The following is a 144,179-nucleotide window of genomic DNA, read 5'->3' on the forward strand; positions in this document are numbered from 1 at the left end:
GGCAGGGATATACTTTTATTAGTTTTCCCTCCAGTTTGTCCCATAAACAGGGACGGCAATCGAAGAGTCGTGGTGGAAGCAAAAGCTTGTTTTGCTTCTTAAGTCTTTAAAAGGGTCCCAAAATAATTTGGATTCAAAATCCTCTTTGGTTGGTTCAATGGCTTATCTGGTGTATGGGGAAGGCAGAATGAAGGGACCTCAGTTTTTGCAAAGTGCAGCATTGAATGCTGAGGCCCGCACAAAGTAAAATCTCCTGAAATGCTTAGGGCCACCAAATAGCCTGTATGTGCATTACAGTAGGGTTTCCAGGGTTGGAAATTCTAGGCAAAGATAAAAGAACAGTGTACAGATTGTCCAAGATTTGTTCACAGTCCCTATGGAATTATGGAATTTTGTTTTTCCTTTATGGGTCTGCTCTCATTTGAGGATGTGTGGAAAAGTTCATGGATTTGGCCACAATGGGGTACCTTGTATTTGTCAAGAAATGTTGGGATGAGATCTCAAGAGAGCATGTGGATGGGTGGTTGGTTGTCAGAGACACCTAAAAATAGGATTCAAATCTGTGGGAGAGATCAGGCAGATAAGGGTGGGGGTTATATATCTAGCCTGGATAACTCATTTCAGGTTTTCTATGCTAGTAAGTAAGGGGCAAATGGGCCTGAAATGCTCCCCACCAGGGGGCTCAGAGGTGTTGACCCCTGGGGATTCTGTTTCCTTCCCTCTATTGCCTCCAATTCCTGGCCTTAGGGCTTAGCTGGTCAGAAGGACTCTGAGCACTTTCATATTCTTTTGGGTAATTCTTCAGTCCAAGGTGGAAGAGGAGGATGGAATAAGGACCTTAGCATTGCCCCAAGTTGCCCATAGTTCTACAGAACTAGAAAGGGTTAACTTTCCTCACTTTCTTGGTACCTCCGTTTCTTCAAACCCTGAATTCTCTCTTGCTTTTAGTAGCTGCCTTAGAGATCAGGTTAGTCAGGCCTAACTCTTGATAGGTCCTGCTCTCATTTGCAAATATGATTCTCTACGTCAAAAGCTGAATATTCTTATTTTTTTGCCTTCCTGCCATAGCAATCCTAATCCTCCCCATAGCCAAGGGTGAAGAAACACCAGTAGTGTTACATGCAGTGAAATGCTGAGGAGAAACTTTTTTCTTTAAATCCCTATTATGTTATTTGACTAGCAATTTGTAATTGTTTTGGAAACCCACAGTTTACAGTTTTCCAAAACGAAGTAATACTTTCAACGAAATCAGTGAAGTTTTTTCATCAAAGTCCTAGAGCAGTGTATAAACAGAAATCACTGGCTGTCCTGCTTAGTAGATCTGCCAGAACCTAGCTATAGAAAGAATAGTTTTAAAGCTGTAATTTTATACCGTAGTGAGTCTGTAGCTCTAGATTGTGAGCTCACTGAGGGCAGGGACACTGATTCATGCTTTGTCTCTTGCAAACGTTTAGCCCACACAAAAAAATTTACTATGCTTTCAGCAAGTCTGGGCCCACTATAAGATTTACTATGACATTCTTACTCATAGATAGAAAATATTTTATAAGATGGTTGAATAACTTTTTAAAAGAAAAGGCAATTTGGGGGCCAGCTGGTGGCATAGTGGTTAAGTTCACAGTACTGCTTCAGCAGCCCTGGGTTTGCAGATTCAGATCCCTGGTGTGGACCTACACATCACTCATCAAGCCATGCTGTGGTAGCATCCCATATGCAAAGTAGAGGAAGACTGGCACAGATGTTAGCTCAGGGACAATCTGCCTCACCAGGAAAAAAAAAAAAGGCAATTTGGAATATTTTGGTGGTGATACAAACCATGCCCACCTCTCCTACCTCTCCCACTTCTTTCTCAGTATAAACCGTAGCAGCATAGAAACACTTAGGAAGCTTTTAACATATCAATTTCTTTACCCTACCTCATTTAAATTAGGACCTTTGAGGGTGGGGTCTCTTTAAAAGCTCTCCAGGTGTGATTTTAATGTGCATGGTGGGATGGGACCAAGTGGACTAGAATTTATTGGATAATAATGATGCTTTCTCTTATTTAGGGGAAGCATAGTGAGGTTTGGCCTTTTACATTTAACTCATAGAAAAAAGGAATGAAAGCCCTAACAAAGACGGCACTGTTGGGCACTTGCTCCATTGATATCCTTGTTTACTGGAGGCTGTCACGCCAGCAGAACCCCATCTCTAGTTCTTGAGTGGTTAGCTAACGGCCTCTTTTTTTTTTTTTTTTTGCCTTCTGTGCCCTTGTATGTCAATCTGTGTGGTAGAACCCTTTGAATTATTTACTTTCCCAAACAGGGAGTTTTAGAGTTTTGACATGTAGTAAGGGAGTTTTTAAAAACAAGAATTACCACAAGTTTGAAAAAATTTAAAAGCATAGAGAGGGTGTTCAAGAAATGTTATTAAGAATCTTCTCCTCCTTTTAAGGATTAATGTCGACTGTTGAGGTCAAACTCCGGTCTATGGAATATTAACAGAACTAGATAGCTTAGGAAACTATAATTAAACAAGACTTCCTTGGAAGTCTCTTTTTACAACTCTGCGTAATGACGCCAGCCATCCTTTAAGGACCCAGCACAAGCGGCAGGTGTTCTCTGGCGTGGAGGCATCTGCGACGCAGCTCCGACTAGCCTCTGCCCCGGTTCCCCTCCCCTAGAGGATTTGCAGTCACTCACGTTGTAGTCAAAAATACCGATCTTCCGTTATCTCCGCTCAAAACCAGCCTTGTGAGGAGGCCCCAATTTGATCGACAACAACCTCTAGTCCCTACTCCCGACCCCAACCCGGCTTCCACCTAGCACCCACCCGGCACTCGTTGCCGCCTCTCCCCGTTTGCCTTCCGGGTCCCCGGCCGCGGCGATATTCCGGTCTTGCGCAGTAGGCCACGAGCGCGAAGGGCGCGGCCCCGTTGCCATGGTAGCGGGCCGCCCGGATTTAGCGGGGACGGCGGGCTATATAGGGTCGGCGTCCTGTTGGGCTGCTGGGGCTTCGCGGAGCTAGGCAGGCGTGACTACAGCATGGGCTGAGGCGGCGGCGGCTGCCCGGACGAGGTCGACTGCGGGGCCAGGGGCGCGACACTGGTCCGGGACACTAAGACGTTTGGTTTGACGAGCGGGCGCGACCGAGGTTTTCTTGGGTCCCGGGGCCTGGTCTGTGGTCAACCGTGTTGCGGGAACCGCATATTTGACGGAGGCATAACAGGAAGTGTGAGGACCCCACCCAGGATGGATAGGTGACATGTGGTGAGGGAATCGTAAATTTTGGTGGTGATGGGAATGAGCGAGACAGCAAGGGGCTCGCTAAGTTCCGGTGCGGGCTGGGCCCTACAAGAATTCCCAAAGACAATCAGGGTCTGTGGAAAATATTCCTATCTTTTCTGTGTTTGTGTATTTTAAAGTATGAGTTTACTGTGGAAGTGCATTATCCAGCTTGAATAAATAAGGGTATAAATATTTAACTTTTTTTTTTTTTTTCTATGAAGAAGAAGCCGTCTTGAAAATGGAGATGTATGAAAGCCTTGGAAAAGTGGGAGAGGGAAGTTATGGAACAGTCATGAAGTGTAAACATAAGGAAACTGGGCAGATAGTGGCCATTAAGATATTTTATGAGAAACCAGAAAAATCTGTCAACAAAATTGCAACAAGGGAAATAAAGTTTCTGAAGGTTTGCTTCTTTTGCCTTAATTGCTTTCTGTAAGTCAAAAAAGAAATTGTTATGGAATAAAAAAATTACATAAGGATTATGTCAGTTAATACATGTATTAAGACATGTAACAGAAAAACAAGTGTGATATTCTTACTGTCTACATTTTGTAATTTTATAGTGATACAAGATATATGTCTTATGTATAATGTAACAAAAGCTATGTCAAATATTGCAAAATAGTTATTCAGAAATATCCAGGTACGTATAATACTTAATATAAATATCTGCTTTCTACAAGGCATTGTGCCAGATGCTGAGACTATAATGAGGTAAAACTGTACTTGCTCTTCAGGACTTTTATTATTTAATCAGAAAGACAGGAGGGCATATAAAAATAATACTGAATAAAAAGTGGCTCATAATAAATGCCAAGTGATTAACACAAAGTCCTGTTGGGTAGGGAAGGTTTCTTGGAGGAAATGGGGCATGAATTTGGCCTTAAAGGATGTGTAGAATTTAGGTAGGAGGGAGAAACTATTGTATTCTAGGGTAGGGGAACAGCATAAGCTCAGAGAGACTAAAGCAGGACAAAGGACAAAGAGCAGAGACATTTGCCTGTAGAGTTTCCTAGACAGAAGTAGAAAGAGGTGAGATTAGAGAAGTAAATTGTAGCTAGGTTTTAAAGTCTTGTCTTTTAGACTAAGGATTCAAAACTTGATTTTGTGAGAGATGGAGGGGTTTGAATTCAGAGTAGAGAAACTGTAAATATTAAGCTAGCACTATTTCTTAGAATAGATTGGAGCACTGAGAGAGTAAAAGTAGAGAGGTCTGTTATGAGTTTTATTCAAGAATCCTGGTAAATGTCAAGAGGGCCCTTGCTGGAACACAGCAATTTGAAAGGAAACTAAAATTAGAACCTAGTATATTGCAAAACAAGACATGAAAGAGTGTAGAAGGAAATAGAAGGGGAGGAGGCAAAGGTATCTTTGAGGTTCAGTGACTGCTATCATTGATGGAAACATGAAAGACCCCAAAGAGACATGGTTTGGGAACTAGTTCAGTTTTAGAAATGTTGAATTTGTGGTGACAGGAGTACAATTAAGTAAAGATGATGAGTAGGCTTTTAAAGATGGGGAACAATATCAGGAGAGATCAGGGCAGAAGATAGAATTTTGTGTAGATATGACAGGTCAACTCAGGGGAAAGAACTCATGAGTGTGAAGAAAGGAGCATTAACATTCCTTGAGGATTGGGTACAAAACCAGTGATTTAAAAAATATTTAAGTATATATATGTGTTTTATTGGAATTTATCTAGATGCTTTAAGGTTTATGACTTTGACAGTGTAGTCTAGATGTTTTACCTGGTGAAGAAAACAGATGCTCTTCTTGTTCATTTTTATCTGATACAAAATTAATATTCTTTCTTTCTAAGTCTATATTAGATATGATGGATCAATTTGCTTTCTAAATAGAAGAAATATTAGGTATCTGTGGATTGTTGGAACTGCTCTATATCTAGACAATGAAAAGGAAAGTTAAAGTCAGTGAAGATGTTATGATTTTGTGAGAGATACCAGTCCTTATTCTGATAACCTAAAACATAATACTATAAGGAAACTGTTGTGCACCGTAAGTGAAAATCTGCTTAGAAGGAGGCTTTTTCCCAGGCAATATCTTTTGCTTTTTCTTCAACTCTGTTCTGTTTAAGCTGATTATTTTTTTCTACGTAATCATTTTGTAAAAGTAACCAATATGTGGCAAGAACACAGAGATGAATTTGAAAATGTACTTTACTGTTAACAACTATTAGGCAGACTATTTTGAGACACCTTAACTGTTTACTCTCATTGATTTATTTCTTGTAAAATTTTTAGTTTGATCTAATCTAATTTCACAAGAGAGATTTCTTGGTTAGTTAACATTCTTAGTCTAAAAAGACTGCTATAATGACTTAATTTGAACTGAATTTTTGATCTGCTAGAATTTCATTAAATAAATTACAGTTAGAGTAATTAGTGAGAATATTTGTAGAAAAGTTGTCTAGTAATGAAGGAAAACAAAAGTAAACAACTTGAAAAGGGGCAACGGAGCATTTCTAGGGGTTTCATGGTTTATCTGAGAAAGTACCTGATTCCTTACCCCTGGTTAGATCTTCCCTAATGCTCATTAACTAACATTAACCCTTCACTGCTTTTGCCTTTAAAATAAAGACTGGACAGGAAAACAGTAATTTTCCTTAGTTGAAGGTTTAATGCAGTAGTGTCCAAAAGCAGTCAGTTCTTTGTGCTACTGCCAGTATGTTGTCACTGCAGCACTCTGGCATCTTGCCAACCAGGGAAATTGGGAGCAAAAATAGGAAAGGAATTTGGCGTTATATTTTGGCATGTTTTTCTATTAGTCATGTTTTAAGGACTTTGGTCTATGTATTAGTACAGATAAATGGAAAAATTGTTAGTATGCCATTGGAATAAAGGCAAATATTTTTTCATAAAAGTATAATTTTCTAATGAATTCAATGTTGAAAATATACTCCTTAATTTTTAGTCAAATGAATAAATATTTTTGGTAATTTGAAAAAGTTAAATATTTGAGAATCGTAATTAAGTCACTGTTAAAAAATAGAATAAAATTTTAAACCTCATTTATTTTCTAAGCTGGTACGTGCCATTTTTGAAATTATTTTAACAGTGATTATTACTACTCTAAAAAGGTGTTCTGTTGCTTAATAGAATATTACAGACAATGAACAAAAATGTACCCACAGATAATTGTATATTGATGTAAAGTTCCTATAGCTATAAATTGGTATTTCTCATATCTAAAAAGTTTCTAAATATTTTGATACTGTTTTGTTACAGTGTGATGAATTTATAATGTCCACCTGGAACTTATGTTTTGTTCTCAGGAGTTTAGAACCAAACTCAGAGAATAATTAATTTCTATAAATTCAGATCACATACTCAGTAGCATTGAAATCCATGCTCATTTGAAAACATAAGGACCTTTTAAATATAGCCACATACCAAGTTAAAGGATAGGAAGATATCTCTTAGCAGCATACCAAATTGCATTATAGTACAGTAACTCTAAAATTATTTTAATAAGCAATCAAATGCCAACTTGAAGTAACACATCTCCCTTTGTTGTATAAATATTGATTATGAAATAGATTAACATTTTCTTAAAATAGGAATGTAAGCAAATCAGTTGAGAAATTTTTGTTGAAATGTATGGAGGAAAAGCTGAGAATATTTCTACTTTTTAAAAAAAATGAGATGTTACATGTACAGATTATTGTGCATGAAATAATTTATTAAAAACCCATTTCTTTTGTCAATAGCAGTTTCATCATGAAAACCTGGTCAATCTGATTGAAGTTTTTAGACAGAAAAAGAAAATTCATTTGGTGTTTGAATTTATTGACCACACAGTATTAGATGAGTTACAACATTATTGTCATGGACTAGAGAGTAAACGACTTAGAAAATACCTCTTCCAGATCCTTCGAGCAATTGAGTATCTTCACAATAATAATGTAAGTGCTTCAGAGTAAGCAAAACTATAGGATGTATATGAATTGTAAGTGCCCTTTAAACAATGTTCTATTTATGTGAAGGTTGCTAAAATTATTTTTCTGTACAATATTAATTGACATCCTGAAAATGAGGTCACTACCTTACAATTTAGTTGCAGAACCGAAAAACATATTGAGCGCACGATAATTATAACTATAGGGCAGACCAAGTATGGGATGCTAAAGGAGATATCAATAATTTGGTATAGAGGAATCAACAGTCAACTGGGGCAGCTTTTATTAAAGAAAGTACATTAAAAAACATTAACAGTCAGGCTAGCTCAAACGAAGAGAGATTTGCAGGTAGGAACTGGAAACTAGGCCAGGGGAATGGCAAGTGAATGTGGATGACTTTAGGGAAAGATAGGAGAAATAGAGTGGCTGAAAAGTGTAGAACCTTGTCTTTTAACTTATGAAAAATCAAGAAAGGAAAGAAGATCAATTGTTCTGAGATTAAACACTAAAAAGTGTTGCCTTTAGCATTGCCTAGTAAGTGTTTAGCTTAGCAGGTTTTTATGGAGATATTTTGTTCCCAACATGAGCTCTGCTTTCTGGAAAGTTAGATAAATATTCTGGAAATAATATTTGAGTAAAATCCTCAAAAATAGTTTTATTAGTAATTGATATAGGCATAACATCTACATATCCCAGGCTTTATCAGATATCTTCTAATTTTCTGTCTTGCTAATAGTTCATCTCATTTTACAGCTTTGAAAAAGATGGTTGTGATAGCAACTGGAATTCAGATTATAATTTCCTTGCCAGCTGGACCCATGGGGTGGCAGTATAATGTAACAGTTAAGAACACGCAATCTGGGGCCAGCCCGGTAGCGTAGTGGTTAAATTCGTGTTCTCCGCTTCGGCCCTGGGTTGGCGGGGTCGGATCCTGGGCGCGTACCTACACACCACTCGTCAAGCCATGCTGTGGCAGGTGTCCCACATATAAAGTAGAGGAAGATTGGCATGGATGTTAGCCCAGGGCCAGTCTGCCTCAGCAAAAAGAGGAGGATTGGCAACAGATGTTAGCTCAGGGCTAATCTTCCTCACAAAAAAAAACAACAAAAAAAACAAAACCACAGTCTTTGGAATCAGACTGTCCTATGTTTTCACCCACCAGCTTACCTATGGATAACCACACAGCTTGTGCACTTCATAACTTGCACGATGAAAGGTGGCAGCCCCATTACTCTGTGGCCCCAGGAAAGTTATCTAACCTCTCTGTGCCTTATTTTTCTCATCTGTAAAATGAGAACTCTAGTGCCTCACAGGTTTTTTGTAAAGATCAAATTAGGTGGTAGGTATAAAGTATTTAGCACTGTGTCAGGCACATTTTAAGTGCTCAATAAATAGTGCTGGTAGGGAGTCAGGAATAGTGTTATCTGTCTCCCTATAGTGTCTGTCTATAGTAGACTTTAAAAATGTTTCTAGAATAAAGAGAGACACCAGTATGGGCTAGACTGGGAGTAGAATACTTCAAAGAGGAGGTAAAACTAAAGTAAGTAGAATTTTGAACTGTAGCTAGGATTTCACTAGAATAGAAGAGGAAATACTTTCACTTGGGGTACCACTGGGAGAATAGAGGTAGACCTGATCAAGGGACTTCAGAGAGTGGTGATAGTCATTTTACAGAGACCAGGTAAAGGGAGATAAGACTGCACAGGTGCCCTGGGGAGAGGTTTTCCAGAGCCTTGAAATTCACCCTGAAGAGTTTGGACTTTTTCCTGAGGAAACTGGGAAAGCATGGAAAGTTTTTGAGCATTGCTGAGTTTTATACAGGAAAAAACAAAACCTAAGCTTATTTTGGCAAGAGTAGAGAACAAGTATGGATAGAGACAGAGAGATCAGGTGAGAGGCTATTGTGACAGTCTGGATATGAAGTGTGAAGGCTTGGACTAGGATAGTGGTAACGGTAAGGAGAGGAAGGATGGCAGGGGAGAGGATGGAAAGACTTAAAAAGAGAAATGACAGGATTTGGGAAATAATTAGATATGAGAGGGATGCAAACAAGGAGAAATGAAAGATAATTACAAGATTTTTAATTTGAGAGCAGGAGAATTATGGTACCATTAGCAGTAACTGAGTTTAGAAGGGGGAATTGCTTTTAGATATATTGATATATTTTAAGGGACAGTTTCTAAGTAAAAATAGTGGTTAACCAATTATCTAACATGGCCTTAGGAAGTTGTCAGAACTGGATATACAAATTGGGAAACCTTCCTCGTAGAGACTATGGTTGCACAGGTAAGGATGGATCACTCTCCAAGGGACAGAGAGAAAAATAAAAGGTAGTTCTCAGCACCAAGTGTGGAATAATCTCCATGGGGGTGTGGGGGGCAGCAGAGAAAGAGGCCTAGAGAGAAGCACGTGCATTCTTTTATTTTCTTGGTCTTCTCTAGGACCTGGAGTAAAATTATCCCTGTCCCTCACTCCGCAGAATGTTGTAAAGTTAGTTACCTTTGAGAATTAAGGCAACCATGAATGAAGCAGCTCATTAGAATAAATATTACTATACTTGTTATCTGGATATCTGGGTTCTGGACCTGATGATTTAAGATTATCTTCATGTTAACAAAACTCAAGAAAGAAAAACTTTATTTTCCTAATATCTCCAAATTTCAGATGATTGGGCTTTTATATAACTGAAATGTTTGAGATATTGTCTACCGTGATACCCTATGTTCCTTTTAATAAGAATTCATGAAGTCAAATACAGTTCAGTACCAGAAAAAGCTTTTTATCTGAGAAGTATTTGTTTACCTTCTTTTGTTTAATAATGAAAATATATTTACTTTTGTATATTGGCTTCTAGGCAGCTCAAATAAAAATTTAATGTTCAGTTGCAGTAACTAGTTAATTATAGGAATCGAATTGATCTTTTTAATTCTGTTTTTTTTTAATTTAAAACTTTGATCTGGTTATTATTATAAGCCTCTTCAAAACCATTTTGGAAGGAGTCAGAGTCTAAATGCAAATATTTGGCCACTTATGGGGGATAAATGGTTGTTTATTCCCTCATTCATTTATTCAACAAATATTTGTTAAGCATCCTTCAGTAGCAAATATTGATCGTAGTAGGTGCTGAGGATGCAGCTTTGAGTAAAAGACTTGCCTCCTACACTTATGGAGCTTGTTAAATTTTATCCAATTTTTGGTAAACTTTATGAATTCTGAGTAATTCTGATTAATACCTAAGAACTGTCAATTTCCCTTAGCTCCAGCCCCACCCCCTACTCTCCAAAGCCCTGCTTCCCTAAATTTAGCCCATTTTTGCATATTTTCTTGAATATTTTGTGTAACTCTGCTTTTGGGTTTTTAAATTCTTAGTCTTCCAAACAAAGAATTATTATTATTTGAATAATATTATTGTTAACATTTTAATATTATTTAATATATTTTAATATATTGTTAATATTTTGCTATATGTGCTTCATCTATTTTGTTTTCTGAAGTATTTTAAAGTAAATTATAAACCTGATGTTTTATCTCTAAATACTTTACTATGTATGTCTTTAAAAACCACATTTTCATATGTAATTTCAGAATCATTTTTACATCTGCACAATTAACAATAATTCCTTAATATCATCTAATGCCAAATTCATTTTGAAATTTACCCAATTGTTCCTAAAATGTTTTTTACAGCTAATTTATTAAAATCAGGATCCAATCAAGGACTACACTTTCCGTTTGGTTTTTAGGGCATATAGGGAATTCCCAATCTTGCCATCTACCTCAGACATCCTTATTCAGTCTCTTTTTGGAGGGTATTGGCTTATTTTTTCATATACACATTAGCATTTAATTGTATAACTTTTTTTTTTTTTTTTTTTAAAGATTTTATTTATTCATTTTTTTCCCCCCAAAGCCCCAGCAGATAGTTGTATGTCATAGGTTCACATCCTTCTAGTTGCTGTACGTGGGACTCGGCCTCGCGCTGGACGGAGAAGTGGTGCCTTGGGGCGCGCCCGGGATCCGAACCCGGGCCGCCAGCATCAGAGCGCGCGCACTTAACCGCTAAGCCACGGAGCCGGCCCTAATTGTATAACTTTTGATTGGAAAGTTTATTAAATGAAGCTCTAGGTGGTTTAGAACCAGGCTCTCTGAGGCTGCTGTAGAGGATATGGAAATTTGAACTCTCTTAGGTGGATGTTTAAATTCAAGCAAATAAGGCTATATAGAGCAGAGGTAGTATAAATCAGATTGTAATATGGAGTTTTATGTAGTTCTGGAGCATTCCACTATAAAGTAAAGGAGAATCAAACTCATTGTTTGAATCCAAAGTCTGATGGTTTACACTATATATGAAAATTAACTCAAAATGGATCAAAGACCTAAATGTGAGAGCGAAAACTATAAAACTCCTAGAAGAAAACACAGGTGAAAATCGGTGTGACTGTGTATTAGGCAATAGTTCTTCAGATATGACACCAAAAGCAAAAGCAATCAAAGAAAAAATAGACAAATTAGGCTTCATCAAAATTTAAAACTTTTGTGCATCAAAGGACACTATCAAGAAAGTAAAAAGACATTCCACAGAATGGGAGAAAATATTTGCAAATCATATATCTGATAAGCATCTAGTATCCAGGATATATAAAATGCAAGCCAACAATAAAAAGACAACCCAATTTGAAAATGGACAAAGGACTTGAATAGACATTTCTCCAAAGAAGATATACAAATGGCTGATAGTACATGACATGATGCTCAATATCATTAGTTATTATGGAAATGCAAATCAAAATCACAATGAAATACAGCTTCACACCCAGTAGGCTGGCTGTAACTTTAAAAACAGACAATAATGAATGTTGGCAAGAAAGTGGAGAAGTGGAAAACCTCTCTGCTGGTGGTAATATAAAATGGTGCAGCTGCTGTGGAAAACAGTTTGGCAGTTCTTCAAAAAGTTAAACATAGAATTACCATATAACCCAGCAATTCTACCCCTACGTAGCCACCCAAGAAGATTGAAAACATATTTTCACATAAAAACCTGCACAGGAATATTCATAGCAGCATTCTTCATAATAGCCAAAAATTGGAAACAACTCAAATGTATATCAGCTGATGAATGGATAAACAAAATGAGGTATATCCATACAACGGCATTTATTTAGCCAACAAAAAGGAATGAAGAACTGATACGTGCTACAACATGAATGAACCTTGAAAACATTACATTAGATGAAAAAAGTCAGATGCAAAAGACCACTTAGTATAAATTCCAGTTAAATATCCAGAAGAGGCAAATTCATATTTGTATATCTTATTAATATTTGTAAATCTTATTAAATATTTGCAAAAATGTGTTTCTTTAGTTCTTTAGACATAGTTTCCTTTAACTTTGAACATATTTAAAATAGCTGATTATAGTCTTTGTCTAGCAAGTTCAATGTTTCTTATTGACTGGTTTTCTTTCCTGTGTATGGGTCATACTTTTTCTTTGCATACCTTTTTTTTTTTTGAAATTTGGAATTTTTTCTTGAAAACTGGACATTTAAAATAGCATAATGTGGCATCTCTGGAAATCAGAGTTTCCCATCTCTCAGGGTTTGTTGTTGTTGCTGTTTGTTGTAGTGGCTGTTTGTTTAGTTACTTTTCTCAACTAATTCTGTAAAGTTTATGTTCTTCATCATGTGTGACCACTGAAATCTCTGCCCAGTTAGCTTAGTGGTTAGCCAATGACTGGACAGAGATTTCCTTAAATGCCTGAAACCAGTAAATCTCTCAGCCTTATTTACTGAGGGGCTCTCTCTGTGTGTTGGGATATGCCTACAATGTTTAAGCAGGCAGTTTACAACTCTGCCTTAGCCTTACCTTTATGCTTGAGCAGAGCCTCCAAGTCAGCCAGAGGTGAGAGCTTAGGACTGTCTCAGATCCTTCCTGGGCATGTGCACAGCTCTGCCTGTGGCCTTCTTGATTCTCCAGGAATATGTTGGAGCTCTTCAAACCCTTAATGGACATCTCACTCCTAGCCTTTCTTTTTAAGTATTTTGGTCAGCTCTTGTTTGACAGCTGCCTCAGGTGGCTATAATATTACGTAGTAGCTGCTAATTATTTCTGACAAAGGCCCCAGGAGAAAGGCTGTTTGCACTGGGCAAGCTCTGAGTTAGGTCAGATAAAGACAAGTCTTCTAGTGGGATTTTCCAGTGACCTGCTTGACAGGTCAGATAATGACAGTTGGGAATGGGGCTTTGGAAGAGATAGAACCCTGTTCTACACCCTGCGTAGGCTGCTAGGCCACTGTTTTTCACCATGATTTGGGGGCTATTGGTTTACAAAGCTACCAGGAGTTTGCCAAACTGTTTTCCAAAGTGGCTGTACCATTTTATTTACATCGTCGCCAACAATATATTCCAGTTTTTCCACATCCTCTCCTGTATTTGTTGTTGTCTTTTTGATTATAGCTATTCTAGTGGGTGTGAAGTGGTATCTTTTTTTTTTTTTCTGAGAAGTAAAACTGTCTTTATTCACAAATGTAGAAAATTTTCTATGTAGAAAATCCTACGAAATCTACAACAAAGTTAACAGAACTAATTTGCAAGTTTATCAAGGTAGTAGGATACAAGATCAACATACCAAAATTAATTGTATTTCTATATATTAGCAACAAGCAATCAGAAATTCAAATAAAAAATACCATTGCAACAGAATAAAAAATATAAAATACTTAGGGAAAATCTGACAAAAGATATACAAGACCTATACACCGAAAACTGCTAAACGTTGATGAGAGAAATTAAAGACGACCTAAACAAATAGACAGAAATACTGTTTTTATGGAGGTCTCAATGTGATAGTGGAGGACCAAGGAGGGTGTCATCAAAACAGAATTTTAAAAGGTGGGATTCAGGGGCTGGCCCGGTGGTGTAGCCGTTAAGTGCGCGCACTCTGCTGCGGTGGCCCAGGGTTTGGATCCCGAGCGTGCACCCACGCACCGCTTGTCAAGCCATGCTGTGGTGGCTTGCCATACAAAGTAGAGGAAGATGGGCATGGATGTTAGCCCAGGGTCAGTCTTCCTCAGCAAAGAGAGGAGGATTGGCGACAGATGTTAGCTCAGGGCTAATCTTCCTCATGAAAAAAATAAAAAAGGTGGGATTCAGAGAGTGCTTTGTTCTCAAGGATAACAAAATTCCACATGTAGTCATGGTGTTAGTTGTTGAAAAGACTGAGAATATTAGGGTATCAACCGGGTGGATCTTTCTGCCACATGTTTAGAGCTCTGAGGAGGAGGGCAATGGATGTGTGGTGGACAGAATGTGTGAAGTGGTGTCTTAATGTGCTTTTCCATGTCTATTTTTGCTCACGTTATATCTTCAGATCTTGGCATACTGCCTGGCACATAGTAGTCACTCAATAACAGTTGTGAAAGAAAAAAGGATTAATATAGTTTTATAGATGGTACCCTTAAGGTGGCTCATTACCCTAAGTTAGTTTTTTGGCCATTTTTGGAGGGAGACTGGGGCAAGAGCCAATCCCAAAGATTTATAGCAGTAAGTTGTGTAAACAAGGAAAGATCCCAGATTTCTGTCACTGAGATATTTTCACTTGTGCTATGATACTTTGCTGGTGATGAGAATATGCTTTGTTCATTTGATAAAGTTTTTAAATGCCGCCTTTGTTTTAGGCACTATACTGGGCACTGGTGATATAGCTTGAATAAGACATACATACATCTTGCCCTCGTGGAACTTACAGTCTGGTGGGAGTTACAAACAAATAAACAGGCAATTAATAATATATCATGATAAAAGCTGTGCTGGGGGAAGTGCAGAATAATGTGAGAACATATAGAAAGAACATCTAATGCAAACATCTAAGCTGAGACCTGAGGAAATAGTTGGCCAGGCAAAGTGTTCTAAGCAGTTGGAACAGCATCAGCAAATGCACAGAGAAGAGACAAACCCCACAAAATTGGGAAACTAATATTCTATAGGCTAGGGAAGGGAGGTTGAGAAGATGAGCAGGGGCCAAATCTTTCAAGGCCTTACAAGCCATTTTTAGGAGTTTCAAATTTGTCCTGTGGATGGGGAATCCTGGAAGGATGTTAAGCTGAGAAGTGACATGATCACACATGTAATTTTAAAATAGTACTGTGACTTCATTGTAGACAGTGGATTGGAGGGGATCGAAGTGAATTCAGGGAGACTAGTTGGTAGTATAGTAAATTTAGTGGAGAACTGAGAGGACTTGAACTAGGGAAAGAAGTAGATAGGTTAAGAGAGTATGAGGACTGGGCCGACCCCATGGCTTAGCGGTTAAGTGTGCGCGCTCCGCTACTGGCGGCCTGGGTTTGGAGCCCAGGCGAGCACCAACGCACCGCTTCTCCAGCCATGCTGAGGCTGTGTCCCACGTACAGCAACTAGAAGGCTGTGCAACTATGACATACAACTATCTACTGGGGCTTTGGGGAAAAAAAGGAGGAGGATTGGCAATAGATGTTAGCTCAGAGCTGGTCTTCCTCAGCAAAAAGAGGAGGATTAGCATGAATGTTAGCTCAGGGCTGATCTTCCTCACAAAAAAAATAAATTAAAAAAAAAGAGAGTATGAGGACTAAGGGAGAAAAATCCTTGGTTTCTAGCTTGAGCCATGGGGTCAATGTTGGTTCCACTCACTGAGCTAAAGGACTATTGAGAACGAATATGTTTGGGAGAGAAGATGACGCATTTAATTTTGGATTTTCTGGGTTTGTAGGGTATGTGGGTCAGCCTTGTGGGACTTCTTGTGGACTTCCACTCCTTGTCGAAACCAGGAGAGATATCTTGGTTAGAGATAGAAATTTGGAAATCATCAGTATATGGATAGTTACTAAAGCTATAAGGGTAGATGAGATTGAGATGGAGCAGCCAATAGGTGGGAAGAAGCCCAAGAGAGTATGGTGTCCCCACAACCAAGTGAAGAAAGAAAAGAAAAAGAAAAAAAGACTAGATGAGATTGCCCAGGAAACATGACGTATGAGAAGAGAAAGCCTAAGACCAGAACCCTACATTTAAGAGACAGAGAAAGAGGAACTGCTGCAGAGATAGAAGGAGACTGGGAGAGTTTTAGGTCCCAGAAATCAGGAATGGGGGAGTGGTTGGCAACATTTTTACAGTAAGATATCAAGTAAGATATGTATTGAGGAGTGTCTATTGGATGTAGCAATAACGAAGTTGTTGATGACCTTGGCTAGGGCAGTTTAATGGAACGTGGGAGCAGAAGACAGATTACATTACCATGAGGGATGAATGAGTGGTCAGAAAATAAAGACTGAGTAAAGATAACGTCTTCAAGAGGTTTAGCTGTGAAGGAAAGAGAGAAAAGGCAGTACCTGGAGTGTGACATGGAGTTAAAGGAAAGTTAAACTTTTTTCGTTAAGTTCTTTTGATTACTTTTCCTTTTAGGAATGTGATTTACCTTTCCAGTATTAAGTCCGTTTTCTTGTCTTCATTTCATTTTGAGATGATGGATGGGGCAAGAAATGAAAAGATATTACTATTCGCATTATGTAGTTAATCCTTTGCATGTAGTCAGAAAATAGCTTTATTGTCTTAATTAGCTAGATTTTCTCTGTGTAATTTTTGAGACATTCTCTAGATAATGAAACTTCATTTTAATGTATTGTATCTTCTGTTTGTTTTTTAGATCATTCATCGAGATATAAAACCTGAGAATATTTTAGTATCCCAGTCAGGAATTACTAAGCTCTGTGATTTTGGTTTTGCACGAACGCTAGCAGCTCCTGGGGACATTTATACAGACTATGTGGCCACACGCTGGTATAGAGCTCCAGAATTAGTATTAAAAGATACCTCTTATGGAAAGTAGGTATATTTTGGGATCCTGCCTGGCCTTTCCTAGCTATTTCTTTTTTCTCTTGGTGTGTCCATTACCCCTACTACTAACACCCTCTGTCTTCTGTATCTGGGTTGGGGCTAAGAAAGGGACACCTCTAAATAGAACTGAGAGACCCAGAGGCACCTGCCCTGCTGGCTATTGATGTTGCCCCAGCCCCAGGAGACCTATGCAGACATCCCTCAGGCTGTATCCATGCTTGCTTTAAGCTGTGCCCCACCCTTGGCAGAGTTGCCTCCTCTGCTTATCTTGAGCCTCTACATTTTGCAAAGATTTTAAAATCGTTTACCTCACTCTACCAGTGTTAGCATAGGAATTGCCAAGTTTCCTATTTCCTGGAATATGGCACCCTCTTTGCAAAGATTGGCAATAATAATTTTTACATTGTACTGTTCTAGATACCTCAGAAAGTAGCATGGTCTCATTCTATTGTGGAATAGTAGAAACAGTATGTGAGACAGCAGTCTAATATACAAATAACAAATCCTGAAGAAGAGAAAGGGACCAAGTTGTACAACTTAGTACAAGAAATGGGGGGCGAGGGGGGTAAATTCTCACATGCTTTTTCTAGAAACCATTATTCTGTTTTTATAATAATATCTAACATTAGTGAGTATTTACTTTATGCCAGAAACTGTTCTAAATGCTTTACATGCATTAAATCATTCAATTTTCACAACAACCCTGTGGTGAAGGTGCTGTTATTATCATCTCCACTTTGAATAAGAGAACACTAAGACACAGAAAGTAAACTAGTTTGCCTGAAGTCGCTCCAGAGTACATTTTCAACTGTGCTTACCACTGATTGCCCTACACAGACTCTCTGTGCCTCAGTTACTTTATCTGTACAATGGAAATAATGATAGGACCAGCTTTATAGGTTTGTTGTGAGAATTCAATGATTTAATGAGTGAAAAAGATTAAAATATAGTAAGTGCTCAATAATGTAGCCTCCATAAGATCTCTCTATGTCTCAGTTTTACCCTCTTCATAATGTAGCTTAAATTTCTTTTCTGATGAAACACCTAATCCCTATCCCTTGCCCCCAAATCATATCCCCTTCTAAACCCTCTTATACGTTATCTGTAAATTTTGTGCCAGTTAATATTTAATATGGCCTAGTTCTACTCTAGCTCTTTTTTTTATACTTCTTGCTGAAAGATAAGTTCCTTGAGGACAGGTATAATCTCTTGTACTCCACAGAGCCAAAGTTGGTGCCTTGCACATGGTAAGTTTGGATTCTGTGAGGCTTTATATTGTGTTTGAAATATATTTGCTAGTGAGTCTTTTTAAAAAATCTTTTTATTGCAAAGCAAAACATAGTACAAGAAAAGCTCACACAACAAATGTACAGCTCTACCAACAGATCAAAAAATAGAAGTTTGCTGGCCACCCCACAAGACTGTCCATGTGTCCTATTCTAATACACCACCTTCCTTCCCTCAAAAGTAACCATGGTATTCACTTTTATTATACTAATCAGTTCCTTGCATTTCTTTGTAGTTTTATCACCCAAAAGTACATCTACTTAGTTTAATCTAGCCTTTTTTATGACAGCTTTTTTGAGATATGATTCACATACCGTAAAATTCACTCAAAGTGTAAAATTCAGTGGTTTTTAGTATATTCACAGAGTTGTGCAGTCATCACTATAATCAACTTTAGAACATTTTTATCACCCCAAAAAGAAACCCTATACCCATTAGCAGTCACTCCCCATTTCCTCCCAACCCCTCTAGTCCTAGGCAGCCATGAGTCTACTTTCATTCTCTATGGATTTGCCTATTCTGGACATTTCATGTAAATGGAATTATGCAATATCTTGTCCTTTGGGTCTGACTTCTCTCACTTAACATGCTGTTTTCAAGGTTCATCCATGTTGTAACATGTGTCAGTACTTCATTTCTTTTTATGGCTAATTACCATTTTATGGACATACCATATTTTATTTACTCATTCATTAGTTGGTGGACATTTTGGTTGTTTCCACTTTTTGGCTATTATGAATAATACTGCTGTGAACATTTGTGTGCACGTTTTAGTGTGGACATGTGTCTTCATTTGTTTTGGGTATATACTTAGGAATTGGAATTGTATGTCATATGGTGCCTCTATGTTTAATCTTCTGAGGAACTGCCAGACTGTTCTCCAAAGTGTCTGCATCATTTTACATTCCCCCTGGCAGAGTATGAGGGTTCCAATTTCTCTACATCCTTGCCAACACTCGTTATTACCATTTTTTATAGCATTCCTAGCCTTTCTTTTTTAAATAAATATTTTATTTTGGAATAATTTTAGATTTATAGAAAATTTGCAAAGATAGTACAGGATTCCTGTATAGCCCTCACCCAATTTCTGCTTTCTTTAATGTTATAATCTTACATTACTGTGGTATAGTTGTCAAAACTAGTTTTCCCTTTTTTATTTAAATAAGATTTGATATGTTTTTAAAGTCTCTTTTAAACTACAGGAATTTCCTCTGTCCCTTTCTTTTTCATACAACTTAACTGTTGAAGAACCCAGACCAACGCTAACAGTCTGAATTTTGTTGATTACATACTCAAACAGTGGAGTTCAACGTGTTTCTCTGTCCTTTATATTTTGTGCAAATTGGCAGCTGGATCCAGAGGCTGGATTAGTCTGAGGTTTAATCCCTTAAGCAAAACTATAGGCAGTATTGTCTTCTTTCATCAGAAGACACAGAAGTCTGAATGTTTCTCTTTTTGTAATGTTAGTAGCCATTGATGATTAATCGCTAGATTTATCACTTCACTGGGGTTTGCAAAATGGTAGTATTTTAATTTTATCATTTCTTTTTTATTTATTACTTATAATACTTTTATAAAGGGACAGTTCCCCTCATCTACTATTTGGTTACCCAGAGATATAGTTCATATTGAGAAGGCAGGGTATATGCTTGATTTATCAATTTTCAAGATGAATTGTCTCCCAGGGTGACCTCCAAAGGTGATCAATTAATTTCATAAAAATATCATTATGAACTCATGGACTTAAACATACTTATTGGGTCTCAATGCATTGCAGTTATTATTGAAGTTCAAAATTTTCCATCTATGGCCAATGGAAGCCTTTTCAAGTTGGCTCCTGAGTCCTTTTAACATGACCTAGTATATAGTCTTTGATAGTTTCCTTGCTACCCAACTGACAAGATGTTCTAGGCTCATCTTTTACATTTTTTTGCCCCAGACCTGGCATCAGCCATTTACCAAGAAGCCCAGGTATCTTTATGTGGGAAATGGTATTTTAAGACCACAATATGTGATGGATGGCTATATCTGTACATATGGCTGTGTGTGTATATATATCATGTAATTATACTGATACTTCCAATTCAAATTCAGGGCTACAAGGTTTTTACTTAACTTATGTATTACTTATGTACAGTAGTACCCCCTTATCTGTGAGAGATATGTTCTAAGACCCCTAGTGGACGCCTGAAATAGTACTGAATCCTATGCAATTGTTCCTAGATATCCAAGGGGGATTGGTTCTGGGACTCCCCTCCCCTGCGGATACCAAAATCTGTGGATGCTCAGGTCCCTTAGTCAGCCTTCTGTATGTTGCAGAGTATGAGGGTTACAATTTCTCTGCATCCTCACCAACACTTGTTATTATCTGACTTTTGGATTCTAGTCATCCAAATGAGTGTGAAGTGTTATCATGTTGTGGATTTGATTTGCATTTCCTTGATGACTAACAATTTTGAGCATCTTTTCTTGTATTTATTGGCCATTTATATATCTTCCTTGGAGAAATGTCTGTTCAGATCCTTTGCTCATTTTTAAACTGAATTGGCTTCTTTTTTCTTTTGCTTGAGGAAGATTGGCAGTAAGCTAACATCTGTACCAATCCTCTATTTTTTGTATGTGGGTCACTGCCACTGCGTGGCTTTTGACAAGTGGTGTAGGTCCATACCCAGGATCTGAACCCGTGAACCCAGGCCGCTGAAGCAGGCTGCGTCCAACTTACCCACTATGCCACCAGGCCGGGCCCCTAAATTGGATTGGCTTTTTATTGAGTTGTAAGAATTCTTTGTATACTCTAGATACAAATTCATTATCAGATATATATTTGCAAATATTTTCTCTCATTCTGTAGGTTGTCTCTTCATTTTCTTGATGGTGTGCTTTGAGGCACAGAAGTTTTGAATTTTGTTGAAGTCCAATTTATCTGTTTTTTTCATTTGTTGTTTATGCTTTTGGTGTCATATTTAAGAATCTTTTGCCAAATCTAACGTCATGAATATTTATCCCTATGTTTTCTTCTAAGAGTTTTATAGTTTTAGTTCTTACATTTAAGTCTTTGATCCATTTTGAGTTAATTTTTGTAGATGGTGTAAGGTAAGGGTGTAACTTCATTCTTATGCATGTAGTTATCTAGTTGTCCCAGTATCATTTGTTGAAGAGAATATTTTTCCCCTTTGAATGGTCTTGGCACCCTTGTTGAAAATCAGTTGACCATAGTATAAGGGTTTATTTCTGGACTTTCAGTTCTGTTCCATTGATCTATATGTCTATCCTTGTTCTAGAACCACACTGTCTTGATTATCATTGCTTTGTAGTAAGTTTGAAATCAGAAGGTGTGAGTCCTCCAACTTTGTTCTTTTTTAAGACTGTTTTGGCTATTCTGGGTCCTTTGGAATTCCATATGAATTTTAGGATCTGCTTGAAAATTTTTTTGCAAAATAGACAGCTAGGATTCTGATAGGGATTGCATTGAATCTGTAGATCAGTTTGGAGAGTATTGCCATCTGAGCTTTTGCAATGTTAAATCTGCTAATCTATGAACATAGGATGTTTTTCCATTTATTTACATCTTTAATTTCTTTCAACAATGTTTTGTAGTTTTCAGAGCATACATTTTGCACCTCTTTTGTTACATTTATTCCTAGGTATTTTATTCTTTTTGATGTTATTGTGAATGGAATTTTTTTTAATTCATTTTCATATTGTGCATAGCAAGTATAAAAAATACAAAATATTTTTGTATATTGATTTTGTATCCTGTAACCTTGCAGAACTTATTTGTTCTAATAATTGTGTAGTGGATTCCTTAGGACTATCTGTTTACAAGATCATGTCGTCTGTGAATAGAGATAATTTTACTTTTTCTTTTCTGGTCTGGATGCCTTCTATTTCTTTTTCTTACCTAATTTCTCTGGCCAGAACCTACAGCATAATGTTGAATAGAAGTGGTGAGAGCAGATATCCTTGTCTTGTTCCTAATCTTAGAGGAAAAGCATCCAATCTTTTACTGTTAAGTATGACGTTAGTTGTAGGTTTTTCATAGATGCCCTTTATCAGGTTCACAGAGTTTCCTTTTATTCCTAGTTTGTTGAGAATTTTTATCATGAAAGGTTGTTGATCAAAGGCTTTTTCTTCACCTATTTAGATGATCATATGAATTTTGTTTTTTAATCTATTGATATAATTTTTACATTAATTGATTTTTGCATGTTGAACCAACCTGTGTTCCTGGGATAAATCCCATTTGATCGTGGTATATAATTCTTTGTTTGTGTTCCTGGATTCAGTTTGCTAGATTTTGTTGAGAATTTTTGTGTCCATATTCATAAGAGATATTAGTAAGAGATATTGGTCTATAGATTTCTTGTCTATTGATATTTTTGTCTGATTTTGGTATCAGGATTGTACCGGTCTCTAAAAATGAGTTGGGAACTATTCTTTTCTCTTCTATTGTTTGAAAGAGTTTGTGAAGAATTGGTATTAGTTCTTTAAATGTTTGGTAGAATTCAGCAGTGATGCCATCTGGGCCTGAGTTTTCCTTTGTGTCTAGTTTTTTGATTACTAATTTAATTTTTTCACTTGATATAGGTTTATTTAGATTATCTATTTCTTTTTGAGCCAATTTCAGTAGTTTGCATTTTTCTAGGAAACTGTCCATTTAATCTAAGTTATCAGATTTGTTGGTGTACAATTGTTCATTGTATTCTTTTATAATCCTTTTTATTTTTGTAAGGTTGGTAGTAATGTTACATCTTTCGTTTCTGATTCTAATAATTTGAGTCTTCTCTCTTTTTTCTTAGTCATTCTAGCTAAATGTCAATTTTGTTGATCTTTACAAAGAACTAGCTTTTGTTTTCATTGATTTTCTCTATTTTTAAAAATTCTCTATTTCATTAATTTTCTTTTTCTTTTTAAAATTTTTTTGGTGAGGAAGATTGGCCCTGAGCTAACATCTGTGCCAGTCTTCCTCTATTTGGTATGTGGGTTGCTGCCATAGCAGGGCTGGTGAGTGGTGTAGGTCCATACCTGGGATCTGAACCCGAGAACCCCGGGCCGCCGAAGCGGAGTGCGCGAACTTAACCACTACGCCACTAGGCCGGCCCCATATTTCATTAATTTTCACTCTAATCTTTATTATATTCTTTCTTCTGCTTGCTGTAGTTTTAGTTTGCTTTTCTTTTTCCAGTGTCTTAAGGTGGAAAGTTAGGTTATAGATTTGGTATCTTTCTTCTTTCTAAGTGTTGTTTTTTGTGTGTGTGTGTGTGTGAGGAAGATCAGCCTTGAGCTAACATCCATGCCAATTCCCCTCTTTTTTTGCTGAGGAAGACTGGCCCTGGGCTAACATCCATGCCCATCTTCCTCCACTTTTATATGGGATGCCGCCATAGCATGGCCTGACAAACAGTGCATCGGTGCACACCTGGGATCCGAACCTGGGCGGCCAGCAGCGGAGTGCATGTACTTAATCACTGTGCCACTGGGCTGGCCCCTAAGTCTTCTTTCTTAATATAGGCATTTACGGTTATAAATTTTGCTCTAAGCACTGCTTTACCTGCATCCCATAAATTTTGTTATGTGTCTTTATTTTCATTTATCTCAAAGAACTTTCTGTTTTCTCTTTTGATTTATTCTTTGACATATTGGTTGTTTAGTAGTGTGCTGTTTAATGTCCAGATACTTGTGAATTTCCTAAAATTTTCCTGTTATTTATATCTAATTTTATTCCATTATGATAGGAGAATATACTTTGTATCATTTTGGTTCTTTTAAATTTATTGAGTCTTGTTTATGGTCTACCATATGGTCTATCCTGGAGAATGTTCCATGTGACTTGAGAGAATATATATTCTGTTATTGGATGGAATATTCTGTAGATGTCTATTAGGTCTAATTGGTTTATAGTGTTGTTCAAGTCTTCCAGTTCCTTTTTGATCTTCTGTCTAGTTGTTCTAGATTTGTTTATAATTGTTATAGCTTTCTGATGAATTGACTCTTTTATCATGATAAAATGACCCTCTTTATGTCTAGTAACATTTTTTGTTTGAAGTCTACTTTGTCTGATATTATTATAGCCACTCCAGCTTTCTTCTGGTTGTTGTTTGCATGATGTTTCTTTTTCATTCCTTTTATTTTCAATCTATTTGTATCTTTGAATATAAGTTGTGTCTCCTGTAAACAGCATATAGTTGAATCATGTTTTTTTTTTTTTAAATTCAGGCTGACAATCTCTGCCTTTTGATTGGATTTTTAATCTATTTACATTTAATGTTATTATTGATATAGTTGGATTTACATCTACCATTTTACTTTATTTGTGTTTCTCATGTTTTTCCCCCTCTGTTCCTACTGCTTTCTTTTTTCATTTCATGAATATTTTGTAATGTATTAACTTAATTTCTTTAATGATTTTTTTTTTACTATCGTTTTTGAGAGTTTTTTGTAGTGGTTGCTCTCCTGTTTAGTGTATACACCTTAAATTATCAGAATCAGCTTCAGATTTATACTAGCTTAATTCCAGTGATATATACATAGAAAAGTTATTCTTATATAGCTTTTCTTATATTCCTATATTCCTATATTTCTTATATAGCTATTCTTATATTCCCTTTTCTCTCCTTTTGTGATATTTTTGCTCTACGTATTACATCTATTAATGTTATAAACCCAACAATACATTGTTATAATGATTACTTTACCATCTATAGTCATTTCCATAGCCAAATACAATTTTTCTCCCTCCTACCTTCTTTTTGCTGTTGTTGGCAAATATGTTGCACATATATTACATTTCTACATGTTATAGGCCCAACAATATATTACATGCATATTATTTTATAATTGCTTTTAAAATCAATCAAGAGACTAAAGGAGAAAGATATGAATTTATGCTGTCTTTTATAACAACAAAAGTACCTTTACTTCTGCTCATTGTTTTTCATGTGGATTTGAATTACTGTCTGAGGTCACTTGTTTTCAGCCTGAAGAACTTCTTTTAGTATTTCCTGTTAGACAGGAGTGTTAGGAACAAATTCTCTCAGTTTTTGTTTATCTAGGGAAGTCTTTATTTTGCCTTCATTTTTTAAAGATAACTTTGCTGGATATAGGATTTTTGGTTAATTTTTTTGTTGAGGATATCGAATATGTTGTATCACTGCCTTTTGGCCTACATTGTTTCTATTGAGAAGTCAGCTGTTGTCTTATGGAGATTTCTCTGTAAGTGACGAGTTATTTTTCCCTTACCATTTTTAAGATTTTCTCCTTGTCTTTGACTTTTGGCATTTTACCTATGATGTGTCTGTGGATCTCTTTGCATTTATCTTACTTGGAGTTTATTGAGCTTCTTGGTTATTGTTTTTCAATAAATTTGGGCCATTTTCATCCATTATTTCTTCTATTATTTTTTCTTCTCCTTTCTGTCTCTCCTCTCCTTTTGGTAGTCCCATTTATGTATGTTGGTGTACTTAATGGTGTCCTATGTCTGAGGCTCTGTTAATTTTTTTTTTTTGTTCTTTTTTTCTCTCTATTCTTTGGCTTGAATAATCTCTATTGATCTATCTTCAAGTTCACAAAATCTTTCTTCTGCCTTTTCAAATATGTGAGCCTCTCTGATGAATTTTTAAATTTCAGTTATTGTGCTTTTCAACTCTAGAATTTCCACTTGGTTATTTTTTTTAAATAACTTCTGTTTCTTTATTGATGTTCTCTATTTGATGTGACATTGTCATCATATCTTCCTTTATTAATGCTTTCCTTTAGTTCTGTGAATATTTGTAATGGTTATTTTGAAGTATTTTTTTGCTAAATCCAACATCTGTTTAGTGTTACAGGCAGTTTGTACTGCCTCCTTTTTTTCTGGTGTATGGGTCATACCTCACAGGTTTCTTTACATGTCTCATAATTTTTTTGTTGGAACCTGAACATTTTACATAAAATATTGTAGCAACTCCTGATTGCTCCCCCCCACCCCAGGATTTATTATTGTTATTTATTTGTTTATATTATAGTGACTGGATGGATTATTTTAGGGAAGTCTGTCCTCTCACACCCCCCCAGTGTTAAGTCTCTGTAGTTGCTCCTCAGAGAGGCACAGCTATGAGTAGGCGCATAGTCACTCTGGGATGATGGTGGTATCAGTAGGTTTATCTTTCTGTCTTTCCCTGACCATGCCTAGCTATTAAACGCCACTAAATTGATGGCTGATTGCTCTATTGTTTTCAACATTGCCCTAGGGCTTAAAATAAATTAAAGTCCTTTCAAGGAATAGTTTCTGTAGTCGGTATTTACCACTTGTTCTGACCCCAGGAGGGCTCCTCCCAATTGTTTTATTTTCTGTTTCTTTCCTGCAAACTAGCTGGCCTATAGTCTAGGCGGTGTCTTCATTAAATCCATGAAATCTCTTCCCAATTGCCTTTTACTACATCCTCCACTGTTCTTAAGAGCACCCTTAAGTTTGAACTTCTCCACACTCTGTTGCAAATGAAGTCAATTCCTTTGGAAGAGATTAGAAGCTGTCTGTTTTATGGTCTGCTTCTTCTCCCAGGCAAAATCTCTGAGCCAGGCTTCCCGACCTGGGATGGGTTAATGGCAATCTTCTCTCTAAGTGACATTCCTGCTCTAGGAGCTGAGCGCTCAGTTGGATGTGGGGAGGCAGCAGCCTGAAGTTCTCTGAGCTAACCTTGCCTGGTGTGGAAACACCGCCTCATGGAACAGGGCAAGGGCAGTTAGGGCCCCAGTATTCTCAGTGTGCCACACCCAAGGTAGAGCCAATGTTCTATGAGGGGGGGCTGGTCAGAAGAAAGGACCTCACCTCTTGGCTACACTCTTCCAGGACTTAGCCTCAGCAACAGGTAGCTGGGGGCAGTATGAGAAATGCTGAAGTTCTGCTCCTCCTGGGAATAAAGCCTTTTGACTAGGAGCTAGGGGAAAAGGAAGCCCTATTTTCTTGGCTAGAACTGTGTAAGGTAGAGTCTTTGCCTCACTGAGCTGGAATGGAGGAGGGAGAGGGTGGTCTTGATTCAAATACCACAGACTCATCTTTCTTAACAAATTTTTATAGCTTTTCTTGAATAAATATTTCTTAATTTGCTGTTTGCCCTTAGGACTATTTCCAGAGGCTTTGATTGTTGTGGGAGTTTTTTTCGTAATTTTCACCTGTTTCACTGGAGAGTAGGTCAGCATATCTCCTCATTCTATCATGATAAAAGTTCATCCCCCTGTGCTTCTTTTTAATCCTCCTCTAATCCTTGCATGTTAGACTAGGGCTTGCTCATATTTCAGATAATGAGGGAGTGCTTTAAGATTAGTGCTACAGTGGCGATCAACTACATGTATTCTGTCTTCTATTGCTCTTTGAAGGGCCTGCCTAGATGCTTTACATTTCTGCAGATTATGCCTTCCCTTACTAAATTGAACTGTGAAAGTTCAGATCAAGCTGGGGAAAAGTGAACTGATTTATGTAAGAATGTTTTTAGTACCTCTGTTGGAGGTAGTGGAGGTGACTAGGAATTTCATACTGTAGGGAGAGTGCTTAAAACTAATTTACTTAAGGCTTTTGAAGGCTAAAACTTGGTTTTAAGTTTAGTGATTCTTACTAAAACTTACAAATTTCTATTAAGTTCTTAAAACTTGTGAAATAAGCAAGCTTATAAGTTCCTATTATATCATCCAGTTTTTGTTGTAATTTGGACTTGAAAAATTGTATACACTACAGTTAAGTCATTTATTCCTTAAAATCATTATCTAGCAATACACACAAACACACATGCATACACACACATATCTCCTTCCTTTTAAACAGAAATAGGAGCATATTATATATATTGTACAGAATCTTGCTTTATTTGTCTCTTAATTTTTTTAATTAATAGACTACTTTTTGTGTGTGTGTGAGAGGAAGATCAGCCCTGAGCTAACATCCGATGCCAATCCTCCTCTTTTTGCTGAAGAAGATTGGCCCTGGGCTAACATCCGTGCCCATCTTCCTCTACTTTGTATGGGACAACACCACAGCATGGCTTGACAAGTGGTGCGTCGGTCCGCACCAGGGATTCAAACCCGAGAACCTCAGGCCGCTAAAGCAGAGCACACGAACTTAACCACTACACCACGGGGCGGTCCCTAGACTTTACTTTTTTAGAGCACTTTTACGTTTACAGAAAAATTGAGCAGAAAGTACAGAGTTCCTGTATACTCCCTTTACCCCACCCCACAGCACACTTTCCCTATTATTGTCATCTTACATTAGTTTGGTACATTTGTTAGAATTGGTAAACCAATATTCATATGTTATCATTAATTAAAGGCCACAGTTTACATTACATTTACTCTTTTTGTTGTATTTCCTATAGGTTTTGACAAATATGTAGTGTCATGTACCCACCATTACAGTATCATACAGAATAGTTTCACAGCCCTAAAAATCCTCTGTGCTCTACCTTTTTATCCTTCCCTCCTTCTCCCTGAACCCGTGGAAACCACTGATCTTTCTACTGTCTCTATACTCTTGCCTTTTCCAGAATGTCATGTAGTTGGGGTCCTACATTATGTAGCCTTTTCAGACTGGCTTTTTTCACTTAGCAATGGGTATTTAAGGTACCTCCACTTTTTTTAATGACTCAAAGCTCATTTCTTTTTATCACTAAATAATGTTCCATTGTATATATGTATGCCGGTTTGTTTATCCATTCACCTAATAGAGCACAGCTTTCTTACTTCCAAGTTTTGCCAATTATGAATAATGCTGTAAACATTCATGTGCAGGTATTTTTGTGGACATAAGTTTTTCAGCTCATTTGGCTAAATACCAAGGAGTGCAGTTATTGCCGAATTGTATGGTAAACCTATGTTTAGCTTTGTTAGAAGCTGTTCAGCTATCTTCCAAAGTGGCTGTACCATTCTGCATTCCCACCAGCAATGAATGAGAGTTCCTGTTGCTCTACATCCTCATCAGCATTTGGTGTTGTCAGCGTTTTGGATTTTAGCCATTCTAATAGGTGTGTGGTGGTATCTATCTTATTATTTTTTAAATTTATATTCCCCGATGACATACGGTGTTGAGCATCTTTTCATATGCTTATTTGCCATCTGTATATCTTCTTTGGTGGGGTGTCTGTTCAGATATTTTGCCCAATTTTTAATTTGATTGTTTGTTTCTTTTCTTATTGTTGAGTTTTAAGAATGCTTTGTATATTTTGAACACAAGTCATTTATCAGATACATGTTTTGCAAATATTTTCTCCAACTCTGTGGCTTCTCTTTTCATTCTTTTAACAGTGTCTTTCACAGAGCAGAAGTTTTTAATTTTAATGCTGTACCACTTATATTTTTTCTTTTGTGGATTATGCTTTTGGTGTTGTATCTAAAAATTCATGACCAAACCCAAGATCATCTAGATTTTCTCCTATATTATTGTCTGCAAGTTCTATAGTTTTGCATGTTACATTTATGTCTGTGATCCATTTTGAATTAATTTTTGTAAAAGGTGTAAGGTCTATATCTAGGTTCATTTTTTTTTTTGCATATGGATGTCCAGTTGTTCCAGTATCACTTGTTAAAAAGACTTTCCTCTGTCTACTAAATTATTTTTGCTCCTTTGTCCAAGATCAGTGGAGTATATTTGTTTGAGTCTATTTCTGGACTCTCTATTCTATCCTCTTGATCTATTTATCTGTTCTTTCACCAATACCACACTGTCTTGATTACTGTAGCTTTATAGTATGTCTTGAAATCAGACGATATCTTTCCACTGACTTTGTTCTTCTTCAACATTGTGTTGGCTATTCTGGGTCTACTGCCTTTCTATGTAAACTTTGTATTTTATTATATTGAGGTAACATTGGTTTATAACATTATATAAATTTCAGGTGTACATCATTATATTTTGGTTTCTGTACAGACTACATCATGTTCACCACCCAAAGACTAATTACCATCCATCACCATACACGGGTGCCCAGTCACCGCTTTTGCCCTCCTCCTCCCCCCCAGCCCCGCTTCCCCTCTGGTAACCACCAATATAATCTCTGTATCAATGTGTTTGTTTGTTGTTGTTTTTATCTTCTATTTGTGAGTGCAATCATAAGGTGTTTGACTTTCTCTGTCTGACTTATTTCACTTAGCAGAATACCCTCAAGGTCCATCCATGTTGTCACAAAAAGTAAGATTTTGTCTTTTTTTGTAGCTGAGTAGTATTCCATTGTGTATGTATACACCACATTTTCTTTATCCATTCATCCCTTGATGGGCACTTAGGTTGCTTCTGAGTCTTGGCTATTGTAAATAATGCTACAGTGAACATAGGGGTGCATATATCTTTACGCATTCATGTTTTCGTGTTCTTGGGATAAATACCCAGCAGTGGAATAGCTGGATCATGTGGTAGTTCTATTCTTAATTGTTTGAGGAATAGCCATACTGTTTTCCATAGTAGCTGTACCAATTTGCATTCCCACCAGCAGTGTATGAGAGTTTCCTTCTCTCCACATCCTCTCCAACACTTGTTATTTCTTGTCTTATTAATTATAGCCATTCTCATGGGCGTGAGGTGGTATCTTATTGTAGTTTTGATTTGCATTTCCCTGATAGTTAGTGATGTTGGACATCTTTTCATGTGCCTGTTGGCCATCTGTATATCTTCTTTGGAAAAATGTCTGTTCAGATACTTTGCCCATTTTTTAATTTGGTTGTTTTTTTGTTGTTGAGTTGTCTAAATTCTTTATATATTTTGGATATTAACCTTTTATCAGATATATGATTTGTAAATATCTTTTCCCAATTATTAGGTTGTCTTTTTGTTTTGTTGATGGTTTACTTTGCTGTGCAGAAGCTTTTTAGTTTGATATAGTCCCATTTGTTTATTTTTAATTTTGTTTCCCTTGCTTGGGGAGACATCGTATTCAAAAAGATACAGCTAAGACTAATGTCAAACAGTGCACTGCCTGTGTTTTCTTCTAGGAGTTTTATGATTTCAGGTCTTACATTCAAGTCTTTATCCATTTTGAGTTAATTTTTGTGTACAGTGTAAGATAATGGTCTACTTTCATTCTTTTGCATGAAGTTGTCCAGTTTTCCCAATACCCTTTATTGAAGAGATTTTCTTTTCTCCACTGTAAGTTCTTGGCTCCCTTGTCAAAAGTTAGCTGTCCAGGGGCTGGCGTGGTAGCCTGGCAGTTAAGTGCACACACTCCACTTCGGCAGCCCGGGGTTCACAGGTTCGGATCCTGGTCGTGCACTGATGCACCACTTGACAAGCCATGCTGTGGCAGCATCCCATATAAAGTAGAGGAAGATGGGCACGGATGTTAGCCCAGGGCCAATCTTCCTTGGCAAAAAGAGGAGGATTGGCATTGGATGTTAGCTCAGGGCTGATCTTCCTCAAAAAAGAAAAAAAATTAGCTGTCCATAGATGTGCAGGTTTATTTCTGGGATCTTGATTCTGTTCCACTGATCTATATGTCTGTTTTTGTGCCAGTACCATGCTGTTTTGATTACTATAGCTTTGTAGTATATTTTGAAATCAGGGAGTGTGATACCTCCAGCTTTCTTCTTTTTCTCAGAATTGCTTTGGCTATTCAGAGTCTTTTGTTGTTCCGTATAAATTTTAGGATTCTTTGTTCTGTTTCTATGAAAAATGTCATTGGGACTTTGATAGGGATTGCATTGAATCTGTTGATTGCTTTAGGAAGTAAGGACATTTTAACTATGTTAATTCTTCCAATCCATGAGCACGGAATATCTTTCTGTTTCTTTGTGTCTTCCTTGATTTCTTTCAACAATATTTTATAGTTTTCAGTATACAGGCCTTTCGCCTCTTTGGTTAAATTTATTCCTAGGTATTTTATTCTTTTTGTTGCGATTGTGAATGAGATTGTATTTTTAATTTCTCTTCCTGCTATTTCGTTGTTAGTGTATAGAAATGCAACTGATTTTTGTATGTTGATTTTGTACATTGCAGCTTTACTGTATTCATTTATTATTTCAAAGTTTTTTGGTAGATTCTTTAGGGTTTTCTGTATAAAAAATCATGTTATCTGCAAATAGTGACAGTTTTACTTCTTCCTTTCCAATTTGTATCCCTTTTACTTCTTTTTCTTGCCTAATTGCTCTGGCTAGGATTTTCAATACTATGTTAAATAAGAGTGGTGAAAGTGGGCATCCTTAGAGATGATAAAGAGAGGTAGTTTTCAGTTTTTAGAGAGATAGTTTTCAGTTTTTCACTGGTGAGTATGATGTTAGCTGTGGGTTTGTCATATATAGGCTTTATTATGTTGAAGTACTTTCTATACCCATTTTATTGAGAGCTTTTATCATAAATGGATGCTGTATCTTGTTGAATACTTTCTCTGCGCCTATTGAGATGATCATGTGAGTTTTATTCCTAATTTTGTTAATGTGGTGTATCATATTGATTGATTTGTGGATGTTCAACCATCCCTGCATCCCTGGAATAAATCCCACTTGATCATGGTATGTGATCCTTTTAACGTATTGTTGCATTTGATGTGCTAATATTTTGTTGAGGATTTTTCTATCTCTATTCATTAGTGATATTGGCCTGTAATTTTCTTTTTCTGTGTTGTCCTTTTCTGGTTTTGCTATCAGGGTAATATTGGCCTCATAGAATGATTTAGGAAGCATCCCCTCCTCTTCAGTTTTTTGGAAGAGTTTGAGAAGGATAGGTGTTAAATCTTCTTTGAATGTTTGGTAGAATTCACCAGGGAAGCTGTCTGGTCCTGGACTTTTTATTTTTTGGGAGGTTTTTGGTTACTGTTTTGATCTTACTAGTGATTGGGCTATTCAGGTTTTTTGTTTCTTTTTGATTCAGTTTTGGGAGGTTGTATGATTCTAAGAATTTATCCATTTCTTCTAGATTATCCAGTTTGTTGGTATATAGCTTTTCATAGTATTCTCTTATAATCCTTTGTATTTCTGTGGTGTCTGTTGTAATTTCTCCTCTTTCATTTCTGATTTTATTTATTTGAGGCTTCTCTCTTTTTGTCTTGGAGAGTCTAGCTAAGGGTTTGTCAATTCTGTTTATCTTTTCAAAGAACCAGCTCTTAGTTTCATTGATCCTTTCTATTGTCTTTTTTGTCTCTATTTCATTTATTTCTGCTCTGATTTTTATTATTTCCTTCCTTCTACTAATTTTGGCCTTCATTTGTTCTTTTTCTAGTTCCTTTAGGTATGTTGTTAGATTGTTTATTTGAGATTTTTCTTGTTTTTTGAGGTAGGCCTGTAGTGCTATAAACTTCCCTCTTACACTGCCTATGCTATATTCCATAAATTTTGGTATGTAGTATTTTCATTTTCATTTATCTCCAGGTATTTTTTGATTTCTTCATTGACCCAATAGTTGTTATCATAGAATTTAAGTGTAAGCTATTTAATGTTATTCATAAAATGTAATAATATTTAATATTTGTCCTAAAGTTGGCATATGACATTACAGTAAAAATTTATAAATGATACCACTTAACCATTCTTTCTTCTTTGGCCTTAACTTTATTTTAAAAGTTTTTTTAGAAAAGATATTTTATATATTTCCCCATGAAAAAGTGACTTATTCTTGTCTGTTTCAGACCTGTGGATATCTGGGCTTTGGGCTGTATGATCATTGAGATGGCCACTGGAAATCCCTATCTTCCTAGCAGCTCTGATTTGGATCTACTTCATAAAATTGTTTTAAAAGTAGGTAGGTATTACTGAAATATATTGTCAAATGCCTAAAATAAATATTGCCAGATCCATTCTGCTTGATTTTCAAATTTAGTTTTTTCTTTATAAGAACAGGGAAGCATATTGTTTTGCTAGGTGGCAGCAGATGGATGCCTTGAGCTGATAAAGAAAGTAGAAAATTCTCCACTGTTTTTGAAAATAATATTTTCTCTGTCAGAATGCAAATAGCTAAGCCATATGTTGATGGTTGATACTAAGAAGAATAGTACAATAGGAAGGTACTTTAATTTGTTTGAAAGTTTTAAAATTTTGGCTTCTACAAATATTTGCATGTCTCAAAGAGGACTTTTAAATAATAGAATTGATTTAAATGCTTTTTTAAAGCATTTGGAGATAGAAAATCAATTATGGGGCCGGCCCGGTGGTGCAAGCGGTTAAGTGCGCGCCCTCCACTGTGGCGGCCCGGGGTTCGCCGGTTCAGATCCCGGGTGCACACCAACGCACTGCTTGGCAAGCCATGCTGTGGCAGCATCCCATATAAAGTGGAGGAAGATGGGCATGGGTGTTAGCTCAGGGCCAGTCTTCCTCAGCAAAAAAAAGAGGAGGATTGGCAGATGTTAGCACAGGGCTGATCTCCTCACAAAAAAGAAAAAAGAAAATCAATTATTTACTGAGAAGACTTTTTTTTTTAAACGACAGTAGATAACCAGATAGTAAATAACATATTCAAAAAATATTTGATGAGAGCTGAATTATTTGATGATCTGCTTTGACTAAAACATTTTGATGGCTAGCCTTGCTCATGGAATTTTAATGATTTGTTTTTTTTAAGAATATATTTCTGAATGTGGAGCTTGAGGAGCCCTTTTTGTGGTGGGGATGCTATACATAAACATGTAATTACAGGTTCATGAAGAAGGTACTGTGAACAACTATGAAAACCATGAAATCTTGGGCCGGCCCCGTGGCTTAGCGGTTAAGTGCGCGCGCTCCGCTGCTGGCGGCCCGGGTTCGGATCCCGGGCGCGCACCAACGCACTGCTTCTCCGGCCATGCTGAGGCCGCGTCCCACATACAGCAACTAGAAGGCTGTGCAACTATGACATACAACTATCTACTGGGGCTTTGGGGAAAAAAATAAATAAAATTAAAAAAAAAAAAGAAAACCATGAAATCTGGATAAGTATTCATTATAGATACAGTTTAGAGCCTTAAAGCATTACATTTTTTTGTGTTATCTTTAAAGTTCTGGCTATAAGATTAATGTTATAAGGAACCTTAGAGATGATAGGATCAATTCTGTCATTTTACAGATGAGGAAACTGAGGCATAGAAAAGGAAGAGATTTGCTCAAGGTCACAGAACTAGTTATAGCAAAACTTGTCTAGAACTTAGCTCTCTCCCCTCCTATTTATAGTTATTTCCATTCTGCTACTACTCTATAGCCTTGTTTCTTCTTTGCACTATTTCTATTTCTAAATAATTTTAATATTTTACTGTTTTGAGTAAGGATTTGTTGATGAACACTTGCTAGTTAAACCATGTAGATACCCATATGGAAATATGTAAAAGTTTGAATGTGCTTTTCCTGATAGCATTATATATTATGTCTTATGTTTGGAGAAAAGAAAATGAATCTGATGGTTTTACATTCTCTACTGCCTATGTACTATCAACAGATTACCAGGGAAACTTTAATTTTTTATGCTATATTCAGAAAATTTCTTGTTCAACTTAAAAAAAAAATTAAAATAATTGTTACGCTCCCTTTTTAGTAATTTTATGCAAACCACATAGCAATTTGATTATTTTGATTTTAGACTAATTTCTCTGTTTTCTTATATACATATTTTTTTCTCTTTTCAGGCAATTTGACACCTCACTTGCAGAATATCTTTTCCAAGAGTCCCATTTTTGCTGAGGTGGTCCTGCCTCAAGTTCAACACCCCAAAAATGCAAGGAAAAAATACCCAAAGCTAAATGGATTGTTGGCAGATATAGTTCATGTATGTTAAGAGATTAAGGACTTATTTTTGGGAAATTCACATAAATTATAATACAGTTTTAGGAAATTACTTTAATGTAACTCCAAAAGGATTTGTAAGTAATGTTATCGGTTGATAGTTACTATATTTCTCTGTCTTTATATCTTTAATTCAGAAAAATTAAAATTTATAGATTGTTAGAACTGAAAGCCCCCCTAGGATAATCCTCTTCATTATTTTTAGTTTATCCAAATTTTAATGATAATTAGGGATAAACTTGAAAAATTCTAAGGATTTACCATGTTTACCACCACCTTTTAATAGCCAGTCTACCCAAGTTAGGGATGTGTTCCTTGTACAGTGGATCCTAAGGTATCTACAAGGCATTGGCAGCTGCAGTTTTAATGTTGTTTGAAGATACGCCAATGCCAAAATTCACCTTGAATTGGGAGAAAATAAAAACATTATATAGTGCTTTTTAATTATTTTAAAATTTAAATTTCATTTCAAACTAGGTAATAAATAATACCAGCATACCTAGTACAAAATTAAAAGGTAAGAGAATTTACTGTGAAAAGTAAATCTGCTTCTATTTGTTTTCCCTATTCAGCCAATTTCCTTTCCCAGGGTCAACTAAGGTATCTTATTTCTAATGAACAGCTCTTAAAAAAAAAGTGGTGACCTAAATTTCAAAGCAAGTATAGTATAGTGTTTATAAGAAGGGGCTCTGGAATCACATAGACTACGTTTAAAACCCATCTCTGTCACTAATTAGCTCTGTAACCTTGGGCAAGTCACGTAATCTCTGTGCCTCAGTTTACTGGGCCATAAAACAACATTAACGGTATTTATTTTCTGGGGCTGGAGGATTAAATGAGGTAGTGGTGGAAATGTTCTTAGCGCAGGGCCTTGAACAAACTGTCAACAAATGTTGTTAATGTTAATTATTGTTGCTGTTATTTAGATAATCCTAATCGTATGATATGTAACATCTATAACTATTCTTGAAGGAAAAAAATTATTTCATTGGTACCTGGAGAGAACTAGAGTTTATTGAGGATCCGATTTGTTTACTACATTTTCAGTTTAATTTCTTTTTTTTTATTTCATAGTTTTAATTATACAAAGAATACATAATGATTATAGAAAAAGTAGAAAATACATGATAAACAAAAAGGAGAAGTTAAGATTTTCCCAACTTCCACAATCCAGAAGAAATTACTATTAACATTTTGGTCTGTATACTTCTAGACTTTCCCCAACCAAATATGTGTGTAGAAATTTATGTTTTTTAAAAGATGTCATACTTTACGCACTGTTATGTAACCTGTTTATTTTCACTTAGCACTATATTATAAACACACTACCATGTTAATAAATATGGAAATACATCATAATTCTCAATGGTTGCATAGTATTTCATTGTATGAATATACGATAGTCTATTTAACGAATTTTGCAATTTTGGACATTTGTTTTCAGATTTTTTCCCTCACTATTGTTAAAGATGTTACAGTGAACATCTTTTATATATGTCTTTATGAACTTGTTTTATTATTTGATGAGGATAAATTCATAGAAGAGTGATTAGTGGGCCAAAGGGTTTACACTTTATAGAATTTTTGATATGTTTTGCAATTTTTTTCTCCAGAAAGGTTTCACTGATTTACACTCAGGTACTCTCAAGTAGCATTGGATATAAATTCTCAATCTCAATCCAGCATTGAATATTATAATCTTTAACATATTTGCCAATTTAATAAGCTAGAAATAGTATCTTTTTTTAAATTGCACTTACATCATTACAGGAAAGGTTGTACATTTTACTAATATTAATTGGTCATTTGTAGTTTTTATTTTAAGAATCCTTAACCTATTTTTCTTTTTTTTCTAACTATTTTATTTTTTTCTGTTTTTACACTTTTTTATTTATTTATTTTTTAAATTTTTTGTTTATTGCGGTAACATTGGTTTATAACATTGTATAAATTTCAGGTGTACATCCTTATACTTCTATTTCTGCATAGATTACATCATGTTCACCACCCAAATACTAATTACAACCCATCACCACACACATGTGCTAAATTATCCCTTTCGCCCTCCTCCCTCCCCCTTCCCCTCTGGTAACCACCAATCCAATCTCTGTCTCTATGTGTTTATTTATTGTTGTTATTATCTACTACTTAATGAAGGAAATCATATGGTATTTGACCTTTTCCCTCTGACTTATTTCACTTTGCATAATACCCTCAATGTCCATCCATGTTGTCACAAATGGCTGGATTTCATCGTTTCCTATGGCTGAGTAGTATTCCATTGTGTATATATACCACATCTTCTTTATCCATTCGTCCCTTGATGGGCACTTAGGTTGCTTCCAAGTCTTGGCTATTGTGAATAACGCTGCAATGAACACAGGGGTGCATGTATCTTTACGCATTGGTGTTTTCAAGTTCTTTGGATAAATACCCAGCAGTGGAATAGCTGGATCATATGGTAGTTCTATCCTTGATTTTTTGAGGAATCGCCATACTGTTTTCCATAGTGGCTGCACCAGTGTGCACTCCCACCAGCAGTGTATGAGAGTTCTCTTCTCTCCACATCCTCTCCAACACATGTTGTTTCCTGTCTTGTTAATTATAGCCATTCTGACGGGTGTGAGGTGATATCTCATTGTAGTTTTGATTTGCATTTCCCTGATAGTGATTTTGAACATCTTTTCATGTGTCTGTTGGCCATCTGTATATCTTCTTTGGAGAAATGTCTGTTCAGGTCTTTTGCCCATTTTTTAATTGGGTTGTTAGTTTTTTTGTTGTTGAGATGCATGAGTTCTTTATATATTTTGGAGATTAACCCCTTATCAGATGTATGGTTTGCAAATATCTTCTCCCAATTGTTAGGTTGTCTTTTCGTTTTGTTGATGGTTTCCTTTGCTGTGCAGAAGCTTTTTAGTTTGATGTAGTCCCATTTGTTTATTTTTTCTATTGTTTCTCTTGCCCCGTCAGACATGGTGCTTGAAAATATGTTGCTAAGACCGATGTTGAAGAGCATACTGCCTATGTTTTCTTCTAGAAGTTTCATAGTTTCAGGTCTTACATTCAAGTCTTTAATCCATTTGGAGTTAATTTTTGTGTATGGTGTAAGGTAAGGGTCTACTTTCATTTTTTTGCATATGGCTATCCAGTTTCCCCAACACCATTTGTTGAGGAGACTTTCTTTTCTCCATTTTATGTTCTTGGCTCCTTTGTCAAAGATGAGCTGTCCATAGATGTGTGGGTTTATTTCTGGGCTTTCGATTCTATTCCATTGATCTGTGTGTCTGTTTTTGTGCCAGTACCATGCTGTTTTGGTTACTATAGCTTTGTAGTATATTTTGAAATCAGGGAGTGTGATACCTCCAGCTTTGTTCTTTTTTCTCAGGATTCCTTTAGCTATTCGGGGTCTTTTGTTGTTCCATATAAATTTTAGGATTCTTTGTTCTATTTCTGTGAAAAATGTTGTTGGAACTTTGATAGGGATTGCATTGAATCTATAGATTGCTTTAGGAAGTATGGACATCTTAACTATGTTAATTCTTCCAATCCAAGGGCACAGAATATCTTTCCATTTCTTTGTGTCTTCTTCAATTTCTTTCAGCAATGTTTTAAAGTTTTTGGTCTATAGATCTTTGACCTCTTTGGTTAAGTTTATTCCTAGGTATTTTATTCTTTTCATTGCAATTGTAAATGGGATTGTATTCTTAATTTCTCTTTCTGCTACTTCGTTGTTAGTGTATAGAAATGCAACTGATTTTTGTATGTCGATTTTGTATCCTGCAACTTTACCGTATTCGTTTATTACTTCTAACAGTTTTCTGGTGGATTCTTTAGGGTTTTCTATATATAAAATCATGTCATCTGCAAATAGTGACAGTTTCACTTCTTCCTTTTCAATTTGGATCCCTTTTATTTCTTTCTCTTGCCTTATTTCTCTGGCTAGGACTTCCAGTATTATGTTAAATAGGAGTGGTGACAGTGGGCATCCTTGTCAGGTTCCTGTTCTTAGAGGGATAGCTTTCAGTTTTTCACCATTGAGGATGATATTAGCTGTTTGTCATATTTGGCCTTTATTATGTTGAGGTACTTTCCTTCTGTCCCCATTTTATTCTGAGTTTTTATCATAAATGGATGCTGTATCTTGTCAAATGCTTTCCCTGCATCTATTGAGATGATCATATGATTTTTATTCTTCATTTTAATAATGTGGTGTATTACGTTGATTGATTTGCGAATGTTGAACCATCCCTGCGTACCTGGAATAAATCCCACTTGATCATGGTGTATAATCTTTTTAACGTATTGTTGTATGCGATTTGCTAGTATTTTGTTGAGGATTTTTGCATCGATGTTCATCAGTGATATTAGCCTGTAATTTTCTTTTTTTGAGTTGTCCTTGTCTGGTTTTGGTATCAGGGTAATGTTGGCTTCATAGAATGAGTTAGGGAGCTTCTGCCCCTCCTCAATTTTTTGGAAGAGTTTGAGAAGGATAGTATTAAGTCTTCTTTGAATGTTTGGTAGAATTCACCAGGGAAGCCGTCTGGTCCTGGACTTTTATTTTTGGGGAGGTTAGTGATTACTGTTTCAATCTCCTTTCTGGTGATTGGTCTATTCAAATTCTCTACTTCTTCTTGATCCAGTTTTGGAAGGTTGTATGATTCTAAGAATTTATCCATTTCTTCCAGATTGTCGAATTGGTTGGCATATAGCTTTTCATAGTATTCTCTTATAATCTTTTATATTTCTGAGGTGTCTGTTGTAATTTCTCCTCTTTCATTTCTGATTTTACTTATTTTGCCTTCTCTATTTTTTTCTTGGTGAGTCTAGCTAAAGGTTTGTCAATTTTGTTTATCTTTTCAAAGAACCAGCTCTTGGTTTCATTAATTTTTTCTATTGTTTTTTTAGTCTCTATTTCATTTATTTCTGCTCTGATTTTTATTATTTCCCTTCTTCTACTGATTTTGGGCTTTGTTTGTTCTTCTTTTTCCAGTTCCTTTAGGTGCATTGTTAGATTGTTTATTTGAGATTGTTCTTGTTTGTTGAGATAGGCCTGTATTGCAATAAACTTCCCTCTTAGAACCACTTTTGCTGTATCCCATAAATTCTGGCATGTCGTATTTTCATTTTCATTTGTCACCAGGTATTTTTTGATTTCTTCTTTGATTTCTTCGTTGACCCAGTCGTTGTTCAGTAGCATTTTGTTTAATCTCCACATATTTGTGGCTTTTCTGATTTTCTTCCTATAGTTGATTTCCAGTTTCATACTGTTGTGGTCAGAAAAGATGCTTGGTATTATTTCAATCTTTTTAAATTTATGGTGACTCGTTTTGTGGCCTAATATGTGATCAATCCTGGAGAATGTTCCATGTGCATTTGAAAAGAACGTATATTCTTCAGTTTTTGGATGGAATGCTCTGTATATATCTACTAGGTCCATCTGTTCTAGTGTGTCATTTAAGGCCAATGTTTCCTTATTGATCTTCTGTTTGGATGATCTATCCGTTGGTGTAAGTGGAGTGTTAAAGTCCCCTACTATTATTGTGTTACTGTCTATTTCTGTTTTTATGTCTGTTAATAATTGCTTTATATATTTAGGTGCACCTACATTGGGTGCATAGATATTTACAAGTGTTATATCCTCTTGTTGGATTGTTTCCTTGATCATTATGTAATGCCCTTCTTTGTCTCTTTTTACAGTTTTTGTTTTAAAGTCTATTTTGTCTGATATGAGTACTGCTACCCCAGCTTTCTTTTCATTGCCATTTGCGTGGAGTATCTTTTTCCATCCCTTCACTTTCAGTTTGTGAGTGTCTTTAGATCTGAAATGTGTCTCTTGTATGCAGCATATATATAGGTCTTGGTGTTTTATCCAATCAGCCACCCTATGCCTTTCAATTGGGGCATTTAGTCCTTTGACGTTTAAAGTAGCTATTGATAAGTATGTACTTACTGCCATTTTTTAACTTTTTTTCTCAGTGTTTTAGTAGTCCTTCTCTGTTCCTTTTTTCTTCTATACAGAATTGATGGTCTCTTTAGTTTGACCTCTGTCTGACAGCTCCACTCTTTAACTCCCCTCCTCCCTGCTTTTATGTTTTTGATATCATATCTAACCTCTTTTTTGTGCATTTGTATCCATTGCCCTCTTATCATGGAAATAGATAATTTTTCCTATTTGTGGTCTTCTCTTTTCCTCTTAAATCAGTCCCTTTAACATTTCTTGTAGCACTGGTTTCTTGGCGACAAACTCCTTTAATTTTTGCTTGTCTGGGAAATATTTTTTTTTTTTTTATAATTTTATTTATTTATTTATTTTTCCCCCAAAGCCCCAGTAGATAGTTGTATGTCATAGTTGCACATTCTTCTAGTTGCTGTATGTGGGACGCGGCCTCAGCATGGCCGGAGAAGCAACGCGTCTGTGCGCGCCTGGGATCGGAACCCGGGCCGCCTGCATCGGAGCGCGCGCACTTAACCGCTAAGCCACGGGGCCAGCCCTTGTCTGGGAAATTTTTTATCTCTCCTTCCATTTTGAATGATAATCATGCTGGGTAGAGTATTCCTGGCTGTAAGTTTTTTCCTTTTAGCACTTTAAATATATCGTGCCACTCTCTTCTAGCCTGTAAGGTTTCTGCTGAGAAGTCAGCTGATAGCCTTATGGGGTTTCCTTTGTATGTAACTAGTCTTTCTGTGGCAGCTTTTAGGATTCTCTCTTTATCTTTAATTCTAGACATTTTGATTATGATGTGTCTTGGTGTGGGCCTCTTTGGGTTTATCTTGTTTGGGGCTCTCTGTGCTTCCTGTACCTGGATGTCTGTTTCCTTCCTTAGGTTAGGGAAGTTTTCATCTATTATTTCTTGAAATAGATTCTCTGCCCCTTTGTCTCGCTCTTCTCCTTCCGGGACACCTATAACACGGATGTTAGTGCGCTTGATGTTGTCCCAGAGGTCTCTTAGACTGTCCTCACTCTTTTTAATTCTTTTCTCTTTTACCTGTTCAGCTTGGGTAATTTCTTCTAGTCTTTCGTCCAGCTTTCAGATCCGTTCTTCTGTATCCTCTACTCTGATTTTGAGTCCCTCTAGCGAATTTTTCATTTCCAGTATTGTATTCTTCATTTCTGATTGGTTCTTTTTTATATCTTCCATTTCTTTGTTGACATTCTCACTGAGTTCATCTATTCTTCTCCCCACATCAGTGAGCATCCTTAACACTCTTAGTTTGAACTCCCTGTTGGGTAGGTTGCTCATTTCTGTTTCACTTAGTTCCTTTTCTGGAGTTTTGTCCTGTTCCCTTACTTGGAATGTATTCCTTTACCTCCTCATTTTGCCTCTTTCCCTGTGCTTGTGTCTACGTATTAGGTAGGTCAGCTACGTCTCCTGCTCTTGGATAGGTGACCTTATACAAGTGATGCTTTAGGAGTCCTGCAGTGTGCTTCCCTCAGTTCTCAATGTTCCAGGGGTGACCCCTATCTGGGCTACGTGTGTCCTTCTGTTGTGGCCTGTTTGCTCTCCCTGTAGGCGCCCAGGTAGGCCGAGTTATGCTCCTGGTCAGCTGTTGTAATGCTCAACTGTTTGTAGCTGTTGTGGGCCCTTCAGTCTCTTTATTAGGTGTGGGGAGCCCCAGCTCAGTTGGCTGCAAGTTCTAATACCACATTTGTGTTGCAGTATTTCTTTTAAGTGAGTAGGCCCCCAGCGTGGCTGGTTGTTAGGCTCAGGGCCTTACAATTGCTATAAGCCTCCAGCCTTTAGGTCTCTTGTCAGCTCTCTGAGGATTGCAGCTGTGTGGGGCTGGCCTCAGGCACAGGAGCACCCAATTGGTCCAGACTTTGGAAGGTGGGGCAAACCCCCTATGTGGGTCTTTGAGAAGCACAAGTCTTCTGCAGCTGACAAGCCCTGCCGCCCACAGGTCCACACACACAGTCAACACAGTCATGCCCCGTGTGTGCGCCCCAACCTCCCGAAGCGGACCCAGTCTCTCCACGGCGGGAGCCCCACACACTCCACCACAGCCCCACACTCTCCACCCGCTCCTTGTGCATGCCCTGCCCCACTGAAGTCGCTCCGTTGCCAGGATGCAGAGAATCCAGTCACCAATCTATGCAGGCCCACATGTTGCCTGAGGTCTTGTTGTTGGGTGGGGCCAGTCTCTAGGGTGGGCTGCCTGCCTGGCTGAGCTGGATTAAATCGGTGCTCTAGTGGGTGGGGCAGACCTGGGCTAGCAGGCCCCAGGGAGAACTCCAATGGCGTCTGTGTCAGCATGCCCACACCAGGCCACAACAATGGCCGCCGCCAATGTCCCAGTCCCTGGAGAGGTCTCACCTCTACGAGATGCACTCAGGGCCTATCAGGTGAGTCTCTTTTCACCAAAGCACTATTCACCTTTCTCTCTGGTGATTTTAGGATGCTTTCTGAAATGGGAGAGTTTGTGAGCGGGCCCTTTAAGAGAGGGTTTTAATTTCTTTGTGAACCAGGTTTTCTGGGGGTACTCCCCAATGTTTTAGTAGCAGGCAAAGTCAGATATTATGCCACTGGTCTCGATTGTGCTGGATCCACAAAATGCCTACAGCAGGGGCGCTCCCTGGCTCAGGGCCCCGCGCCTCCAGGGAGGGCTGCGTACCTGTGGGCTGCTCCCAGGGGCCGGTGAAACTGGCGGCTTGTGAAGGCCGCGTTTTTTCTCTCCAGAAGGGAGTTTCTGCCTCTTCCACCTCAATTAGGATTGTCCTTTGTTGCAGGAGTTCCTCTTATCCAGTTTTCAGTTCTGTCTCAGGGGTAATTTTTCCACGAGTAGTTGTAAATTGGCTGTGTCTGCAGGAGGAGGTGAGTTCAGAGTCTGCTATGCTGCCATCTTGACTTCTCTCTCCTATTTTTCAATTAGAGTATTTTTTTCACTTTGATTTGTAAAATAGTCTTTTGTCTTATATTTTGTAAATACTTTTTTCAACTTGAATAATCCAGTGATTTGGAACGCCACATTAATCAGATAAAATGTTTATATGTGCTTGAGTCTGTTTCTGTTTCGTTGATTTCTCTCTTTATTCTGGTATGGACACCATGTTGATTGATTATTGTAACTTTAAAATACATCTTAATTTCTGGGGTAGAGCATGTATTTTTTTCCTAGATTTAAATTTTCTAAACAACTTTATCATGATTTAATTTATATACAGTAAACTACACATACTTAAAGTGTACAATTTGATGACTTTTGGTAGGTGTATATACCCGTGAAATCACCACCACAATCAAGATACCTAACATTTCCATCAATCCCCCAAATGTCCTCATTTCCTTTTGCAATCCATCTTTCCCTCCATTCCCGTTCCCAAACAACCACCAATTTGGTTTCTGTCACTGTAGATTAGTTTACGTTTTCTAGAATTGCATATAAATGGAATCACACAGTATGTACTCTTTTGTGTCTGCCTTCTTTAACTCAGTTTTATGGTTGAGAGATTCATTCATGTTTTTGCGTGTATCAGTAGTTTGTTCCTTTTTATTGCTGTGTATCCATTGTATGGATATATTACAATTTTTTCATCTATTCCCCTGTTTTGGGTTGTTTCCTATTTTTGGCTATTACATATAAAATTTCCATGAACATTCATCATTCATGTACAAGTCTTTATATAGATGTATATTTTTATTTCTCTTGGGTAAATATCTAAGAGTGGAATGGTGGGTTTAAGGTATGTGTATGTTTAATTTTTAAAGAAACTGCCAGTCTATTTCTCAAAGTATCATATTTTACATTTTCCAAACTAGGGCATGTATTTAAAGTTTCGGAATTATATTATTCACAGAAGGACTAATTTGTCTGCCTCGAATAGGCTATGACTTAGGCAGAACTTTTAGCACTTTTCTTATTAAGTTTTATTGATGGATTACTATTATGTTCTAAAATAAGCACATATTTTTAGCTAGTTGCAGTTTTAAGGATCTGGGTATTCCCACATCATAAAGTAGATAATGGACTCAATTTCATTTTGTGAGTCATTATTTTTTATTGTGGTAAAAAACACATAACATGAAATCTACCCTCTTACTAAATTTTAAAATGTACAGTATTGTTAACTATATTCATGTTGCTGTATAGCAGATCTCTACAACTTTCTCTGTGAATCAATTTAAACATGTACATTTTGAAATAAAAGTGTAATATTATATGCAATTACCTTGGATTTTCTGGATTTTAATTTTAGCTCTTCTATGTATGAGATCTTAGACAAATTACTTGACCTCTTTGGGCCTCAGTCTTCTCATTTGTACAATGGGGATAATAATAATACCTACCTTGTAGGGTTGTTGTTGGGATTAAGTAATAGGAAAAGGCTAGATAGAGTGTTACGTGGCACACAGTAAGCATCAGTAAAAGTTACCTATTGTTATTATGTTTTGCCTTCTTTTTAGAGGAAGAAAGAGAATTATAAAGGAAATAGCTTTTATTTGAATTCTATCTTTAATATTTTGATTAAAGAAATGTGTTGTAATTATAGTTATTTAATTATATGTAGATTCATTATGTGCAACTTATTATCCAAAACTCTTCCTTCCACTGTCTGTTTTTTATTTTGTGGGCTTTTTTTTGGTTGTTTCTCTACTTAGTTGAAGAACTCTTAAGGTAGGGAAACAGAAAAGAAGTGTTCTAATAATGGATTATTGAAAGATTTGGGGGCTTGAATATTTGTGAAATTGTATTATGACATAGAAAGAGTGCTGGATTAGGAATCAGACTATGAGTTAAAATTCTATTTTGGCAAATCACTAATTGTGCTTCTAGCTCTGTAAAGTGGAAATGATAATCTATGAACTTTCCACCTGACAGGGTTGATAAGAGGATCAAAATGAGCTAGTTAATTTTTGCTAACTCCAGCAGAAACAGATTGACTTCTGTTTTGGCCAGAATCATAGGACATTTCACCTGTAATAATGCTTTACAAGTACAAATTTCTTAGGAAAATAAATGGTCAGAATTCACTGTCAGAAATTCCTGAGGTCTAATTTAATCTTTTCAAGAATGCTTTTAGCTCTGGGTACTTAATTTCTTCTACATTTGTCAAATAAATTTAATTTTTACCTTATGGAGTCCTGTTAAGAGCTTACTTAACATTAGAATCTTTTTTCATTTTCTAGGCTTGTTTACAAATTGATCCTGCTGAGCGGATATCGTCTACTGAACTTTTGCATCATGAGTATTTTACAAGAGATGGATTTATTGAAAAGTAAGCATTTTGAGTGAGTGTGGAATTTTTAGTATTTTGTATTAGGTAATTTTACTAGCACGAGAATTGCTACAGAGGTTAACGTTACACAACAGAAAAATTCAATTTAACAAAAACTTACTGAGTTCCTGTATATGGTAGACTTACAGGTGTCATGTTGAAAATTTTGATAATAAAAATAATTACGGTTAACATTTATTACACAGTTACTATGTCCTAGGCAGTGCGCTAAGCTCTTTACACACATTTTCAATGGTCATCATAGGCCAGAGATAACATTAAATAAACAGTCATTACTTTTTAGCTTTATTCCCATTTGGACCTCTGACTCAGAATAGTCTGGTCTTTTTCTGATAGGATCTCAGATTTATATGTTATAATTAGCATTCATTTCCAAAATTATTTTTTTCTCTGCTTTACTTATTCTCTACTGCAATGCCTGTTGTCTTGTTCTCCCCACCAAATTGGAAGTTCCCTGAAAACAGGGACCATGCCTCTTAAAGCCTTTCTGTGTTCCATCTTGTATATATAATATACAATGACAATGTAGATTCATAAGTCAGCCATACTTCTAAAAAAGCTACCATTTTCTGTTTGGGCTTTGAAAGAAACAGGAAAGGTTTCTCATTAATTACCAAATCATTCAGTTAGACTTTAGATATGAGGTCAGAAAGATGGACATCAATTAAAAATGTGATGGAGTTGAGATCAGTCATGGAGAAGTCCAGGAACTACCATTGAAGATAGACTAAATAGAAAAAGGCAAAGAAAAAAGAATCCTTGAGAGTAACTAGAACTTCAGGCATTTCAGGAATTTTAATCTATAACAAAAAATGAGAAGACGATATATTGAAAGTGCCATTGGTGAAAAGTGCCAGTTGATGAATAAAAATGTTGCTTCATGTCCATTCTACGTTGACTAGGTTGATTTCTCTTGGGTATTTAGATATTAGGATTTTACTATTGTGGGGTAAAAGTTCTTGGGTTCCAATTGTCATAACTTCAGAAAATGTTTGGGGAGGACCTTTGCCTTCGGTAAGAAGCCTCTTCTTTTGTCGACTTTCTGCAATGCAAGGGAGTTTTAGCAGAAGTGTGACATTTTCTTATTCAACCAAACTAATCACACTGGTTATTTTCTTCATCTCCTCTCACTACCCTTTACTAGACATGTGCCCTGCACAGCACTGGCAAGACTGGGCTGAACTAGGGAAGGATTCATTCATGGAGTGATGTTTTAAAATTTCTCCAGGGGGCCAGCCCGGTGGGATAGTGGTTAAGTTCCCGTGCTCCGCTTCGGCAGCCTGGGGTTCGCGGGTTCGGATCCTGGGCGCAGACATATGCTCTGGTTATCAAACCATGCTGTGGCGGCATCCCATATAAATTAGAGGAAAATGGGCCCGCATGTTAGCCCAGGGCCAGTCTTCCTCAGCAAAAAGAGGAGGATTGGCAATGGATGTTAGCTCAGGGCTAATCTTCCTCACAAAATAAAATAAAATAAAATAAAACTTCTCCGAATTGATAGCAACAGCTGCTTCAAGGAGGGGAACTGTGCAACTCAGGGACAGGGGTGGGAAGGGGACTTTTCAGTATAGCCTTTTGAATTTTGAGCCATGTGAATGGCTTTTCTATTCAAAAATAATTAGCGTTTTAAAAAAAGAAAGTCAAACTACAACCAAAACAACCTCCCTTCAATATTTATGTATTCTGTTACCTTTTGTACTGAAAATATTTCTCTAGAGTAAGATTTCAGAAACTAGTTAGTTTATCTTTTAAGTACTGTTACTTTAAAGAACCACAAAAAGGACAAAATGGCCTGAGTATTCCTTGAAAAGGATAGTGTATTAATCAAAATTAAAAGCAATACTTTTATTGAATAAAGTTTGCATCACAAAAGGAATCTAATTCATATAAGTCTATTTTGTAAAAGTTTTATATAGTAAATTCCCTTGGCAAAATTTTTCAAAGATGTATCTTTACCAAGCAGCGATTTGTATTAGCTAAATATTGTGCCATCTCTTAGTTATTGATGACTTATTTATGGTGTAGCTGCAATGTAAATTAATTGATTAAATGGTCTATTAAAGATAAAATACTCTATCTACATAAAGAAAGAGATTATTGGTTTATATTCCTTGTTTTATCAGATTCATACCAGAGCTGAGAGCTAAATTACTACAAGAAGCAAAAGTCAACTCGTTCATAAAGACAAAAGAGAATTCTAAAGCAAATGAACTTATGAAAAATGAAAGAAAAACAATTTATACCAATACATTGCTAAGTACTTCAGTTTTGGGAAAGGTAAAAACTGGTTTTCTTTTTAGCCAGTATAACTATATTATAGTTAGCACTGTGGTGATAAAAATAACTGTTCTTCTGACTCAGGTTTTGGGTATATCTATTCCAGGAAATGGAAAAAGAGAAAAAGCCCAAGGAGATCAAAGTTAGAGTTATTAAAGTCAAAGGAGGAAAAGGAGATATCTTAGAACCGAAAAAGACGGAGTGTGAAGGTAGACATTGTCAACAGGATGCAATTGAAAATGCTCTTACCATGTCTCAAGATACAAAACCTGTAATCAATGAACCACCAAACCCTGTCAATCCCAGCACTAACTCTAATGGCATGAAAGACAATCCACATGCTGCAGGTAGTGTGATGATGCCGCCCATCAATTTAACTAGCAGTAATTTGATGGCTTTAAATCCCAATTCAAATCTCTCCCACTCCAATTCAAGGTGAGTTCTAACAGAAAAAAGACAGAAGGAAATGGACCTAAGTAATACAATGTTCTTATATAATGGTATTTCAAAGAATCAAGTTCATAGTATCTGTATATAAACTGAATTTGAAGATTTATTGAAATTATAATCATATAATGGGCCATTAGTGAGTGCTTCTTATGAATGCTATAGAAGAAATGAACTTTTCTTAGATATATAGATGCTTAATTTTTCACTAATGCCTTTTGGAAGAACCTCATTTGAAAAAAAAAAAAAAGACCCTCAGCAAAATTTCTTCCCATTTAAAGAGAAAAAAGGTGATATGACCTAAGTTCTGGTATTGATGTGCCTTGGTATAACAAAGTAAGCTTTATTTCTGTATCGTAGCAAATTCTCTAAATGGAGAAAGGAGTGTTGAAAATAATCTTTTATGGTCAAATAGCCTTTCAAGGTCAAATATTTTGGGAGAAAAACAGCACATTGAGTTTTAGATTTAGCTACTGATAAAGATTGAGAGTTTGGTACCATGAGTCTGGTTAATCAAGGGCAGTGTGATGGATGGCAAGGGTGTGTCTAGCAAGGCGTCAGAGCTGGTTCTAAATTTAGGGAAACTATGAATCTAGGTGTGGAAGGAGACCCGGTTCAATATCCCAAGCTCATCCCAGCAGACTGGCTTGGGTGATAAGTTGTAAAGCTTAGTGGTCTGCAGAGGTGGGCAAGTGGACATATCTGTGTCAGTCCAAAGGTACAACAGGCTACAGACAGCAAGATCCTAATTGTTCTTCAGGTGACCCCAAAACCGTGGTTACAATAACCGTGTTGTGAACCAGCCTTGGACAGCAAGCTCAGAAATTCAGAAAACCAGTAGTTAAGAGATCCAGGTTCAGAACAGATCAAAGGGACCAAGTAGGTGTGCTGGAGTAATGCCACAACATGGTTGTCACCACTGATGTTAGCCATAAGTGAGTTGTTCCCTGCTCTGTTTTTACCTCTCAAGTTGTTCCCTGTCTCTGTTTTTACAAGCAATTGGCACCTAAGAACTGACAATTGCATTTTGGCACTCAGTGTTCGAACAGTAGACTTCCATGGTATAATTTATTCATTACTGAAGGTAAAACAAGCACTTTTGGGGAGTTCTAATAACTTCTCATTCATTTTTAAATAATAGGTTAACTGAAAGAGCGAAAAAGAGACGTACTTCTTCACAGCCTATTGGACAAGTTATGTCTAATAGCAGGCCAGAGGATACAGGTCCCACTCAAGTAAGGCAAGACGCTAGTCATTAAAATATGGCCTCTTTCAACATTATCCTCCAAACCCTTGTCCTTTTCTCTGTCTTAGGGCCTCTAACGTTTTTAAAAAACATGGTTTTAGTTTCCTTTTTTTTTCCTGAGATGAAAATAGGCCATCATTTCCTTAGTGCTTTCAAAATTGTAGTTAATTTCTTATGACTTGATTTGTGTATTTAATGTTTGACTTAGGGGAAGAAAAAGTTAAGATTTTCATCTTTAAAAGCTATGAGACTTTTTGGTTTTCACTTTCAAAAAGTGTTTTTAAGGGGCCGGCCCGGTGGTACAAGCAGTTAAGTGCATGCGCTTGGCTGTGGCGGCACGGGGTCCGCTGGTTCGGATCCCAGGCGCGCACCGACGCACTGCTTGGCAAGCCATGCTGTGGCAGCGTCCCATATAAAGTGGAGGAAGATGCACACGGATGTTAGCTCAGGGCCAGTCTTCTTCAGCAAAAAAAGAGGAGGATTGGCAGATGTTAGCACAGGGCTGATCTCCTCACAAAAAAGGAAAAGTTTTTAATATCTTACTTTAATCTAAAAGCAGTTGCCAAATAGACACATCTTACTTTTCACTAGAAAAAATAATGTGTAGTTCATTCCCTCATTTTTTACATAGGAAAGTAGCTTATTCAAAATTGAAGCACAGTGTTATTTATAATGAAAAATTGAAAACACAAATCCATCCAAGAGCAAGTGGCTGATTAAGCACATTAGAGTATATCCACACAGTGGGATACCACACATTACATTGTGGAAAAGTGTTCATTAACCTAGGGAAGTTTTTATCATCTGTTATCAAATGAGCAAAAACAGGTAACACAAAAGTTTTTCCAGAATGCTGGATTGACAACTAATTTTTTTCCTTTGGGTTTTCCCAGTGTCCAGAGCACATCATTTTGTAAATACGAAAATAAATTATTAATAAAATGAACTGAAGCAATTTATCCAAAGCCAGAGTATAATGAATAGGATTAAAATTAAAAGTTAAGATTGTGGTTCTCTTAATCAAGACTATTATTCTCAGAGTATTCAATATACTAAAAAAAAGTTTGCTTTATGAAACTTTTATTGGAGTTTGATCTGTTAATATGTTTAACGGTATTCTATTCTACTTAATCTTGCAAAGATAGGCATTGTTATACCATCCAAATGGCTAGCAAGTCTAGGCTTGTCATTCAATAAGTAGTTATACTCCTTTCTTAAATTAGCTCTTGTTTATTTGTTTGCTTAGAGTCGAATGGAGAGGGGTGTATTTAATGAGCGAACGGGTCAAAGTGACCAAATGGCAAATGGAAACAAAAGGAAGCTGAATTTTTCCAGGTCTGACAGGAAAGAATTCCATTTCCCAGAATTACCTTTCACAACACAGTCTAAGGAGATGAAAGCAATGGAAGGTACACATTTGTTGCGTAGCTTTACAAATTTCCAGATGTATCTTTTACAAGACCTTTTTTGGTAATCTAATATTTTATAATGTGATTTAGGTAGAAATAGTAAATTGCTTCAAAAGATATTTTCAGCTAATGGAGAATTTTTTTCCCATAGTCAAATAAGGGGTGAAACTTGAAGGAGATAATTTTAAAGAAGGGTTAAGAAAACTTAAAAAGGTAACATTTTCATTAGCTCAATATGGTTGAAATGTTAGAACAGTATTTGAGGAATTTGGGTTGAGTTCAGTATATGACCTGGAGTAAATCAATTTCCTATGATTTCTCCATGATTATTTGCCTATATACTAGCAGGAATGATATATGTACTTCAGGCATTCAAGGAGTTAGTAGATTAAGATTTATAATATGTATTGAGCTCTTAAAATGATTTTTTTAGAGTAAACATGTTTCTTTGAAGAACAGTGACACCTTGTGAAAAGTTAATATAATAGCAAAAATATAGTACTTGCATAGCTCAAGAGGAATTATCTGATCCACTTAACAATTATACTCAGAATTTAAAAAAATAAATGTCTTCTTTTAATACCTTGTAGACTATTTATAAATTTATAAAACAAATCATTTATGATTGGCACATTTTACCATTACAACTCATGATTTGTTCAGTTCCTTTATAATAAGCTGAAGAACTGACTTTAATGGATATCAGAATTTCCATTTGAAACTCTTGAAAAGGAAAGTAAAATGTCAAGGCAGGAATAACAAGTTGTCCTTGTTGTATATATTTTTGAAAAGTTAAACAGATAAAAGTGCTGAAGAGGGAATCGAAGAAAGATTCATCTAAAATACCAACTTTACTTAATGTGGATCAAAATCAAGAAAAACAAGAGGTAAAACTTTGTTCTGTTTATAACTATTACTAAGGAATGCTGTTTAGAACCCTTGGTGTGTAAATTTAGTTATTACTATTAGAAAGTTACATAAAAATTCAAAATTCTCTAGTCTCTGAACTTGAGAAACAGATCTATATTTTCCTAGAGTAATCAATTACTGAAAATTTTTAAAAGTATTTCTTGGGGTAGTGAATACCAGCCCTCATCTGACTGTTGAGTGATTAGAATATACAGTACCGAGGGAAAATAGTATCTATGTGTACTGATACCTAATACCTGATACCTAATATCGGGCAGGTAAACCATGCCAGAGGAAATGAATAATGGTATAAAAATATAGTTATACTGGCCACAAAAACATATGTATTTGTCTTTAGCCTCTTCCTTCCTGTTTTTTCTCCAATTTATTCCCCCATCTCTGCTATCCACCTGCTGTCCTATTTTCACAAAGATTTGCTCTCAGCTAGCTATCAGATAATCTTGTTGAAATGTTCCAGCCCCTACTCACCAGAGAGTCTTGAATTTTATTTGGAAATCTTGAAGCCCTCAATATCCAAATGAACACTCTGTAAAGGTGCTCTTTTAAGGGAAGGGGATTGTGCTGAGCACCCACTGAACTAAATCATATAGATGGCCTTCTTTTCTGCACACTTGTGAGGTCATCAACTTCGTTATCTCAGTTTCTTATTTTTTTAAATAAAATTGATTACATTTTTATTCATGATAAAATTAGCACATACTTAATAAGGAAATTTGAAGAAATTAGAAAAATAGGGAAATTTTGATCTGAGGCATTTTAACTAACTGTATTCAATCTCTACAACATTCAGATAAAAGAGTTAGACACTGTTACATATATTTTCACAGTGACATTTATGCTTTATTCTTGGCCTAGGACTTTTTAAGAACTCCACAGTCCACTTTGCAGAAAAGAGATATTTTATAGATTGAACAAGAAAGCCATTAATAGTTATCTTTTAGTTCATTATAAAAAGTAATAAAGTGGCTTTGGGGCCAGCCTCATCAAGCCATCCTGTGGCGGCATCCCACACATAAAAAAAAATAGAGGAAGATGGGCACAATCTTCCCCAGCAAAAAGAGGAAGGTTGGCAACAGGTCTTAGCTCAGGACCAATCTTCCTGATTGAAAAAAAAGTAATAAGGTGGCTTTAAACTTTTAAACTTGGGTAATTTACGGATGTCACAGCATGTTGAACAGCACACCGTTTGCACATTTTTGAATGATTGGGTGAGTTAGGACTCCTGAGTTTGGGCAGACTAGTAATGTGCTACACGTGTTTATCTCACTGTTCTATCAAAGTCCCCGGAACTAAAATTACATTTTTAGAAGGGATCTCTTAAGACACTTCAGTCATTTTTAAAATACATAAGTAAATAGGAAGGGAAAATCCCTTCTTGCTCATATGGTGTAGAACTCCTGAAAAGAGGACGTTTTAAAGAGTGACCTTGAAACAGTTGTAGTTATTAGAAATAAGAAGAGGTCATCAATAAGGGTTGTAGTTTATTCGTACTGCCCATTCAAATGCAGTTCTGGCAAGTGACTGAAATTGCATATAAGGCTAGTCCAAACACTTTTAATAAATTAATGTCAGAATTAAGAAAATTTTGAGTTGGTAGTTTGTTATTTTAGAACACAAGAGCATATGACATGTTTTTAAAAACATAAGATAGGGAATAGCAACTTATTTGTTCTATTCTTGGCTCTGCCATTGACTTGTTTTTGAATTACCTAATCAGATCCAGGCACTTCCCAGCTGTATATTAAACTTTCTTAAGTGCATACTGAAATAGTATATACAGGAATTGAATAGACTCTATGACCTAGAGAGAAACTCTAAATTACTGCTAATGAGTGAGTTAGGCAAGAGAGAAGAGAGTCCATACAAAAGCCACCTTCAATTCTATTTCATGATGATAATAAAGAATACCTTGCTAAATAGTCTCCCTGTACCTTATAAACAACCCCCAGGTGCAAAATACAAGTACTTATCTGTTGCTCTATTTCCTTAGCCAAAGACGCACTATTTCCTCAATTAAGGTCCTGTTTCTACTTTTTATAATACAGGAAATACACAAACTGAAAGGAAGAAGAACGTGACAGATGTAGGGTAGAAAATGCAGCAGCTGAAAATTCAGGGAATCCCAGAATCACTGTATGGTTTTAAAAAAAATCCTTTTTATTAATATTACATACACAAAAATGGTGACTAGAGAATTCTACAGATATATTGTAAATTCTGTGTAGTTATGTGTATATTCACCTAAATTTGTTTTTAAATTTATTATTCTTTAAATTATTAATCTTTTCTTAATTTTAAAATTAATTTATAAAAACTGCCTGACTGGGACATCCTAATAAAACTGCAGCTTACGGTCAGTCATTTAATTTGATGATCTGTTATCTCAGTCATGTTAGATTAGTGGTCATTCTTAGCTTTGGTTCAGAGCTTTATAAATGTAGAAGGAAAAGTTTTTAAATGTGTAATAAAATGAGATCCCAATGTCTGGGAGCACCAAACATTTCTGAGGAAAGAAATATACCCGGTAAGCGTGAAACATGGATTTGGTTCTACACTGAACATTCTGGAACAGCATTTAAACATATCATGAAAGTTGTTTAAAAGGATGGAAATTGAGCAAAGCCTTGAAGCAAACCTTTTGGCTTGACCAGCATGTTTATCCTTTAGTAGTTTACATAGAATATATTGTTATGTCTAATTTAACATTAATGACAGTCAAGGTTTTGGCAGCATATATTTACATTCTTATCCCTGGTTCTTACTTGGCTTGGTTTCTAACTTAAGGGTGGAGGTGGCCATTGTGAAGGGAAAAATTTGAAGAGGAACAGATTTTTTCCTGGTAGTGTCTTTTCTTTTAAATCTTAAAAATACAAATTGGCAAGTCTTCCCTTTTTAGGTACAATAGAAATGTACTATGAGTTGTTAAGACAACCATTCATCTGCATTAGCATCATCCAACTTTTTTGTTAGCTAGCCATTCACTCTTTTCTTCTTTCTTTCTTCTAAGAATTCTGTTGATATGATGCTTTGATTTGGAATTATAAGGTGATTTCCTCGCTGCCTGCTTCTTTACTTTCCATGATTACTGAGTAGGTAGCACATCCTGTTGTATGACACACATTGTGCTTATACTGATCTCTGCCCTCTGCTGGTCACATAACCTTAAGTGTCAATTATTTCCTAGAATGCCCAGGCTTCCTGAAGTGAGTTCTTAATGAAATATCTGACCCATTGTTTTAAAAGCTGTTCATTACCATTACATGATTAACAACATGTTCTGTTAGCTATAAAAGCATTTATAATATTTATAACATATCTGAAAATTGGTATTCACATGTTAATTCTTTTATCCTTTTAAACAACTATCAGCACTCTTCCAGTTCCTAGTTCCATTTAATAGTGCCTTTTTGGGCCGGCCCCGTGGCTTAGCGGTTAAGTGCGTGCGCTCTGCTGCTGGTGGCCTGGGTTCGGTTCCCCGGTGCATACCGACTCACCGCTTGTCCAGCCATGCTGAGGCCACATCCCACATACAGCAACTAGAAGGATGTGCAGCTATGACACACAACTATCTACTGGGGCTTTGGGGGAAAAAAATAAAATAAATAAAAATAAAAATTAAAAAAAAAATAGTGCCTTTTATGTGGTACAGACTTTTTCAACTTCATAAAATAAATTATGTACAACCCAGAAGAGATATACTACCAAAATTCCCAATTGGCCTATTCTTCAAAAAGCAGTAAAATGGGATTATCTGGTGTTTTACCAGCATTCTACTTGATTTTGTATTTACTAAATAGACATAGAAAACAAAGGAACAGGCTGGCTTGGTGGCTTAGCAGTTAAGTGCGCGCACTCTGCTACTGGCGGCCCCAGTTCGGATCCCAGGCGCATACCGACGCACCGCTTCTCCGGCCATGCTGAGGGCATGTCCCACATACAGCAACTAGAAGGATGTGCAACTATGACACATAACTATCTACTGGGGCTTTGGGGAAGAAAAAAAGGAGGAGGATTGGCAATGGATGTTAGCTCAGAGGCGGTCTTCCTCAGCAAAAAGAGGAGGATTAGCACGGATGTTAGCTCAGGGCTGATCTCCCTAACAAAAAAAAAAAAAAAAAAAAGAAAACAAAGGAAAATATAATTTCATTATTACAATATTGTAATCTCTTTGCATCTCATTAAAAGATTGATTAGAATTAATAGCTGAGGTTATTATACATGATAGACCTCTGTAACAGACTCCCTGTTAGCTTTAGCAACTGATCTCCTCTAAGGAAGTTAAGAGTTGTTCCTTGTGGTAGGTTCCACAGATATAAGTCGGCCCATTGTCTGTTGCATTTATATATTTGTTGATTCTTACATCAATATCAAAGGATTGTCCATTTTTTTTAATTTCTACAAAAATGCCTACTGGGATTTTGATTGGGATTGTGTTAAATCTATACATCAATTGGAGGAGAATGAATACCCTAATATTGAGTGTTCCAATCCACAAGCATGGTATAAACTCTCTATTTATCTAGATCTTCTTTAATTTCTTTCTGTAATATTTTATAGCAATCTTATATATCATTCATTAAAATTATTCCTATGTGTTTTGTTTTTTGATGCTATATAAATGGTATTTTTTTAATATCATCTTCTAGTTGGTTGTTGCTAGTGTACATAGGTACAATTTGTTTTTCTGTATTGATCTTATATTCAGACCTTGCTAAATTCACTTATTAGTTCTAGTAGGCTTCCTTCCTTCGTTCCTTCGTTTATTCATTTGTTCCTTCCTTCCTTCCTTTTTTGTTTTTTTGTTTTTTTTTTTTTTAATTTTTTGTTTATTGCAGTAACATTGGTTTATAACATTGTAAAAATTTCAGGTGTACATCATTGTACTTCTATTTCTGCATGGATTACATCATGTTCACCAGCAAAATACTAATTACAACCCATCACCACACATATGTACCGAATTATCCCTTTCACCCTCCTCCCTCCCCCCTTCCCCTCTGGTAACCACCAATCCAATCTCTGTCCCTATGTGCTTGTTTATTGTTGTTATTATCTACTACTTAACGAAGGAAATCATACAGTATTTGACCTTCTCCCTCTGACTTATTTCACTTTGCATTATACCCTCAATGTCCATCCACGTTGTCACAAATGGCTGGATTTCATCGTTTCTTATGGCTGAGTAGTATTCCATTGTGTATATATACCACAGCTTCTTTATCCATTCATCCCTTGATGGGCACTTAGGTTGCTTCCAAGTCTTGGCTATTGTGAATAACGCTGCAATGAACACAGGGGTGCATGTACCTTTGCAAATTGGTGTTTTCAAGTTCTTTGGATAAATACCCAACAGTGGAATAGCTGGATCATATGGTAGTTCTATCCTTGCTTTTTTGAGGAATCTCCATACTGTTTTCCATAGTGGCTGCACCAGTTTGCACTCCCACCAGCAGTGTATGCGAGTTCCCTTCTCTCCACATCCTCTCCAACACATGTTGTTTCCTGTCTTGTTAATTATAGCCATTCTGACGGGCGTGAGGTGATATCTCATTGTAGTTTTGATTTGCATTTCCCTGATAGTTAGTGATTTTGAACATCTTTTCATGTGTCTGTTGGCCATCTGTATATCTTCTTTGGAGAAATGTCTGTTCAGGTCCTTTGCCCATTTTTTAATTGGGTTGGTAGTTTTGTTGTTGTTGAGATGCATGAGTTCTTTATATATTTTGGAGATTAAGCCCTTATCAGAAGTATGGTTTGCAAATATCTTCTCCCAATTGTTAGGTTGTCTTTTTGTTTTGTTGATGGTTTCCTTTGCTGTGCAGAAGCTTTTTAGTTTGATGTAGTCCCATTTATTTATTTTTTCTATTGTTTCTCTTGCCCGGTCAGATGTGGTGTTTGAAAAGATGTTGCTAAGACCGATGTCGAAGAGCGTACTGCCTATGTTTTCTGCTAGAAGTTTCATAGTTTCAGGTCTTACATTCAAATCTTTAATCCATTTGGAGTTAATTTTTGTGTATGGTGTAAGGTAAGGGTCTACTTTCATTTTTTTGCATGTGGCTATCCAGTTTTCCCAACACCATTTGTTGAGGAGACTTTCTTTTCCCCATTGTATGTTCTTGGCTCTTTTGTCAAAGATTAGCTGTCCATAGATGTGTGGGTTTATTTCTGGGCTTTCGATTCTATTCCATTGATCTGTGTGTCTGTTTTTGTGCCAGTACCATGCTGTTTTGGTTACTATAGCTTTGTAGTATATTTTGAAATCAGGGAGTGTGATACCTCCAGCTTTGTTCTTTTTTCTCAGGATTCCTTTAGCTATTCGGGGTCTTTTGTTGTTCCATATAAATTTTAGGATTCTTTGTTCTATTTCTGTGAAAAATGTTGTTGGAACTTTGATAGGGATTGCATTGAATCTATAGATGGCTTTAGGAAGTATGGACATCTTAACTATGTTAATTCTTCCAATCCAAGAGCACGGAATATCTTTCCATTTCTTTGTGTCTTCTTCAATTTCTTTCAGAAATGTTTTATAGTTTTCGGTGTACAGATCTTTCACCTCTTTGGTTAAGTTTATTCCTAGGTATTTTATTCTTTTTGTTGCAATTGTAAATGGGATGGTATTCTGAATTTCTCTTTCTGCTACTTCTCTTTCTGCTACTTCCTTCCTTCCTTCCTTTTTTGTATATTCCTTAGGATTTTATATATAAGCAATCATAACATCTGCAGATCAAAATAGTTTTACTTCTTCTTTTCCAGTGTTTATGCCTTTTATTACTTTTTCTTGCCTTTTTGTACTGACTAGGATGTGTGATAATGTCTAACAGAAGTAGTGAGAGTGGGCATCCTCCCCTTTTTCCTATACCGGAGGGAAAACATTCAGCCTTTTCCCATTAAGTATGATGTTAGTTGTAGGTTTTATGTAGATGACCTTTATTAGATTGATGAAGATTCCTTTGAAATAGAACTGTTTGCTGAGTGTCCTTACCATGAAGAGGTGTTAAATTTTGTTAAATGCTTTTCCTGTTTCTACTGTGACGTTCTTATGATTTTCCTCCTTTATTCTGTTAATGTGAATTAGATAATTGATGTTTGAATGTTAAATCAACCCTACATTCCTAAAATTAAACTCCACTTGATCTTTTTTTTTTTAAGAATGATGTTTATTTATTTATTTATTTTTTCCCCCAAAGCCCCAGTAGATAGTTGTATGTCATAGCTGCACATCCTTCTAGTTGCTTTATGTGGGATGCGGCCTCAGCATGGCCGGAGAAGCGGTGCGTGGATGCACGCCCAGGATCGGAACCCCGGCCGCCAGCAGCGGAGCGAGCGCACTTAACCGCCAAGCCACGGGGCCAGCCCTCCACTTGATGTTTTTTATGTATTGTATTGTATTTGGTTGGTTAGCATTTTATTAAGGGTTTTGGCATCTACGTTAATTAGGGATTTTAGTGCCTTTTTTTTCTTATATTGTCCTTGTCTGGTTTTGGTATCAGTGTTATGTTCCTTCATAAAATGAGTTGGGAAGTGTTCCTCTCCTCTGTTTTCTGAAAGAATTTGTGTAGGATTGATTTTATTTCTTCCTTAAATGTTTGTTAGAAACCACTAATGAAGCCAACAGGGCCCGGGGTCTTCTTTGTGGAAAGATTTTAATATGCAAATTAAATTTTCTTAAATTTTAAAAATAAATATAGAGATGTCTAGCCTTGTTATTTCTTCTTGTGTCAGTTTTGGTAATTTGCCACTTCCAAGGAATTTATTATCTACTCCATTAATGTTGCTGATTTTACTGGCTGAACATTGTTTATCATTTTCCCTTGTTATCATTTAAAAGTTGGTGAGATCTATGGTCATGTCCCCTTTGTCATTTCTTGTATCGGTAATTTGTGTTTTCTATTTTTTTTTTTCCCTTGGTAAATCTAGCTAGAGGTTTATCAATTTTACTAATTTTTTCAAAAAAACAGCTTTTGGTTTGATTGATTATTTCCATTGTTTGTTTCCTATTTTATTGATTTATGCTCTTGTCTTTATTATTTCTTTCCTCTATTTGTTTTGGGTTTAATTTGCTCTTTGTGTTATAATAAGAAATATATATATTTGGTCTTTATCCCCTGTTCCTGGCCCAGAGCTCCTAAAACCCGTATAATTTCCTGACTGATAGGGATGAGAGGAGCATCTTTTGTTATTCACAATAAGTCCCTTTCAATCATACCTGAGTTTATGCTAATGAAGTGACTCTTAGAAGATGGGGGCTGGTTACCAGAGGAACCAATCATGTGATTAGAGGGTTGGAACTTTTAGCCCTATGCCCTGACCTCTGGGGAGACAAGAAGGGCTGGAGATTGAGTTCATCATCAACAGCCAATGATTTAATCAATCATGTTTATGTAATGGAACCTCCATAAAAACCCTAAACGAAGGGGTTTGGAGAGCTTCTGAGTTGGTGAACACCCGAGGTCATAGGAGAGTAGTGCACCCAGAGAAGGCATGGAAGCTCTGCACCCCTTCCCACGTACCTTGCCCTATACAGCTCTTCCATTTGGCTGTTCCTTAGTTGTATCCTTTATAATAAACTGATAATAGTATGTAAAGCACTTTCCTGAGTTCTGTGAGCCATTCTAGCAAATTGTCAAACCTGAGGAGAGGGTGTGGGAACTCTCAATTAATAGCCAGTTGGTTAGAAGTACAGGAGGCCCAGACTTGCGATTGGAGTCTGAAGTGGGGGTCAGTCTTATGGGACTGAGCCCTTAACCTGTGGGGTCTGTACTAACTCCAGGTAGCTTGTGTCAGAAGTGTTATGAATAGAGGAAACAGTTTTTCCATTTACTCTTCTTTTTCTAACTTCTGAAGGTGGAGCTGAGGTCATTGACTTGAGACTTTTCTTCTTTTCTAATATAAGCATTAAATTTCCCTCTTAGCTGCATCCACAAATTTAAATGATGTTATATCAGTTAGTTAAAAATATTTCCCAATTTTCCTTTTCATTTCTTCTTTGATCTATTTTTTTAGAAATGTGTTGTTCAATTATCAACTATTTAAAGTTGTTCCAAATATCTTACTGTTATCGATTTTTAATTTAATTCCATTGTGGTCAGAGAATATACTCTGTATTATTTCAGTCCTTCTAAATCCGTTGAGACTTGTCTTGTGTCCCAGCCTATGGTCTACCTTAGTGAATGTTGTATTTACACTTGAAAAGAATGTGTACTTTGCTGAAGTTGAGTGCTATGTTCTATAAATGGCAATTAGGTCAAGTTGGTTGATAGCGTATTTAGATCTCATATCTTTGCTGATTTTCATTCATTATCCATTGCTGAGGGAGGAATATTTGTGGGAATATAATTGTAAATTTGTCTGTTTCTCTTTTCATTTCTATTAATAGTTGTTATATTGAATCTTTGTTTGTTATTTTGAAGCTTTGTTATTAGGTGCATATATATTTAGGGCTATTGTATTTTGGGTGAAATTGACCCTTATCTGCTATCCAGTATCTGACAACAGTTGTTTTATATGTTTTGCCCAGTTTTATCTTTGTTTAAGGTAAAAACAATACCTGTTACTCCATCGTGGTTGGAACTAGAAGTTCAGTTAAAGTCTTGTGGAAGTGGAGATCTAGTCACTATTGTGAATAAGGAAGATCTATTGAATAACATACTGATATTTATCTTAAGAATTTTAAAGAACTGTTAAAGTCATTGTCAAAAGTTATAGCTCTATCTTATATAAAATGTCCTTGATCGATTGTCTGCTCTTTTAGTTTAAGACCATCCCTAAGGATATGGATATGTGGACAGGAATTTTTCTCCTCATTATATAAATAGGGACTTGCTCATACTTTTGTTGTTGTTGTTGTTCTTATTCTGCTTATTGTAATGATCATTTATTCTGTGAACTCTTTGCCAATAGTATGAAAGTTCAGAGTATGAAAGTATGAAGTTTGCCAATGAAACTACAGCAATGGACCTAGTTGGTGGGATGGATAGTTTATTGGCAGATAATACTTGTCAAAAGGTATTAGACAGGCAAGTGTGTTTGAGTTGTATTTCTGATCTTGTTTTCATTTTCCACATATGACTCTGTCTTGTAAATATTTGTTACTAAGCACTTTTTTTTTTTGAGCAAATAGTTGAAATAATGAGTTACATCAAAACTGAAAAAGTCCCATGGTGGCTAGAACATGATGACATTAGGAGGATAAAGCTCAGAGAATCTTTGAAAGAAGATATAGTCCTTATTTATGTGTTTAAATTATTTCTATTCCATTCCTGCAGCCCTTTCATTATGCCCATGGAGTTGGATTTCCAGGGCCTGAGTTACAATAGTTTACAGTGTAGTTTCAGTGCCTATTAAAGCCACAAATATGGTAGACTGCTGCTGGAGAGTCAACGTTTTCATCAAATTCGAGGTTAAGAAAGTCATACTTTTTAAACACATAGTCTTATAAACAGGAACAAACTATGTCAGTACATAGGAATGCCAAGAAGAGGGCAGATTAGCTACATGTGAAATCATACAGCTGCCCAAAGTGTAAACTAAAGGGCCCTGAATGGAAATTGGGCCAGGTTACTAAAACAACTAGCGGAATTGAATAGGGACATGATCAAGAAATCTTAGGTGATGTGGGAGCCATAAGATACAAGATGATACAAGACGACAACAAAGCATTCTTTTCATTTGAATAAAAGGCAAAAAGATAGAAACAAATAAAATATCCGACTCTCCTACTAACTTCCTATCTGCCTACCTTCTCCTCCCACAGGGGTAGGGAAGGCTGATAACTGATGACTCTGTAAAGGCAGAGAATTATAATGATTTTTCCTCTTTTCTGAAAAAGTAATCCTGAGGTCACACAATAGAAGTATGCACTTTTGATGGGTGGGATGAAGTCAAACTAAAAGAGAAGAGGACAAAACTCGTTAAAATGTTCTTAAAGCTGTGTTCTATTCAGAGTTGTCTAATATATTGTCACTCATTCTAGGATTGCTAAGAAATAGTTGTTATTGATTACTTATGAGTTGTTCTTTGGGAAATCTCTCAGGGGGCAGACATACCACCTTTCCTTAAAATGTCATTGGCAAAAAAAGAACAAATTTGTTCACCTCAGTTTTGAAACCTGAAGACCCAGAAAGACTCACCAGACAGTTGATTTACAATCATCTGGAGGAACAGTAGATAATAATCAATATGAATTTATTTTATCTGGTTAGTTTCTCTTAATAATAGCTTAATGCGCCCTGTAAACAAAGGGACAGCGAGAGATATAATGGTTTTGTAGTTCAAGTAATCAATAAGATTTGGGCTGGGTTCTTAGACCTATTTTCTGTCTACACTTCCTTGGTGAGCTCATCCAGATTCATAGCCTTAACTACCATTTATATACTAATGACTGCCAATTCTCTCTCTCTCCAGCCTAGACTTAACCCTTAGACTCCAGACTCAGATTTCCAATTGCCCATTCAAGAGCTCTGCTGAAACATATAATAGGTATCTCAAACTTAACATGTCCAAAATTAAGGTTCTGGTCTTTTCCCCGCTTCCTCCTGCTCCTCCATGTTTTCCTCATCTTAGTTCAGGGCAACTCCATTCTTCTGATTGCTCAGGGGAAAGATTTTGGAGTAATCCTTTACTTCTCTCTTTCTCTCATACCCCACATCCTTTCAGCTCTACCTTCAAAGTATTTCCAGGGTTTGACTATTTTTTACCCCTCTACTGCTATTTACAACATTTCTTGCCTGGATTTTGCAGTAGTCTCCTAACTGATCTCCCTGCTTTCACCCTTGTTCAACCTTCAGTCTCTTATCAGCTCACTGCCTGGGTGTTCTTAATAAAACTGAAATCAGATGAAGTCACTACTCTGCTCAAAACCCCCAATGCTTCTCGCTTCTCTCAGAGTAAAAGCCATTAGGCTTTTACATTAGGGTAACCTACACAGCCCTACACAGGTATGCTTCTGCCACCTCTTTGACTCTGTTTGCTACTTCTCTCCCTATTGCTTATTCAGTTTCAGGCCCACTGACCTCCTTGCTGTTCCTTGCTGTGCTCCTGCCTCACAACCTTTGTTTCTGCTGTTTTCTCTTCTTAGGAATATCTTTCCCCAGACTGCGTGATTCTCTCCTTCACCTCCTTCCTGTTGTTCAGGACAGCCTCCTTACTGGTTTTTACTCATATATGAAGCTTTCTCTACCACTTCACTTAAAATTACAACTTTCCCCATTCCTATTCCCCTTTTCTGTTTTACTCTTTCATATAGTATTTCCCTATCTGATAAGCTATTTATTTTACTTATTTATTTTATTTATTAGTGGTCTCCCTCCACTAAAATATGAACTACACAAGGACAGGGATTTAGTGTTTTGTTCCTTGCTGTATTTTCAATGCCTGGAATAGTGCCTAGTATATCTTGGCAGTCATTAGCATTTGCTTTGTGAGTGAATAAATGAATTTATTAAGCAGCCTACATAGTCATCACGTGAAAAAAACGAATAAGAATAAAATATGGGACAATTTCATTAGTGGGGTAGAATGTGCTCTCTGTAGCATGCTGATATTAATTGTTCAAGTGGCTGAACAATGAATGAGTAGCAATGATTCAGTATGGAGTTTAAAGGTGAGGGAGATTAGGTGAACTTAACAATATTTTAATGAATGAATTGAAACTTAATGACATATAGAGATAACAGAGAAGGATCCATGTTAGGAACAGAATTTGGAGGAATCTCAGATAAGTTATAAAAATTGTTTCTCAAAAATTAGAAAGAGGAAGGAGACAAGGAAATTCAGATATAGCAAGTGAAAGGGTTAAATGAAACAATGCTCTGCAAAGTGAGTTACAGTATATGGGTCAGATTTTAAGATTCTCCACCCAAAGTCACCACATTTCTGTTTCTTTAGCCACTGTGTGTCAGGAGACCAGGGAAGTCCTAAATTTGTACACTTGGTGCTTGCTATAGAGTGAGAAATTGTGTGAGTACTGTCTCAATGTTATTCCGGTCTCTCTCTCTCTCAGCTCTCTTGGTTTAGAATAAGTGAAATGATTTCTTTGCTTAATTGGATGGATATGTATGGCATTGAAAGAATAAATGATCCTGTGAAATATGTAACTCAAGGAGGTAAATGAAATGAAGTTTGCCTCAGATTGACTTTCAAACTGACTTGGGGTTAAGGTTCTTCCTCTTCACAATTAGCTTTCATTTACTAGCAGAATATAGATTGCAGGTATCCAGTAGCTATTACATAGTCTATCTGCCTCTCTTGCCAAGGAGTAAAGATTCTGAAGTTCTCTTTGAAGTCAGATAGTCCTAACTTCCTCCAAAGGGAGCTCAGGGTCCAGCATTTTCAGGACCTGGAGCCAGTCTCTGCCCTGGTCTAACAGAGGACAAGCCGTTTGGTCCCCTGTTGGACTAAACTAATGTATGAAGATGCTTTTACATACAGCATGTATGTAATGCAATACAGCAATGGTTTTTGCTCTGAATCAATGCTTTTTGCTCTCCTAGAAGAGAGATGCAATAAAAACGCATGCTAGGAATTGGGTTTCCTCAAATGGATGATTCCAAAGTCTTAAGACATTTTAAACCAAGCCCTAGATTATTTATATACATTTCAGGCAGCATCTCTTGGGCATCTCTGAGTAATTTCTTTGTGGCTACTAATTATTACATTGAACAGTATTATGACAATGTTTAAAGCATCTGATGCCTCATGAAAAACTTTAAAAACAAGATTGATTATGGAATAATTCTGCCATCAATAGTCTTCCTTGGATTGCTTTTCGATAGATTTGAGTTTGGAAAATTGGTTCCTTTAGTTTCTATCCTCCAAACAGAATATCTGGTGATATCAGAATATTTATTGAAACTATACCTATAACCTCCTGGGGCTTCTTTCTTTTTAAAAATATTTATTGAATGAACATTCAATTTTTATTAAAAGCCATGTAGTATAGGAGAGTCCAGATCAGTATCAGATTTCCTGAATTAGAATCAGGGCCTTTAGCACTTCTTCACTGAGGAGTATGTATGTGGTATTTTGTTGCCTCAGTTTTCCCAGTTCAAAAGTGTGGACAGGAAGAGCTTATCTCTTGGAGGTACTGTGAGGGCTTACTGAGGTAAGGTTTAATACACACTGGGCATAGTGGGTTTGCACTGATGAAATTTAGTTGTTTACAGGGCTTTTGGAGTCTCCTTCAAAGATGCAGAATTATTGTTTTAATTTTAGTTTTATTGTCCAAGTTGTCTGAGTTTATCCTGATTTCATTCCCTTTGGTGATAAATTAGGTCTAAAATAGTGCCCTCTACTCTTGTTGCATACTGCCTGTGTAATTCTGAGGTTGTCTGTGTGTGTTGGTCTCCACTTGTTTGGATATGAAGTTGGCATGGGTGACAGATCCCTCAAATGTCTGCTCTGCGGATATTAAATTGTCCATTAAATATAAGAATAAACGTGGCATTTAAAGTTTTAAAAGAGAACTGTATAACATATCTCCTTTTGTGGTTAGGAGGAAAATTAATCTCTGCAGACTCAGAGTTATGCCATGTCAGAGGAAGATATTAGTATTGTAGTTCTGTTCCATCCTGGAAAACCAACTCTAGACTAGCAGTTCCCAACTTTTTTCTTTAGAGGCTACATTGGATTTTCTCAGAGTCTTTGCACATTAGTGGAGCAGGTAAGGTGATGTTACGAACATCGTTGTGTTAGGGTGTTGAGAGGGTGAGTTACTGGGAGATCCAGGTTTTATGCAGCCTGATCCTTTTAAATTTGAGAGCCTTTTTTGAGAAAAAGAATACAAAATTGCAGTTACAAAATTTCTAGGGCTGTTCTCATGGCCTTGGAAGGAGCCTATACAAGGGAGGGGCCTACGTTGGCTTCTTGGCGGAAGAAGCCAATCTTATCACCTCTGCTGATAAGATTGCCATTACTTGGTTCTCTGTGGCCATGAAAAGTCATGCAGAGAAGCTGGTTATGGCAGAGGCAGTGGCAGCTGCATTGGCAATCAACTGCGTCGAGTTTTGAAATCTATTGGGTAGACATCCATGAGATGATTGGAGTCCTGGCTCCAGTCCTTTGACCAGGTGGAGTTGTTATAAGTGGAAGGGGTTACAACTGGTAGCTCAGTGGGTTGCTGCTGTGGCACTCATTTCCTTTTATTTGGAAGAAGGAACATAGAATATAGTCACAGTGATAGGAAGCATTCTGATGCATTTAACACTTTGAAGAATAAAATTAAAATGTGATCCATTAAATATTGAGTCTGGCTTCTGTTTTCACCACAGTAATAAAACCTTGCTTTTGATGGGCACCAATTATCTCCTAATTGTCAAATTCAATGACTTTCTTTAAGTCCTTATTTTCCCTGGTTTTCTGTCACATTTGACATCATGAATTATCTTTTCCTTCTTGAAACACTTTATCTTTTTTGTCACATCATTGTTTTCTTCTCACCTCTAAACACTTTTCTGCTCTGCTGATAATTTATCTTCCCATCTGTTTCCCTGTCAGCACCCTCTGAAGTTCAGTTCTTAAGCCCTCCACTCTTCCCTGCTTCCTTGAGAGAAGTGCTGCTCTTATAGCTTGACTACCACCTCTGAGGGTATTTGAGGGTATTACTCCAAGATCTGTAGCTCTGCCACTGACACTGTCTCCACATGTTTGCTAATATTTCCACTTTATCATTTTGCTATTTCTTCAACCTTACCTATCTAAACTGGATTAATTTCTCCCCAAACCATCATTCCCTTCTCTTCTAGATTTTCTTGTTTCTAAAAGTGTTACCATGGTTTTCCCTGGCTTGAAACTTGGCATCAACTTGATTTTTTTCAGTTTCTATATATCTATAGCCATTCAGGCATCAGGTCTACTTGATTCATTCCTTCTAACATATTTTGATCCTCCCACATTGTATTAATTTTTCATGCTTAAGTTTATGTAGCCTCTCTTGTGTGATTGGGACTCTTTCCATGAAGGTGATCTATTTTTCCTCTAGACTCCCATTTTTTGTTGCTTATATTATATATAAACAAATATTATATGTTTCATATCCTGCTTTGTGATGCTAGTTACCTTTTAATTTATGTCTCTGTATCTTTACCACCCCATCCCCAGTGCCTTTATATAATTATGTACCTTAGTATTTATGGAACAAATAATTTAAATTCAAAGTGACCTTTGTAGTTTGGAGACTTGCTGAAAAATCAATGAATGATGTTAAAAATTATCAGTAAGAATCTGAGGCATGGATGTTACTGAACAAGCTTGTTAGAAGAAATCTTGGGATGGGAGTTAGTGGTGTCATGCTGCAGTTCCTATTTAAAACTTCAGAGCACTCATAATTCTGTTTGCCTTTAGGAAGGTGTAGTTGAAGCTTTTCTGAAGTTTCAGCCTTCTTAGATCAAAAGCAAATCTACTTTTTCATTTCTGGCAATATATATACTAGATATCTGACAATATATGTGCTGGATGTCCTGAAAAATTCTAATTATAAAACTTCTCATCAAAGGCCAAAAGTTACTGGTGGTTTAGAGCATTGGTTTTAGCAGGTCACTCAGGTAAAAGGAGATAAATTCTAGAACCTAAGCAAGGTGGGAAGTTGTATTGGAAACTACACATAAAGGTGAGTACTTCAAAAGAGATACCCTTAGTTAAGAGTGAATTAGACAAAATTTACTCCTCAAAGAGAAAATTGTCTGTGTTTTCCTTGGCTCTGGATAGAAAAAAGCCCAACAACCTTTCCCCTGAGAATTTATAACCATCCTTCACGTAGGTTTCGTATCAGAATTTGCACTACGTGTGTGATTCAAAAAACCCAAGATTAGAATGTATTTTAAAGTGCTGTTGGATAAGTAGTGAAGCCATGTGCCTTGCAGAAACAAACACAAATCCTCTTTGGAGGGATGCACTTTAAACTAGAGTCTTAAGGAATTTCCGCATATAAATTTCTTGTGAACATGAATTAACTATTAAAAGTTACAAACACACAAAGAAATAAACCAACAGGGATTAGAGTTCACAGAAACAGCAAACAGAATCAAACCTGCAAAGACTTTATAAATTAAACCTGTCAGTTATATAATATACAAAGCTGTATTTACTATATATAAAGAAATAAAGAGAATATTGACTGTATGATTAAAAAATAAGGGACTATCAAAAATAAACAGATAGGTCTGGAAAAAGAACTAAATGTAACATCTAGAAATAAAAATGTAATAATTAAATTAGAATCCTAGTGGATTGGTCAAATAGTAAATTAGATAGAGCTGAAGAAAGAATTAGTGAACTGAAAAATAGATGTAGAGAAATTACCCAGATTATAGCCTAGGGAGACAAAGAAGTGGAAAAGGTAAAATAGAAATTGAGACATGGATGAAGTTTGAGAAAGTCTAACATATGACTAATTAGGATTCCAAAAGTAAGAAATAGAAAGAATGAGGAAGGGCAATATTCAAAGAAATAATAGCTGATAATTTTCCAGAAGTGATAAAAAACAGGATTCCTCAGCTTCAAGAATCCCAGTGAATCCTAAGAATAACTAAAATGAAACCCACTCTCAGACACATTATCATAAAAGAACAGAACACCAAAGAAGTGAAAAAATTAAAAGCAGTCAGAGAAAAAGACTGATCACTATAAATGAATGACAGATAGAATAATAGCTGACTTCTCAACAGCACAATGGAAGTCAGAAGACAGTTGGGAAATGTCTTCCAAGGACCAAGAGAAAATAGCTGTAAATCTGGAATACTGAGGCAGATTAACAGTCATCTCCCAATGTCTGTTCTCTGCTTCTTCTTTTGTAATAAAATCCCTGATTTTTAACTGAGCACATGAATGCCTGGAATAAAAACTACTTTTCCTAGCCTTCCTTATAGTCAGCATTATCAGAGAGGTAGTGAAAGTAGTAATTTGTATTAAACTCTGACATGCTTTATTGTAGTCAATTGCTAAGATAATGGAAAACAATATATGAAACAACTGTCTTAGATATTGGGCAACAGGAAGCCCGGGACTGTAATCCTTGATAGAAAGAAAATGAACAAAGCAATCACTATGATCACGCAGGCTTTCTACAATTTCTGGATCACAGCACAGGGTGGTGGTGACTCAAGAGAGCCTGGCAGTTTTGCTGGGTTGATGAGGTAGGGATGTAAGCTTGGAAAGGCCAAGGTGGCTAGAATTTGCAAGGCAGAGTACTAGACAAGAGAAGGATATGTAGAGAAGGAGCTTAGAAATCTGCTTGGGTTCCCCTCCAACCTTTGGCTGAACACTAATCTGTGCATGTGTGGCAGCCATGAAAATGCACCTCTTAGATCTCCAACTGCAGGGAATGTAATTGATCTTAACCAAAAGAGTTGCATGAATTAGCTAGCTTATCAGCAGGAGCCAAGGAAATACCCCCAGGAAAAGATTTTTAGGGTGTTAGATCAGAGGGACTGGAATGTAAGCCTACATAGTAAGAATTAATTGACTTGGGGACACTTTCTCAAGACATGAGATTTAACACACTAGCAAGGACATTAGGCGATATGGCATATTCATTGCTGGGGTGGTTCTTAGAAGCCTGGAAAAAACTATGGCCAACACTCGGGGAAGTATAAGTGCCTTAAAGATGGTAGAGGAAGGAATAAAGAGGTAGGGGAAGTGGGCATGCTAGAATAAATGTATTAAGTTAGACCAGAAGACCAACCAGAGAATAATGTTCCATGGGAGGACGCAGGGGACACATCATTCACCAAGGCCATTAAGAATGCCGTGGTGAAAGGAGGTGCAAGACTTGTATACTGAAAACTACAGCAACAGAGACCAATGCTGAGCCCCTGACGTGGCATTATTCCTTGAGGAGACCGACCGGCTACTTGGTGGCAAGTCAAGTATATCAGGCTCTTTCCATCCTTGAAGGGCTCGGGTTTCATCTTCACAGAGATAGATACCTATTCTGAGTATGGCTATACTTCCCTGCCTGCAAATTCTCAGTAGGCTGGTGCTTACAGAATACTTGATCCACAAGCATGAAAATACATACAGCATAGCATCCAACCACTTCACATTGAAGGAGGTGTAGGAGTGATCCCATAACCATGGGATTCACTGGTAGTATCACATGCAGTACCATCCTAAAGCAGCAAGCCTCACAGAACACTGGACCAACATTTATAAGGGGCAGCTGAAGTGACAGGTCAGAGGCAATCTTATAAAAGGATGATGTGCTATCCTTTGGGATACAGAATATGCATTAAATCAGAGACATTTACAGAGTGCTATATCCCCATGGACCTGGGAACCAAAATCCATGGATGGAAGGAAGAGCAGCTCCACTTATCATCACTTCCAACGACCTACTTTGGAATTTTGTACTTCCCATCCCTGCAACCCTGGGCTTTGGCAGAATTGGAGTTCCTGGTCTCCAAAAGGGGCACACTCTTGCTAGAGGTGACTACAAGGGTCCCAAGGAACTAAAAATTACAGTTGCCACCATAGAATTTTGGATTCTTTGTGCCCAGGGACTAGTGGGCAAGAAGAGGAGTCACCATATTTTTGGTATGGGTAATTGGCAAGAGAAGGTAGGACTGCTGTTAAATGAAGGGGGCAAGGTGGGATATGTGTTAAACCCGGGTTATCCATTTGAGTGCCTCTTGGTACTCCCTTACACTACTGTAACTGTGAATGGACACATGTAGCAACTTCTGACTGAGAAGGGTATGATTACCAAGGGTTCAGACTGCCCAGGAATATAGGTTGGGGTCACCCTACTTGGTAAGCCACCAAGACCTGCCAAAATGATAGCTGTAGGTGAGGAAAATTCAGAATGAATCATGGAGGAGGATGAGTACCAGTTACAGCCCTGAGATCAACTGCAGTGATGAGGGCTGTAGTTCATGTCATTGTTTTCGATCTTGTGAGTTTCCTCTATGGAAGAAAGGATAACAGGAATTATGGAGTAGCCTCTCTCCAAATTGTGAGAAGTAGATTTATGTGGTGCAGAGGGTGAATCTCTGGTGGCCACAAAAATGTACCTCTTGGATCTCTGACTGAGGAGAGCACAATTGACTAGTGGCCCCAGCTGCTGCACTCTGAAATCCAGCACCACATTTGCACTAAAGCCACACTTCCCACATGCTAATCTTAGCTAATAACTGAGTTCATCAGCGATATGAGGCAGACCCAATCCTGAGAAATGCAGGACTTCTTTGATGGGAGACTTTGGCTTGAGAATTCCCCATCAGCTTCCCAAACTTCCTTAGAACTGCAGTGCAGTCTAAATGTCTTACACTCAATCTTATTTTCATTCCTCTCTCCTTTACAAGGGTCAGCCCTACATTACAATTTTACGACTCTCTTAGCTACCCCTGGCTCCCTTTCCATTTTTCCTTACAGACACTTACTTCAATAAATCTCTTATATGTCAACCCCCCTTCTTGTCATTTGTTTCTTGGAGTACCCAGACTGGCAAGGCATGTATAGGGTGAAATTTACAAGGCCAGTCAAAGAATATCTGCCAGGGAGCTATAAGCTGAATAATTCTTAGAGATCACACAAGGCTAGGAGAGACTCAAGTTTCCGACAGCCAATGGGGGAAGATCTTGCTGAATAACCAGCACATTCAGTAGAGATCCCAGGAAGATCACACCTTAGTAGTAGGGCTAAACTAGCCTTAGAATAAAAGCCAATTTAGATCTGCTTTTATAAGCTTAAAAACAAGCTCTAACAGACCAAGCTGCAAGTAACTCAATTGCCTGTCAAAACAAACTTCAATCTCTTTAAAGGAAAATTAAAAAAAAAAATCCTAACACTCAACCATGTAATGGTCACAATGCCTGCCATTCAAACTAAAATTACTAAACTTGAAAACAACCCAGAAAAATGTGGCCATAATGAAAATAAAAAATCAGTCAATAGAAAGAGATAAATGATGATGGATTAGCATAAAAGGACTTTGGACAGCTATTATAAAATGTTCAAGTATTTAAAGGACAACATGAACATAATGAGAAAAAAATGGAATATAAAAAAAGGTCCAAATGGAATTTCTAGAGCTAAAAAATACAATATCTAAAGTGAAATAAAAATTCACTGAATTGAGTCCAAAGCAGATTAGATGCTGTAGAAGAATATATCAGTGTCCTTAAGCCATAGCAATAGAAACCATCCAAATTGAAGCATAGAGAAAGATTGAAATAAAATGGAACAAAATTGAAATAAAAACAAAGTGACTGTGGGACAGTTTAATCAGTCTGACATACATGTAATTGTATTCCCAGAAATAGAGGAGAGCGAGGAAGGGGCAGAAAAAAATATTTGAAAAATTAATGGCTGAAATGTTTCAAATGAGATGAAAACTATAAATCCTCAGATCCAGGAAGGTCAATGAACCCTAACCAGGATAAACACAAAGAAAATTCTACCAAGGCACATAATAATCAAATTGCTAAAAACCAGGCTATATTATTCAGGTATGGTCAGGCCAACAGATTAGGAGACAATTGTCATTGAAAAGATAGTTTGTATACTCACAGATCTCAAGAGAAGGAGGCACTCCATGCTACATGGGGAAACTCCAGGATTGGTCAGGAAGCAGAGGCAGTGAGGGGAAAACCTGGGAAAGAGCCATTTTTGTGGTTTCCACAGGAAGAAATGTATGAGCAGGGTAAGCAGTCTTAGGATTGGCTCATTTGAATAATTTCAGCAGGCTCTGGGGTCTAGAGGCTCTTCTTAGTTGTCTCATACCTGGCCCAGGGGTGATTAGGGCAGGGGAATAGTGTAAGACCTAGAGTGTAAGGCCGTGATAAGGGAGATAGTTGGGGTATGGACTCAGGATTGATGATTTGCATATGACAGGCATGCTTACAGGTGAGTTCTTTACTATCTCTAGGAATTGGCTAGCCCTAGGAGGGGCAGTCCCTGCAGGGTCAGCAAGACCTCAAGATGCCAAAGCATCAAAAATACAGAAAATAAAAAGATATTATTAATATGTAGGGATATGGAGAAAATTTAAAAGCAGAGAAAAACAACCCACAGAATGGGAAAAAATATTTGCAAATCATATATGTGGTAAGGTGTCTTGACATGAGTACAGCCATGTTTGGCCGCTCCATTGACCTACAGCCACCAGCACAAAAAAGAAATACAAAGCTGCTTTCTGTGTGGTGGGAACTGGCCTTTTCCCAGGAACTGGCCTTTCTCCCACGGAGAGAGTTGCAAGTTGTAACATTTCAAGGCTCTTGGAGCGTCGTAGCCCGGAATGGACTGGCCATCTGTGCCGGGCTGAGACGATAACCAAAGAGAACAATGCACGTACACAACTACTGGGCTGGGACGTTAGCCAGGGGGCTCAGTGCACATACGCCACTGATAACCATTTTATGCATGGGAACACTAAATGCTTGCTCTGCAAACTCTGTAATTGCTTACTCTGAAAATTACTGATGGTATAAAAACTGCTGGAAACTGAGCCCCGGTGAGAGTTCCACCTGTGGAAGGGACACCTTGCCCAGGACGTGTGATCCTTGCCCAGCCGCGTCGATTGACAGAGCTCTCCCGGCAGTGGGGCGTGGATGTTGTGAGTAACTGATTTGATGTGAAGTAATTGATTTGATATAAAGTAATTGATTTGATGTGTTCTCTTTTCGGTTAACCTGGTGTTTCTCTTTCTGGTTGATTTGTGTCCTTTCTCTTCAGCCGATGTGGGTGTTTTCCCTTTCCAGTCGGGCTGATGTTTTTTCCCTCTTAATATTTGACCTATTTGGATCTGTTTGCAGACTGTCACCTTTACTATCCTCTATATAATAAAATATACCTTCAGTCCATTTGTTTGGAGTGGAAAGTGTCTTTTACGTCTCCGATCGAATCCCCGAACCTCTCATAACATAAGGTACTAGTATCCAGAATATATAAAGAACTCTTATAACTCAATAATACAGAGACAAATAAGCCAATTTTAAAAATGGGCAAAGGATATGCTATAGAATGAATTATGTCTCCACTAGAATTCATATGTTGAAGTCTTAACCCCCAATGTGACTGTATTGGAGATAGGGCCTCTATGGAAGTAATGAAGGTTAAATGAGGTCATAAAGTTAGGCCCATGATCCAATAGGATTACTGTGCTTTTAAGAAGAGACATCAGAGATACACCATAAAAAAGATACCAGAAGAGAGATCTCTCTCTCTCCTCCCATGTACATGAACTGAAGAAAGGCCATGGAAGGGCACAGTGAGAAGGTGGCTGTCTGTAAGCCAGGAAGAGAGTCCTCATCACAACACAACCATGCTAGCTCCCTGATCTTGGGCTTCCAGCCTCCAGAACTCTGAGAAATAAATTTCTGTTGTTTAAGCCACGTAGTCTATGGTATTTTGTTATGGCAGTCTGAGCTGACTAAGACAAGATCTGAACAGATATTTCTCCAAGGAAGATATAAAATGGCTAATAAACACATTAAAATATGCTTAACAGCAGTAGTCATCAGGGAAATGCAAATGAAACCTCCAATGAGATATCATTCCACACCCATTAGGATGACTAGAATCTAAAAGTCAGATAATAACAAGTGTTAGTGAGGATGTGGAGAAATTTAATCCTCATACTCTGCTGGTGGGAATGTAAAATGATGCAAATACTTGGGAAAACAGTCTAGCATTTCCTCAAATGAATAAACACAGAGTTGCCATATGACTCAGCACTTCTACTCCTAGGTGTATACCCAAGAGAAATGAGAACATATCTATACATGCAGAAATTTGTACACAAATGTTTATAGGAGTGTTATTAACAATAGTCAAAAAGTGGAGGTGGGACCTAGGTCAAGATGGCGGCATAGGCAGACTCTGAACTCACCTCCTCCCATGGACACAGCCAATTTACAACTACTAGTGGAAAAATTACCCCTGAGACAGAACTGAAAACTGGATAAGAGGAACTCCTGCAACAACGGACAATCCTAATTGAGGTAGAAGAGGCAGAAACTCCCTTCTGGAGAGAAAAAACGCTGCCTTCACAAGCCACAGCGCCTCACGGCCGCCCGGGAGCAGCCCACAGGTACACAGCCATCCCTGGAGGAGCAGAACCCTGAGCCGGGTGCACCCCCACTGTGGGCATTTTGTGGACCCAGCACAATTGAGACGAGTGGCATAATATCTGACTTTGCCTGCTACTAAAACATTGGGGAGTAACTCTAGAAAAGCTGGTTCACAAAGAAATTAAAACTGCCTCTTAAAGGGCCCATGCACAAACTCACCTGTTTCAGAAAGCAACCTAATATCACCAGCAAGAAAGGTGCACAGTGCTTTGGTTAAAAGAAGCTCACCTAATAGGCCCTGAGTGCATCTCGGTGAGAGGTGAGACCTCTCCAGGGACTGGGACATTGGCGGTGGCCATTGTTGTGGCCTGGTGTGGGCGTGCTGACACAGACGCCATTGGAGTTGTCCCTGAGGCCTACTGGCTGAGGGTCTGCCCCACCCACTAGAGCACCAATTTAATCCAGCTCAGCCAGGGCAGGCAGCCCACCCTATAGACTGGCCCCACCCAACAACAAGACATCAGGCAACTTGTGAGCCTGCATAGATTGGTGACTGGATTCTCTGCAGCCTGGCAACTGAGCCAACTTCAGTGGGGCAGGGCGTGCACAAGGAGTGGGTGGAGAGTGTGGGGCGGTGGTGGAGTGTGTGGGGCTCCCGCCATGGAGACACTGGGGCCACTTCGGGAGGTTGGGGCACGCACACAGGGCAGGACAGTGTTGACTGTGTGTGGACCTGTGGGCGGCAGGGCTTGTCAGCTGCAGAAGACATGTGCTTCTCAAAGACCCACATAGGGGGTTTGCCCCACGTTCCAAAGCCTGAAACAATTGGGTGCTTCCGTGCCTGAGGCCAGCGCCACCCAGCTGCAATCCTCAGAGAGCTGACAAGAGACCTAAAGGCTGGAGGCTTATAGCAATTGTAAGGCCCTGAGCCTAACAACCAGCCACTCTGGGGGCCTACTCACTTAAAAGAAATACTGCAACACAAATGTGGTATTAGAACTTGCAGCCAACTGTACTGGGGCTCCCCACACCTGATAAAAGAGACTGAAGGGCCCACAACAACTACAAGCAGCTGAGCATTACAACAGCTGGCCAGGAGCATAACTCAGCCTCCCTGGGCGCCTACAGGGAGAGCAAACAGGCCACAACAGAAGAACACATGTAGCCCACATAGGGGTCACCCCTGGAACATTGAGAACTGAGGGCAGCATACGGCAGGCCTCCTAAGGCATCACTTATATAAGATCACCTATCCAAGAGCAGGAGACATAGCTGACCTACCTAATACGTAGACACAGGCACAGGGAAAGAGGCAAAATGAGGAGGCAAAGGAATACATTCCAAGTAAGGGAACAGGACAGAACCCCAGAAAAGGAACTAAGTGAAACAGAAATGAGCAACCTACCCGAAAGAGAGTTCAAACAAAGAGTGTTAAGGGTGCTCACTGATGTGGGGAGAAGAATAGATGAACTCAGTGAGAATGTCAACAAAGAAATGGAAGATATAAAAAAGAACCAATCAGAAATGAAGAATACAGGGCCAGCCCCGTGGCTTAGCGGTTAAGTGTGTGCGCTCCACTGCTGGCGGCCTGGGTTTGGATCCCGGGTTCGCTCTGACGCACCGCTTCTCTGGCCATGCTGAGGCCACGTCCCACATGCAGCAACTAGAAGGATGTGCAGCTATGACATACAACTATCTACCGGGGCTTTGGGGGAAAAAATAAATAAATAAAATTAAAAAAAAAATGAAGAATACAATACTGGAAATGAAAAATTCACTAGAGGGACTCAAAAGCAGAGTAGAGGATACAGAAGAATGGATCTGAAAGCTGGACGAAAGACTAGAAGAAATTACCCAAGCTGAACAGGTAAAAGAGAAAAGAATTAAAAAGAGTGAGGACAGTCTAAGGGACCTCTGGGACAACATCAAGCGCACTAACATCTGTGTTATAGGTGTCCCGGAAGGAGAAGAGCGAGACAAAGGGACAGAGAATCTATTTCAAGAAATAATAGATGAAAACTTCCCTAACCTAAGGAAGGAAATAGACATCCAGGTACAGGAAGCACAGAGAGCCCCAAACAAGATAAACCCAAAGAGGCCCACACCAAGACACATCATAATCAAAATGTCTAGAATTAAAGATAAAGAGAGAATCCTAAAAGCCGCAAGAGAAAGTCAAGTTACATACAAAGGAAACCCCATAAGGCTATCAGCTAACTTCTCAGCAGAAACCTTACAGGCTAGAAGAGAGTGGCACGATATATTTAAAGTGCTAAAAGGAAAAAACTTACAGCCAGGAATACTCTACCCAGCATGATTATCATTCAAAATGGAAGGAGAGATAAAAAATTTCCCAGACAAGCAAAAATTAAAGGAGTTTGTCACCAAGAAACCAGTGCTACAAGAAATGTTAAAGGGACTGATTTAAGAGGAAAAGAGAAGACCACAAATAGGAAAAGTTATCTATTTCCATGATAAGAGGGCAATGGATACAAATGCACAAAAAAGAGGTTAGATATGATATCAAAAACATAAAAGCAGGGAGGAGGGGAGTTAAAGAGTAGAGCTTTCAGACAGAGGTCAAACTAAAGAGACCATCAATTCTGTATAGAAGAAGAAAGGAACAGAGAAGGACTACTAAAACACTGAGAAAAAAAAGTTAAAAAATGGCAGTGAGTACATACTTATCAATAGCTACTTTAAACGTCAATGGACTAAATGCCCCAATTAAAAGGCATAGGGTGGCTGATTGGATAAAAAAACAAGACCCCTATATATGCTGCATACAAGAGACACATTTCCGACCTAAAGACACTCACAAACTGAAAGTGAAGAGATGGAAAAAGATACTCCACGCAAATGGCAATGAAAAGAAAGCTGCGGTAGCAGTACTCATATCAGACAAAATAGACTTTAAAACAAAAACTGTAAAAAGAGACAAAGAAGGGCATTACATAATGATCAAGGGAACAATCCAACAAAGGATATAACACTTGTAAATATCTACGCACCCAATGTAGGTGCACCTAAATATATAAAGCAATTATTAACAGACATAAAAACAGAAATAGACAGTAACACAATAATAGTAGGGGACTTTAACACTCCACTTACACCAATGGATAGATCATCCAAACAGAAGATCAATAAGGAAACATTGGCCTTAAATGACACACTAGAACAGATGGACCTAGTAGATATATACAGAGCATTCCATCCAAAAACTGAAGAATACACGTTCTTTTCAAATGCACATGGAACATTCTCCAGGATTGATCACATATTAGGCCACAAAACACGTCTCCATAAATTTAAGAAGATTGAAATAATACCAAGCGTCTTTTCTGACCACAACGGTATGAAACTAGACATCACCTATAGGAAGAAAATCAGAAAAGCCACAAATACGTGGAGATTAAACAAAATGCTACTGAACAATGACTGGGTCAATGAAGAAATCAAAAAATACCTGGAGACAAATGAAAATGAAAATACGACATGCCAGAATTTATGGGATACAGCAAAAGCGGTTCTAAGAGGGAAGTTTATTGCAATACAGGCCTATCTCAACAAACAAGAACAATCTCAAATAAACAATCTAACAATACACCTAAAGGAACTGGAAAAAGAAGAACAAACAAAGCCCAAAATCAGTAGAAGAAGGGAAATAATAAAAATCAGAGCAGAAATAAATGAAATAGAGACTAAAAAAACGATAGAAAAAATTAATGAAACCAAGAGCTGGTTCTTTTAAAAGATAAACAAAATTGACAAACCTTTAGCTAGACTCACCAAGAAAAAAAGAGAGAAGGCACAAATAAGTAAAATCAGAAATGAAAGAGGAGAAATTACAACAGACACCTCAGAAATATAAAAGATTATAAGAGAATACTATGAAAAGCTATATGCCAACCAATTCGACAATCTGGAAGAAATGGATAAATTCTTAGAATCATATAACCTTCCATAACTGGATCAAGAAGAAGTAGAGAATTTGAATAGACCAATCACCAGTAAGGAGATCGAAACAGTAATCACTAACCTCCCCAAAAATAAAAGTCCAGGACCAGACGGCTTCCCTGGTGAATTCTACCAAACATTCAAAGAAGACTTAATACCTATCCTTCTCAAACTCTTCCAAAAAATTGAGGAGTGGCAGAAGCTCGCTAACTCATTCTATGAAGCCGACATTACCCTGATACCAAAACCAGACAAGGACAACTCAAAAAAAGAAAATTACAGGCCAATATCACTGATGAACATCGATGCAAAAATCCTCAACAAAATACTAGCAAATCGCATACAACAATACATTAAAAAGAAGATTATACACCATGATCAAGTGGGATTTATTCCAGGTATGCAGGGATGGTTCAACATTCGCAAATCAATCAACGTAATACGCCACATTAATAAAATGAAGAATAAAAATCACATGATCATTTCAATAGATGCAGAGAAAGCATTTGACAAGATACAGCATCCATTTATGATAAAAACTCTGAATAAAATGGGTATAGAAGGAAAGTACCTCAACATAATAAAGGCCATATATGACAAACCCACAGCTAATATCATCCTCAATGGTGAAAAACTGAAAGCTATCCCTCTAAGAACAGGAACCAGACAAGGATGCCCACTGTCACCACTCCTATTTAACATAATACTGGAAGTCCTAGCCAGAGAAATAAGGCAAGAGAAAGAAATAAAAAGGATCCAAATTGGAAAGAAAGAAGTGAAACTGTCACTATTTGCAGATGACATGATTTTATATATAGAAAACCCTAAAGAATCCACCAGAAAACTGTTAGAAGTAATAAACGAATATGGTAAAGTTGCAGGATACAAAATCAACATACAAAAATCAGTTGCATTTCTATACACTAACAACGAAGTAGCAGAAAGAGAAATTAAGAATACAATCCATTTACAATTGCAATGAAAAGAATAAAATACCTAGGAATAAACCTAACTAAAGAGGTGAAAGATCTGTAGACCAAAAACTTTAAAACATTGCTGAAAGAAATTGAAGAAGACACAAAGAAATGGAAAGATATTCTGTGCCCTTGGATTGGAAGAATTAACATAGTTAAGATGTCCATACTTCCTAAAGCAATCTATAGATTCAATGCAATCCCTATCAAAGTTCCAACAACATTTTTCACAGAAATAGAACAAAGAATCCTAAAATTTATATGGAACAACAAAAGACCCCGAATAGCTAAAGGAATCCTGAGAAAAAAGAACAAAGCTGGAGGTATCACACTCCCTGATTTCAAAATATACTACAAAGCTATAGTAACCAAAACAGCATGGTACTGGCACAAAAACAGACACACAGATCAATGGAATAGAATCGAAAGCCCAGAAATAAACCCACACATCTATGGACAGCTCATCTTTGACAAAGGAGCCAAGAACATACAATGGAGAAAAGAAAGTCTCTTCAACAAATGGTGTTGGGAAAACTGGATAGCCATATGCAAAAAAATGAAAGTAGACCCTTACCTTACACCATACACAAAAATTAACTCCAAATGGATTAAAGACTTGAATGTAAGACCTGAAACTATGAAACTTCTAGAAGAAAACATAGGCAGTATGCTCTTCAACATCGGTCTTAGCAACATATTTTCAAGCACCATGTCTGACGGGGCAAGAGAAACAATAGAAAAAATAAACAAATGGGACTACATCAAACTAAAAAGCTTCTGCACAGCAAAGGAAACCATCAACAAAATGAAAAGAGAACCTAACAATTGGGAGAAGATATTTGCAAACCATACATCTGTTAAGGAGTTAATCTCCAAAATATATAAAGAACTCATGCATCTCAACAACAAAAAAACTAACAACCCAATTAAAAAATGGGCAAAAGACCTGAACAGACATTTCTCCAAAGAAGATATACAGATGGCCAACAGACACATGAAAAGATGTTCAAAATCATTAACTATCAGGGAAATGCAAATCAAAACTACAATGAGATATCACCTCACACCCGTCAGAATGGCTATAATTAACAAGACAGGAAACAACATGTGTTGGAGAGGATGTGGAGAGAAGAGAACTCTCATACACTGCTGGTGGGAGTGCACACTGGTGCAGCCACTATGGAAAACAGTATGGCGATTCCTCAAAAAATCAAGGATAGAACTACCATATGATCCAGCTATTCCACTGCTGGGTATTTATCCAAAGAACTTGAAAACACCAATGCGTAAAGATACATGCACCCCTGTGTTCATTGCAGCATTATTCACAATAGCCAAGACTTGGAAGCAACCTAAGTGCCCATCAAGGGAACGAATGGATAAAGAAGATGTGGTATATATACACAATGGAATACTACTCAGCCATAGGAAACGATGAAATCCAGCCATTTGTGACAACATGGATGGACATTGAGGGTATTATGCAAAGTGAAATAAGTCAGAGGGAGAAGGTCAAATACCATATGATTTCCTTCATTAAGTAGTAGATAATAACAACAATAAACAAACACATAGAGACAGAGTTTGGATTGGTGGTTACCAGAGGGGAAGGGGGGAGGGAGGAGGGCGAAAGGGATAATTTAGCACATGTGTGTGGTGATGGGTTGTAATTAGTATTTGGGTGGTGAACATGATGTAATCTATGCAGAAATAGAAGTATAACATGTACACCTGAAATTTATACAATGTTATAAACCAATGTTACTGCAATAAACAAAAAATTTAAAAAAAAAGTGGAAACAACCCAAATGTCCATCAACTGATGAATGGATACACAAAATGTGGCATATTCATACAGTGGAATACTATATGGCCATAAAAAGGAATCAAGTACAGATGCATGCTACAACATGAATGAATCTTTGAAAACACTTTGATAAGTGAAATAAGGTATTAACAAAAGACCACGTTATATGATTCTATTCATATGAAATGTCTAGAACAGGGAAACCTGTAGAGATAAAAAGCAGATTAGTTGTTGCTTAGGGCTAGATGTGGGTATGGGGTAGGGGACTGATAGCCAAGTGTACAGGGTTTGTTTTGCGAAGTGATGAAAACGTTTTAAAATGGAGTGTGGTGATAGTTGAACATATCTGTGAATATACTAAAATCTGTTGAATTTTACACTTTAACTGGGTGAATTGTATGGCATGTGAATTACATCTTAACGAGGTTTTTAAAAAAGGATTTACAGGTTTATATTGGGGAAAAAAGCAGGGGGAGAAGGACCCATTCCATAAAGAGGAACAAAGATAAATTCAGCAGCCTTCTTGTCAGAAACCATTCAAGCCAGAAGACAAGGGAACCATATCTTTAAAGTTTTGAAAGGACAATAACTGTCAATCCAGAAGTCTAAATCTAGGGGATATATCTTTAAAAAATAAAAGTGAAATAAATACATTTCAAACAAGAAAAGCTGAAAGCATTCATTACCAGTATATCTGTGCTAGAAAAAAATGGGAAAGAAAATTCTGCAGGCAAAAGAAACATGATACCAGGTGGCAACTTGGATCTACACAAAGGAATGAAGAACACCAGAATTTGTAAATACTTGGGTTAAGATAAAAGAAATTTTTCTCATTTTAAAATGTTCTGAGAAGTTTAAGTAAAAAATGACAATGTAATTTGGGCTATATAACATATGCAGCAGCAAAAGATGTAACAAAAATGACACAAAAAAAAACAGAGAAAATCGAACTACATTGTTGTAGTCGTTAATGCTATCTGAAGGTAGGCTGTGGTAAATTAAAGATGCATATTGGAAACCCTAGAGCAAGCACTTAAAAAACATAAAGCAAAGAAATATAGCTAATAAGCCAACAGTAGAGATAAAATGGTAAATATTTTATCCATAGGGAGGCAACATATGAGGAAAAAAGGAAGAACTGATAGGATAAATAGAAAATAAATAAGATGGTAGGCTTAATTCCAACCACACAGGTAATTACATTAAATGTAAATCGCTCACATACTCCAATCAGAAGGACAACTTGTCCAGTTGTGGGGGAGAAAGCAATATCCAGATATATGCCACAAGAAAAACTCTTTAAATATGAAGACACAGACAGGTTAAAAATAAAAGGATAGGGGCCAGCCCAGTGGTGTAGCAGTTAAGTTTGCACACTCTGCTTTGGGAGCCCGAGGTTTGTAGGTTCAGATCCCAGGCGCAGACTGACGCAACGCTTGTCAAGCCATGCTGTGGCTATATCCCATATAAAGTAGAGGAAGATGGGCATAGATGTTAGCCCAGGGCCAATCTTCCTCAGCAGAAAGAGGAGGATTGGCAATGAATGTTAGCGCAGCGCTAATCTTCCTCACAAAAAATAATAAATAAATAAATAAATAAATAAATAAATAAATAAATAAAAGGATAACCCTGGGGAAGGGGGAAATTTCTGATTTCCAGAGTTATCACGTTATTAGGGAAATAAAAATCAAAACTACAATGAAATATCACTTCATACCCATTAGGATAGCTACTACCAAAAACCCATAAAACAACAAATATAGGTGAGGATGTAGAGAAATTAGAACCCTTGTGCACTGTTGGTTAGAATGTAAAATGGTACAGCTGCTGTGGAAAACAGTATGGCAGTTCCTGAAAAAAAATTAAAAATAGAATTACCATATGATCCAGCAATTCTACTTCTGGCTATATACCCAAAAGAATTGAAAGCAAGGTCTTGAAGAGATATTTGTACACGCATGTTCATAGCAGCGTTGTTCACAATAGCTAAAACATGGAAGCAACCCAAGTGCCCATCTATAGATGAATGGATAAGCAAAATGTGATATATATGTACAATGGAATATTATTCAGCCTTAAAAAGGAATGAAATTCTGACATATGCTACAACATTGATGAATCTTGTGGACGTTATGCTAAGTGAAATAAGCCAGTCACAAAAAGACAAATACCATATGATTCCACTTAGATAATATATTTAGAGCAGTCAAAATCATAAAGACAGAAAGTATAACGATGGTTGCCAGGGACTAGGAGGAGGGGAGAATGGGGAGTTATTGTTTAATGGGTATAGAACGTCAGCTTTACAAGATCAAAAGAGTTATGGGGATGGATGGGGGTGATGGTTGCACAACAATGTGAATGTATTTAAACCACTGAACCATGCACTTTAAAATGGTTAAGATGGTAAATTTTATTTTATGTGTGTTTTACCACAACGAAAAAAGAAGTAAAAGGATGGAAAAAGTTATACCGTGCTAATAATAATCATAAGAAAGCTGGAGTGGCTGTATTACTAGATAAAGTCTATTTCTGGACAAGGAATACCAGGGATAAAGAGGGATTTAATAATAATAATAGAGGCAACTCATCAAGAAAATATAACAATTTTAAACATGTATGTACCTAATAACAGAGGTTTAAAATGGATAAAGCATCAGGCCAGCCCTGGTAGCCTAGTGGTTAAGTTTGGTGCACTCCACTTTGACAGCCTGGGTTTAGTTCTCAGGGGAGGACCTATACCACTCGTCAGCAGCCATGCTGTGGCGGTGACCCACATACAAAATAGAGGAAAATTGGCAACAGATGTTAACTCAGGGTGAATCTTTCTCAAGCAAAAAGAGGAAGATTGTCAACAGATGTTAGCTCAGGGTGACTCTTCCTCAGCAAAAAAATAAATAAATAAAATAAAATACGTAAAGTAAAACTGATGGACAAATACAAAAATATAGTTGGAGATTTCAACACTTTTCTCAATAATTGATAGAACAAGTAAAGAGAAAATTAGTAAAGACATAGGTGATCTGAACAACACTGTCAACCAACTTAACTGACTTTTATAGAAGACTATTCCCTACAGTGGCAGAATACACATTTTTTTCAAGGGCATATGTAACACTCACTAAGATAGACCATATGCTGAGCCATAAAACAAGTCTCAATAAATTTACAAGGATTGAAATCATACAGAATATGTTCTCTGACTACAATGAAATCAAATTAGAATTTAGTATCAATAAGATGTTTAGAAAATCCCCAAATATTTGGAAGTTAAACAACCAATTCCAAATAGTCCATGCATTAAAGAAAAAAATCACAAGGGAAATTAGAAAATATTTTTAATTTGAATGATAATGAAAACACAACATACTAAAATTAGTAGAAAGCAGCCAAAACAGTGGTTATACGAAAATTTATAGCTTTAAATGCTTATAATAAAAAAGAATAAGGGTCCAAAATCAGCAATCTAAGCTTTACTCCTTAAGGAGCTGAAAAAGAACAAATGAAACTCACAGTAAGTAGAAGGAAGGAAATGATAAAGAGCAGAATTCAGTGAAATAGAAAACACTAACTAGAGAAAAATCAATACAACCAAAAGCTGGTTCTTTGAAAAGAATGAAAAAATTCATAAACCTGCTACACTGGTCAAGAAATAAAGAAACACAAATTACCAATATCAGGAATGAGAAATGTAACTACATATCCTACAGATATTGAAGGGAGAATATGAACAACTTTATGATAATAGACTTGTCAACTTAGATGAAATGGATAAACTCCTTGAAAGACACAAATTACCAAAACGTACATATGAAGAACTAGAAAATTGGAATAACCGTACATCAATTAAAGGAATTGAATTCTTAATTTAAAACCTTGCCATGAAGAAAACTTCAAGCCAAGATGATTTCACTAGTAAATTCTGTCAAACTCTCAGAAAATATAAGAGGAGTGAACACTTCGCAACTTATGTCGTGAGGCCAACTTTACACGATACCAAAACTAGACAAAGATATTACAAGAAACTGCAGACCAATATCCTTCATGATTATAGACACAAACCCTCAAGAAAATATTACCAAATAGAACTCAGCAATACACAATTGAGAAAATCAACAAAGCCAAAAGATTTCTCCCCCTACGATTAACAAAATGGTTTAATTCCTGATAAGAGTGATCAAGAAAAACAATGCAATTGCCAGTATCAGGAATGAAAAATTAAAAAGTTTCTCATGCTTTTACATGTTGCCAAAATCAATTTGCTAGTATTTTGTTTAGAATTTTTACATCTATGTCATGAGTGAGGCTGAATTGTAATTTTCCTTTCTTATAATGTCGTTGGCAGATTTTGGATCAAGGTCATGCTGACTTAAGTAAAACTGGTTGGGAAGTGTGCTGTGTATTGATATTCAAATACTCATTCCCCTTTCCTCTAAAAATATTTGTGTATCATTGCCTATTACCGTGTGATTTGCAGTGGTGCCTATGAAAGAAGTATATTACCCCTGATACATTGAGATTAACCATGGGACTTGCTTTAGCCAATCACATATGAGTGGATAGGCCATACACCATGTCTGAATCGAAAGCTTTAAGAGCCATATGTCTTTGCCAGCTCCCTCGTTCTTTATCTTCTGACATTAGAACATGAGAATAGTAAGACCCAAATAGGGATTTGCTCCTTCAGCTTGGATCCTGAATGAAGAAGATATAGGGACGAGGGCCACAGCATACCCACAGCCTGGAGAAGAGCTAAAGCTAATTCACATCTGACACATAACATGAGAAAGAAATCTCTGTTGTTTTGAGTCACTGAGACTTGGGGATTATTTGTTTCCACAGCATAATATAGCAAAATTTGACTATTCTCTGAAAGATTTTGTGTAACATTGGATTTATTTATTTATTCTTATTTCCATGATAAAATTTACCAGTGAAACCATCTGGGCCAGGAGTTTTCTTTGTGGGAGTTCCTTCCTTCCTTGCCTCACTCCTCTCCTTCCTCTCTATCCTCTCCTCCCTCTCGTCTCTCTCTTTTCTTTCCTCCTTTTTTTTTTTTTCTTTCTTTCTTTTAGTTTTCATGGTTTGGTTTTATAATGAAGAATTCATATATCTGAGTAAATAGTAGTACTGGGCTGTGAATTATCTACTTCTTTTGCCTTTACTACTTTTAGTTATTAAAGAAACTTCTCAGTAGATTTTTTAAAAGTCTATTATGTGGTCTTTCTAAAGCTTTTGCTGGTACCATACAAACTTCTGTCAGGTAAAAAGTAGAATTCAAGTATAATGTACGACTCCTCAGTGGCAACAGTACAGTAGCATCACTGTTACAACAGCCCTACTTATTCGTGCATGATTTTTGGAGTATCTAAGGGACTGTGACTTATATCAGGAAGAGGAAGGAGGAGGAAATAGTATGGTCACATGGATGGGAGAAGATCAGCTGAATTGTAGAGGACAAACCTGAATGTGTGATTGCTGCAAAGCTAAGAATCAGTAATGTACTTCAATAAAAAGATGGGGTTTACGTTGGCCTTAAGCTGAGAATGCAACTATTTGACGTGGGCTGGAGGTCCTGTGCTATGGTACCATACTATATTTTCTGAAATGGAAATCTGGAAAACTTTTCCATGAGATCAGCATTCCCCTGGAACTGCTGTCCTTCTCAGATTGGCAAAATGCATCAAGATATTTTGCATCTAGATGGGGTTGTTCTTATCAAATACCTAGTACTGATTCTAGATGAGAGTGGATCCAAACTTCCCCAAAATTGGTTTGTCACTCATTCTGGAGCATTACCTGACTTCATTAGAATCCAAGGGGCTGGTATGATGTTGGCAGCATCGGCAGTATGTGGGAAAGTTTTAAATGATGACTCATTTTATTTGTAAGTTAGAGCCTATTAAGATTTTTTTTTTTTTGCTGCTGCTTGTGTCAATTTTGTAAGTTATGTTTTTCTAGGAATTTGTTCATTTCAGCTAAATTTTCACATTTGTCAGTATAAAGTTGTTCATAATATCCTCTTATCTTAAAAAAGTCTGTAGGATTTGTAGTGAAGTTTCGTTTTTCATTATTGATATTAGTAATTTGTGTATTCTCTCATTTTTTTCTTGATAAGTTTTGACAGCAGTTTATCAGTTTCAAAGCCTTTTCAGTGAAGTTGATCCTCTCTACTGTATCTTTGTCTTCTATGTCATTAATGTCTGCTTCTATCTTTATTTTTTTCCTTAGGTTAAATGTTGTATTCATTTTCTAACTTAAATCATTGATTATCAGCCACTGTTTTTTCTAATAAGCATTTTAAAGCTATGAATCTACCTCTAAGCTTTAACTGTATCACACAAGTTTCTATATATAGTGTTTTCAGTATTGTTCAGTAAACGATATTTTCTAATTTCCCTTCTGATATCTGCTTTGACCCATGAGTTATCTAGATGTATTTCTCCATTTCCAACACAGAGAATCCTTGAAATCTAATTAAGCTTAGTATTTAGCTTAATTAGAGTGCGGTCAGAGAACACTCTCTGTATTACTACAGTCCTTTGAAATTTATTGACTTGTTTTATGGACCAGCATATAGTAAATTTTTGAACTTGAAAATCATGCATATTCTAGTTGTTGGGTACAGTGTTCTACAGGTGTCGCTTAGGTCAAGAGTGTTAATTGTGTTGTTCAAATCTTTATACCATTTCTGATTTTTTATACCATTTCTGATTTTTTGGTATGTGCCTGTTCTAACGGCTGTTGAGGGATGTGTGTTAACGTGTCCAACTATGATTGTGGATTTGTCTAATTCTCCTTTTATCAATTTTTTCTTTGTATACATTTAAGGCTATGTTTTTAGGTGCATAAAATTTAGATTTGTTACATTTTCCTGGTGAATTGTACCTTTGTTCATTATGAAATAGCTCCCATCTCTAGTAATGCTTCTTGCCATAAAGTCTACTTCATCTGTTATCAATACAGCTACACTAACTTTTCTTGTTTAGAGTTTGTATGGCACATTTTTATTTTCTTTTACTTTCAATATTCCTATATATTTATATTTCACATAAATGGTTCTTTCATAAGCAGCTTATGGTTGGGTTTAAATTTTTTTTAATCCAGTCTGACCATTTCTGTCTTTTATTTGGAGGCATTTTTATTTAATGTAGTCATTGATATGTATAGCTTTAAATCTGCTTACTGTTTACTTTACATTTGTTCTATTTATTCTATTTTCCTTTTTCTCTCCTTTATTGCTTTCTTTTGGATTTACTGAGTATTTTTATTATTCAATATTTCCCTTTTAGTAGTTTGTTAATTATGTATTCTTTTGCAATTCTTTACAGATTATCACATGCATCTTTGACTTACCAGAGTTTAATAAAATTAGTACTTTTACTTCATTTTTTACAATGAAATGACCTTAGAATACTTTAACTTCTTTTACTTCTCTCCCAATTTATGTGCTATTTTTGTCATGTATTTTAATTATATATATGTTAACTCTACAGTATATTATTATTGTTTTAGACAATTAATACTTACCCTTTTTGTTGCTATTTATTCCTTTCTGAATCTCCAAGCTTATGTCTGGGATCATTTTTCTCTGCCTGAAAAATAACCTTTAGTATTTCCTTTAGTGTAGAAAAGCTGGTGACAAATCCACACGTTTATGTTTTTCTGAAAATATCTTTATTTCATCTTCATTTTGAGGGCTTTTTGAATTGATTTTAAGTCTTCAGTTGAATGAATTTTGACAATTGTATTCACCCATGTAACACCATGTGAGCCAAAATATAGAACATTTCCATTATCCTAGCCCCTTTTCCAATCAATTTTCTGCTCATCCTCAATGCAAACACTTTTTTTTTTTTTTTTTTTCCCCTAAAGCCCCAGGCGATAGTTGTAAGTCATAGTTGCACATTCTTCTAGTTGCTGTATGTGGGACGCGGCCTCAGCATGGCCGGAGAAGCAGTGCGTCTGTGCGCGCCCGGGATCCGAACCCGGGCAGGCTGCATCGGAGCGCACGCACTTAACCGCTAAGCCACGGGGCCGGCCCCAATGCAAACACTTCCTGATTTCTAACACAATAGGTTAGTTTTGCCTGTTTTTGTACTTCATGAAATTTGAATCATACAAATACAATACAGTATGTATACTTTAGTGTAGTGTTTTTGAGATTCATCCAGGGTTTGCATTTATCAGTTATTTTTTACTTTTTATGGCTATGTAGTGTTTCATTGTATGAATATGAAACAATTTCTTTATCCATTCTCCAGTTGATGCACATTTGGGTTGTTTTAATTATTATGATTAAGGATGATATGAAATTTCTTGTACAAGTCTTTTTGTGAATATATGCATTCATTTTTCTTGGGAAAATACTTAGAAGTGGAATTACTGGGTTATAGGGTAGATGTATGTTTAAATTTATGAGAAACTACCAAACAATTCTCTAAAATGAGAGAACTGTTTACACTCCCACCAGAATGGTTGAGAGTTCCAGTTGCTCCACATCTTTATAAATATTTGGTATTATCTTTTTTCATTGTATCCATTTTAGTGGATGTATAATAGTATCTCATTGATGTTTTAATTTGCATTTCTTTGATGAGTAAGGATGTTGAGCATCTTTTCACATGCTTATTGGCCATCATTGTATCTTTTTTGTTAAGTATTTGTTCAAATATTTTGCACATTTTAAATTGGGATATTTGCTTTTTTATTGCTAGTTTTTAGAGGTTCTTGATATATTCTGGACATAAGTCTTTTGTCACACATTTGCGTTGTAAATATTATCTCCCAATGTGGGGTATGTCTATTCATTTTCTCAATCATATCTTCCTTTTAAGTTGTAGTTTACATAAAATGCAAACGTCCTAACTGTTTAGCTTCATGAGTTGTGACAAATATATTCATATGACCACCACCCAAAGCAAAATAGAACAATTACATCACCCCTTACCCTTCTTTCAGTCAGTGCCTCCTACCAGAGGCAACCACTGTCTGACTTCCGTTATCACAGATTAGATTTATTTATGTTTGAACATTATGTAATGGAATCATATAGTCTACATGTAATGAACCATATAGTATATATTCTTTTGTACCTGGCTTCTTTCATTTGACAGCATGTTTGAGATTCATCAATGTTGTACATGTATTTTCAATTCTTTCCTTTTTATATAGCCTTATTGAGATGTATGTAACATACCATAAAATCCATCCATTTAAAGTAGCTCATTAATTGCTGAGTAGTAGTATAAATATGCCACAATTCCTTTATCCATTCTCCAGTTGATACATTTTGGGTTATTGACAGATTTTAATACTTCTGTGAACATTTCTGTACAAATAGTTTTGTGGACATATGTTTTCATTTTTCTCAGGTAAATACCTGCGAGTGGTATTGCTAGGTCATAGAGTAGATGTATGTTTAACTTTATAGAAAAACTGTTAGTTTTCCAAAGCAATAATTGAGCATTTCAGTTGTTACATGTTCTCACCAACATTGGGTTTGTCATCTCTTTTATTTTAGCCTTTCTAGGGGGTGTATAGTAGTTTTTAATTTTCATTTCCCTGATGAATAATGACTGAGTAACTTTTCATGTGCTTTTTGGCCATTTGTACATCTTCTTTGGCTGCCTGTTCAAAACTTCTGTTCACTTTTAATGGGTTGTCTGTCTTTTTATTGTTGATTTGTAGTGGTTCTTTATATATTCTGAATACAGGTCCTTTACTGATAGATGTACTAGAGAATGTTTTTCCAGTACGTAAGTCTGTAGCTTACCTATTCATTTTCTTAATGGTGTCTTTTGATGAGCAGAAATATTTAATTTTGATGAAGTTCAGCTTTTCAATGTTTTCTTTTGTGGCTAGAGCTTTCTATGAGCTAAGAAATTTTTTCTTACCCCAAGGTTGCAAAGATGTTCTCCTATGTATTTTTTAGAAGTTTTATAGTAGTAGTGTTTGATTGATTTAGATCTAATCTCAAATTAAATTTTTACATATAGAATGGAATTTAGATTGAGGCTCATTGTTTCCCCAATTAGATATTGTGTTATTCTATCACCATTCATTAAAAATACTTTCCTTTCCCTTATTGAACTGGTTTGACAAGGGGTGTGTGTGTGTATTGGGGGTGTGACCCAAAATTGAATACAAATAGTAACAGATGAACCTAATTATGTTACAAATGAATAAAATAACCACACGAAGAGGGTAGGAAAGAAAAGAACTAACTTTTTTTTTTTTTTTAAAGATTTATTTATTTATTTATTTATTTTCCCCCCAAAGCTCCAGTAGATAGTTGTATGTCACAGCTGCACATCCTTCTAGTTGCTGTATGTGGGACGCGGCCTCAGCATAGCCGGAGAAGTGGCGTGTCGGTGCGCGCCCGGGATCCAAACCCGGGCCGCCAGCAGCAGAGCGCGAGCACTTAACCGCTAAGCCACGGGGCCGGCCCGAAAAGAACTAACTTAAATAAGTTTGGAAAAGAGCATTTTGCCTATTTACACTAGGGCTAACAACGAAAAGAACAGTATACAAATATTGTACTCTAGTAAGTTTATGTTTCATAGGAGCATGTGTTAGTAATTCTGAAACTTTATATATGTTATGTATATTATAGGGATGAGCAAATAAGTATATTGTGAAATGAACTTTTGGTTTTTATTAGGTATAGATGTGTAATATACATTTATGTATTTCCTGGTTCTGTCTGCTGAGACACCCCAGTAGCAATGAGTGCACCTAATGCCCAGATCTTGACTTCTTAATACTATTCCTCAATAAAAGATAACAGAGCTCCTTGGAGAAATGGCTGATCCCAGGGCTAGGGCAGGGAAAGTAGATGATGAGCCTGGAACATCTCATTGTGCCAGAAAGTAAGGAGGTCCTTTAAAAAAATGTTGAGGGGTTGGTCTGGTGGCATAGTGGTTAAGTTCACACACTCCACTTCGGTGGCCCGGGGTTTGCAGGTTCAGATCCCGGGTGCAGACCTATGCATTGCTCATCAAGCCATGCTGTGGCAGGCATCCCACATATAAAGTAGAGGAAGATGGGCACAGATGTTAGCCCAGGGGCAATCTTCCTCAGTAAAAAGAGGAGGATTGGCAACAGATGTTAGCTCAGGGCTAATCTTCCTCACAAAAAAAAAAAAAAAGTTAAAATGGGGCTGGCCCCGTGGCATAGTGAGTAAGTTCGCACACTCTGCTTCAGCAGCCCGGGATTCACAGGTTTGGATCCTGGGCGCATACCTCCACACCGCTCATCAAGCCATGGTGTGGTGGTGACCCACATACAAAATAGAGGAAGATTGGCACCGATGTTAGCTCAGGTACAATCTTTCTCAACAAAAAAAAAAAAAAAATGTTGAAAGGACACAGACACCAACTAGAAGGAGCTCCTAATGGTCAAATCTGAGACAATAGGAGCAACAAAACAAATAATGATAGTAATGGAGGATAATGTATAAATAAAAACAAGTATCTATGAGTCTATATACATATAAATGAATAATTGAAAAAAATAAGTAAATGGGGGAGAAGACACAGCTCTTCTATACAGTAGAATTCCATTTAATAAATGTAGAATGAATGATGGGGAAAAAAATCATCATTTGCCATCACACTAATAATTGATACAGACAAGAATCACTGATGGATGCTAAAACTAAACAGGATATTTGCATACTATCAAAGTATCTCCCCGCAAGATACTTATTACTTACAAAGGGAAAAGAGTAATTTTATAGAGGAGAAACCTGTTAGAAAATACCTTAGTAAGTTGGTCAAAGTGAACATTCTCAGTAATGAGACAAATTGACATAATTTACCACCTGACAGGATGCAATGATAAGAACAACATTATTTCTCTGATATTCCTGCCAAAAATACATGACCTGAATCTGAACATCAGGAAATATAGAAAAACTAAAATATGGGGCACTATACAAAAGAACTGGCCTGTAATATTCAAAAGAGTCAAGACCATGAAAGTCAAGGAAAGATTAAAGAACTATTCCATGTTGAGAAAGAGAGATATGAAAGTTAAATAAAGCATGTGTTCCTGGACTGGACTGTTATGCTATGAAAGATATACTGGGACAATTGGAAGAACTTGAATGAGGTCCGTGGATTAGATGGTAGTAATGTATAAATATTAATTCTCTGCTTTTGATTATTGTATTGGGGTTAACTAAGAAAATGCCATTATTTGTAGGCATTACATATAAATTCTAAGTTATTTGGGGCATCATACCAGCAACTTAGCCTCAAATTGTTCAGGAAAAAAATGTTTGTACTATTCTTGTAACTTTTCTACAAGTTTGAAATTATTTCAAAATAAAAGAAAATAATGTTCATATCAGCATTATTTGCAATAGCCCCAAACTGGAAACCATACAAATGTTCATCAACAGTAGAATGGATAAGTGAATTCTGGAATATCCGTATAATGAAATGATATGTAGTAATAAAAATGAACAAACTATAGCCAATGCAATAACTTAGATATATCTCACAAATATTGAATACATGAAGCCAAACACAAAAGAATACATACTACATTATTGTATTTTCATAAAATTCAAAAACAGATAAAACTAATCTGTGGTGATAGAGATCTTGATAGTGGTTACCTTTGGGGCAAACAGGAGATGGTGCCTGGGAGAGGCATCAGGAGGGCTTCAGGTGTGCTAGTGATGTTCTTTTTCTTGACCTTCCTGGGAGTTACACATGTTCTGTTCACTTTGTAATAATTCATTGGACTCTTATGATTTGTGCATTTTTGTATATGTGTGTTATAATTTTTATAAAAGTTTTAAAAAGACTTGTGATAGAAGGAAATATGTAACTTTAAATGTTTCTATCAGAAGAGAATGGCTGAAAATTAGTGAACTAAACACCAACTGAAGAAATTAAAAAAAAGAACAGAATAAAACCACAATGGAAGGAAATAATAACTATAAGAACAGAAATTACTGAAATGAAAAATTGAGATATAATAGAAAATATAACACAATAGAGAACAAAGCCACATAGCCACATGTTGATTTTTCAATGAGACTAGTAAAATTGACAAGCCTATGGTGAAATTGATCAAGAAAAAAAAGGAAAGGACAAATAAGTAAGGTAACAAATGAGAAGGGGGCCACAAGTACAGATGCAGTAGAGATAACAACAAAAACAAAAACAAAACAGTAAGAGAACATTGCCAGCAACTTTAGACCAAGAAATTTGAAAATTTAGATGAGATGGAAAAATTCCTGCAAAATATTAGTTAAAACTGACTCAAAAATAGAAAACCTGAATGATCCAATAACCAATCAAGAAAAAGAATCAATTGTTAAAACTCCAGGCCCAGAGAGTTTAACAAATATGTTCCTTCAAACATTTAAGGAAGAGATAATTCCCAAATCATACAGCTCTTCCAGGGAACAGAAAAAGGGGAACATATGTCAACTCATTTTATGAGGCTAGAATGTAATCTCCACCAGCATAGGGATATTTTTCTCCTATGTTCATGATATTTCCAAGTGCCTAGAATAGTGCCTTGTGCATAGTGGGCACTCAAAAAAATTTTTGTTCAACGAATAGATGATTCATGGACTAGTCTTGAAACCAAAGCCAGGCAAGTTCAATAAAACAAGGAAAATAACAGCCCACTCTCACTTATAAACAGCTGCAAAAACCCTAAACACAATATTAGCAAGCAAAATCCAGAATATATAAAATGATAATAGGGCCAGCCCAGTGGCGCAAGCGGTGAAGTGCGCCCGCTCCACTGCGGCGGCCCTGGGTTTGCCAGTTTGGATCCCGGGCATGCACCGATGCACTGCTTGGCAAGCCATGCTGTGGCTGTGTCCCATGTAAAGTAGAGGAAGTATGGGCACGGATGTTAGCTCAGGACCAATCTTCATCAGCAAAAAGAGGAGGATTGGCATCAGATGTTAGCTCAGTGCTGATCTTCCTCATAAAAAAAATGATAATAAATAACAACTAAATTGGGTTTATCCAAGAATACAAGGTTGGCTAGGAAATCTATTATTGTAGTCTACTGCTCTAACAGATTAAAGGGGGAAAAACACATTTATTTTAGTTGCCACAGAAAAAAAGTATTTGATATAATTCAATATCTATTTTGACAAAAGAAAACTCTTTTTAACCAGGAATGGAAGGGTATTTCCTGAATCTGAAAAAGTAAATCTGCAAAAAACCTAGAGCTAAATATTGTATATTAATGAATGCCTTTAAAAATCAGCAAGAAGCTAAGGATTCCTACAACAACTACCTCTCTTCAACAGGCATTAAATATCATAAAGATTTCAATAAAATACCAACAGGGTTTGTTTGTGCTTTTTTTTTAAATAAACTTTGACAATTTCATTCTGAAATTCACATGGAACAGCAAAGGGCTAAGAACAGCCAAGACATTTTAAAAAAAGAACAAAGTAGAAAAGCTGACCTAACCAGACATCAAGACTCATTATAAAGTTGTAATTAAGACACCACTGAATTGGTATAAGGGTAGAAAATAGACCAGTGGAACTGATAAAGAGCCAAAAAGTAAACCCATACATGTATAGAAACAATATATGGTAGAAGTGGCATTAACCATCAGTGGGGAAAGGCTTAGACTATTAGACTATTAAATAAATAGGACTGAGATAATTGGTAATCCATATAGAAAAAAAAGAATTGGATTCTTGCTTCATACCAACACAAAAAATAATTCCTGAAGTATTTAGGACTTAAATGTGAATGGAAAAACTTTAAAACTTTTAGAAGAAAATCTGGAAGAATATCTTTAAGACGTTAGGGTAAATATTCCTTAAGACAAAAATCAAAAGAAAATTATGAAAAAATTTAACTATATTAAAATTTAGGGCTACTCTTCATCACAGAACACCTTTAAAAAAGTGAAAAGGCAAGTCACAACTGGGAACTTACATAACTTATATTATTATATCTACAGTATATAGTATATTCCTAAAAAGAAAAACTAATAAGAAAAAAGACAACATATCCCCCCAAAATGAGTAAAGAACAGAATTAGATATTTCACAAAAGCAGGAAGATGAGTGGCCAGTAACATAAGAGCCTCAGCTTCATTAGTAAGCAGAGAAATGGAAATTAAAACCACAGATTCCAGTTCTCAATCTCACCCAATTGGCAAAAACGGTCAACACCGAGTGTTGGTGAGGATATGGAGCAATGGGATCTTTTATACACTGCTGGTGAGGGTGTACATTGGGACGACTAGTTTGGAAAATCTTGCATTATCTAGTAAAGTTGTAGATGGGCACGCACTATGCCCAACTGTTCCACTGCTTGGTGTTTACCATAGAGAAAGTCTTGCACATAGACTTGTTGACCTTAAACGAATAGACAGCCAGTTATTTCTCCAACAAAAATGGGTTTATTTGGGATCAACAAAGAATTGCAATTCAGGGTCTGCGATCGTGGCGAGCAACATGCATGTCCCAGCAGCAAAGGGGAGGAGAAACTCTTTTATAGAGGGGAAGAGGAACTTGGGAGGGCTATTGTAAACAAAGAGTTCGAGGTGTAATGGCTTTTCATTGGCTGAGTTGTGACAGTCTCTCACTGGCTGAGCTTCTTGCTGGTCAAAAAGAGGAAGAGTTTCTCTTCCTGTTGGGCTCTGCTATTTTCTTTTTTTTTTTTTTGTGAGGAAGATCAGCCCTGAGCTAACATCCGTGCTAATCCTCCTCTTTTTGCTGAGGAAGACCGGCTCTGAGCTAACATCTATTGCCAATCCTCCTCCTTTTTTTCTTCCCCAAAGCCCCAGTAGATAGTTGTATGTCATAGTTGCACATCCATCTAGTTGCTGTATGTTGGACGCAGCCTCAGCATGGCCGGAGAAGCGGTGCCTCAGTGTGCACCCGCCCGCGATCCGAACCCGGGCCGCCTGTAGCGGAGCCTGCGCACTTAACCGCTAAGCCACCAGGCCAGCCCTGGGCTCTGCTATTGACATAGCGCATGAGAGCTTTCCCTTTTGGCTTTAAATTTCCCAATTTAATGAGGTTTCTGTTTATTAATTTCCACATTTAGAAGAGATTTTTCTCTGAAAGCATTACTGATCAAGAGTCAGGTTTTTCAGGTTTCAGCAGCTTTTTGTCCCTCAGTGCCAGGAAGGACCTTTCCTCAGTGTCATGTCCCACACTGGAGGGAAACTGCACAGATTGGAAACCTATTGTGGCCACATTTGAGTAACAAGGAGGGGTAGAAGGGAGAACTCTCAGGCATTTTTATCTAAAGTCTATATGTTATCAAGATCAGAGATATTGGAGATCATCTGAAGCATTAGGTCATCATCAAAGGTTTGGCAAACTTCCAACAGGCCTGTCCAAAGATCTTGGGAAAGCTGTCTCATCAGATGTCATCTGCTTCAATTCTGGGAAATCTTTACTTTTAAGTCACCAGATGACGTGCAGGTCCAGTCAGGGTTTGGTGCTTTCTTTAGTTGTGTCATGTGAATCCAAGAGTCTCTTCTGGAGTTTTGCGGCATGAGAGTTAGTTAACAGTACCTGATAGGAGTTTCCAGTGAGGTTGAAGAGAGTCCTGGAGGTGTCTTTTCCCGTAGATGAAATCTCTAGGTTGCAAGGTGCGATGCTTAAGGTCTTCGTCTCCCTGGAACACACTGTGAAAAGATTTCTCTACCAAAACATGATTATTTATTTTTTTTTTTTTAAAGATTTTATTTATTTTTATTTTTTCCCCCCAAAGCCCCAGCAGATAGTTGTATGTCATAGCTGCACATCCTTCCAGTTGCTGTATGTGGGACTCGGCCTCATGATGGACGGAGAAGTGGTGCCTCGATGCGCACCCGGGATCCGAACCCGGGCCACCAGCATCGCAGCGCGCGCACTTAACCACCAAGCCACAGGGCCGGCCCAAAACATGATTATTTTAATAGAAGCAATTAGGTCTTTGCAATTTGCACTCCTTTTATCAGCTGTGGTCAAAAGAGGCAGGAGCCAAGTGCGTTGGGTGTCCTGTGACTATCTCAAAGGGTGAGAGTTTATGAGTTCCAAAGGGGGTGGATCTGAGATTTAGAAGGACCAATGGCAATTCTTTTGGCCAAGGTAGTTGGAGAGTCTCTACAGATTTTGCCAATTGAGTCTTAATAATGCCATCAGTGTGTTTGACTGAACCAGAGGATTGAGGGCGGTAAGCTCAGTGAAAGTGTTGTAAAACCCGCCCAACAGCGCAGACTTGTCGAAGTGGGTTCCTTGATCACTATGAAGTTTGAGAGGAGTTCCCCAGGTAGGGATAATCTTTTCCAAAAGGACTTTAGACACAGAAGAGGCAGTAGCCTATCTGTAAGAGAAGGCTTCAGTCCAGTGAGAAAACATACAGACCATGACTAAAGCATATTTATATCCATGAGATGGGAGCAACTGCATGAAATCCATTTGCCAAACCTCAAATGGTCCATTAGGCAGTTAAAAATGTCCAGGAGCAACATACAGTGGAGAAAGGAAAGTCTCTTCAATAAATGGTGCTGGGAAAACTGGACAGCCACTTGCAAAAGAATGAAAGTAGACCATCTTCTTTCACCATACACAAAAATTAACTCAAAATGGATCAAAGACCTGAAGGTGAGACCTGAAACTATAAAACTCCTGGAGGAAAATATAGGTAGTACACTACTCGTCATCAGCCGTAAAGGGATCTTTTTAAATTCCATGTCTACTCAAACAAGGGAAACAAAAGAAAAAATAAACAAGTGGGACTTCATCAGATTAAAGAGCTTCTACAAGGCAAATGAAACCAGGATCAAAATGAATAGGGAACCCACCAGCTGGGAAAAAATATTTGCAAACCATATATCTGACAAGGGATTAATCTCCATAATATATAAAGAACTCACACAACTGAATAACAAAAAACCAAACAACCCAATCAAAAAATGGGCAGAAGAAATGAACAGACACTTCTCCAAAGAAGATATACAGATGGCCAATAGGCACATGAAAAGATGCTCAACATCACTAATCATCAGGGAAAGGCAAATCAAAACCACACTAAGATATCATCTTACACCTATTAGAATGGCTATAATCACCAAGACAAAAAGCAACAAATGCTGGAGAGGCTGTGGAGAAATGGGAACCCTAATCCACTGCTGGTGGCAATGCAAACTGGTGCAGCCTCTATGGAAAACAGTATGGAGATTCCTCAAAAAATTAAAAATAGAAATACCTTATGATCCAGCTATCCCACTACTGGGTATCTAACCAACGAACCTGAAATCAACAATCCAAAGAGGCTTATGCACCCCTATGTTCATCTCAGCATTATTCACTACAGCCAAGGCATGGAAGCAACCCAAGTGTCCCTCGACTGATGACTGGATAAAGAAGATGTGGTATATATATACTATGGAATACTACTCAGCCATAAAAAAAGACAAAATCGTCCCATTTGCAACAACATGGATGGACCTGGAGGTATTATGTTAAGTGAAATAAGCCAGAAAGAGAAAGACAAACACTGCATGATTTCACTCATATGTGGAAGATAAACCAACACACGGACAGAGAGAACTGTTTGGTGGTTACCAGGGACTAGGGGGGTGAGGGGTGGGCACAAGGGGTGGAGGGATGCACTTATATGGTAACTGACAAACAATAATGTACAACAAAAATTTTACAATAAAAAAAGGTAAAAAAAAATGTCCAGGAGCAGTACAAACAGGCGTCCCTGGATTGTATTTTGGACAAGTGGGACAAGTGAGGTAGGTATTTTTTGTGGCCTTGTTAATTTTCCCCACCAATATTGATTTATGAATGCTATCATTTTGTCAGTAGACCAATGGTTTAATGCATGTGCAATGGTTAGAAGTGGGAATTTTAGAGTCTCTAGTAGGACTGGGTTGTTGTTTGTTCCTAACCAGAGCTTTCTCTTTTTATCAAACGAAGAATTGTTGAATTTTCTATCTTGTTTTTCCTTTTCTGAGGCCAATTGTTGGGCTTCTCTAGTCAGTTTTTCTAAGTTATCATTTGGGGAAATATCCCTTTGAACAATGACAGAGGTTTGGCTGTTGTTTTTCCCTTTCAGGGCTGAATTTCTCGCAGAAATATCAGCACTCATTTTCTTCCCTCTTGTATTATTTTGGAGCAAATCCCAGACATCATATAATTCTTCCCTAAGTATTTCAATATGTATCTCCAAAAGCTAAGGCCTCTTTTTATAAAGGTATAATTACTTATCTTTATAACAGTTACTAACAGTTTCTTAATATCTTCAAATATCCAGTTTTCAAATTTCCATTGAGTATTTCTCATATTTTTAAATTATGTTTGAATCAAGCCTCTGTTTTAATTTTTTTAAAAATTGCTGATGGGCTACCCTGTGCAAGGCATTGAATGAAGTTCTGTTGAACATGTGTGGGGCTGAAGATCTCACTCTGAGTGAAGGGTAACTTGCTCACTCCATTGATGGGCTGAGAATCTAGACTTCTGGTGGCTTGTGGAAACCAGCAGCCATTTCCACAGATGCCTGGTTTGTACATCACTGATAATCATTTACTTCTGTAATAATGTTGTTTTTTGTCCTTTTTATAGACCTTGTGTAAAGAACTCCTGTAACATATCTTTCTTCTTAACACCACGTTAGATGGTTATGCGGTTACTCAATATTTACCATATCAAGTAAGACACAAATAATACTTCTTTGTTTACTGATAATTCATGATAAGCAAATACTGATTTCCATCATCTTACCATCCTTGTTCTTCCCTGAAACTGAAGAAGGGTGTGGGATGAGACGTAAGAGTGAGGTGATGACTAACTGAGATCATGTACATGGAAGTGGACCGTAATCCATCAGGTGCTATACAAAGGTAGTTTTAATAGAATAAGAGCCCTTGTCTCTCACACATTTTGCTTTTGTACTCACTGTGCATACAGCTTCTCCTTAGTCCCCCTGAATTATATTCAGGCTCTCATCCATTATTTGGACTATTGCAGTGTGGCATCCTCTGCCAGGTCCATGCTGCAGTCTTGAAAGTGCTGCTCCCATTGTTGGCAGATTAGTGCTTATGTGACAATTTGAATATTTTACTCCTTTTTTGGTAAAAATAAAAATTATACAAAGTAGAAAAATGAGGCTGCTGATGCTAGTGATTACAAGCATCACTCTCATGAATGTGATGCTGTTAAGACAAATATCAGCTCCTTAGGGGTTCTAAGAGCGATGAATCTTTAGCCTCATCTGAACTCTTAGTCACATGCCAGATGACATATTCAGGTGTGAAAAAAAGAAAAAAAAGGAATATCTACAAATGCTGGAAATATATTGTTTGATACCATGATTAAAATGTGAGGTGTAATTACGGACTTTATAATGATTTTAGCTTTCTGGGAATGAACTGTCGTGAAAACATTTACCATACATTGTTTCACCATACATTTGACTTTTGAATATGTTTTCAGGAACACGAAACTGTCACTAGTTAAATAAAGCTTCCTCTTCCATGGTTACTCACAGAGCTAGAACTTGAGATAGAATGAGGAAACCAGCCTGGCCCTGCCACAAGGTGATAGTACGCAGCCATCCTGGAGTGGAGGGCCGCGGGAGAAAAGGGCTGGTTAGCTCTGCCCGGGAGAATAAGCCACTCTTCTTGCTTTGGCAGCCAGAACAATTATTTCGTGAGGAGCCATCTTGATGATACATGCCCAGTTCACATGGTCCAAATATGCTGTCCAGCTGCATTGTTTTCTGCTGTAGTAGGCATTGTAGGTGTCATCTTCTGGTATTTGGGTGAGGCAGGAACTTGAGCAGTCTCATTTGAAGTCTTGTTGACACTGAGAACCCGGCACTGACTTAAATTATCATTTAGTACAAGACAGAGGACTCTGTCAGCAGTTAGGACTGCCGGCTTCCTGCGGCTGAAACCCAATGGTAGTCACTGACCTCATGGTCTTGACTATCTATAGCCAGGGTTAGAGGATGCAGCATAGACATGCAGCCTTCACCATCTTTTCTGCCCTTGAATTACAAATACCCAAAGAAGGGCCGGCCCTGTGGCTTAGCCGTTAAGTGCGTGCGCTCCGCTGCTGGCGGCCCGGGTTCGGATCCCGGGCATGCACCGACCCACCGCTTCTCCGGCCATGCTGAGTCCGCGTCCCACATACAGCAACTAGAAGGATGTGCAGCTATGACATACAACTATCTACTGGGGCTTTGGGGGAAAAAAATAAATAAAATTTAAAAAAAAATTCTTGCTCATACTTTCAATAACATCCTAATGCTATGGTGGGTGTTAAGGGTTAAATTTTGTCCCCTAAAATATATATATGTGGAAGTTCCAACCCCAGTACCTCAGAATGTGACCTCATGTGGAAATAGGGTCTTTACAGAGGTAATCAACTTAAGATGAGGTCATAAGGGTGGGCCCTAATCCAATATGACTGGTGTCCTTATAAAAAGGCAAAATTTGGACACGGAGGCAGACATGCATGGAGGGAAGATAATGTAAAGAAACACAGGGAGAACACCTTTTGAAGGTGGAGGCAGAGATTGGAATTATGCTGCCACAATCCAAGGAACTTCTGGGGCTACCAGTGCTGGAAGAGGGAAGGATAATCCTTCCCCTACAGGTTTCAGGGGGAGCATGGCCCTCTGGACACCTTGATTTGGAATTCTAGCCTCTAGAGCTGTGAGATAATAAATTTCTATTGTTCTAAGCTGCCTAGCTTGTGGTACTTGGTTGCAGCAGCCACAGGAAACTAACACGGTGAGTAAAGTGCAACCTCTTAGGATCTCACATAGTACCTTTCACACAGTGGCTGCCTGCCCTCAGCATCCTCCTCGCTGCCTTTCCTATGATCACCCTACTGCCTTATCTGCTCATGTCCAAAGGGTCTCGGATGCTTCCTACCTGCATGTTTTTGAACATGCTGGTCCCTCTACCTAAATTCCCGTCTCCCATTTCCCAAGAATTACTAATGCTTAGCTAATCTCTGGGGTGACCTCCTTTATAAGCTGTTTCTGACATCCGCATTCCCCACCAGTGTCCCCAGGCAAAACCGGCTGTCCTCGTGAGTCCCCTCTATGCTGTACCCAGGATATTTTGACATTATTTTGCACTTATTTGTTTATATACATCCATCCTCCTCTTCTGTGCTATGAGATCCTTGAAAGTAGAGCCGTTTGATGTATCCTAGCAAAGTCCCTATACATAGAATGCCCAAAATGGGATTTTGCATGGTGAACAGTGCACAGTTCCTTTAACTATACGCAATTTATTGTAGATTTTATTCTTTTAAACATCTTTTATACAAAGAGGTGGAGTAGAGTAGGTCAGGGCTGACCTCAAATGGTTGATGCACACAATTGATAATGGCTGAAGAGTTCTTTTCCACGTACTGAATTTGTAGCTGTTTTCAGCTTGTTATTACTTTTGATGAGATTCATTCTTCTAATCAGTCATACTTAGAAGGTTTAGACTTTTCCAGCAGATACTGTAAAGTCTAACAGCTCCAACCATCAAAGATAAGTGTCTAGTGTCCACTTGGGCTCTCATATCCACTGACTGGTCCCTTCATTGGAGGGGTTCATTAGAGACAGAAAGTAGATCAGTGGGTGCCTAGGGCTGGGGGGAGTGTGTGAAATGGGGAAATTGGCGGGGGGGCGGGAGGGGTGACAGCTAAGGGGTGAGAGTTTCCTTTTAGAGTTATGAGAATGTTCTACAATTGATTGTGATGATGGTTGCAAAACTATGAATATACTGAAAGCCTTTAACCGTACACTTTAAATGAGTGAATTGTATGGTATGTGAATTATAACTCAATAAAGTTGTTTTTAAAAATCTAGCTCAGGGGCCGGCCTGTGGCTTAGCGGTTAAGTGCACGCGCTCTGCTACTGGTGCCCAGGTTCGGATCCAGGCGCGCACCGACGCACCGCTTGTCCGGCCATGCTGAGGCGGTGTCCCACATACAGCAACTAGCAGGATATGCAACTACAACATACGGCTACCTACTGGGGCTTTGGGGAGAAAACGGGAAAAAAAAAAGGAGGAGGACTGGCAATAGATGTTAGCTCAGGGCTGGTCTTCCTCAGCAAAAAGAGGAGGATTGGCATGGATGTTAGCTCAGGGCTGATCTTCCTCACACACACACAAAAAAATCTAGCCCATACTTTGAGATTCTTCTGTAAAAGAGAACCTCAGGGAAAGAGAATATCATCATCATAATAATGAGCCACAGCTTTATTCAACAAACATTGGTGAATTGTATTTGAGTTGCCAATGTCTGATTCCTAACTAGATTGTGAGTACTTGTATGTCAAAGAACCAAGTTTTCTTCATCTTCTATTCCCCAGGGCACTTAGTACATGACAGGGATTAAGTAAAGTAGAGCAGAGAAGATGTGTATCTAAATAATAATAAGAATACAAGGCAGAAAGTAGTTAGTGCTGAGAAAGAGGTGTGAGTGGTCTGTGGGATCCTAGAGGAGAGAGAGATGGCTTTCAGCTGGGGGGAACTTAACGTCGAGGGTTGGTGTCTCTTGACAGATAGATTGACTTAATAGATTGAAATAAGAGCTATCATATATTGGATGTTCATTATCTGCCAGGCACTGCGCTAAGCACTTTGCATGCTTAATCCAACCGAATCTTCTCAGCAACTCAGTGAGAAAGGTACTATCATTATCCCCATTTTAGAGTTGAAGAATTTTGTGGCTCAGGTAGATTAAGTGATTTATCAAAGTTACACAGCTGATAGGTGACAGAGCCAGGATTCAATCCAGTCTGATGTGAAGGGTGTGCTCTTAAATACTGGGCTATACTGTCCCTTATTCTAGGAAGTTAATTCAGTGGTTCAGTGTTTGGAAAAACATAGACGATGTTCTACATTTGCTGGTTGATGTGGCTAGAGAATAGAGTATGTGGAAGGTGGAGAGCAGTGGGAAATAAAATTGTTCCAGTAAGTCAGGGACAGATCTCAGAGAACTTGGAATGCCATACTAAGGAATCGGGGATTTTTGGAAGGTAATGGAAGACTAAATGCCCATTAGTGAAGTGGCAGGACTAGATATGTGCTTTAGGAAGACAACTCAGTGCAAAGGTGTGAGATGAGAGGCATAAAAACCAGTTAGGTGGCTATTGCAGTAGTGGTGCTGGAGTGAAAAGGCATGTATAGCCCCAAGAATATGTGATTTCCTCCTGCAAGCCTAGCTGGGATTGTTTCACTTTAAGAAAAGCAAAAACATGTCCAAAAATCTAGATTCACAAAGAACATAAATTAGGGAATAATTATTAGCTTTACAAAATGTGCTCTAATTGAAAGCTTTTAAAGTAGAATTTGGTTTAGAGAATTTTTGCACATAAATCTTTGCAAACTGCATACACCAACTTATGTTCATGTGACATTCTTAAAGGATCATTTGTCAATCAATCATTACAAAAGAATATAGGGAATATGTATATATATCTCTTAAAACGAAAACTCTTTTTTCACGTCTCTACTTTCTCTTCTAACCCTTATGAATGCCACTAAATGTTACTACGTACATGTCCAATAAATTCCTAACATATTTCTAAAGAAACAGAAACCGACAGATTTAAACACTGGAAAACTCTCATAGACTACTGCTTCTGGACTGTGCTCTTAATCTACAAGTAATTGCCTCGCCCACAGTGCTCGCTCACATTCCTGAGCTGTGTGTGTAGCTCTGAGGCAACAAGTGATACCATGACGTTGGCTAATTGCGTGGAGTCTCCGTTTGTCCAAAGGGAATCGCTCATGAGGAGGCAGGCTCTCTAATTTTCCCTTCAGGGGGATTTCGTCCTGTAATTCCCCACACTGACGTTTCAAATAAACAAATAATAAAAATTAGGTTGACGGTGAGATCTCATCACCCACTTTCCGAGGTCTTAACAGCACAGCTAGAAACATATCCCATTTAACTACAGAGCTGTGGGAGTGGGTATTTCACATCTCTCCAGTGATCAACATTTTTCATTTGCTGCCTAAAACGTGATCACCTGGATATTATAGAATTATTATTTTCAAGTATGGGAGTGATTATGTTAAAAATGAGTTTTTATCTTTTAGAGATACATATTGAGTATTTATAGATAAAATTATATGATGCCTAGGATTTGCTTCAAAATAGCACAGGATGGGGGATGTCGGTGAGGGTGCGGATAGAATAATAATGGCCATGAGTTGAAGATTTTTGAAGCTAGATAATGGGTGCATGGGGGATCATTATACTATTCACTATATAAATTAGTGAATAATTATTAGCTTTACAAAAGGTCTGCTTTCGTATATGTTTGAAATTATACATAATTTTGAAATGATCATTTTTTAGGTGGAGGGTAGAATTAGCAATGTTTAGATTTGGGGTTGAATATTGCAGTGAAAAAGGAGAAATACTGATGAATTATTTCTAGAAAAATGTGCATGCCCAATGATTTCTCTTCTTAATGCACAGAACACTGTTCAATCTATCACTGTCTCCAAGCCTACACTAACTCTGTAGAGCTATGATTAGTTTCCTATGCATTTGCCTGGGCCTTTTAGCTGTATTCCTTAGAGCTTTCTCACCTCTGGCTTGTCTCTTCCATTAGATTAGAAATCTCATCATGGCAGGACTTCCCATGTAACCAGATCTTCACTCCAGGGCCCTGAGGACTATGATTTCTCAAGAATGATAAAATAAAATCTTAAGATAAGATAGGAGATCAAACAGTGTAAGCCAATCTTTTTCAAAAGGCTTGCAAAGGGACGCTGATTCTCTAAATGTTGGTTTATGTGTCAGAAACATCTGAGTTCAGTTCAGTCACCAATAGTGATTCTCTCTGAAGCTAGGGGGAATACATCATACTTTTTCTTCCTATAAAACAGAAATAATCTCGTCTCAGGGTGGAGAAGGGAGAGGAGGGAAAAAGGAAGGAAACAGGGATGAGAATGGTAGCCATGTTCTCCAATGGCCCCTTGGTTGTTCCAAAATTCATTCCCAAGTGGTGGGGACCATGGACCTGTCCTCAGGTGGCTGTGCCCACAACCCTAAGTCTGTGTCTTAGTAGTGTGGCTGCAACACAGCTCTAATTCTTCTGAGTAGGTGAAATTGCTGCCAGAAGTCTTCTGCGGCAACTCCAGCCCCTTTTCCTCTTTTAGCAGAGAGTTCTAGAAAATTTCATTGCTGAGAAAGGTCATTTTAAAGGTCATCCAAAGGCCCTGACTATGCAAGGACTTCCTCCAGGTCATACAGCTATGCAGCAGGGATCATACTAGAAGCCAGGTCTCAGTACTACTGGCCAACTCCTCACCTCCACCCGTGTCCTAGAGATGTACTTTGGAGGTTTGTTCCGAAAATTTTAGTCTGATAGGAATCAAGGGATATGTCAAGTGCCCCGTTTAAGAACTATAATATCTAGCTTTGGCTTTCAAAAGGAAGTTTAGGGAGGGTGGCTTACCTCTTAAGCAACCTGCTAAGATGGCTAAGTGAACCACTGTAGGGAAGAGGTGATGTCGTCAGCCCTTTCTGGCCTCCACACTGAAACTGGAACTACACTCTTGGTTAGGAAATAAAGGAGGAAGTAAAGCAGATTCATTGTTGCTTAAGGAGCCTGGTATGCATAGCTAGGATTCCCTAGCTATTGGCTGAGGCAACAGAGGGAAACTTTCTCATGCATGTGCTGGGCCTCAGCTGAGAAGGGCTGGGGAGCTGCTAGTTGTTGGGATGTACTGTTCACCTGTGCACTCTGAGTTGCGCACCAGGAACTGCAGTGATCTCCTGTCTTCTCTGTCTGGCATTGTTCAATACCTCTGGGAAGTTTTCTTTAGGAGAAACCTTTTATAGTAGTTCTGCATGGATAATTGGCAAATGTGGCTTTGATACAACAGGTAAGATTTATTTGACTATTTGAAAGGTTCTTCCACTAAGTGGACATTACCATTTAAGATTCCCCTTCTCTTGGCCCCTTAAAAGTGGTTAAGAAAATGAGTAGTGAAGAGGCCCATGCTCCCGGGGCTCAGGAGGGCAGACAGAGCAGGTAATCTGAGCTCTTGGAATCCTAGGCAGGCTCTCAGCCCTCCTTTTTCCTCTAGGAATAGGTTCTTGTTCAGTTGTTAATAAAAAATCAGCTTGCTAGATCATCTAGCTGCTCTGCTGAAGTGTTACCAGATCTAAAAGGAACCTTGGCCTTTCCCTGCTTGCAGGCAAGCATGCCTCACGTCCAGACTCTGCAAAGTCTCCTGCTCTGTCTGTTCTTCAAAGGGCTCTGGAATGAAATGAAGTTCTCATCCTGCTGCCCATGGCCTAGTCCAGCCTATGTTTCCTCTTTTGTCCAATACTTCATTAGGAGCCGACTCAAATCTCCCTTGCCTTTGTTTGGGCCCGTTTCTTCTTGATTATTCACCTAGTGACACAGTAATTTCTTGATCATTATTAAGTATCTACTCCTTGAAATTATTTTACAAGCTTTGAGCCTCTCAGAAGCAAGACACTTTTAAGTCCAATAAACACATAAATTCACAAACATGGCATACCTTAGACTTGGAATCAAGTAGGAAAGAGGGTAGGAAGAATAGCCTGAGAATCCAAATCCAACCTGAGACTTTGCAGTGAGCTACAGGAGCCAATTCTGGTCTCCATCATTCTCCCCCCACCCCTCCGCAACCCCCACCCCCAGTTTTATTGAGATACAACTGACATATAACACTGTATATGTTTAAGGTATACAATGTGTTGATTTGTTACACTTATGTATTGCAAAATGATTACCACCATAGAGTTAGCTAACACCTGCATCATGTCACATAATTACCATTTCTTTTTTGTGGTGAGAACATTTAAAATCTACTTTTGGTCTCCATCCTCTTAATGATAAAAGAACAAGAGCCTGGTCTGACCCAGGAGGTAGAGATGCTGACTCTGGATTAACATGGATTAGAAGCCACCTCAGACCTTTTTAAAGGGAACATCAACAAGCCAATGATGTGAGTTAGTGACTCCTAGGATATAGGGATGAGGATCTAACCAAGACACACCGTGGAAACAGGAGGCTTGAGGACCCTGAGGGGGCAATGTATTTCTGGTGTGAGGGATGGAAGGGGATGAAGCCATGCTGGAGTCATTTGAAAAGGGTAAGTCAGGTCCCACTGCATGGTGGATTCCTTGTCCTGGGTGAACCAGCCAAGCCATTTGTGACTCACTGGATCTTTCTTATCATGTGGCAGCCATCTCCAGGTTTTAACTTGTAATCTTTTTTCTGAATGCCAAGCTTATGTTATGGTTTTTATGTCACAGGCCCACTAATGGTTGATATTTTCCAGACCCTCATGTTTGTTAATGCCCACAACTGGTTTGTACTTTTGTTCCTCTGCATTATTTCAAAGCCTACCTCCTTGCTTATTGACAGTTGTACATAATAATGATAATGAATATGGTATTCAGTGTGGCTCACATCCTTGCATGATTGGCTGTTATCCAGGCCTATTATAAGTACTGAAGTGTAGTTCTAAGTTCACAAGCACAATCCAGAAGCTTAGTAATAGTTTGATTTCTGGGATCCTCTTTCTTCCATGAAAATTCTTCTGGTTTTTTTCCTGAAAGATCATAAATTAAGTCTTCTGTCTCCTTATAAAAGTTCTTGTAGTGATTATCCTCATTTGACAGCTGAGAAAACAGCATGAAAATAACAGCTTTCTTTATAACTTAGGTGTTTCACTTACCTCCTACACATAGTTATTTTAAGAAGGTTTAGATGTATCTGAATGGTCACTAAGAATTTCTGATGGATTTTAAATCTGAACTATTTAAAGGAGCTTTCCTAGATGGTTGAATCCAAGCCTGTCCAGGTGACCTTGAGTGAGGATTGTCAGTTCTTGTATTTGTTTGTCACAGGATGCTCACCAAGGGGCAAAGGGAGGATGGCTCAGGGCCAGATGTCCACCATTTGTGGCAAAGCCGCTCAGAGCTGCTGCCTTGTGGATATAAGGCCAGCCAATTTACCTGTGTCCTGTGACAGCAGCATTAAGGGAAAAGATGTTTCTCTGCCATCTCCAAGACAAAGTGAACGAGTTAAGTGCCTAGGCCCTTTGCCTTGTCCTCAGGCCATGTTATAGCCATGCCTGACTCCCCAGATCTTGTGGAGTTCATAACCAACACATGGTGCTCACACGGACTGTGTCAGCCCAAGTATAAAGTGCTCGAGCAGTGTGGCACTACTTGGTCAAATAAGTATATGTATATCCTATGATGAGATTTCTGTGGTTGATTGACACCGTGCCTTTTACTGCACCAACCAGGAGTGATATTAAAAACAGTGGAAACCGGTTTGAAGTGAGGATGGGGGGATGTTTGTTGGCAGGGCCACCTCCTACAGTTGTGCAGATTGTGCCCTGAGCAAGGTTCCAACTGAGGGGGTGAGTAGGGGCTGAAACCCAGCCTGAGCTCCACCTTGGCAAGCCTTGTGCTTCACTGTGGGACTGTTTCCTCCAGGCAGAAGAGTTGCCTTTTCTAATGCACATAAAGACACCATATGGGCGAGAAGTTGTCCAAAGAGATTGCCACGAAAGTCCAAAATGGGTCATGCATGAGGCTGCTCATGGCAGCATTGTTTTGGGTAGTGGAAAGTTGGAGGCACCAGAGGTCCCCATTATTGGGGAGCAGAAAGGCCAAATGTGGTGGGTGCACATAGTGGACTACTATGCAGCAGTCAGGAATGATGGGCTGGATGTGCACATAGCAACATGGATAGGTCTTAAAAACAAAATGTGGAGTGAAAAAGTAGGACAGAATGAGATCTATAACACAATGCTGTTGATGCAAACCAAACAACAACATACGCTCCACATGAACACATACAAGCCAAAAAATATAATGAAATGTAGTAGAATGGTTTTTTGCGGGTGGGAAGGATAGGAGTGAGGAGTGGGAATAGGAGGAAATACATGCATGCTTGCATAAAACAAGAGTGTCCTTGTATGGACCAATTATAGTATAATGTGCCATGAACTGAAAAGTGTGATTAATTTAACACTCTAGGGGCCGGCGCAGTGGCACAAGCGGTTAAGTGCGCGTGCTCTGCTGCGGCGGCCTGGGGTTCGCAGGCTCGGATCCCGGGTGCACACCAATGCACCACTAAGTAAGACATGCTGCAGCGGCGTCCCATATAAAGTAGAGGAAGATGGGCATGGATGTTAGCCCAGGGCTACTCTTCCTCAAGAAAAAAAAGGGGAGGATTGGCATCGGATATTAGCTCAGGGCTAGTCCTCCTCACACACACACAAAAAATTTAACACTCTACACCTCAGGCCTAATAATATAAAAGAAAATGTTAAGTGCCCTGGGCCTTGCCATTTGAGGCTTTCCTCACCCCAGCTGTTGACCACCAAGATGTCTTGATCAGCATGATCACAGCTCTTTAATAATCTCATTGACAGAGATTTATATCTAGACTTGTGTGAGCTGCCTTATAACATGCTTGCCCTTATCAGACTCAAAGATGTCTGATGCTATCCTGGTCCTTAAAATCCTTGGAGATTATCTTGCCTTATCTATGTTATTTTATTTTCCTGATGGTCATAAACAGAAATGAAAGCATTCGCTTCCCTGGGGTGTTAATGAAGAATAGGGACTGCAAAGAAGAAAAGAAAACCCTCAATTCTGATTGGCCTGGTTTCCTATAAATCCTGCGTCAACTTTTTGCATTTAGCCGAGACTGGCAGCAGATGGGTCAGACTAGGCCCTTTGTCATTGAGACACAGTGTCTTGGCTTCTCTAAAGATATATCTAGAACACTCTAGACCAATGCAATCAAAAAGTACCTGGTGCTAAAAACTTGCACCATTTTAGAAGTATATTTAAGTTAACTAAGCACCATTTTGAGATATTTCTTGGCCAACTGTGTGTGCAGCTTAAACCAAAAAAAGACTTAATATTCTCTTAAAGTAGCATGTGTTCAATAAGTGTAAGTTAGATTGAATGACTTTTTACCATCCATTCAGGGACACCTCTTCCCCATATGGAATCTTATGTGTATTAGAAAAGGTGCCTCTTCCTCCTGGCGACTCAGCCCCACAGTCAGGGACAGGTGTGGCAAGTGGAGCTGAGTTTCAGCCCCACTCACCCCCTTGATCGTTCAGGGCACAATCAACACAACTGTAGGATGTGGCCCTGCAAACAAATAAACTCCTCCCTTTCTCTCTTCCACCGGGTTTCCATTGTTTGCAGTGTCTTTCCTGGGTGCTGTAGGAAAGGCAGGCTTGACTGACCATCCCAGTCACCAAGTGGAACAACAGTTATCTCCCATCCCAAATGCTCTTCTGAAACTTTGCCCCTGCCCGTGTAAAGGCAGAGTCTGATTCCATTCTCCTTGAGTCTGGGTGAGCTTGTGAATTGCTTGCAACCAACAGAACACAGCAAAAATGACAATATAATATCTGAGGTTAGGTCATAAAAAGTGATATAGCATCCACCTTGTTAGCTAGAACACTTGTGCTTGGAGCCCTAAGCTGCTGTGTAAGAAGTCTGACTATCCTGAGACCGCCATGCCGTGAGGAAGCCGTGGAGAGGCCGTGTGTAGCTGCTCTGTTCAGCAGTCCTAGTTTTTGAGTGCTCCAGGCACCAGACATGTAAGTAAACAAGTCTTAGATGCGTGTAGCTCCCAGCTGTGAAGTCATCACAGACTTTGAATCTTCTCAGCTGAGGCCCCAGACACATTCGATGAGAGAGAAGCCATCCCCACTATGCCCTTTTTGAGTTCCTGACACATGGAATCCATGAACATAATAAAGTGGGGCTTGTTTTATGCCACTTAGTGGGGTAGTTTGTTACACAGCAATAGTAACTAAAAGACCCATTATCCTCAACACCACCAAAAAGTAGAGCAATAAAAAAAGGAGGAGAAACTGTTATAAATTTAAAAAATTTTAAATTATAAACTAAAAGAGACAGAAGAGATTTATCAACAAGTACAAATGACATTGTTTGGCTCCTGATTAGAATAAACCATTACAGAAAGACGCTTAGGAAAATCAGGGCAATTTGACTTCTGACTGGATATTAGATGATATTAAGGAATTATTGTTACTTTTTAAGATGTGATATAGTGGTTATTGAAAAAAGAGTCCTTATTTCTTACAGATACATACAGAAGTATTTAAATATGAAAGTATCTGTGATATGCTTTAAATTGGGTTTAAAATGGAGATGAGGGAAGGATGGGATACAGATAAAATGAGATTGCCATATGTTGATAATTGTTGAAGCCAGGTGATAGGTACATGGAGGTTTATTATATTATTATCTCTACTTTTGTGCATATTTGAAACTTCCCATAATAAAAAGTTTGACAAAAGAGAGGGTAGAGTGACTTACTTGTTCTCTGTCCCATTCTTCCAGGCCGTAGGTATGTGCTAACAGGTGCCAATGGTTTAAATAGATTGCTCCTCTTATAAACATGACCTTTATGTACTCCTGGAGGCTTTTTTTTTTTTATTGCAGTAACATTGGTTTATAACATTGTGTAAATTTCAGGTGTACATCATTCTACTTCTATTTCTGCATAGATTACATCATGTTCAGCACCCAAATACTAATTACAGTCCATCACCACACACATGTGCCTAATCATTCCTGGAGGCTTCTTGAGACTTCAGGCAAAGAAATGGACTAGCAGAGGAAAGCATATTCTTAGGCAAATATTTTAGACACTCCTCAAGTCAGTATAATTTTTGGTGGCTAGAATTCCCCTTCAAGATAGAATTGTCTTCCCTGACAATACCTAGTCCAGCACTAGGTACACAGAAGGGCATCCATAAATTCCTGATGAATTGATTTGAATTAAGAAACCTGATTGTTCAGGATTAATTCATCAGCTTACTCTGAAGGTTAGGTAGTGTTCAATTTTGAACCTTGAAACATATCTGTCAGCAGAAAGACAGGCAAATAGGCTGCATGTTGCTATGCAGACAATGTCTTTTGGAAGGTCCTTCTATTTGCTTGTAGGTTCTCTCCCTTGAAGAAAGACTATTAACTCATGCTGCAGCCTGCTGCTCTCTGCTTGGTTTTATCTATGTGACTAAGCCCAAAATAGAAAGTTCCTTTACTGCAGAGCAGGGAAAGAGGTTTAAATTTATCAATTCAAATAACAAAGGGTAGCATTATACTGGCTTTTCTAGGGTAGGGGAGAGAGAATGCCTGCTTCATCAAGGAGAAGGAGTGATCTGACACTTGCAGGGGCTGGAACCAGGAGACAAGCTTACACTGTGATGAGTTGGGCTTGTTTCCCATCCTGGCCCCCCTCACTGCCTCCTTCAACCATATCACCTCTTTTAGGACATGGGAAAGCAGCTGAGCCCCTGGGGAATCAGTCCCAGAAATGTCACCGAAGTTATCAGACTGAGAACAATTCTCTGAGCAAAACTCTTTCTCTCTCAGCTTTTAGAGAAGTCAGTACCTTGCCACAAAGTTAAACAGCAGGGAGATATTATCTTTTCCTATCAAATGGTCAAAAATTTTAAATGATTCCTAGGGTGGGAAAGAGTTTGGGGAAATTGGCATTCTCATACATTGCTGGAGGGAAGTAGACGGATCCAACCATCTGGAGAGCAACCTGACAACATGGATCCATGGTTTACCAGAGAATGTGGATCCAGAGGATGTGGATCCAGAGGATCTCTCATCTACGGCTGGTGGGAGCATAAACTGGCTCCCTAGACAAACTCTTGTACATGTACAACAGGAGATATTTATAGTAATGTTCATAGTGGCAGTGTGAACAAGAGCTAAATCCTAGAAACAATGCACTTGCCCATCAGTGGGGGAGTGGATGATAAACCATGGTATATTTACACAGTGGGGTATTTTACACCAGTCAAAATTACTACAGTGAAATGCAATGATTGCAAAGTAATATTAAGTAAAAAAAACAAGTCCTGAAAGATTACATACAGCATGATATCCTTTTTATAAAGGTAAGAACAGTTTTTAAAAATTACTCCTTAGGAAAATATACAGATACAGTAATACTTCATAAAAAGAAAAGCAAGGAAATGACATACGATTCAGGATGGTTCCCTTGGGTGGGGATCACAGGGAGCTGGGGTGCAAGGCCTTATGGTTAAATACTGGTTATTGTTGAGGTCCTAGCTTTTGTTTCAGGTTGTGGATACATAGGTACTGATTACATTATTAAAACTACTGAATTACCACCTACATTAACAAAAACAGGCCATCCAATACCAATTATGAGAGGTGTCATGAACCAAGGATTATGGTTAATCCAATTCTGTGTACCTGACATTAAAACAAAACAAAAATGGGGTGTATAGCCTTTGGCGCAGTCAGTCCACCACTAAGCATTTATCTAAAGGAATAAACAGAGATGCGTACAAAAATTTATGAACAAGGACATTTATCATGGTATTTATACATATAAAAATAGGAAACAATCTAAGTGCCAAACTAAGGGATTAATTACATAAATTGAGTTACATTGATATGCTTGAAAACTAGGTAGTCTTTTAAAAATATTTTCTAACAGCATTTAAGTTTATGGGAAAATACTCATGATATATCAGTGGAATAAAACAGGTTATAGACTAGACATACACAATACAAACCCAGTTTTTTATTTCCTGTAAGTATATATATGCACACACACAAAAAGCCGGGAAGACTATACATCAAAATGATTATAGCAGCCATCCCTGGATGTTATGATTGTTTCTTCCTTAAACTTGTCAGTAGTTTGCAAATTTTCTATAGTGACCATTAATTCTTTTATAATCAGAAATAATTTTATTATAAAAATAGATGTTAATAATAATAGCTAATGTAGATGGAGTACTTGTTATGAGCTAAGAGCTTTACATGAATTAACTTATTTAAAGTTTAAAATAACTCTATGAGGATGGTACTATTATGATCCCCATCTTACAGATGAAGATACTGAGGTTTAGAGGGTTAAATAACTTGCATGAGGACAAGACTTGCATGTCTTGAATTGAGCTTCTAGGAGGCTCTTCAAAGGGTAGGCCCGATAGTAGGGTCTTGTTCTCCCTAATGCAAGGATGGCTGCACCAGAGAGAATGATCTCCTTGAGAATAGTACTGGGAACTGAACAGCCTGATGTGGAACCTGCAATCCACACAGAGAAAAGAGGCCCCCAAGGGGTGTCAGAGCCAGAGCCCACACAAGGCAGCCAACCCTTGAATATGGGGAGGGCAGATATGGGGGGGCCAGGGTGCCTAGCCCCTGAGGGTTCCTGATGAGTCATTGTGGAAAAGGAGATCCTGGTGATTGGAGAATCGATTGGAGAGCAGAGATGTTTTACTCACGGCTCTAGCCAGCTCTGACTCCACCAGCCACTGTAGGATTGGCATCCAGAGCCTTCAGTGGAGAAGAGGAGGGTGCCCTAGGGATGGGACAGAGCCGGGGACTTAGCTGCGGTCTCTTCTCATCACTCATGTTTTAAATATAAGCTCTGATGTGATCAAGGTACCAGAGATAAAATGCCTTTCTCAAGCTAAGCAGGCAGGATCTGGTATCCAATTTGGACAAGACAGTGGAAAGTAGACTCAGGGGGAAAAAATCCCTTGGCCTAAACACTAACACACAGGAGTTGAAGAATTTGACACCTTAACGTTGCAGAACAAACAAATGTAGGCATGTTTTCTTCAAAACATCTAGAATAGATATGATTTAAGAAGGAATGATTTAACAGTTGGTTGTTCTCTCCTCAGCTGAAGAATTCTGGATTATCCTTCAAGATGTAGCTCAAGCATCAGCTTCTGCGGAAATACTTCCCAGGCTACCCCAAGCAACAAGGCCATCCCTCTTCTGTACATGTTTAATAAATGATGTGTTTATCTGTTGGACTGTCTGTCTTTCCCTGCTGGAGCATAAGATCACTGGACTGTGTTTTATGCACCTTTGGGTTTTTGCTGCTTTGCCTGCATCTCTTCTCATCACCTCTCCCCCACATGCATCCCTATACCTGCCATGTGGTAAGTGATAATTAAATGTTGCTGTTGGATCAGAGAGCTATAGAGGATTGGTATGTGGTCTTTTAGAATTCCCAGAGCTGGGAATCAAACCCCTTTTTGCATCTCTGATTCTTGAGAGAATCTGATGAAAGCTAAGAACCTTTCCCCAGAAAAAAGCACATGCAAAAGAAAATTCCCAATTGTATAGTAGTAAATACACACACACACCCCCCAACACTTACAAATGAGTGCCTGTAAAACTGGAGAAATCTGAATAAGATAGGTGGATTGTATCAATATCAATATTGTAGTTGTGATATTGTACTATAGTATTGCAAGATGTTACCCTTGGGAAACTGGGATCTCTCTGTGTTATTTCTTACAACTGCATGCAAATCTAAAACTATCTCATTAAAAATTTCAATAAAAACATTCCTATACATTATCCTTTGGGAGTTGATGGATCCCCCTGAATCTACCCATGAATCCTAATTTGAGAACTCCCCAATATAGTCCAGTTTCTACATTGTTGGATGGGGAAACTGATGGGAAAGGATGTGCTCAAAATCATACAGAGTGTTGGTGGCAGAAGTGAGAATGAGCCCAGCTCTTTTTTCCTTACACTACAACTGGTTGCTGGGAGGAAGAGAGTGCTGTCCACATTGTGCTGTTTACTTGATTTAAAGGCAAGACAAACCAATCAGGGCAACCGATATTCCCTGACATCGGGGGAGAGCAGGGCAGTTCATTTTCAGAATTGTTTGGTCTTGTTTTCTTCTCATTGCTTCCTAGGCTGTGTGTGCTCAGCCTACGGATTGGGAAGGATCTCATTCCCAAAGAAAGTGGCTTGGGAAGGTGTAGCCCAGGGACCAGCAGGCTTTTTGATTCTGAGTGCCAAAAGAGGAGCCAAACCGTGCCTATGGGTTATCCCAGTAGGCAGGACAAATGGAGGAGTAGGAGAGGAAGAAAGAAAAGAAAAAGAAAGAGGTTACATCCAGAGAAAGAGAGCAAGAGGGTATGGTACAAGGTGAAGACAGTGGAGGAGGGGATGGGATGCATGCATTTAGGGAGTAGGATGATGGGGTGGGCTGGACCACACAGGTCGCTTACTAAGCTGCAACCTTTAAGGACACCAGTTATTGCTCTATCCTTGGAGATTGCTGGCATTGAAAGTGTCAGATGGTCCAATGGTCAAGATCTTCCTTTCATGAAAATCACTTGTAATCTGATGCTAAATGCTCTCCAGTGGTTAAGAGTTTGGGCGCTGAAGCCAGACTGTCTACATTTGAACCTCAGCTCCTCTACTAACTAGTTATTTTACTTTTACTTTAGACAAGTTACTTAATCCCTTTGTGCCTCAGTTTCATCATCTGTAAAATGAGGATAATAATAGTACCTGCCTCATAAGTAGTGAGAAATAAATGATATAACATATGTAAAGCACTTAGAAGAGTACCTGACACATAGTAAGTGCTTAATAAATGCAGGCCTTATAATCATTGCTACTTGACAGAACCTCATTTCCTCTTGCTTGTTCCTCCAAAGATGGAGAAAACTGATTAGCATCCTTCCTCTAAGAACCAACCATCAACCTGTAGGCACTAAATTACCCATCAGTTTTCTCTTTTCTGCACACACTCGTTGTTCCTTCTTTTGTTTGCGGACCCAACTCCATTACCATCCACCACAATCAGAATTTAAAGATGAGTACATAAGTACCTGGTAATTGAGAGCTCTCCCTGCCTGGTGTTCCCTCTAACTGCTTAGGGAACAAACACTCCTGTGAGGAGGAAGTCTGTTTCTGTCCATCAGACAGGAGAGCAGAATGGCCCTATCTTTCTGTGTTTGCAAATGAATTTAAAGGCACTACTTAGATGCTTCTATGCTTGCAAATTCACCTGCTTTGGGGAATCTGATTTCTGAATCTTGCCTGGAGTCAAGCTAGAGGACTGGTGAAGTGGTTACTCTGGAAAATAAAGAATAAAATGTAAATAGATTTTCCCTCTGGCCCTCTGCAAAATACCCCTCTCCTCCGCATTGTTCTGGGCGTCTTTAGGGAACACCTCACATGAGCTCACCAACAAGTCTCCATTCACACCCTTCTGCTCTGATGGGTGCCAGTTCTCTGTGCTGTTCCACCAGACTCTGGGGGTCTCCTGCTAGTCTTCTAGGCACTCTCAATCAAGAGAGACCTAGAGTCATCAGAGAAGACTCTTCAGAGGGTGTGGGGCTTGAACTGGTCTTGAATGACAAGTAGGGTTCATATAGGTACAAGGGGCTATCTGGGGAGCAGTGACAGGCTGAGCAGTGACAGGCTGAGAGGTGAAAGTAGGAATGGAATGGATGAGTATGGCATTGGTCTGGGAGAGTGAGGGGGCCAGCTGAGCTGAGGGGAAGAGCTTTTACTGAGATGGAAGGCAGGAGAAAAGGCCATATTGAAATGCTAGGTGAGAAGGCCATGTGAGAAGGCCACAGGAGAGGTGAGACTTCTTTTCAGAGGAAAGTGGGGGCCCTTGAGTAATATTCTAGGGCATAGTGGAATTGTGTGTGTGTGTCTAAGGAAGATTGGCCCTGAGTTAACAACTGTTGCCAATCTTCCTCTTTTTGCTTGAGGAAAATTGGCCCTGAGCTAAGATCTGTGCCCATCTTCCTCTATTTTGTATGTGGGACGCCACCACAGCATAGCTTGATGAGCTGTGTGTAGGTCCACGCCTGGGATCTGAACCCAAAAACCCCAGGCCACCAAAGCGGAGTGCACAAACTTAACCACTATGCCACTGGGCCGGCCCCCATAGTGGACTATTTAACAGAACTATTGGCTACATGTTCTTTGGGCCTGTGATTCCTCTAAGAAGTGCCTTGTCATGTTTACTCAGATATTATGAAGATTTTCTTTTCACAATTATGAAAACAATATGTTTTCATTATAGAAGAATCAAGTAAGTAAAAAGAAGAAAATAAAAAACACTCACCAGATGCAACTGCTGTTAATACCTCACTGTATCTTTCTAAAGTCTCTTATTAGCATATATTTATAATATATATTTAATAAAATTAGGGTTATATCATATATGCTGTTTTATAAGGTACTTTTTTCACTTAATATATTGAAAATAGTGTCCTATGTCAATAAACATACTTCTGTGGTAAGATTTTTAATAGCTGCAAAGTTGGTGACAGTATTCCTAAGGTTTACCCAGTGTTCTGGAGTGATAAACTTTGCATTCCATTTCAGAGATTTTTTTTCTGTAACAGAGGAAAACATTTCTGCTGTAACTGAGAATGGTATCTGGACATCATGGACATTACCAAGGGATGTGGTCATCTCTCTCTCTCTTTTTTTATTTAGCCAAACTGCAATAGCTGGGAGAAAGAGCTGTATTATATCTGTGGCAAAGTTCCTGGCCACAAAGTCTTTGCCATATCTATAAAATTCTAATTTCAGGTGAAAGGGCAATATAAGTTTATTTTTTCTGACAACCACAAAGGAGAGGAACAGGGATAGATACTAATGATTTGCAAGCATCATTGCATATCTTGAGTGCAGAAATCCGGTGTTGGGCAGGCCCAGTTGGCCAGAGCCTGGTAGGCTTCTCATGGGTAGAGCCACTAAGATGTTAAATAACCGGGTCTTTATTTTGGGGCTTCAGGGGCATAGAAGGCCTTGGTGCAAAGAGCATGTTATCAGATAAGTCACCCTTTTCAGATATAAGATTCTGAGCCAACAGGAGCATAAGACTGACCCACTGTATTAATTCTTGGACTTATTCCTAAGTGACTTTCTCTCTACACAAGGCTTCTGAATGTTTTCTTGATGGCAAGGGAAGAGAGGGGGTGTTCTTTTTGTTCCATCTCTCCCTCTCTTTCCTTGAATTTCCTCCCCCATCCCCACTTCATCAAATGGCTTTGTGTCTATATGATGTTTTAGATACAGTTATATTCTATTTCCAAAGACCACTATGTATTTCACAGCAGGTATTGATGGGCTCCAACTGGCATTAGAGGATATTTAGGATCAGAGACCACTTAGAAATAATAATAATAACAACAACAACAACAATAATAATAATAATATCTAATACTTACTGGACATTTATTATATACTGTTTGGTGTTTTACATTCATAATTTCATTTAATTCTCAGGAGAACTCTATTATTTGGCTATTACAATTATCCCCATTTTATAGATGAGAAAACTGAGACTCAGAAAAGTTAGGTAACTTGCCAGATTTCACACAGCTAGGCAGTTGCAGAAGCGGAATTTAAACCAGGTCCATCCCACTGACTCTAGAGCCATTTCTCACCTACGTGGCTCTACTTTCTGTCTCAGTAAGTTTAGAAGTCAGGGAACTGGCAGGAACAACAACAAAATAAACCCAACATAAGGCCAAGAGAATTGCTGACAAATAAGACACATCTCATTCCTTCTCCATGTTTAACGTCAATTTTTATACCTTGGCTACGAGTGCCCATTATGAAGCCATTTGCTCACGGCTGTCTTCTTCCTACCCCTCCCCCATCATCAGATGATTTTTATTTATAGCTATATTTGAACATCATAGGCAACACTCAGACTCGTTGTGTACTGAATTTGCCATCCAAGCAAAGATTCTTCCTCAAAGCATATTTGCTATATTCACTCCCTGGTTTTTGCCAAGAAATTAAAAAGACCGTTCTTTTTGGTTTACTTTTAACTTTTTGTTCAAAGCATTCCTCAGCTTTAGAACTGAGACAGTCAGGTCCAATTAGTTTAGACCAGATTAATCAAACTGAATTTTCAGATCCATTAGCTAGTTTGAGTTCTAGAGAGTAAGGAAACATTTTAGTTTTCTTCTAAAGGAAAAGACATTCTGATTTAGTTCTGTATTGTTTATAATCATGTATGCTTTACTTCACTGCTTGAATGCTAATAAGAGCTTCCTAGAACTCATTCCTTAAGAATTTAAGTCATAGCATCTAATTATTTGGCAGGATGTTTTAAGTATATATAATTATATCTTCCCTTCATTTTGTAGTGGTGGTGAGCCAAGTAATCTGCATCAAGAGAAAATAAATAATACCTCCATTAATGCTACCAATAAGGAGCTCACAGCACTTCGGAAAAACCCACTCATTATAATCTTAGCACATAGTGGGTGCTCAATACTTTTTAATCTACCAAACTAACATCATCCCCACCTTTCCAGATAAGAGAATTCAGGCAAAGGGAAGTTATATTGACCCTGTTCCATATTGCAGTCCTTGGAGGTCAGTTGTGTGAGTGTGACTGAAACCTTGCACTGGGAAGTTTGAAGTTTTAAATCCTGACCACCACCGCAGCCTTGGGCAAGTCACCTCTCTTTTCTGAGCGCCTGAGTGCTTCCTGCCCTCTGAGACAGGACCATTTCTCACACAGGTACCGGGCAACAGTGAAGAACAAGACAGGATAGCACACTGAACATGGCTTTTTAATCATGGCACCAAGCTACATTTTTTTCCTCATTCATTCTACATGGTCTCAACTCTTACTCCTTTATTACTTGGGGATGTTAACTGCAAAACATGGTCAGAATTTGGGCTAAAAGAACTTCTTTCCAGCCTGGTAAATTAAGTATAAGCCTTTTGGGGATTAGATCTGAGGTGCTTTCTTCTGGGCACGCTACTGATAAATACCAAGGGAAAGCAGAATTGCAATTTCCAGCCCGGGAAGGCCAAGCCAGTCGGCCTCGCCAAGCAGGTTGTCTTGGATAAAGGAGAATTTTTAGTCCCGCCACTGGCTGATCTGGGCATCCAAAGCCTTCTGCAGCCTGTTGGTCAGGAAAATGCCCTCAGAGCTGCAGCGAGCACTCTACTCTCCTCCAGTGCATCCCTGAGCGCTTGCGTGCGGCAGGGTCGCCTGCTTTTTGGGGTAGGGAGTCTAGAAAACAGGGGACCAGGTTCGGCTCTTGCCCTACGTTTTAAGGTTAAATGTCCTTTGAAAAGCTTCTATCTCTCAGGTCTTGTAGACATCACAATCTCTCTTCTGCCTATCTGTCCCCAGACCGTTTTTAAGCAGTGCTATTGGGAGAATACAAGCTACACCAGAGCAGGGAACCTTGACTGTTTGGATGACCTCTGTCTCCCAGGCGTGAGATCTAGCACCTAGTTGGCGCTCAACAGAGCCAAATATTTCTGTGAATGCAGAGTCAATGGAATGTGAAAACATTTCGCAAACTCCAAAGAGATTCATAGCCAGACCGTGGTCGGATCCTAGGGTATCCGAGCTTTCTTGAAAGTGCGGATCGTAGCCGCTTCGAACATCATCCGGTCGCGGTTAAGACGAGCGTGACCATCTCCTTACGGCCTTCCCTCTAGAAAGCAGGCCAGGGAGGGCAGGGGTTGGGGGGGGAGGGACGTCTCTCATTCCCAGGAGGAACCGAAATCGGAGGAAGGCGAACACCTGGGGCTGAAGGCGACAACGAGAGAGGCTGCGCGGGGCGTGTGGCAGCCAGGCACGGTCCGAGGCCCAGAGAAGAGCCCAAGCCTCAGCCATCGCGCCCGACGACACACCTAGGCCCGCGGACAGGTGTGTGCCGGGGGAGTCAGGCGCACCGTATGGCACTCCCGGGGCAGGTACACCCTCCTCCGCCTACGAGCGACCTAATTACAAGGCGCTGGCCGCGCCCAGAGGCGGAGGCGGCCCATCCAACCACTCGGCGCCGACTCCTGCCCCCAAAGATGAGGGAATCCCACGCAATTCGAGCGCTGTTGCACCACGGAGGACCCATGGGGTCGCCATCCTCGTTTCCGCGACCTGGCGGCAGTCGCCGGGTGAACCCGACGCCTACCACCTTAGGGATAAAGTCTCCAGCAGCTAGGAGTCCCCTCCTTCCCGGACTGCGGCTGCGTCAGGCCCGCGCCCGCGCCGAGCGGGACGTAGCGCCCTGGGATCGGCCGGGTTCCCGGCTGAAGCACCGCGCTTGCTCTGACTCGGTCTTCCCTTCCCCCTCGACCCCTCCCTTCTGGAGGACCACGCCCTAAAAGCGAAGGTGCCTGTTACCAGCCGGCTACGTTGCGCCTGCGCCTTGGCCCCGAGTTCCCGCCCCGACTCGGGTCTGGCGGCCGAGCAGGGTTGGCTTCGCAGTTGCGCAGCCGGTGTCTCGGCCCTGCTGCCCTTCCGCACCCCGCCGCCTCCTGACGCCGGGCGTGACGTCACCACGCCGGCGGCCGCCATTACAGAGACCGAGCTCGCGGGCTAGAGCGATCGGAGGAGGGCAGCGGCCGGTGGCCGAGCACTACGGGGGGGAGCTAGCGGGTCAGCGCTAGCGCCGAGCAGCCGCCAGCCGCCACACAAGTACCCCGGGAAGCGGCAGCGGCGTGTGCGTGTGGCCCGTGTGCGGGCGGCGGCGCGGGAGTAGCGCGGAGCGTCGGCCGGTTCGGGTGGGTGGCATCATGGACGAGAAGGTGTTCACCAAGGAGCTGGACCAGTGGATCGAGCAGCTGAACGAGTGCAAGCAGCTGTCCGAGTCCCAGGTCAAGAGCCTATGCGAGAAGGTAAGCTGCACTCCGGCTGCGCGCACCGCCGCGGCCGAGGCCGCCGAGGAGGAGGCGGCGGCGGCGGCGGCGTCGGTGGGGAGGTGCAACATGGCGGAGGCGCCGGCCCGGGCCCCCCGAGCCGCCCAGACCGACGCCCGGCGCGGCTCCCGGGCGACCCGGCGCCCCCTGCCTCCCGCGCAGGGATTGGTTGTCGCCTCCTAAAATGGCGCCGCTCAGCCGGCTCCGGGGCTTCGGAGCCTCCGGGCCTTGGCGCCGGGCGAGGTGGCGGGGGAGCGGCGACCGTGCGTGTCGGGGTCGGGGAGGGTTTTGAAATCCGCGTAGATCGCTTGGGTTCTGCGGCCTGGGAATGGGACCTAGGACTCGCCTGTGAGGTGGGTAAGAGGCTTTCTGCTTGTACTCAGGCCTGATATTTGGGTCCAAAGCTGTCCAGAGGGTCCCCTCAAAGGCAGGCTTGTAGGCCAGATCCCAGGACCTGGCTAAAGGTCACACAACTTTAGGACTATCCTGGGTGGTTTGTGTTAAATTCACCGAGCAGTTTTTTCTAGAGACTTATTTAAAGCGTGTTTTTTAAGAATTTAAAAATGAATTTCTAACCTAATTTCTACGAAGGTCATGGTGGTAGTTACAGGGAAGGAGTATAATTTATTTTTCATAGTTGGAAGAAATGGAGAATTTGGTGAGTCATACTTAATAAGGAGCTTTGGGATTGGAAATCAAGTGTCAGTTTAATCTATGGTTTATATGCTGACTCAAATTGGGTAGTGTGAAACCCTTCTCTAAGGTTAATGTACTTGGCATTTTGCCATTTATTTTTTAAAATGAGCAATATAAACTAAGCAGTAAATTTTATATCTTGGCTCTTTGTTGGAAAAGTTAATTGTTTGTATTTTTCTGGCTTTAAGTAGTAGTAGTAGCAGTAATAATAGCTGTCGATTTACCGCTACTGTATTCCAGACATTGTGCTTAGTGTTTGAATAATTTATCTCACAGATGTTGAAAATAGAATGTTGTAATCCATTTAATAAATCCATTTTAAATTATCTAATTCTGTTTTGTTTTTCCCTAAGGGTTGTGGAAACAGCCTATTTAGCTGTTAGCTATGCTGTATTTTTGAAGTCTTATAACTCAGTTTTCTAAAGTATAGAAAATGCTATCTCCACTATGAATATTTTGACTTTCCTTTTCAAAATTAACTTTGCAGCATTTCGTTTTAGTACAGAATTGTGGAATATCAGCATTTCATATTAGTGAAGAGAGTTATTAGAGAGCAATTCTGCTGACTCGTTTGTGGTTTGATGTGAAAATTAGGTTCATGAGTTTGATGTATATGCTCCTAAAACAGGCTTTTTCAGCAACTGTGTTGTGATTAATTGCAACTTAAGTGAGTCAAATTCAGATTTATTTATCCCAAGCCTGAACAAAACTCTCCTATTAGTGGATGAGGTGACACATCATCTCCTGGAGCTGAATTTTAGGGGTAGCGTGTACTCTTTGTTGCTTCTTGACCCTTAATTCTCTTGCATCAAGTGAGGATGGTATTTGTTTTAAAGGTTTAGAAATAGGCTTTTAAAAATTATTTAATGTATATTGTTAGGTCTTAATTTCTAGGTACTATAAGTGGTGGTTTTAATGACTTTTAGAGTTTAGTACTTACTCTATATAAAGACTGAGTCAGCACTTGGCTAGATGACCAGTCATTTGTGTAGAAAACATTAGAAGAGAGGTAATGATGTAATTGGAAGACCACTGGACTTCAAGTTAGACCTGGACACTAATCCTCTTTCTGCCGTAGAGTGCATAATTGTGACTGACCTTCGGGCAACCACTTCACTTGCTCCACATTTTCCTGTCTGTAAAATAAAGAGTTAAAATGGATGTTCCAGGGTCCCTTCTAATTTTCTGAGATTATACAATTCCATTGTAAATTAGAACTTAGTGTATAAATATTGAACACCTATTGAATATCCAAGATTGCTTACTCTTAGGAATGAAAAGCAATGAAGAATAATCATACTTAGTCTCAAGGTGACTGAATCTAGTTGGCAATTGATAGTAGACGGACCACAGAAGTAGAGGGTTTGTATTGGAGACTAGAAGATAACTTTGGATGTTAAGCTGGGGTGGCTGAAGCTTTGATGCTTCTGGTGAATATTCACTGTTTCCCACATCTTTGTAAAACGAAGATGTAGTGCGATTAATTCATGCTTAGATCTCCATTGCTCGTCCAGTGTGTCCAGATTTTAGTTCTTAGAGCCAAAATGATGGAAATAATGTTTGAAGTTAGGTTTCCAAGAAATGGATCCTTTTGGGAGGCTATCACACAGCTTTCCTACTGTTTTTAACTTGTATTTCAACTTTTGGAACTATATTAACTTTCCAAACTAAACTAATTTGAAGGCAGCTTTTTAGGTATGTGGGATGTTAGGATGCATGAGTTGAAATGATCTTTTGTCCAAGTTTTTCTAATAAAACAAAAGTTGTCTTTTCCCTGTTAATATTTGTATGGCCAATAGCACATCTGGTGAAAGCTACATATTTTGAAAATCTCGAGGGAAAATTTTTTTTATTAGTATAATAGTTTTTTCTTTCTTTCTTTAAAGAAGAGATACTTGTTAGGGATAGCTATTTGGTGATAGTTGATAATTTCTTTGATTATAAGAAGGAATAATATAAAAGCTTCCTTCTATCCATCTGAAGATGCTTAATCTGAATGAAATATTTAAATTTAAATCGTAAAGGTGGGAGTATACCATAAGAGAGACTATTATTATGGTATCCCATCAACAGTTAACAGTGGTAGGTGTTCAAAATGCGGAGAATCCAAGTGTGTATAGACAAAGGTGAATATGGTTTTTATGTTATTAACTGTTTAGGCTTTTTTTCTCAAGATGTAATTAAGGTTTATATCAAAGCCAAGATTATTGTGTGTGCAGTATACCTTACCATTTTGGGGATCATAATTTCTTGATTGTTTAAAAATTTGTGGTGAGAGAATGAATGCAGTTTTGTCTCAGGCACAGTTCTATAGTCGGTAGCCTTACTACATCTATGTCGCTGGACTGGTATGTTTCCATCTACAGATTTAAAGAAGTAAATAGTATCAGCTTGGTATTGCGTTAACTACAGTAAACAATCTTTTATTATGTGACTTCAGCAGTGGCTTAATTTAGGTGTGTTTTTTTGGCTTTGTGCTTTCAGGTCTTACCAAACTTGTGGAGAATGTTGTTTGATAGCCAGATTTTTTTTCGAAGGAGTTCTTTACGTAGGTATGCTGCTGTTTTCCGTTGCTCTACAAGCACTATAAATAAAATGCGGTCATTACGGCTTCACTTAGTGTTAACATTTGTTAGATGAGTATGGAAAAAGCAAACCTCTTCTTTCTAATTGGATGAGCCGCAAAATATTTGACCAAGGTTAAATTCCTGTATGAAGTGGGTAATATATTTTTGTCAGTCTGTATGTCTGTTGGCTCATTTCCATAAAAGTAATTTGAATATCCAGAACAAACAGTTGGAGAGGAGGCATGATACAGAATATTATTTTCATCATACTTTCAAATACACAGTTCTCTTAACAAGTTTCTGAGACAGTTATTGTTCTCAGTTATAGATATAAATCAGAGACTCAGGCAGATAAAATGACTATGGGGCTAAATTGAGATTACCTAGGTTTATGGATTTTAATCCCAATGTTCTAGTCTTGCTTCAGAGCCCCCTCTTCTCTGTTCTGAGATAGTGTTAATATTGAAAGATGCAGGTGAATTGGGCCAAACTGAATTGTAGAATCAACAGTTCTGTAAAATGAAGTAAAATTTAAAAAAATAAACTATTTTTATTCTGATTGCTTGAAAGCTTCCTATTCATGTCACATACAGTTGTCTCACTTTGTCCTGGAGGAGGAAACAGTAATTATTCTTTGGTTTTGGATATGGCTAACTACGTTTGTCCCTCAGATAGTGAGATAAAAACCCCAGTTCATTTTCTTTGTATTCACAGATAGTGTAAATCATGATCCAGAGACTGAGCTCTGAAATATTCTAATAAAGCATAACTGGCATTTATATTGTTCATTACAGCTTGTAAAGTGCCTTTCTTTTTATCCTTATAGCTTCCACAGTTAAACCTGTTTGTGCCTATGTGTGTTTCATCATCTCTCAAGCATGAAGCAGTAATGCAGTTGGTTTTGGGTTGACTTAATGAGGAAACACGGAAAACGTGCACAGTCGTACTATTTAGACACACAAGTCCCCCAACTCTCCCTTTGTTTTCTCCATCAGAGCCAGGAGTTCTGTGTCTGCACATACTGGCAGTAGGGCTAAGGTGAAACTCATGCTGTAGAAAGAAAAATGGGCCTGGGAGGAGTGTATGGGAATATATTGGTACCACCCATCTAGTGTTCCCCTTTTTTATGGCAGCATATATTTCCCCTATCTCACTGTAAGTCAAGTTTGTCAGTTTCCTGTGAAATATTTTGTTTAGTTTGGAGGAGATAACCTAGGAAAACCGGGAGATTGCGTTTGGGTTGAGGTAATGGTGGGGAGAGGGTCTTTACTGAGGGTGCTGGGAAAAGTTATGTGTGGCAGATAAACCTTTTTTTTTAATCTTTCTGCTTTGACTCTCTTATTTCCACTTTTTTTCTTTACTCATTTCTTATTACCATTCTTGTCTTAAAAAACCCTCAACCTACATTCTTCTACACAAGTGAGATCTGAATTGGACTAGAACTAGGAAGGGGAAGATTTTGTTTAGCTTTTGCTGTTTTAAATAGCTTTTTTCCCCCATTTCTTCTGGAGCAAAAGTGGTAGAAGCTGATGTAGAGGTCTGGCTGCCAATAAATGGCTGAGGGGTGGGGTCTGAAAGAACTGTAAAGAACAATCCGGGATTTACTGCTTAATTTCTTCACAATGCAAAGTTGTTATTGCCTATTTATGTATTGGTATTGTGGTTTGAATGGATGAACAAAGCAGTGACAGAGACTTGTGTATCTGAGTCTGGGTATTTTCTAAACTGTACATGACCAGCTGGCCAGCCACTTGGGCACTCCCTGTCCCCACCTCTGCCTTAGTCATTTAGTTACTACTACAGATGGGAATTTTTACCCTTCTGTTGTTGAGGAGGCTGAAAGAAGGTTGAGAACCTTTGTTCTAGAGTGCCCCTGGGAGATAGAGTTTGTTTACCTAGCTAGAGTCATATGCAAAGTGTAGTTCACAAAGGTCAAAGTGTAGGTGATGGTATTAAGTATGGGGCACTGTACATTTGTTTTTGGAATTGATTCAACCAAAATTTATTAAGCCCCATTATATGCATTATAAGTTTTGACTATTTAGGTTTGTCTAAATAACATTATCATAGGGGTTTGTTAGTTTTTTGCTCTAATAGCAGAGTTTCAGATTAGTCAGGAGGTTGGCCTTGAACACTCTAGATATGAAAAGTTTTAGAAGGTTTATGCTAGTGGTAATCAAGTGAATTTTATTTCTCTGCCACCCATCGTCTGTAAACTAGCAGTAATGCCCACTATTTGTTTGTGTGGAGTGGTTCTGACTTTTAATAAAAAGGCTTAAGAAGTGCGTTAGGATTGAGTAGAATTTTAGTGATGGAAGGAACCTTAAAGACCATCTAGGCCAAGTCACCTTTTACAGATGGGAGAGGAAACCTCATCTCACCCGGAGACCCAGAGTGGTTGAATCTCGTTCATGATGGATTGTTGTGGTGAGATTTTTTTAAACAACTATGTATATAACAACATTTCTCAGTTTAGTAGATTAACAATTTTTTCCCTATGCAGGAATGATAGGAAATGTTTAATTCATGCACATGTGTGAGTTAATTGGTCAAGATCGAGGCCAGTCTCTTGCACGTGAGACATCCGGCTTTAAAGAAAATGTTCATTCATTTTGGTTAGAGCTGAAGGTTATTTGACAGAAACAGATGGAAAAACATCAAATTATGTATTTTCTTTTTTTTTAATTTTTATTTATTTATTTATTTATTTTTCCCCCCCAAAGCCCCAGTAGATAGCCGTATGTCATAGCTGCACAGCCTTCCAGCTGCTGTATGTGGGACGCGGCCCCAGCATGGCCGGAGAAGCAGTGCGTCGGTGCGCGCCTGGGATCCGAACCCGGGCCGCCAGCAGCGGAGCGCGCGCACCCAACCGCTAAGCCACGGGGCTGGCCCAAATTATGTATTTTCTTTTAATACAATTTTAGAATTATCCTTCATCCCTGACCTTTTTCTTTCGGTTAGACCGTAAAGTATAATCATTCAGATTTTAATCAAAGAAGACCAAAATGTTTTATAAAATATTAGAGGTTCTAATATCTGTTCAGTATGAAGAAAGGTTTGATAGTTGAAAATAATTAACTCAAGATTCATTTGCTTTCCGGGCTAGTAATTCCCCAGATACATATATAATATATGTCCTACCTTATGTATCACCAAAATAAAAATCTAGCCATATAGACTAATTTATCATGAACCTTAATTTTTTTGCAGTTATGAAAATCAAAGAAGCCTACCTTTTATCTTTCATAAAAGCAGTATGAATTTGATATCTCTTAGGATATTGAAAAAAATTATTCTAGTTTGCAAATTTAATTATTTTGCTTTTTTAGAAAGTCTTCAGATATCTTCAATTCTACTTAAAATGAAAAATAATATTCAAAAATTAATTATTGCATTTTTCAGCCTTCTCATGTCTTTTTGGCTATATTAGTAGAACGTACTCAACTATGGTTACAGTATGAAATGTTAAGTTTACTTGAACTAGAGTTCCAGTGAACATTAGAATTAATAATCAGCAGATTTTTAATAGAAAATATCTAAGAACATCAGCTCTCTATGAATAGATACTCAAAGAACATGTGTGGACAATTTGTATGAGAGAAGAAATAACTGATAGTAAAGAAGCAGAGAAGTTTGAACTTCAAAATGACAAGTGCCAGTTAAATCAGGAGATAACATTTTATATCTGAAATAGCTGAGAATGGGTACATTCTTCCACTTACTAGTGCATGACAAGTTGGGCATAATCCAGTTTAATAGTACATAGGAAACCCAAAAAGTGTTCATGCTATTGTGCTCTGTAATCCCACAATTGAAAATTTCCTGAAAAGATATAATTCAAATAAACAGTAATACATGTATAGATGTGTTCAAGAGAATACCATACAGCAGTTTAAAATGATTACTATAATGCTGTAGGAAATTGGGTTAGTGAATATGAAACATTAGGACACAAAATGAGACGTTGACTGATTGTAAACATGAGATCTGTATGTAGGTTAAAAACATACAGGGAAGGGAATACAAAGAAATGAGACTAGTTTTTGTGGGTGGTAGGATTAAGACAGTCATATTCTTACAGTTTTACCGCCGAAATAAACAATCTCAACATTTTAATGTTTTCCAATCTTTTTGTACAAAGAATTTTTACATAGTTGTAATCATTTTGTATTTTTAGGTGTTTGCTTGATTTAATAATAAAAATGCATAAGTGTGTTGCCTGACTTTTCCTACAGTACAAGTAGAAATGATATCGCTTTTGTGTGCCCTTAAGGAAATTAATACATAAGTGGTTGGTGACTCTGTTGGTTCCTGTTTTTTTCTCTTTTATTTGTCTTCCTCGAGCACTGTTGGCTTAGATGATGTATGAGGTGTAATTTAAGTCTGCTCTGTTTGTAATTTCATGTTATTATGGTGGTTAGGGATGGCCCATATGAAACAAATCTATAGATAATTCACCTTACAACTGATTGTTTTTTAGTACGTTGAAAAATAAAATTGTGAGATTTCTGAATTAGAACTCAGAATGCTATGAGGACATTGGCTTTCTTTCAAGTGAATCTCCAAATTGTTTGGATTTTAGGATTGTATAAAATTTCAACTTTCAACTTGTGATAAGCTCTTATTAATGGAGTAGCGTATTTCAGTTTTAGCCTTGTACTAGGAAGTTTTATATAAAATCTCTTTTACTTGAATTCATTCATTTCAGTCTATACTGTTTGAATTTCATTAGGGTTCTAATAAATAAAAAATCAGTATGGTGCTGATTACACAGTTTTTAAAAACTTGATCTTAATTTATTTTCAAATGTTAAATATATTAGCTGAGACATTTGAACTCCTGGAAAAATGTTTCAGGGGAAGAAAAAAGTTTAAAGTGTGTGTGTTTTGCTTTTGTGCGTAATTCAGGTAACATGAGGCTTTAAATTATAGGAGTTAGAATACCAGAGAGGAAAAGGGAGTTATTAAAAATTTAAAAATCTCTAATGTCAATTAAATTACTTCAAAAGTCTGGTTCTACCGTTTACTTTGAGTATTAAATTAGAGAGTTGAAGTTGTATAGCCACTTTTGAGACTGGTAGTTGAAGGCCTTGAGGCTCTTGGGTGACCTATTAGGTGACCCATAGAGGGGTTCTCTTAGGTGCTTCTGGGACTTTGAAGGCCTGACTCCTTGTGATAGTACAGCTTCTCTCAGACCTCTCTTTTTCTGTGATTAGTTTTCCTGATTGTAAAAGAATCGTTAAGAAGGACATCTGCAGCCTTGATTGTTCTGGTGTTCTAGAGTAGCGTATTTTGGTTATAGTGATCACCTGAGAGCTAGTAAGTTGAGACAAAAAACAAAAAATATGTTCAAAATTGGTCCTTTGTAAGCTTGAATTTTTGTTGTTAAAATGTACTTAATAATTGGCTTGATTGCGTCTGATACATACTACTGTTTTCTCCAGGATTTAATTACAGTTGTTCTGGTCTGAAATTTGGCAGGAAGGAAAGAAAGAGCTTTGACTTACCCAGGTTTCAAAGTTAAAAATGTTCACTTTATATATACAGTGTCTTTTCCCTTTTGGAGGACAGTTTGGTAGTATCAACATAAAAAAATGCAAACTACTAGATATACTAATAGGTCCACTTCATAGTATCTTCTTTCAGGAAATGTGCCTGCATATATATACAAGGGAACAAATACTAGGGTATATATTGTGGTATTTTTACCCCCCTTCCCCCAAAGTATTGTCATCCCTCAAGGAATATGCTACATCCACTATGAGAAATTAACCAGGTCTGTATGTAGGTATTATGAACTCTGGGATACATTGTTAGCGAAAAAAGCAGGCTGCTGAACAATATTGTTTCTCCTTTAAAAATGCAAAGGAAAACTATTATGTTTTTGTGGGCATACAATATATCTATAAAATTTGTAAACAAGGTTTTGAAAGGTTGTGCCTCAGAATGCTGTTGGTGGTTACTTTGCCCAAGGGGAGAGAGATTGTGGAGTGGTCAAAGGGGACATTTAGTTTTATCTGCTGTTTACATTTTTTTACAAAAATGTATTACTATAACTTGTATAGTTTTAAAGATAAAATTAAAGATAGATACTGTGTTTATCATTGTGATTTGTCTAATTTGAAATAAAGGGAACAAATAGCATTTAGGCTTAATTTTCCTTTCATGATTTTAATAGAGATTTTGTGCAGATTGTAATAAGGAACTTTAGGCAGTCATGAATGGCAACTTTTTATCATTCATATAGAGAATAGCCTTACAGGTAAGCAGATGTCAAAAGATGTATTTTGAAATTTAACTTCTGATAGAATTAGATATGATAATAACATCATGGCAAGATTTACATGATATGTTACCATCTGTTTTCTTATGTCATTGTCCTTTTAAAGCTTCCAAATAACTTTTGCAAATTTCTTTGAAGTAGGACTTATATTTCATTTACAACTATTTTCATTAGTATGTACTAGGTGCTAAAAAGACTAGACATGCTGTTAATGCCAAACAGACTTAGTAATGGAATATGCTTAGTGAACTTCTGCTTTTTAGTAACAATAAATCAGAGGCGGTTGGAATTACCCTAGAGAGATGGGTTATATATCTTTCTTAAGAAATTACTCTTTGAGACGGTGGAAATTTTTTCTTAACTTAAAAATCTTAGATCAAATTAATAATTAATTTAGGGATGTCAGTGATTGTTGAGTTTCCTGAAATAGGCTACACAAATGTTGGCTGACGTGAAAATAGTGGTTCTTAAACTTGGCTGCATGTAAGAAAGCACCATTGTGGCATGGGGAGGGGAAACTTGAAAAAAATTATTGATGCTTGGATCCCACCCCCAAAGATTCTAACTTAATTGGGAGAGGAGTACCCTAGGCATCTGGATTTTTTTTTTAAGGGCTTCCCAAGTGATTTTTAATGTGCAGCTAAGGTTGCATTCCCCTGCCTTAAAACTAATCCTTGTCATCCTTGATTGTCACTCAAAATGTAATGAGCAGTGGCTCATTAGCAACAATTCTTTATGGTAATTTCACCCCAGTGTTGCAGTATGTTGCCGTCTCTTGACCCAGCCTCCCACTAGAACACCATTCTGGTCGCACATAGAAGATACTCTATAAAGTTGATTGAATATATGAAGTAAATGCCTTTAACCCATTTTCAGAACTAATTTCTTTTACCTTGGTGTCACTGAAATCTGGCTCTCCCTGAGGAAGTCATGTACCTTCTCTAATAGTCCTCCCAGATGGATGGATGCTGCCTCCCTTTACTCAAGGATAAAATTCCATGTGTTTTTCAGGCTTCTACCCTTTACCTAGATATCTAGGCATCTTTCCTTACTGCTATTACCTATTATTTCTTTGTTCTCTAGAGAACTTGGTACCAATTTCCAGGCCTGTACTTCTGCTGTTGTTCTGGGAGATATCCATGGCTTTCCCTGAAGATGACTTATCCAGTATTTCAGTTTAAGTTCTTGACTCACTCAACAAATATATATTAAGTGCCTCTGTGTCTCAAGCATTATTCTAGCAAGGTGCTGTGTGTGCAATGCTAAATAAAATGAATCTGATGAACATTTTTTTAATTTATTTTTCCCCCCAAAGCCCCAGCAGATAGTTATATGTCATAGTTTCACATCCTTCTAGTTGCTGTATGTGGGACTCGGCCTCAGCATGGCTGGAGAAGTGGTGTGTCGGTGCGCGCCCGGGATCTGAACCCCGGCCGCCAGCAGCGGAACGCACGCACTTAACCGCTAAGCCACAGGGCTGGCCCCATGATGAACATTTTTTAAACTGTCACTTTGTTGCGTGAAAAATAGATTGGAGGCAGGAAGAGTGGAAATGGAGTTAATCCAGGTGAAATGATCGTGGCATACAAGGGTAGTGGCAAAAAAGATAGAAGCAGATGTATTTGAGATATGTTTTAGAAGGAGACTAGGCAAGAATTGTTGGTGGATTGGTCACTGAATACTAGTAGCCTTTAAGCTCTACTCCATCTCAGAAATCCACATCCATAGCCCTACCTCTGAAATTCTAAATTCATTGATCATATTTTCTGCCAGTGGATCTTTGTTCTACTACTACTTTGATTCGACTTGTTCTTCAGTTCATATCCATATCCTTTTCTCTCCCTACATTTCTCGCTTGGGGTGACCAGCTGTCATGGTTTGTCTGGGCACAGCTGGGGCCTTTCCTGGGATGTGAGACTTTCAGTGCTAAAATCATAGTAGTTGGTCTAAGTAGTACTTCCACCCCAGTCTACCCTCTTCTCTAGTCTTGCGTGCTATGCTTCAGCCATGTTAACCTTTTCCTCTTAACTTCTGGGACTTTATAGACATGATTGTATCTGCCTATATTGGATCTCCTCCCATTTCCCATCCCACCCCATTCTTTGGACCTCAAGCAGTTTTCTAGCTATTCTAGTGTTTGTGATCCCGGAACACTGCTGCTTACTCTAGCATGTCTTAGCAGTTGGCCCTTTCTTTAGTAAACAGTCATTTTATTTTCTGCTTCTCCTGCTCCATTGTGCTTTTATGAGCTGTCGTCTTTGTTGTGATATCTTATTTAAAGTGATCTCAACCAGTTACTCTCTCCCTTTCTTTTATGGCACTTAACACAGTCTGTACGTGGTTACTTGTAAATCCACGCCCCCCCCCCCGCCCTGCACCCCCCGCCGTGGGAATTACCTATCCTGTTCACTATACCTCCAGTGGCTAACACAGCACCTGGCACGTAGTATCACTCAGATAGTTGAGCAAATGAATGATTATCTCCCAGTGCACTTTACAGTATCTGGCATATAGTAAATGATCAATAAACTTGTGTTGAATGAACGATAGGGTTTCTACTGAATGAAATGTTATGTTATGCTTAAAAGTGTTAGAATTTGTGATTACATGGGGGAATGTATATGCTGCCAAAGAATTTTCTAAAAGCAGCATAAAAACCATGTATATTGAATAGCCACAACTGTAAAACAAGAAGTTTTCATTTTAGTATAGAGTGTAAAAAATACAGACGAAATTTTAATGTTTTCCAGAAATTAAAAGTCAAGCAAGACTAAGAAAGCTTTCCTCATAGCCTGGAATCCTGGAGTGCCAGCAGTATAGTTAGAACTCTGAAGCTAAGAAACTAGATACCTGAATGTCTTGCTCCATTTTCATTGATCTTATATGGCTGCTAATAACAATCTCTTTAGCATTTAGTTATTAGATGGCAACTGATAGGCCTAAAATCTCCTGATACTGAAGAGAGAAATGGGGCTATGCATCTTTTTTTTTTTTTTTTAATTTATTTATTTTTCCCCCAAAGCCCCAGTAGATAGTTGTATGTCATAGCTGCACATCCTTCTAGTTGCTGTATGTGGGACGCGGCCTCAGCATGGCTGGAGAAGCGGTGCGTCAGTGTGCACCCGGGATCTGAACCCAGGCCGCCAGTGTGGAGCACATGCACTTAACCGCTAAGCCACGGGACCGACCCGGGGCTATGCATCTTGATACACATTTTTTTCTAGGTTTCAGGGGCAAGATAGCCAATAGATAGAATCCAGCCATATCTTGCTCTCTTGTTTTAGTGGGATCATAATTACCTGCAATTTCATCTTACACTGAGTCTGCCCCTTAGGCTATGTTAAATGTGAGTAAACATATCTTTGTTAATGTTGTTTAATGCCAAATGTATTGGTTTTTCTCCATCTCTAGGCTAAAGAAATCCTGACAAAGGAATCCAATGTGCAAGAGGTTCGATGTCCAGTCACTGTCTGTGGAGATGTACATGGGCAATTTCATGATCTCATGGAACTGTTTAGAATTGGTGGCAAATCACCAGATACAAATTACTTGTTTATGGGAGATTATGTTGACAGAGGATATTATTCAGTTGAAACAGTTACTCTGCTTGTAGCTCTTAAGGTAAGTTTTATGTTTGGGTGTTTTGAACTGGGTAAGACAGACCTCTTGAATGTTCTTTCTTTCCAGTGATTTTTTATTTTCTCCATCTGAATGTTAGGTTTTAGAATAAAACTCCGCGTTTAGGAATGCAAGTATTCAGGTTTGGAACTTATAAATCATAGGTCTGTCTTCATTCTGAGTAAAGGGATTGTGCAGAATAAAAACAAAAAGGTTATTTTCTAAGGAAGGAGAATGCTTCAGTCAGATTATTTGAAAAATGTTAGAGGGCTGGTCAAATAGAAATTTTAGTTTGATAAATTGGGGTGTGGAGAGGTAATGTAATTACCTTTCTGGATATTTTTGAAGTGTTATAAAGGAATAAAACATATAAAATATCAGAATATTTATATCCTTTGACACAGTAATCCTATAATTAATTTACTGAGGAGAAAGTCAAGAGGAAAAGGCCTTTATGTGAAAACATGAATTGTAGCATTATCTTTAATATCAGAAAAAGAATTGATCTAAATATCGAATAGTAAGTGAATATCTAAATTATGATTTATCTTGATGGAATAGTTTGCAGCCATTAAACATTACATGATAATGTAAAACAATAGAAATGATGAAGAAAGCAAGTTGCTTTACACCAGACAGCTTTGGGAAATGTACGAAGATCTAAAGGTGAAACACAAAATGGTAAATAGCTTTTAGGATGGCAGGCTTCTGCCTTTCCCTTAAAAGAAATTGTTTGACTTTACCTTTTGGGGAGAAGATTTTATTAAAGAATATGTAGAAAGATAAAATGGCTGCCAGAGACTTCTAATATTGGAGAAGCAGTGAGATATGGTTTTGACAAGAGCTGAATTTTAGGCAATTAATATGATGGGTGTGTTCATGAAGCTACTGGTCTGAATCATGTCAAGTGCTACAAAATATTTTTGGAAGTCATTATGTTCTGCATCTATAAAATGCAAGAGTTGGATTAAATGATGGAAAGTTTCTCCTGTGACTCTAAATACTATGAAAGCAGCCTTGAAAGCTAACCTGTACTTAAAGCCCAGGAAGAATCCCAGTGCTCAGAGGAAGAATGAATATGCTACCTTTAAGAATTCATGTTCCAAGGTGTTATGTGCTGAATTGTGCCTCCCTTCCCCCACCCCCATTCATATGTTGAAGTCCTCATCCCCAGTACCTCAGAATGTGACCCTATTTGGAGATGGGGCCTTTAAAGAGGTAATTAAGGGCCGGCCCCGTGGCTTAGCCGCTAAGTGCGCGCGCTCCGCTGCTGGCAACCTGGGTTTGGATCCCGGGCGCGCGCCGACGCGCCGCTTCTATGGCCATGCTGAGGCCACGTCCCACGAACAGCGACTGGAAGGATGTGCAGCTATGGCATACAACTATCTATTGGGGCTTTGGGGGAAAAAATAAATAAATAAAATTATGAAAAAAATAATTAAGGTAAAATGAGGTCATATGGGTGACCCCAATCCAGTATGACAGGTGTCCTTATAAGAGATGAGGACACAGATGAAGAAGGAAGATGATGAGAGAACTTCATGGAGAAGATGGCCATTTACTAGCTAAGGAGAGAGAACTTCAGAAGAAGTCAACCCTACTGACACCTTGATCTTGGACTTCTAGCCTCTAGAACTGAGAGGAAATGAATTTCTGTTGTTTAAGCCCCTCAGTCTGTGGTACTTTGTTATGGCAGCCCTAGCAGACTAGTACGGTCAGGGGGAGGAAACCTCAGCAAATAGTACTGAAACAGTTGGATATCTACCTGCAAAAAAATGAAATTAGATACCTCGTACCATACAAATGGATCAAAATTGATCATAGAACTAAATGTAAGAGCTAAAGCTATGAAACTTCTAGAATAAAACATAGGAGAAAATCTTTGTAACCTTGAGTTAGGCAAAGATTTCTCAGATATGATACCACAGGCACGATCCATTAAAAAATTGACAAGTCGGACTTCATCAAAATTAGGGTTTTTTGTTCTTCAAAAGATATCACTAAGAAAAAAGTATTTGTATTCATATATTTTCTGAAACCTGTTATAACTCAGTAAGATGACAAATAATTTTAAAAGAGACAAAATATTTGATTAGATATTTCACCCAAGAAGATATATGAATGGGCAATGAGCACGTGAAAAGATGCTCAAGAATCACTGATCATCAGGGAAATGCAAATTAGTCACAGTCACACCCATTAGAATGTCCGTCAATAAGGCTGATAATACGAAGTGTTAGTGAGTTCGTGGAGAGACTAGAACCCTCATACATTGTTGATGGGGATGTAAAATGGTCCAGCCACTTTGAAAAAGTTTGGCAGTTTCTCAAAAAGTTAAACCTATTCCTACCATATGACTGGTTATACTTTACTAGGAATCTACCCAAGAGAAATGAAAACATATGTCCGTATAAAAACTGAAAACATATGTCCATATAAAAACTTAAATGCAGGGGCTGGCCCAGTGGCGTAGTGGTTAAGTTATCGTGCTCTGCTTTGGTGGCCCAGGGTTCATGGGTTCGGATCCTGGGTGTGGACCTATGCACCGCCTATTGGGCCATGCTGTGGCAGGCATCCCACATATGAAGTAGAAGAAGATGGGCACGGATGTTAGCCCAGGGCCAATCTTCCTCAGCAAAACAGGATTGGCAACAGATGTTAGCTTAGGGCTAATCTTCCTCCCCACAAAAAAATTTACATGCAAATGATATAGCAACATTATTAGTTCAAAAACTGCAAACAATCCAAATGTTCATCCTGCTGGTGAGTAAAGAAACAAAATGTGGTATAGCCTTACAATGGAATACTGTGCAGCAATAAAAAGGAAGAAACCACTGATCTATACACAGATGAACCTCAAAACTGTTCTGCTAAGTGAAAGAAGCCAGACGCAAAAGACTATGTATTGTATGATTCCGTTTATATGAAATTTCTAGAAAAAGTAAATCTCAAGAGACAGAAAGTAAATCAGTGGTTGCTGGGAGTGGGAGTTGGGAGTGACTACAGATAGGCATGAGGGGTCTTTTTTAGGGTAATGGAAAGATTCTAAAACTGGATTGCGATGGTGGTTGCATAACTGTATAAATCTACCCAAAATCATTGAAATCTAAAAAAAAATTCATGGATGGAGTTTTACAGTCAATGATTATGCTTGTAAAGTTGGTGGTAGCAAGAGTGATTTTAGTTGAGATGGGGTTGGCAAATACCCCATGGACA

At 38.0% G+C, this 144,179-nt stretch overlaps 2 protein-coding genes across 4 annotated transcripts in view; both read left to right on the forward strand.

The window, feature by feature from the left end:
- The first annotated feature begins 2,937 nt into the window (after positions 1–2,937).
- Positions 2,938–120,155, forward strand: CDKL3 (cyclin dependent kinase like 3). Of its 3 annotated transcripts, XM_087429801.1 has the most exons (9): positions 2,938–3,248; positions 3,488–3,669; positions 6,994–7,188; positions 16,852–17,030; positions 33,905–34,017; positions 35,867–36,006; positions 47,147–47,235; positions 49,380–49,533; positions 49,640–49,972. In XM_087429801.1, exons 2-9 carry the CDS (start codon positions 3,505–3,507, stop codon positions 49,970–49,972), a joined length of 1,368 nt encoding a protein of 455 aa, XP_087285927.1. In that variant the 5' UTR covers positions 2,938–3,248; positions 3,488–3,504. The 3 variants fall into 3 exon arrangements, with proteins under 3 accessions (XP_087285927.1, XP_087285925.1, XP_087285926.1); XM_087429799.1 differs by lacking the exons at positions 2,938–3,248; positions 3,488–3,669; positions 6,994–7,188; ... (1 more) ...; positions 33,905–34,017; positions 35,867–36,006 and adding exons at positions 44,380–44,833; positions 51,122–51,215; positions 52,473–52,635; positions 53,428–53,522; positions 55,611–57,296 and having other exon boundaries at positions 49,640–49,968; XM_087429800.1 differs by lacking the exons at positions 2,938–3,248; positions 3,488–3,669; positions 6,994–7,188; ... (1 more) ...; positions 33,905–34,017; positions 35,867–36,006 and adding exons at positions 44,381–44,833; positions 51,122–51,215; positions 52,473–52,635; positions 53,428–53,522; positions 120,024–120,155 and having other exon boundaries at positions 49,640–49,968.
- Positions 120,156–127,453: 7,298 nt separating this feature from the next.
- PPP2CA (protein phosphatase 2 catalytic subunit alpha) overlaps positions 127,454–144,179 on the forward strand; it is a 21,282-nt gene continuing 4,556 nt past the window's right edge. The window contains exons 1-2 of the mRNA XM_004420194.3: positions 127,454–127,779; positions 140,757–140,966. Coding sequence (XP_004420251.1) covers positions 127,678–127,779; positions 140,757–140,966 — 312 coding nt within the window. The 5' untranslated portion in view covers positions 127,454–127,677. The remainder of the gene's footprint in view (positions 127,780–140,756; positions 140,967–144,179) is intronic.

This window comes from Ceratotherium simum, chromosome 4, assembly GCF_057802395.1.
Source record: "Ceratotherium simum simum isolate JZ-2026a chromosome 4, ASM5780239v1, whole genome shotgun sequence".
NCBI classification, from domain to species: Eukaryota; Metazoa; Chordata; class Mammalia; order Perissodactyla; family Rhinocerotidae; genus Ceratotherium; species Ceratotherium simum.

Bases quoted from the DNA above. Each gene is read 5' to 3' on its own strand.
- CDKL3 (XM_087429801.1), top strand. From the start codon at position 3,505: ATGGAGATGTATGAAAGCCTTGGAAAAGTGGGAGAGGGAAGTTATGGA. The intron at 36,007-47,146 runs GTATGTTAAGAG...TTCATTTTCTAG, and splicing joins TGTTGGCAGATATAGTTCAT to GCTTGTTTACAAATTGATCC. The intron at 47,236-49,379 runs GTAAGCATTTTG...TTGTTTTATCAG, and splicing joins AGAGATGGATTTATTGAAAA to ATTCATACCAGAGCTGAGAG.